At 38.7% G+C, this 144179-nt stretch overlaps 3 protein-coding genes across 4 annotated transcripts in view; 2 read left to right on the top strand and 1 right to left on the bottom strand.

Annotated features, from left to right (window-relative positions):
• The window catches only part of LOC149851344 (uncharacterized), a 19240-nt gene extending 273 nt beyond the window's left edge, over window positions 1-18967 (top strand). Inside the window, exons 2-8 of the mRNA XM_090008254.1 lie at window positions 31-154; window positions 9732-9978; window positions 10348-10675; window positions 14938-15345; window positions 15466-16854; window positions 17801-18208; window positions 18320-18967. Of these exons, the coding sequence (XP_089864380.1) occupies window positions 31-154; window positions 9732-9978; window positions 10348-10675; window positions 14938-15345; window positions 15466-16854; window positions 17801-18208; window positions 18320-18967 (3552 nt within the window). The remainder of the gene's footprint in view (window positions 1-30; window positions 155-9731; window positions 9979-10347; window positions 10676-14937; window positions 15346-15465; window positions 16855-17800; window positions 18209-18319) is intronic.
• A 10096-nt stretch (window positions 18968-29063) lies between these two features.
• Window positions 29064-90454, top strand: LOC149851343 (SAC3 family protein B-like). The gene is made up of 16 exons (XM_090014782.1): window positions 29064-29240; window positions 46814-47047; window positions 47380-47613; window positions 48132-48245; window positions 48825-49037; window positions 49130-49246; window positions 49339-49619; window positions 49844-49944; window positions 50062-50277; window positions 50361-50588; window positions 50669-50760; window positions 50863-50956; window positions 86310-86402; window positions 86480-87291; window positions 87385-87499; window positions 88658-90454. The coding sequence occupies exons 1-16, from the start codon at window positions 29107-29109 to the stop codon at window positions 90335-90337; spliced, it is 4758 nt and encodes a 1585-aa protein (XP_089870908.1). The 5' UTR covers window positions 29064-29106; the 3' UTR covers window positions 90338-90454.
• Window positions 90455-93577: 3123 nt separating this feature from the next.
• On the bottom strand, window positions 93578-100041 carry LOC149851342 (Protein phosphatase 2C family protein). 2 transcript variants are annotated; one of them, XM_090014770.1, is made up of 3 exons: window positions 98187-100041; window positions 94604-94730; window positions 93578-94295 (listed from the first exon to the last, which is right to left on the bottom strand). In XM_090014770.1, exons 1-3 carry the CDS (start codon window positions 99114-99116, stop codon window positions 94231-94233), a joined length of 1122 nt encoding a protein of 373 aa, XP_089870896.1. In that variant the 5' UTR covers window positions 99117-100041; the 3' UTR covers window positions 93578-94230. The 2 variants fall into 2 exon arrangements, with proteins under 2 accessions (XP_089870896.1, XP_089870888.1); XM_090014762.1 differs by having other exon boundaries at window positions 94599-94730; window positions 98187-100030.
• Window positions 100042-144179: the final 44138 nt, after the last annotated feature.

Below are 144179 nucleotides of genomic sequence, written 5' to 3'. Positions count from 1 at the left end.
GTCTTTTATTTTTGTGTTGTGGGGTTTCAGCTTTTTCCAAACGGTGATCACCTTATGGATCTCAAATACATGCATATGCTGAAGAGCTGGTATGTTAACGAGCAACACTTGTCTCTTGGCATGGTTATTCTAGCAGTAACTTACAGGGAAATGAGTAAGTTTTCTATTCTGGGTACCCAAAAGTTTCTTCGCCGCAAAGTTTTCCTTTAAATATGGTTCTTTGAGCAGTTTCAATTTGAGCGGCCTTCTGCTACCCTTCGCTTGGAATCGATAGAGACATGATATAGCCTGATTTGAGATCATGAAGGCCTTGACTCCCTTTGCTTTTACTGAGGTCTTCTGGAGTGCATGTCCCTTGATTCAGTGACATGGGACATACTAGGTCGTCTTCACTATTTTATTTCAAGTATTACTCAGTATCTTAGTGCTTCCAAGTCCCTTTTTCAAAGAGATTTACTCATGAGCTTGTTGTGTTTGCCAATTTTCTGCTCGACAAGAGACCCCATACAACGTTGTGACTAAGCAACCATTCCTAGAATTCTCTTTTGGTGATCAATGGGATTTTCACTTGAGATTCATTCACGGTTCATAGGATAAGATGATGCCTCTTGTTCATCAGACCTATCATTTTACCATAGCAGCCTATGATGCGTGGTGGTCAGATATATGTCCTTTGTTCACGCTAAAAGTGTCATGGGAGGAAAACTAGTTTTTATGTCTTTTCTTTTCTATTCTGCTAGAAAGGAAAAAGAAGGAAAAGGGAAAAAAAATCCAATATGTATATATATGTATATACATAACGTTACATTGATTATGTATATATATATATGAGATTATTTCCTTTTTTTAGCCAATATATATATACATATGTGCCTATGTGTGTATATGTATATATATACATGTAAAGTTAAATCAATCAATTAATTTTATTTTTGGCATGTGCACGTTGTTTCAATTTCTGTACATATAGTTGGATTTGTCCCACTATTCATAGGGACAGATTTGGATAGATCTGTCCCACTGTGCGTGCAGACAAATCTGGATAGATCCGTCGACTGCAACTGTTGACAGATCTGTCGATATCCACTGATGCGCAGATCTGGTCCAGATCTGTTGATTTAAATGTACCATATGACTATGCTCTAACTGTTCTCAAAATAGTCTTTCCCATGCTCATGGTTGTAAACTTTTTTTATGTCATCAATGGTCTGCTTATGTGCATATACATACGTATGTGAATACATATATATGTATATGTATAGAAGAGTCATGTACTCAGATCGCAACCATGGTTTGGGGTCAGATTTGACCCAAGCCATATCTGTTGTAGGGTTTATATATATATATATATATAGGATTCCGATTTTCTTCTAAGATGTATGTCTCTGTTTAAAGTAAGCATGCTTAGATTTAATACACCTGTAGTTTTGATATTCATCATGCATCAAACATAATTAAGTAAGCATGTTTAGCTTCAATACACATGCAGTTTCAATATTCATCATGCATCGAATCTAATCAAGTAAGCTTGTTTATATTTAATGCACATGTTGTATTTGATGTTTAGCATTGCACTAATTTTGATTAAGTATATTATTATAAGATTGTTCATGCTTTATAAAGTACCACCAAAATACATGTTTATGTGATTGTGTATACATGTTATTATAAGATTGTTCATGCTTTATAAAGTGTCACCAAAATACATGTTTATATGACAGTTTATGCATGTTTTATGTGACTATTCATGCTTTATAAGTGTTACCAAAATACATGTCTTTATATGATTGTTCATGCTTTATAAAGTTTTACCGAAAGACATGTTCATTTAAATATTTATATGACTGTGTACTAGACTATTCCTATGACTGCAGTATATGTTTATATGATTGTATACTAGACTGCTCATATGACTGCAATACATATTTATGTCACTCTTATTAGATTGTTCATATGACTTCAGTACATATTAATATAACTACTAAGTAGACTGCTCATATGACTGCAGTACATGTTTATTTGACTGCTCATTAGGCTATTTATATGACTACAATACTTGTTCATTTGACTGTTCATATCACCGAAAATACATGTATATATATAACTGCTTAGGCTTCATAATGTGTCATCACATACATGTATAGTTTGTGCAGAAATATAACTGTTAGTGTTGTAAAGAGTCATCTCATACACTATTATTATATGCAAAAATTTAGGGTTGCTAGTCAACTATTTTTGAAAATATTTAAAATTGCATATGGTCATCAGCTGTGGTTGTGATTATTTTGTCTAAGCCTAGTCGACTGCTACTGTTGGGTTGTATTTAGTTTTTCTTTAAGTCCAATTGACTGTGAATAGTTGGGGTTCATAGTTGTTGATATGTACCTCGATGACTTGACTCGAGGTTTGGTGTTCAAGAAGATAAATTGCATGTTGCCCAACACTATTTGGCTGCATGTTTATATATGAGAAACATGCATCCAATAGTGTCTTAGAGCTATTCTGTGTGTGGGGCAGCACAACTTCGGGCTCAATAGTTACGTTTTGTATCTTGAGCATGCCCAAATTGGCAAAAATAATTATTGTTTATATATGCTCATAAAATCTAATATTATGTTGGCATAAATATGCATATTATGAACATGTGAATTCTGCAGTTATATTGATGTTTCATTAACATGAGTATGTATATGTTTGCATGTTATGCATGAGATGAATCATGAAAATAAAATGGATGTTGCAAGCATGTGTTCATATGCATATCTAAATTATTTTTATATGTACATTCATATTGTGTGTGAGTGAATGTGTATTTATGGATATGTTGAATTATTATGTGGTTACATTTTCACTGTGGATTTTTGTAAAAGATGCATCAGTAGTCAGATATGAATCATTGTAGGCCGTGTGGGCCATGAGCAGGTATTGCTCTAACTCTTATTTTATGCATTGCAAAATCTATTTAAAATTTATTGGTTTTCTGAATTAATTACATTGTTAAGTTTTATAACGAGCCAATGTCTCGTGTTGTGTTTTGCATGTTGATTTGCAAAGCGAAGCTTTTGTAAAGAATTTGTCTTTTGATAAAAAGTTAAAAGAGATAAAATAATGTAATTAATGTTTTTCTTCTTAGATGTCGCCCCTTCCATAGTGTGGGAATCCTCGATGGCGGTTTTGGGAAAACCTTGAGGATAGTAAAACTTCGTGTGCGATTGTGCCCCTGAACCTGATAGGATGGTTCACCTCCCAGCCACGATTTTAGGAACTTTTCTGTCACTTTGCCTGGGTGGTCTATAGACACAGCTGTTGTTATTGGTATACCAAGAAAGTTGTATCAGTGGATGTTGATTTTCCTGGTGTCCCGACATTAGATATTGATTTCTAATGTTTTGATGGATGATGTTGATTCCTGATATCGGTCGAAGGCCAAGTGTAAAGATCCCAACTCATACCCAAGAAAAAGTGCGGATTTTTTTTTAAACATTACAAAAATATTCTTAGAGACCCGAAGCTTTTACAGTTCTACTTACAATTGGATAACTCAACCAATCACAAGGGATCTTACATTTATCATCCATACTATAGTAAACCAAAATTTTATTAATTAAGAAATAATGTTGAGACAATTGAATAAGAAAATCAGAGTGCATGAACAATTAAAGGTAAAGAAAAGTAGAATCACGTTGTCCATCTGTGAAGCTGTCTAGTAAACATATAGCACTTGTGGCTCTCCCAGAAGTAAGTCACTTCACTGATCTCTGAGACTGTGAAAAACAACAAAAAGTAGGGTATCAGAATCCAAAGAATCCTGCGTACAAATCCCTCTACTGAAACAAATAAGTAAAAAGAATACAGATAAGATTTATGCAATATTTTAGAGAGATGCAATTATGACAAATTCATAATTTAAGCAATCTTTAAGTGATAGAGAACAAGTGTTAAACAAGAGAGAACAATTATTTATGCAATAAAGATATTTAGCATGCATTAGGGAACAAACATCATGCATTCATCAATATATCACAATGAAGGAAGCAAGTAAATATGCATGATCTAATGCATAACAGGAATATGCATGATTTCTATGCATATGCTTGAATAATTTATTATCTTTTATTAGAGTATTCTTTCATATGCATGTCCTATTAAATGCACACAATTTCAGTTCTTTTTTTTATTACCGTTGTTCGCGGATACACCAAACAGGTAAAATTTCTCAAGGTCAAGTAGGGTTCTCAGGGTAACTTAGCACACAAGTTGTATTTTATTACTGGATTTCAAACTTAGCCCTCGACCGAATCACTTTCAAAATATTAGATCTCCACATCTAATGTCGGGACACTAAGGACATCCACATTTAATAGTATCACTTTCTTAGTATACCAAAACAACAGTTGTGTCTGCATACCACCTTCTGGTAAAGTTGCAGAATTTCTCTAAAATCGTGGCCAGGAGAAATTACCTCAATATCAGGTTCAGGGGTAATCAATAAAGCACACAAATTTTTTGTATCCTCGTGGTCCCCCAAAACCGAAACTCTAAGATTCTCATTTTAATGATGGGAGATCTTAGAACGTATATTATATTGTTCTTTTTTTTTATCTTGGTATTAAAGGTCAATTATTAAATTTGTAATTCAGCATGCAAAAGCAAAGACACAAGTTCGCATATTCTTTTGCGATAACCATCACGGGACCACCGCCCGTAGAAAAGCATAGAACAATGCAATACAGTGTAACAACATTAATATGATTTTTGCGATGCATTATAAACAAGTAAAGAAGGAGCAAACCAAAGCTCAAAGCTCTCCAGGCCTACAATAACTCATTTCGACCATCGATGTATCATATGAAAAAATCATGAATAACATACCACAATGCATTACTTTTGAATGCTTCACAATGCACATTCATATATGCCATTTAAAGATGTGCATAAAACAATAATATGCATATGCATGTGCATGTGCATGAGTTCACAAGTTCACATTCATTGCATGTTTTCATTTGATTTGCATATTCATGTCAAATGCATGATTTTATTTAATACATGTATTCATGTCAAATGCATGTTCTCAGTCACGCATCCTTTAAATTAAAATATGTAAACACTCATGTGATCATTTACATGCAACAACACATAAATTTCACATATGCTCATGTATAGGAGAACAACCATGAATTAACACTTTAACTCATAAAATTCATATGCATGCTTTAACTCACATGTTCATGTCACATGCATGCTTTAATGCAATATGCATTTTAATCAAGCATATGAGCATTTGAGTAATGACCCACATGCCAAATGTATGCGCATAGGATGCAGCCCTGCAATATTACCTTGATTCAACATAGCATATCAAGTAATAAGTTACATTCTTTAGTGTGTATTCAAATGCACCCACTAAGCAAAATCTGAAATTTTTAAATACACTACACAACAAAGTATTTTTTTTAGAACACGTGACCCAGCCGACCCAGTTGGCTGGGTTTGGCACGCAGCCAAACCCACCCAACCAACCTAGTCGGCTAGGGGCTGACTGCCCTATGGCCCAGCCGACTGTTGATGGGCTGGGGCCCAACAGTTACAAATTTTTTTTTGTTTAGTGTCTGCCTAGCCAAGCCCACTCGGTTGGGTTCTGCAGGCCTGGCAGACCGAGCAGTGCAAGGTCAGGTCTGACCAGACCCTCCAACTGTTAGAAAAAAAATAAATTTAACAATATACATCTATAAAACTTTTTCTTTTGAAAGTGTATCAGCATACTACTAAAGCATTGATATGAGTGAAAACTTGTATGTGCAATAAATAAACCCAAGTATGCATACACTGCAGACTCATGTGGCCAAAATCATGCACTTAGGGCTTTATGCTCAACAATGCACAAGAAATGCCAAAACCCCAAATCAGGTATTAGAAGACTCATCATCAATAACATGCTTGCTCAAATTTTGCATTCAAGATTTCAAATTATTACAAAAAGTAACCTAAACGCGTGTCTTAATACACTTTTTTTTGTATTAATACCTGCTCAGTCGAGCCACTCGGCTGGGCCCCTACGGTTTGACAGGCCTGGCAGGCTATGCCAGACCAGCTGAACTGGAATAGCTGGACCTAGCAAGCCTGTCAAGGTGCTGCCAGGTCAGGCCAGCCGAGCCGAGCTCGGCTGGTTTGCTGACCAAACCACAACCAAAAAAAATAAAGAGAAAATTTTATTATATGTATTTGTTTTACCTACCTGCCCAGCCCATTGGCTTGGCCTGGTATAGGTCTGTCAGCACCTATCAAGTGTTGCCAGACTTACCTCTTGCCCAGCCGACTGGCTGGGCATGACCAGGATGGATTTTTGTGCCAACCGAGCCCCACTAGGATGGGCTACCAGCCAGGTTAGCACTCACATATACATATAAACCATATCTCTGACGTGCAAAAACACACTTTTAGCTTCCGACTATGCACACTTATGCATGCTCATTTTCAGACTGCATGTATAATCAAGTTTTCATGCCTCATGTATGCATTAATATGCATATTTATAAACAGTTATGCATGCATGGATAGACTTATAATTTGAATATGTATTCACATACATAATCACACCCAAAAAGATAAGCATGTTTAAATTTGCATAGATTCATAAAGCAATAATGATGCTTATGCAAATTTCCACTTATGTATGCATGTACCGCCAAATTCATTTACAAAAATCTATGCATATACTCATTATTGTATCCAGATTTCAAGGTTTTACATGCTCTAGATCCAGGCCAGATTTGCACATGTTGCAAACATGGCAAATCTATCCTGGTTTGGGGATCCACAAATACAAGTACGTAAATATAATTTTTTCTCATAAATAAACTTCAAAAAAAGATAGAACTCAAACTCTTATTGGAGTAAATACCTAGATTTACTCTTTCCCCATGTATTTTTATCAACACATTGCATGGAATACAAATCCATGCTCTTTTTCTCATTCGAAACAAGAGAGAAACTTGTACCTTTACTGTAGATTGAAAATGAAACAAAAACAATGGTGAAAAATGATGGATGATCGAAGGAGTCTCCTTCTTCTTCCTCTTCCTCTCTTTTCCTCTCTCTTTCCCTCTTTTCCCTTATCTATCTCTTTCTTATTTTTTTCTCTTAAATAAAGTGAGAAGGGGGTGATGCCCCCCGCTTCTCCAGCCTTTTCTAAATGGGCCGGAGAAGGTGAGTTTCTAAAAAATTGAAACTCCCTCTCTTGTTTCTAATTTTTTTCCAACTCCTCTATGTTGACTTTTCTTAAACTTTTCAATTCCTTTAAAACTATTTCTTAACCTCTCTTAGGTAAGAATAAGGACTTTTTTAAGAAATCCTACTCAACCCTAAAATAAAATTCATAATTAATATAATTAATTATTTATTAGATATTAATTAATTAAAAATTATCTAAAAGCTTCCAAAAATAGCCAAATTAACCCAAAAGACTTCTTAACCTTATTAAACTCAAAATTAAAGCTTTTTATTAAATTTAAAGCTAAAAAAATGTTGGGCTTGGATTTATATCTAGATCTGAATCCATGATCCAAACCCATCTTCAAAAATCCAAATAGATTTTAGACTCGACCAAATACAGATTAATATGGGTCTTAAATAAGATCTAAATCCATAAAAATTTGGAACATATGCATTGGATCCAATCTGATCCAACTTTGGACCCAGTTCGACAAACTGCTTAATTTTTTAAAAAATATGATTTTCGGGCCAACCGAAACTCGAATTTTGAAAAGTAAAATATCATTGCGCTCAGAATTCTGAAACGCATCCAATGACATATTACATAAATATCAAATTTTAAATTTTTCCTAAAAATAACCTGAATTTTGCTTGAATTTAAAGGTTGAAAATAAAACTCTTCCTCACACTTTGATTGGCTTGCCTCGACCTTCTCGTTGAGACCTAGGCCAAGCCCAGACTCAAAAACATCGGTCTTAAAATTGAGGCTCAAACGATTTTTCTTTCAGACTTATCCAAATTTTCAAAAATCTCAAATTTAGCTAAGTGTAAAAATATGCGATATTACATCAAGTGTGAAACCCAATAGTAATAAAATACAATTTTTTTATTAAGATACAACAGAGAACTTATCTTGAACTTTGAGAATTTGTTGTGCTCGTTTTGAGTATTTGTGACTTTTAATGAAAAGTGAAACTAAACTTGTGTGCATTTAATAGGTACATGCATACAAAAGAAAACTCTTATAATAATTGAATATGTTACTCATGCATATTTGTTGTTCTACATTAGTTCATGCAATGTTGTTTGTTTATTATCTGTTAGTTGTTGTCAATGCATGATATTTAATCTTAAATGCCTGAATAGCTATTGAGTTATGAGATTATTGTAATTATGTTAATTTGAAATCTTAGTAAATTTGATTTATGTTTTTCTTTCCTATTTAGATTTTTAGAGAAATTCGTAAACAAGATCTTTGATTTTGACCTTGTGCCATTTATGTTTTTCACAAGATCTGATGCCTAATGATGATGACATCTGCCATATGGAGCCTACGAGACTGTGTGACTACTTCTGCTATTTTATTTGGGACCTTATGGCTCTATGTTTTTTAGACATTAATTTAATTATGTTCTTAAACTTTGATTATTGATTAATAAAGTTAGTTAGTTGATTGTTGGTTTAATGTAAGATACCTTGTGGTTTGGAATGTGTTAAGTCTGTGAGACACCTGGATCATTGGGTTTCTGTTTTTGCAATTATTTTAAAAAAAATAAAATAAAAATTCGCTTTTCAATGGGGATAAGTTAGGGTCGTTATAGAGTTGGTATCAAAGCCGACCGTAAAATCTTGCCTTTTAACCATTTTTGTTTACCAAAAGTGTCTTTTGATAATTAAGCCCTGTCAAAATTTGTCAAAAAGTCACGACTCATACTCAAGAGCAGTTTCCATCACTAGTAAGAGCTACCTGATATTTTTTTTACTAATATGATTTTGTTTAAATTTTATATGGTAGACCGTGAGAATAGATTAATTCAATTCCTTTTAGTGTGAATTAGGAACTTGATGTGAATGTATGATTATATTTTTGTTGCGGGGAACAATCCTATGGGGTTAGGCTTGATCAGGGTATAATTTTCTAATAAATTTTCATGTTTTATATGTATACCCGTTCTCGAGCTTCGACTTTCAGTGCTCTCGTTGATTGACAGGAGCAGAGAGACTTAATGTTAAATGCCCTCAACACCTTGACAGCGATAGTGACCACATACATCAAGGCACAGGTGGTGCAGCAGACTATGTGTGTCCATCCTGCCGAGGTTACTACGAACCCCGGTGTGGTAACGTTTGAGAAGTTTCTTAGGTTGGATCCACTAACCTTCTCTGAGAATGTTGACCCAAAGGCAGTTAAGACCTGAGCTGAGGAGATAGAGAGAGCATTTCACATCCTACCTATGCCCGAGGACAGGCAGACGAATTTTGGCATGTACTGGCTGAAGGGAGATGCCAAAAAATGGTAGGACATTCTGCGACAGGTAAAGTACAATAGAGTAGAGGTCATTCCTTGGGAGGCATTCAACGAGGAGTTCTTGGATGCATACTTCCTTGCTTATGCCTGAGAATGTATGCAGTAGCAATTCCTCGAGCTAGTTGAAGGGAACATGAGTTTAGTGGACTATTCCATCAAATTTAGAAACTTGGAATGCTACTGCCTGAATTTTTTTGCTGATGGGCAGCGAAGTATGTTCAAGGGTTGAAGGATGGTCTCCGGGTTTGTGTGATGATGAGTTGTCCTACGACATTCAGCGATGTGATTGAGTCTGCATCCATCTTGAACCAAGAATGTGAGAGGTTCAAGGGTGTATCACAGAAGAGGGGCGGCAATGCGATCAGTACTAGTGACGAAGCGAGGAAGAACCCACTTGCGGGTAGCAAGGCCCAAGGGGCTAAGGTGAAGAGGCAGAGGACACAGCAGGGGCACCAGTAAGGTTGACCCCAGCAGAGGCAGCAGCAGGGGAAGGCTTCGTTCGTGTGTCAAAGGTGCAATAAGAGACATCCTCATGACTCTTGTCAACACTTCAAAGGGGTCTGCTACCAATGCCAGCAGCCCAGACGCTTCGCCACCTATTGTTCGAACAAACCAACGGCTCAGGGAGGACAACAATAGGCACAACAGAGGACGAATATGAGAGTATACGCCGCCACAGCTACCACACAGGGCGATCAGACCCATATGACCAAAGATATTTTTGTAGTCAATGACCACTATGCTCGGGTGATGTTTGATTCGGATGCTACCCATTCTTTTATTTCATATTCTTTTGCGAGTTTTCTTGACTTCATTCCATCTAGCCTAGAGAATGCTTTAGATGTGATGTCTTCGATGGATACATCTTCTTGTTGTGGGAAATATTTTCCTGCAGTTCAAGTAATCATCGAGGGGCATGAGTTCTCTGCAGACCTGATCATATTGGACATGACTTTCTACAATGTCATTCTTGGTATGGACTGGTTGTCCAGATACAATGCTGCCTTTCAGTGGCAGGAAAATAAGGTTTTATTAGAGCACCCCAATTTCTCTGCATTGGTGTTTCAGGCAACTAGACTGGTGAGCAAGGTGAAGATTGTCTCAGTGTTGAAGATCTCCAAGTACCACAAACAGGGTTGTATGATGTTCTTGGTAAGTGTATCCGCAACAGACAGTCAGGCGACACCTTTGAAGTAGTTGGATGTGGTTCATGAGTTTTCAAACGTCTTTTCTGAGGACTTGTCAAATTTGCCACCTCACAAAAAGTTTGAGTTCACGACACCAGTTCCACATGACCCCACTAAAGAAACATGTAGACTCTTATACAAGTCTTACTGGCTCAACCAGAAAACTAGTCTGAATTACAAGGTGAGCAGATAACGTTGAGATATTATCAGGTAGTGAACCACTAAAATGAAAAAGAGAACTCACAATACGGTCTATAGCTCCAGGCAGTCCCTCATAAAATGCAGGCCACCCGCAGCCAGAATTGAATTTAGTAGTTGATTTATAAAGTGAAGTCCCACAATTTGCACAGTTGTATATTCCATCTTCAAAGAAGTTGTATTCCCCCGTGCCAGGATACCTGCACATTGTCACCTTCATCAGGGAACAAAAGCACAAATCATTTATGTCACTCTGTGCACCTGCATGCATGCACACACACACAAAGAATTCTACCAGTCCAGTATAAGTTGGAATGGTGACTGTGTGTAATATTCGGAAGAATTAGGGTATATTTAGTCAATTTGGGTCTAGGACCCGATATCCGAACCCATAAAGGAAATCGATAAATGGGTGTTAAATTTAGATTTTTTATAATAAATCTAATTAGGAAAATACTCATGTATTAGGGTCGGATCCACAGTTGGACCCGCAAGGATCCAACTGAGGATCCGTTAGCACAGAAAGACCCGGATCCAAGTATATGTTGGATCGGGTGTTGTGGGTCGCAGGGTTTGGACCCGGACCCGAGTGCGAGCCTTATGAAATAAAAATCAAGAATCGTGCCTCAAGCACGATTCTTGCATTTCAAGAAGTCGAGAGGGTGAAAGGGGGGTTACGCAGAACGTAACCAACCCCTCTTTTCTCGGAAGGAGGTGGAAAGGGGGGGAGCTCGGCATTAAAAAGGAGGGGAAGCCCCCACATTCAGGTTTTGTTTCTCCCACTCGACCTCCCTCCCTCTCACGACCGGTGCGCACACAGTGGAGGAAGGAGCCCTTCATGGCAGGAGCTTCGACCATCCGCACCCGTCAAGGCTCTTGCGAGGATTTTCCTTCACGGCTGTAGGGGGGGAAACACCATCAGCCTGCACCTCTTCACGACGGAAGCCACCAGCCGCCGGAAATCACCGTAAAAAGGTACGGCTATTCTCGGAAATGAATGAGGGATCGAACGTGGGTTCGATCTTGTATGAGGGTTTGAGGAGAGGGAGGTTATGGGGATATGATTTCGGACTGTTACGGGGGTTTTCTTTCAAGAAATAAAAAGAGGGGTTTAGGGGTAACGATCCGGGTTGGGGGATAAGGCTGGTCCAACCCTAAACCCTAGGATTTTCATTTTTGCCGACATGGGATCGGTGAAGGGCAAAGACAGCCGGTTACGGCAGTCCAGTTCTTGATTGGAATACCCCGGATTTGGGGATTCTTTAGCCTGGAAATCGATGAGCACAGGCTGGGTGTGTGTGAGTGCGTTAAGCTAGGGGTTTTTGCTATATCTCGTGTGCTCTAATTTGTAGTAGATTACGGTATATATAACCTGTTATTTTCTTTGGTATTCTGAAAATATTTGCTTAGAATATAACATGGAAATGGTAGTTTAAAAGCTGAAAAATTTGATGAAGTTGAGGGTGTATTTAGATCATGATTCTTGCCATTAACTCGATGAAGTTAAATATGTTATTGCTGCATGCATGAGAATTTTGCTATGTCTGAATTTACACATTTGTATTCTTGAAATTTAGAGAAAACAATGGAAGATTATGGTTGCTGTGTCAAATCTGTTATCCTATAATATAAAAGGTTGGGTACAAAGGGTTGCACAGATGTTGTAACAGGCATGACAGCAGCCTGACACATTGGATACCTTCAATGGGTACCAATGGCTGCCATTATTAGCATTTTTTTTAATGCTACTATTGTCTCTCCACAGTCGGCTACTAATGGTGTTTTCTTCGTTATAGAGCCACCAGCCGTAGGGGAATGGACTGTTTGTTCTTTTCTTTCTTTTTATGATAGTATGTGTGCAGTAACATGCTCAGGGGATGTGCTGGATGATCTAATCTAGCTAGTCTAGCCAGCAGTCTAAGTAGTGTAGACTACTTAGACAGTAGGATGAAAGGCAGAGTGTGGCAAGCCTAACTACTTCTTATAGTAGGTGCTGGGATTTTACACCATTCTGATGGATGGATGAATGATAGCATTTCATTTCATGATATTTAAATGTGAGCTTGGTTAGTATACTGTTGTTTGTCTTAATCATGAATGCTTGTTGGAATATGTGGCATGTTACATGGAAGTATGTATTGTTTAATGCCTCATGTGCATATATGGATCAATGTGGGTTTTAAAATGTGATATCATGCATGGATTGTTGTCATGAATTTTATGGACGATGAATGAATGCATAAGAGGTAGGGGGTGTCATAGAGACACTTGTACATGGATAGTACATGCATATGGGGTGAAAATTTGTGCACTTTATTAAGGAAGTTGGTTTTGTTTCCACATTGGCTGCATCACTTACACAACGTAAGATGGTGGCACACTACTACACTGTTCACATGATATTCGTGGGCGGGAGTCCCATCCGAGTTCTCGCAGGGGTGTATGCGAGCTTTACACTTCACTTTTGCATAGGGTGTTGCAAGATTTAGAACTGAATTAAATAAAAACATAATAAAGAACAGTGTAACTTTTGATCTAAGGTCTTCCATCTGGAGAATGGAGATCTTAGAGTTTCCAGTCCTGGGGAGGCTGTGAGGATACAAAAAACTCTGTGTGCGTGAATTTTGGCCCCAAAACCCGATATAGAGGTTCTTTCTCCTGGCCACGGTTTTAGGGAGAACCCGCCACTTTATCCAGGAGTGGTGGTGTTGGTCACAGCTGTGAATTTGTTTGGTACCAAAGGAAGTAGCACTTGTGGGCGTGGGGTGTCCCTTGTGTCCCCGACATTAGATGTGGAGGTCTAATGTTCCGAGGGTGACTCGGTCGAGGGCTAGGTTGGAACCCAGTAATAAAATACCAAATTGTGTGCTAATTTACCCTGGTATCCTACTTGACCTCGGGGTTTTTACCCGTTTGGTGTATCCACGGGCGATGGAAATTTCAAAGAGAAACCTAAAGTTGTATGCACTAAATAAGGTCATGTATATGGAAAGAAAACTCAAACTTAAAAATAAGATAATAAGGAAGCCATGCATTTTCTTCTTTGCACTAAGTCATGCATCAATTGAAATGAGCTCTAGTTCATGATATGGTAAATGTATGCAATTCATTTCTTAAAAGCATGTTGAAATGTTTTATTATTGCTATGTGTTACTGTCTTACTGTCCTTTAGCCGTGAGTATGAAAAATCTGTTACACTTATGCATGATCGGATGTTGCATGTTGGTTGTATCTGCACTCACTCAAACCAACATATGAAATCTTACTCATGATCTTTGTTTCACCTAATTTCCTTGAAATAGTAGTGCTCAGAATTTTGTTCTGACCCTTCTACTTCGTTGGTTTTACAGGAAATGGAGAGCAGTGAGAGATGAGCTGTTCACTATGGATGGACGAGGTTCACATTTTGGAGTGGATAGTTCGGCAGTGGCAGAGGGATTTTATTTTTGTTTTTGACTCCATTGTTCTCTTCAGTTCTTGTACTCTTTGGTTGTATAACGAATGGTAATAACAATTTACTTCGGTTCATAAATAAATGGTTGGTGTTACTACTCATTGATGATGATTGTCAGTACTTTGTGGTGATGGGATATCCAATGGAAAGTGGAACTGTGAGGACCCCAGATCCTTGGGAAGGTTTCTGTATATAAAAAAAAAAAATTTCTTGCATTTTTGAAAAGGAAGGAGTTGGGGTCGTTACAGGTTTGGTATCAGAGCCACCACAAAAGACTGAAAATTTTATCATCTCTAAGTAGTAGAGATCTTTATTTTGGTAAGAGAGCCCTGCCCGGAACATCCACTGGTTGTGACCCGTCCTCTAGAGCAGTCATCCTCACTGGTAAAGTTATTTAATGTTGTTATTTAAAAGTATATGAACTATACATGATTGATTGCATTCATAGTTCGATGTGTTTGATTAGTATGGAATTAAAAGTTTAATATATTTTTACGAACGTTCTTGTTCGTGATTAAACCCGAGAGGGTAGGACCACTATGAGACTAATCATGTTAATAATGTGGGTGTCGTAGATGTCACATTATACCCGCAGAGGTGCTTCGTCATCTACTGCTGCTCCCGCAAACTGGCAGGAGCAGAGAGACTTTATGATGGAAGCCATTCACACCCTGACCGAGACTATGACGGCTCAGGCAAATCAGACTGCTCAGGCTTTGCAGGCTGCACAGGCGGCTCAGGCGGCGGCGCGTGACCATCCGGTCGACATTGGTACACATGTGGGTGGTGTCTCGTTCGAAAGGTTCCTGAAGTTGGACCCGCCAACTTTTTCAGGAAAGTCGGACCCAGAAGCCGCCGAGAGCTGGGTCGAAGAAATGGAACGAGCGTTCGACGTCCTACCTGTTCCCAAGGACAGAAAGACTCCATTTGGCACGTACTGTCTGCAGGGAGATGCCAAGAAATGGTGGGATACCCTATGCAGGGTAAAGTTCGCTGGCCAGGACGAGATTCCCTGGGAATTGTTTAAGGATGAGTTTTTGGATGCATATTTTCCTCCTTATGCTGAGGAACAGATGCAACGAGAGTTCCTTGATCTGACTCAGGGAACCATGAGTCTGGTGGAGTGCACTACCCGGTTCCGGAATCTCGAGAAGTATTGTCCGAACCTCTTTAAGAGCGAGAAGGCAAGGGCGGCCAAATATGTGCACGGACTGAAAGATGGGTTGAGGACTCGCGTTCTGACTAGTCGGCCTCCTACGTTGGCCGATGTTATCGAGTCAGCCACTGTCCTAACCAAAGATTGGGAGAAGTCACGAGCTACGTTTAAGAAAGGAGGCGGCAACAAAGAAGGTCCTTCTGGTGGAACAAGGAAGAATCCACCGACTGAGGATAAGGTGCATGGTGGCAAGAAACAACGGACCCATGGTGGGCGACAGCAGAGACGACCCCAGCACCAGAGGCAGCAGGGGAGGGCCTCGCCCGTGTGTCGTAAGTGCGGCAAGAGCCATCAACCAGGCTTATGTCCATTGTTCAAAGGGGTTTGTTTTCAGTGCCAGCAACCGGGGCACATTGCTCCCTTCTGCCCAAACAAGCCAGCAGCCGCAGGCCAACAACAACAGAGGCCCCAACAGCAACAACAACAAGGTCCGCGTAGAACCAATGGGCGAGTCTACGCTGCTACAGCAGCCCCTCAGGGCGATCAACCTGACCTGATTGAAGGTATATTCCTAGTTGTTGATCATCTTGCACGTGTGATGTTTGATTCAGGTGCAACCCACAGTTTTATTTCTTCTGCATTTGCAAAATCACTCAATTTAGTTCCTTCTAGCCTCGAAAAAGTTTTAGATGTGATGTCACCAATGGGTGTGTCTTCTTCCTGTGGGAAGTATTTTCCCGCGATATGCGTTATGATCGAGGGCCATGAATTGTCCGCTGATTTGGTTATTTTGGATATGACCTTTTATGACGTTATCCTGGGTATGGATTGGTTATCAAAACATAACGCGACTCTCCAGTGTCAGGGCAAGAAAGTGATCTTGGAGCGCCCCGAATTGTCTATGTTGTTTTTCCTTCCGCAGAGACCGACCAGTGGAGTAAAGATTGTCTCCGCCTTGAAGGTATCCAAGTATTACAAGCAAGGTTGCATGGTGTTCTTGGCTAGTGTATCCGCTCAAGATAATCAGGCGATACCTTTAGATCAGTTAGATGTTGTCTGCGAGTTTTCAGACATTTTTCCTAAGGACTTACCGGGGCTTCCCCCGCAGCAGGAAGTTGAGTTCTCAATTGAGCTAGTGCCTGGCACGGCACCAGTCTCTCACGCTTCGTATCGTATGGCACCCGCGGAATTGGGAGAATTAAAGAAACAATTACAGGAACTTCTGGACAAAGGATTTATTAGACCAAGTGTGTCTCCTTGGGGAGCACCGGTCCTTTTTGTTAAGAAGAAGGATGGTTCTATGCGGCTTTGTATTGACTACCGCATGTTAAATCAAGTGACCATAAAGAATAAGTATCCCCTGCCGAGAATTGACGATTTGTTTGATCAATTGAGAAAGGCAAAAATATTCTCAAAAATTGACCTTGGGTCGGGATATCATCAACTAAGGATTAAGACTGAGGATATTCCAAAAACAGCTTTCCGGTCCAGATATGGGCATTATGAGTTCTTGGTGATGTCTTTTGGACTCACTAATGCTCCTGCGGCGTTTATGGATCTAATGAATCGTGTTTTTAGATTATGGCTGGATTCTTTTGTCATCGTGTTCATTGACGACATCTTAATCTACTCGGAGAGCGTGGAAGATCATAGAGAGCATCTGAGTATTGTACTGCAGACGCTGAGGGAACATAAGCTTTACGCTAAATTCTCAAAGTGCGAGTTTTGGATCGATAAAGTAATGTTCCTCGGTCACGTAATATCAGAAAAGGGTGTTGAGGTTGATCCAGCCAAAGTAGAAGCTGTGTTGTCTTGGGAACAACCAAAGACTGTGACTGATATAAGAAGTTTCTTGGGACTGGCGGGGTATTACCGTCGATTTATCCAAGACTTTTCTCGTATTGCAGCACCAATGACTAGGTTGTTGCAGAAAGGGGTAAAGTTTGAATGGTCCCCTCGATGCGAAGATAGTTTTCGAGAATTAAAGAAACGGTTGACCACGGCCCCAGTGTTGTCATTGCAGTGGTTTGGTGGTATACAGCGATGCGTCAGGGACTGGGTTAGGATGTGTTCTTATGCAACACAGAAGGGTTATAGCATATGCTTCCCGGCAGCTGAAGGTGCATGAGAAAAATTATCCCACGCATGACTTGGAGTTGGCGGCAGTGGTCTTCGCGTTGAAGATTTGGCGCCACTACCTCTATGGGGAACAGTTTGAGGTTATGTCCGATCACAAGAGCCTCAAATATATTTTCACTCAAAGGGATTTGAATTTGAGGCAGCGGAGGTGGTTGGAGTTCTTGAAGGATTATGACTTTTCCATCACTTACCATCCGGGTAAAGCGAATGTGGTGGCGGACGCGCTCAGCAGAAAGGCATCAGTCACAGCGGCAATCTCGATAGAACGTAGTTGGGATATGGTCGAGGAGTTTGTCAGATGGCAACCTTTTGTGGATAACTCTGGGCGCATCCTTTGCTCGGGGATGCAGGTACGACCGAAAATATTGGAACGGATCGAAGAACTTCAGTCTGAAGACTCAGACTTTGAGAAGTTATGTGAGAGTGCTAAGAAACTAGAAGCACAATTTCGCAGAACAGAGGATGGAGTCGTCATGTTTAGGAATAGATGGTGGGTCCCGAAGGCTTTGCGAGAAGAGTTATTAAGTGAAGCTCATAGGTCTAGGTTCTCTGTTCACCCTGGCTCCACCAAGATGTTCAAGGATCTTCAGAGGACGTACTGGTGGAATGGAATGAAGGGGGATGTAGCGGAATTTGTGTCCCGATGCCTCACTTGTCAGCAGGTGAAGATCGAGCACCAAAGATCTGGTGGACTTCTGCAACCACTAGAGATTCCAGAATGGAAGTGGGATGATATTTCAATGGACTTTATCGTCGGATTTCCTAAGACACGACGTCAGCATGACGCCATTTGGGTAATTGTGGATCGTTTGACTAAGAGTGTGCATTTTCTTCCGATTAGGATCAGCCAGAGTCTGGAGAGCTTGGCCGACCTCTACGTAGAGGAGATTGTTAGGCTCTATGGTGTGCCTCGTTCTATAGTGTCAGATCGAGATCCAAGGTTCACATCTCAATTTTGGCAGCAACTGCAGAAGGCTCTTGGTACTACTATGAAGTTCAGTACAGCTTTCCATCCGCAGACGGACGGGCAATCAGAACGTACAATCCAAACTCTCGAGGATATGTTGAGAGCGTGTGCCCTGGACTGGGCAGGAGATTGGGATAAGCACGTGAAACTTGCGGAGTTTTCATACAACAATAGCTACCATGCTAGTATTGGGATGGCGCCGTATGAAGCTTTATATGGTCGACCATGTAGGTCTCCAGTGTGTTGGGATGAAGTTGGGATTAGAGCGGGGGAGTCTTCCGAAATCATTCAGCATTATACGAATCAGGTGCGCTTAGTACGACAAAAGTTGGTCGCGGCTTAGAGTAGGCAAAAGAGCTACGCCGATCGGCGGCGGCGCGAGCTCAATTTTGAGGTTGGCGACCACGTTTTTGTTCGGATCTCACCTACGAAAAGTATTTTTCGGTTTGGTAAGAAAGGAAAATTGAGTCCTAGATACGTAGGACCTTTCGAAGTTCTTGGTCGGGTCGGAGAAACTGCTTACCGTATAGCACTTCCTCCTCATTTTTCGCAGATTCACGATGTGTTCCATGTCTCTATGTTGAGAAAGTATGTACCAGACCCCTCGCACGTGATTCGTTATGAGGCAATCGAGGTACAACCCGACTTAACTACAGATGAAAAGCCGATAGCGATTGTGGAACGCCAGGAAAAAGTGTTACGCAGTAGGACAATCCCTTTTGTAAAGGTGCTCTGGCAGCATCATGGGTTGGATGAATGCACGTGGGAACCTGAGGCGGACATGCGCCAACATTATCCACACTTATTCGGTATGTTTTAATTTCGTGGACGAAATTCTTTTAAGGGGGGTAGGATGTAATATCCGGAAGAATTAGGGTATATTTAGTCGATTTGGGTCTAGGACCCGATATCCGGACCCATAAAGGAAATCGATAAATGGGTGTTAAATTTAGATTTTTTATAATAAATCTAATTAGGAAAATACTCATGTATTAGGGTCGGATCCACAGTTGAACCCGCAAGGATCCAACTGAGGATCCGTTAGCACAGAAAGACCTGGATCCAAGTATATGTTGGATCGGGTGTTGCAGGTCGCAGGGTTTGGACCCGGACCCGAGTGCGAGCCTTATGAAATAAAAGTCAAGAATCGTTTCTCAAGCACGATTCTTGCATTTCAAGAAGTCGAGAGGGTGAAAGGGGGGTTACGCAGAACGTAACCAACCCCTCTTTTCTCGGAAGGAGGTGGAAAGGGGGGGAGCTCGGCATTAAAAAGGAGGGGAAGCCCCCACATTCAGGTTTTGTTTCTCCCACTTGACCTCCCTCCCTCTCACGACCGGTGCGCACACAGTGGAGGAAGGAGCCCTTCACGGCAGGAGCTTCGACCATCCGCACCCGTCAAGGCTCTTGCGAGGATTTTCCTTCACGGCTGTAGGGGGGGAAACACCATCAGCCTGCACCTCTTCACGACGGAAGCCACCAGCCGCCGGAAATCACCGTAAAAAGGTACGGCTATTCTCGGAAATGGATGAGGGATCGAACGTGGGTTCGATCTTGTATGAGGGTTTGAGGAGAGGGAGGTTATGGGGATAGGATTTCGGACTGTTACGGGGGTTTTCTTTCAAGAAATAAAAAGAGGGGTTTAAAGGTAACGATCCGGGTTGGGGGATAAGGCTGGTCCAACACTAAACCCTAGGATTTTCATTTTTGCCGACATGGGATCGGTGAAGGGCGAAGACAGCCGGTTACGGCAGTCCAGTTCTTGCTTGGAATACCCCGGATTTGGGGATTCTTTAGCCTGGAAATCGATGAGCACAGGCTGGGTGTGTGTGAGTGCGTTAAGCTAGGGGTTTTTGCTATATCTCGTGTGCTCTAATTTGTAGTAGATTACGGTATATATAACCTGTTATTTTCTTTGGTATTCTGAAAATATTTGCTTAGAATATAACATGGAAATGGTAGTTTAAAAGCTGAAAAATTTGATGAAGTTGAGGGTGTATTTAGATCATGATTCTTGCCATTAACTCGATGAAGTTAAATATGTTATTGCTGCATGCATGAGAATTTTGCTATGTCTGAATTTACACATTTGTATTCTTGAAATTTAAAGAAAACAATGGAAGATTATGGTTGCTGTGTCAAATCTGTTATCCTATAATATAAAAGGTTGGGTACAAAGGGTTGCACAGATGTTGTAACAGGCATGACAGCAGCCTGACACGTTGGATACCTTCAATGGGTACCAATGGCTGCCATTATTAGCATTTTTTTTAATGCTACTATTGTCTCTCCACAGTCGGCTACTAATGGTGTTTTCTTCGTTATAGAGCCACCAGCCGTAGGGGAATGGACTGTTTGTTCTTTTCTTTCTTTTTATGATAGTATGTGTGCAGTAACATGCTCAGGGGATGTGCTGGATGATCTAATCTAGCTAGTCCAGCCAGCAGTCTAAGTAGTGTGGACTACTTAGACAGTAGGACGAAAGGCCGAGTGTGGCAAGCCTAACTACTTCTTATAGTAGGTGCTGGGATTTTACACCATTCTGATGGATGGATGAATGATAGCATTTCATTTCATGATATTTAAATGTGAGCTTGGTTAGTATACTGTTGTTTGTCTTAATCATGAATGCTTGTTGGAATATGTGGCATGTTACATGGAAGTATGTATTGTTTAATGCCTCATGTGCATATATGGATCAATGTGGGTTTTAAAATGTGATATCATGCATGGATTGTTGTCATGAATTTTATGGACGATGAATGAATGCATAAGAGGTAGAGGGTGTCATAGAGACACTTGTACATGGATAGTACATGCATATGGGGTGAAAATTTGTGCACTTTATTAAGGAAGTTGGTTTTGTTTCCACATTGGCTGCATCACTTACACAACGTAAGATGGTGGCACACTACTACACTGTTCACATGATATTCGTGGGCGGGAGTCCCATCCGAGTTCTCGCAGGGGTGTATGCGAGCTTTACACTTTACTTTTGCATAGGGTGTTGCAAGATTTAGAACTGAATTAAATAAAAACATAATAAAGAACAGTGTAACTTTTGATCTGAGGTCTTCCATCTGGAGAATGGAGATCTTAGAGTTTTCAGTCCTGGGGAGGCTGTGAGGATACAAAAAACTCCGTGTGCGTGAATTTTGGCCCCAAAACCCGATATAGAGGTTCTTTCTCCTGGCCACGGTTTTAGGGAGAACCCGCCACTTTACCCAGGAGTGGTGGTGTTGGTCACAGCTGTGAATTTGTTTGGTACCAAAAAAAGTGGCACTTGTGGGCGTGGGGTGTCCCTTGTGTCCCCGACATTAGATGTGGAGGTCTAATGTTCCGAGGGTGACTCGATCGAGGGCTAGGTTGGAACCCAGTAATAAAATACCAAATTGTGTGCTAATTTACCCTGGGAACCTACTTGACCTCGGGGTTTTTACCCGTTTGGTGTATCCACGGGCGATGGAAATTTCAAAGAGAAACCTAAAGTTGTATGCACTAAATAAAGTCATGTATATGGAAAGAAAACTCAAACTTAAAAATAAGATAATAAGGAAGCCATGCATTTTCTTCTTTGCACTAAGTCATGCATCAATTGAAATGAGCTCTAGTTCATGATATGGTAAATGTATGCAATTCATTTCTTAAAAGCATGTTGAAATGTTTTATTATTGCTATGTGTTACTGTCTTACTGTCCTTTAGCCGTGAGTATGAAAAATCTGTTACACTTATGCATGATCGGATGTTGTATGTTGGTTGTATCTGCACTCACTCAAACCAACATATGAAATCTTACTCATGATCTTTGTCTCACCTAATTTCCTTGAAATAGTAGTGCTCAGAATTTTGTTCTGACCCTTCTACTTCGTTGGTTTGGAAATGGAGAGCAGTGAGAGATGAGCTGTTCACTATGGATGGACGAGGTTCACATTTTGGAGTGGATAGTTCGGCAGTGGCAGAGGGATTTTATTTTTGTTTTTGACTCTATTGTTCTCTTCAGTTCTTGTACTCTTTGGTTGTATAACGAATGGTAATAACAATTTACTTCGGTTCATAAATAAATGGTTGGTGTTACTACTCATTGATGATGATTGTCAGTACTTTGTGGTGATGGGATATCCAATGGAAAGTGGAACTGTGAGGACCCCAGATCCTTGGGAAGGTTTCTGTATATAAAAAAAAAAAAAATTCTTGCATTTTTTAAAAGGAAGGAGTTGGGGTCGTTACACTGTGTGTACAGCCTAAGGGCACATTGAAGCACCTGAAAGGCACCACTTTCTTAGGTTTATGAGAAGAGGGCTCAAACTCAACTGCTTCATCAAGTGCTTGCAAACTTGAGAAGGTTCTGCCTGAGAAAATGGTTAATAGTTGTGAGGTTTGACGCTCACATACCTGAGAAAGTGGGTCACAGGCATGACCCATGACTGTTTTTCTCAAAATGTTGCAAACATACCCTAAAAGGCTAAAAGTCAGCACCACCATTTTCTTGCAGCCACATTTACAAAGTCAGATGTGTTTGGGAAATTAACAAAAGGCAATAAGAGATATTAAGTGCAAGATACATGTTGCAACAATGTTTTGTTGGATCTTGTTTTCCAAACCCGAAAAGTCAGTCAATCATTTCCATAAATATTATATCATTCATGCACATGCATGATACTACAAACAAGTTTTGTGTATAAATAAGATATATCGACTATCCTTCAATGGCGGTCATATACGTTTATCAAGTCAATCATTAGATCAGGGGTTCAATTGGTTCGAAAGCCACAATAGAAAAGCTCTACAACATTGTGGATACAGAATTCCTGGTGTCCCTGCACATTGGTAGCAGCACCCATACAGGTAGATCTTTCTTCTGATTATGGAGTCATAAAATTCCTTTTGGTTTTTAAAAGTAATGAAAAGAGATGAAGTGCCAAATTGTACGTTGGTTGAGAAAAGAAATGTCATGATATACACTTGTATTACAGCATGAAATAGATAAAATTGACTGGAGAAAATGCATATTGTTGCTTCACCCTAACAGGAAATAATTGCCAAAGGAATTGGTTTCACTCCAAGACACTTTAAATGTAAAAGACAACCATGAGTTCAGCTACACGTTTCTAACTAATGTATGGCAACAAGTGGTGATCAGAAGACAAGCATCAAACTTGTCCTAGTGGGGTTCCACCCAATCAATACACGGTAACCATGAATGAAGTTTCAAATGATGTGAGAAAATGAGAAAACACAACTTTGAGTTGAGCAATTCTACTTTACTTGGCACCCAAGTCACATAGACTCTTCTAAACTGCCGCCACACCTGTGTCAATGCGATGCGATGTGGCAGCAATTAAAACTTGCCACACCGAGTGCAGTCAAATGATCCTGGATTGACGGAGTCTATTTTGGGCCTTTAAAACAATTTGGGTTTTAGGTAGTGGTGGGGGGTGCTGGGGGCTTTCATAATCGTGCCACCCCAGACCCCTCCTCCGCAACTCCCCCTCACCTCAGGTGGCATTTTATGTGGCGATGCTGGTTTTTCTTAGTTTGGTGGAACGTTGGGAAAGAGAAAATTTTATGCCTTCTCAGAAATGAATACAACCCTTGACATCCTTTATATGGCAAGATCTAGATTTGGCAATTATGACTTATCATAGCTTCTACCTTTGTTTGTCTGATATGGTGTATGCTCTCCCCCGATGATTCACTGAATCCCACGTCTGTGTTCGGGGGTCTGAATGAGCACAACGTATACAAGCACATGAGGCTCGTATTCCCGTGTATGTTGACATCACTTAGCATTGGAGTCTGGTGTGGTTGCAAAGACTTAACTACCCTTTCTTGCTATTCTTCTCATAAAGCGACAGTTTGAGAAAATGACAAAAATGACCTTCATTAAAGAAAAAAACAGTTCAAAAAAAGGACAAACATGTCCTCCATCCAGAAAGTCGAGGATGATGTTGACTCTTCAAAGTCTACACAACGAAACGAACCTTAATCGTTTCGCCGATGGTGATCCAGCGAAACGATGGTGAGCCAACGATCTGATGGTGAGTCGGCGATTCGATGGTCATCCGAAGAAAAAAACCTAAGCCATCAAAAATGTTTGTTTGAACTTTTCATCGTCATCTTCTTCTTCTTCCTTCTCCGTAAAACACTGTAAAACCCTCTCTCTCTCTCTAGAGAAGAAATCAAGGGAGGCAAAGAGTTTCCTTCTGGAGAAGGCCATGAACATCAACCCTCTCACTCTCTCTCCCTTCTCTCTCTACTTCTGTGCACATCCAACAGACGATCCTACATTGCTCCATCAAACACCGACTGACCTGCACACTGACTGTAGCATCGTTCAACTTGATGAGTTGTGGAGCCTGATTCATAGTTTTTTACCCTTACAGGAGGGGGTTTGGGGGCTCCTCCCAGCGTGGGTAACATCATTCAACTTGATGAGTTGTGGAGCCTGATTTAGAGTTTTTGCCCTTACAGAAGGGGGGTCCGGGGGCTCCCCCCCCGGCGCGGATCCCTGGCGGGGGTCCAAAGGGGGCCGCCCCTGGCGGGGGGCTCGGAGGGGCAGTGCCCTCCGGACCAATTTTTTTGGGGCCTTCCAACATCGATTTGTAGTATTATCGGGCTTTCCTACAACGATTTGTAGTATTTTCGGGTCTCCAACGAGCCTTATAATGATTTATAGTGTTATCCGGCTTTTTAACAGCGATTTGTAGTGTCTTCCGTAAATCACTATAGCGATTTATAGTGTTTTTGGGTCTCCAACGAGCCCCACAATGATTTATAATGTTGTTGGATCTCACTATAGCGATTTGTAGTGTCTTCCGCAAATCACTATAACGATTTGTAGTGTTATTCAATAAGCAAATCGCTACCCGAATTAGGACCAACTTGTCAGGGCCATATCTCCCTAACCGGAGGTCATATTTCAAATCCGTAAAAAGTGGTGTCTTCGTTATTGAGTCTAGTTTATTCTTGTAAATATTTAACGATTTCTATTGTCATTTAATTCCGCATTTTAACTAAAAACCAAACCCCTATTATTCTGTGTTATTTGAGTTGCACAACACCATTCTCGCTTGACATCCACGTCTTGATTCTGGCATGATCCTTGTTGGATTTTCCATTGATTTCTTTCAACCTTGCTTGGGACAAACATATGTCTTTCTCACCATGACACTCTGTGCATTTTTTGACCATGACACCCGAAAACCGTGCCTGGGGGGGAGCCCCCGGACCCCCCATCCTGTAAGGGCAAAAACTCTAAATCAGGCTCAAGTTGAATGATGCTACCCACGCTGAGAGGAGCCCCCAAACCCCCTTCTGTAAGGGTAAAAACTATGAATCAGGCTCCACAACTCATCAAGTTGAACGATGCTACCCACGCTGGGAGGAGCCCCCCAACCCCCTTCTTATAAGGGCAAAAACTTTGAATCAGGCTCCACAACTCATCAAGTTGAATGATGCTATCCACGCTGGGAGGAGCCCCCAAACCTTCTTCCTGTAAGGGCAAAAACTCTGAATCAAGCTCCATAACTCATCAAGTTGAATGATGCTACCTACGCTGGGAGGAGCCCTCAGACCTCTCTTCTGTATGGGTAAAAACTCTGAATCAGGCTTCACAACTCTTCAAGTTGAATGATGTTACCCACGTTGGGAGGAGCCCCCAGACCCCTCTCCTGTAAGGGTAAAAACTCTGAATCAGGATCCACAACTCATTTAGTTGAATGATGCTACCCACGTTGGGAGGAGCCCCCAAACCCTCCTCGTGTAAGGGTAAAAACTCTGAATCAGGCTCCACAACAGTCAATGTGCAGGTCAGTTGGTGCTTGATGGAGCAATGTAGGATCTTCTACTGGATGTGCACAGAAGCAGAAAGAGAAGGGAGAGAGAGAGAGATAGGGTTGATGTTCATGGCCTCCTCCAGGGAAGATTTCTTTCTCGGATAATCCTACAGTGCAGAGACTGGGTCTTAAATAATCATCTTCGGGGCACTTAAGTCTTTACAACCACTTCTTTTCTAGAATCGTCATTTGTTTTTACACCAATAGAGGAGAGGGTACTTAAGTCTTTGCAATCACATCAAACTCCAATGCTAATTAATGCTGGCAAACATGGGGATACGAGACACACATGCTTAAATACATGGTGCTTTTTGGGACCCCCCGAACACAAAATGTAGCTAACTGGCCTGTTCGGGGGGGGGGGGGCATATAACATGCTTCGGAGATATCTTGTAGTTGATTTCTGTTCAACCTGATTCTGTTTCTATTGAAATGCTAAATTTTTTGTTTCCTAAAAAAATAAAATAATGATGAGATTGTCCTCTATAGTTAACCAAGAGATTTGAACTGGAAGATTTCATTAAATCCTCTATCAAATATGAAGTCAGTGTAGTAAAGCTAAAATTAACAAGTGCAATAACTAATCAAAGGTATTGCAAAGTAACCAATGAACCAAATGTGAATACCCATTCAGCGGTATTGCAAAGTAACCAATGAACCAAATGTGATAAGGCAATACATGCAACTAGTTTCTATCTAACTTTTTATATTAAAAAAAAATATTTGGCATTGTGCTTATTATAGTTCGACATCAATCTATCAAATTAAAAATCAATTCAGAATAACATGCAACCTTTAAAAACCTAATAAGTTTTGTACGCACATGTGGCTTGACATATTCTTAAAAAATACTTGTCATTTGATATCATATAAATTTCCAAATTACAAAACCTATTTGCTAGAAATAATAATTTTCACAACTCTTATAGTTTTTCTTGTTTATCAAAGCCCACAAGTATGATCTAAATATACTTTTTAGTAGAAAAAAATTATTGGATCATGTGATTGTGATGCACACATGCTTTTAAATGTAAAAATAAAAAACCCACAATGTGCCAAAACTTTATGACTTTAAAATCATAGTTTTACATCCAAAAGACATGATTCCTATCTGTTGGGTTGGGTACCGGGTTCGCCCATGATGGGCAAGATCTGGACCCGGCCCATCATTTGAGGAGGGGGCGGTTTGGAAACCGCCCACCTCCCCATCTTCTCATATCTCTCATTTGCGTGAAAAAGATGGGAACAGGGTGGAAAAGGCACTGTGTATGTGCTTAAGAGAAAACCAGCAGAGCAGAGAAAAGAGAGGTGTGCACAGTGAAAAGAAAGAAGAAGAAGACGGTGACGATTGAACATCGTGGGACACTTGTACTTGTGGATTTGTCATTCTCTCAAAGTAAGGGCACACATCCGTTGAGCAAAACGAGCATCAACGATCCGGTTTTCCGCTTGCGCTTCAACGAAAAGGTATGTTTCAAAATCCTTCGCTATCAAATAATATATGCTAGATGCAGCTACAAGGCCTAATTGAGAAGATGCAACCTACGAGTCATCCTCACCTTCCTTTGGCTTATCGCCTGCAATTTGCTCAGGGCTCCAAACTCCATGGTGGCAACTAAACGCAAGGGTTGCACTTGTTGCGCGATATAACCCCATACTTTGAGACATGAACTAATGACAACCATGCACCACTTGTGTCCATACTCCCAAAGGCATGCTTCTTTTTTCATAGGAAAAGCAACATGCCAAGCCCTGATAAGATTATTCACTTTTGTGCGAGCCCTCATCAATTCCTTTGAGTTTCACTCTTGCTAACATATTCCCTAGTAACCAGGTTGAAGCAACAAAGGGTCGATGGTCTACAATGCCTGAAAATTTTGATGTCAAGGAGTCATATTTTTAGCCCCAAAGGGGTTTGGCCTATTGCGACGGCGACTAAGCCGCTAGGCAGGCGGTGTGCAAGCCTAAGGGTGTCAACTCCCTAGGGGTAAGGGGTAAGCTCACAGAGTTTTATGCTGCCAAGACATTGATCGTAAGCACAACAGACAGATCCAGCACGACTAGGTTTCTGATCTTGGGGGCGGTTTCTCTGTGTAAATATATATGAAAAAAAGATCATCAGTCCTAAGGCTTGCATCCAAACCACCCAAACCAAAATGTATTTCTTTCTAAATGGACTATGTTGAATGGTGTGAGGTTAAATTGTCCAAATAAAGCTCACATCTATGAGATCCAACAAGAGAGTACCATACTCTTAAGAATGTAGCCAATATTTTTCATTGATTAAATATGTTGCTAATATAATATGTAAAATACATTTTATTGAAAATCTACTCTATATAAAGAGACCATCACTCCCAAGGCTAGCAAATACTAAGGATAATACCCTTTGTAATTGGGTGGTTGCAAATATTATGGTTTTTCAGCCTTTTGGTTCTTAAAACAACAAAAACTATTAAATATAACATGTCATCTCATTTCATGTCGGTTTGACACGAGACACTAAACTGGCGTGTCCATGTGACAGCGTTTCAGCAATTTATGAAAATCGAGGGTTGTTTTATTTGCCCATGCCATTTTTAAAAGCGTTTGAAAAGCACTCAGAGAGAGAGAGAGAGAGAGAGAGAGAGAGAGAGCGCTCTTGCAGCTATGGCGTTCGAGGGCTTTGGAAGGAGCTCAGGCCCATCCGAACCTCCCAAGTCCCCCACCGTCTTCGGGACCGTCCCTCAACCATCGAAGCCGTCGACCACCTTTAGCTCCGCACCTGCCCATCAATCCCAACGGTGAGTTTCTCTCTCTATCTCTCTTCCCCCCTCTTCTTGCTTCAAGGCCACCATTTACTTTTTTCTGCGTTTTTCGTCATATTCCAATGTGTTTTTTTTTTTTTGGATTTTGGCTTTATTTTTCTTTGGATGACGGCAAGCGACGTGCTTATGAAATTTGCACTTGGTTTCTGCAAGTAATTTCATGCAACCAATTCCAATTTTTTGTGGGTTTGCAGTATGTTGATTGGTCGTTCCGAATCTTGTGAAATTTTAGGAAATTGGTATGTTAGGGTTCATTGAAATAGATTGTATTCCCGATTGTCAGTTAGAGGAGATAATATTTGGATTCATTTCTGAAGCCTAATTGAGGAATGAGAATGTGATCAATGGTTATGAAATAGGTACTAGGAATGTGAATTCTTGGCCGTTTAGAAATCATAATTGGTTCAATTGGTTGCCAGAAAAGCCTTTCGTTTTGAGAGACTGGAATTCTTGATTCATGAAACACAAGGGTTTAACTTTGTTTCTTTAGTTGCTAAAAAACCACGATCTCTGGAATTGTTTCACCACTTTAAAGAATGGTCATGCATAGGATGATTATAGGGTTTAAATGGTACTATTTGCATCATTAGTACCATTTCCTTTTTTCTTTTTTTTTTTTGGTGTGAGAATGAACAGAATATTCAAGTTAAGTAACATATACCGTGTGTAATCTCCGATGGAATTGTGGTTCAAGGTTGACAAATTCTGGAGGCTATGGTGCTGGCTCACGAAGCAGTTAATAGCATGAGTTAGTCTAAAGATTCAGTTTTTGTTGTTGAAGGACCTTGAATAAGCTAGTGATCTGATTGAGTTTTGTTTCTCTATGTCCTATCTTTTGTAATGCCCCAAAATTTTAACCCAAAAAGTCATGAGATCTTTTTTTAAATAGTTTGAAAATCATAGCGGAAATCATTTGCTAAAACGATCAGTTAAAAAGATTGGGCAGGTTAAATATCTATCAAACCTTACACTGAATTAAATTGAATTTATCAATCATATAAATAACTTACTTCAGTCCCATGAATTTAAAATAACATCAGAGTTAAATTTAATATCAATCAAAAAATCCTCGAGAAAGGAAAAAGATTGGCTCTCGACTCGCCACAACATCCTGCCATCGCTAAGCCTCCTCACTCAGTACCTGCATTTATATTTTGAGGGTAAGACTCATCAAGCCCCGGTATAAGGTACTAAACTAATACTAAACCAATATACATGAAACATACTCCAAATAAATTTGAACATCATTTCAGACAATTATTCATTTCAAATATACATGATGTCACAATTGCAAAACAAGACTAAATTTTAGAAGCCAATAATAATTTTATTTCTGAGCAGGTAAAAATGCATGCACTTACCAATGCAGAATAATGGATTTTTCATGCACACACATAACAAATCTATCTCAAGAATTCGTGCTTCTATTTGGGCACTTTGATGCATGATTCAATGCCATTATCACTTTCATGCCATGCATGATAATTGTATACATTTATTCATTTACCCATTCATTCATCGACATTGAATCCGATTCACCTCATGCATCTATACATTGTTACATGCCACACACGTCAATGCACATGCACTTGCAATTCAGTAAAAGTGTTCATTCAGTGACATGAAATAACAATTCATCCGATGTCATGCTTATTAACAATTTAAAACATGTATTTACACCACACTACAAGTTACAATTACATGTTAACTTATCATTCAAATCAATGCATTAATATCGGGAGTTCATACTTCATATAACTTAACCAGCCCGTGTTCGGTTTGGGCCTGGTTGGGCGAACAGGTAAGGTTTAATTTCTTATAAGCCACTAGTTGAATCACAAAAACATGGCTTGCTTAAACTTGTAACTGGACGACTTATTTTACTTGCACACAGAAGGTCATCGGCAGTGCCCACCGCTTGATTATCCTTTATTCAGTACAAAAACTCAAACGAAGTTGCCAAATATTTATAAACCATTTTTTTTTAAACAAGGAGAAACAAATAAACCTGTTCAGACCCAGTCCCAACGAGGATTTGACTGTTTATTAGTGGATTGGACCCATGCCTAGTCCATTTTCGTATCCGTCTCGAAATCTGCTCAATCGATTCTTTATTCGTTACGTATAGAAAATACTTATTATATATTTTTTTTTCGCTGAGATGTTTGTTATAATGCTGGACAGACCCAAATGAACACATATTGGAATCATGGTTCAATTCTGACTTGAACTCACACGATCGCATATTCGTTGAGGTGTATATGCACCAAATTGCTAAAATCCATAGGATAAATACAAACCCCACTTTGTGATAGGTCTATAAGGAACAATAAAATTTTGTGTCTTAATTCCATATTACATTGCTGGGCAAGGCTTATACCCGAACCAAAACAAATCCAAGTCAGTCATATAATGATCTAATTCTTAGTGAGTTGCCATTGGTTGGACCGAAGCAGATTAAACTGAATCTATGCACATCTGAATTGGTCACGATGGATGTAATGTGGTTTGGAAATGTGAATCCGCACAACACTAGGTATGTGTTAATTGAGCATAAATTGCACCAAGCCAAGCATGCATGAAACTTTATTGGATCTAATGCAAACCTGTATAATAACTATAGCAATGTTGGTCAAACCTTACACCTAAATGCAATGTGATGCTACTAGTAAACAACAACTATAAGAAGGAATAAATTATTGAGTCATCTGTAACATGGGACGTGATATAACAACTTCACATTAACATGTAAATTTCTTTTTTTTTTTTCTCACGTTACTTGAACGTGACTGATCCATGAAGGGATTAATTCACATTGTCGACCTCGCAACCCAATCAACGACATGGTTGTACCTAAGCACCGATTCCCACAGTACTCATGTTACTACATTTATTATTTATTTATTTATTTTTCTCAAAACAAGTTAGGCCCAGCCTGTCTTAGGGCTGGTCTGACCTATTCCCACAAGGTTTAAGGACTGACCCAGAAGTGGGTCAGATCCGTGAATTACTCATGCCTCCTGCTCGAGGAAATTGAAGCCATATGCATAACAATTTTTTTTTCAAAACAGATTTAATAAAACTGATCAGACCCATTTACAATCCAAATTAGGTCTGATCCGAGCCACCTCGGGCCTTGCGCACATGTCTGGTCTGTCAATTGACCAGTTCATGTTGATGGTTTAACCACTCGGGCAGTGGTGCGACCATGCTCGATACTTACAATAATTAATGCCTATACAAGTTTTTTTTTTTGAAAAATCTGCTGAGGCCTAGGAAGACATGGATGGAGGTGATAGGAAAGGATATGAATGCTTTGAACCTCACCGAGGACATGGCATTGGATAGAAATGAATGGAGGAGAAGGATTCATGTGGAAGACCCAGAATGATTTTCTTTGTTGGTTCATATCGCCGACCCCAATTGTTTTGGGATGAAGGCGTTGTTGTTGTTTGCTGAGGCCGATCAGTCCCAGCACTATCCGGGACTGATCAAGGTATCTTGGAATCTGATCAGCACTGATCCTGTCTGTATCAAACCTGTCCACACACATACCCGGCAAAAGGGTCCTCATGCGCACCGATCCATTATATATATATATATATATATATTATCTAAACCACACATCATTGATCAGTTCCGGTACAACTAGGGATTAATCCGAGTTGGTTTATACACATATGCATGACTGATCCAGGTATGGATCAGTCCATGTGGAATTCCTATATCGGTTTTTGCAACCGATTTCGGTGCTTAGTGAGTCGAAATAGATATCAATCCCGTCATAAATTATGATCGCTATACGGTTTCAAATTGTACGCACCCAATGTATGCTCGTGCATATGGTTCTTAATCTACGGGTATCGGATTAGAATCCCTACCTTGTAAAGGCAAAAAATAAAACAAAATCTGAGACGTGCAGGCCGGCTGAATCCTTCGGCTGGTCCTCCTCCTTCGCAGCTATGCCTCCACTTCAAGGGAGGTCACTTCTTTGAAGAAGAGAGAGAGGAAGGTCTGGACCGAAAATAGGGAGAAGAAGAACAAGGGAGAAAGAGAGAGAATTGGAGAGAGAGTAGAGAGAGAGTTCTTCATGTAAATGCTAAAGGGGCCCAAGGTAAGGGACATCCCCTTAGGTGAGAAAAAGGAAAGGATGAGAATAAGACAAATGAGGAAAAAAAACAAACATAAAGGAAAGAAACTGAAGAAAGACCATTCCTTTTTAATTAAATCCTCTACATGATTTTCTCTCTATGAGAGGACTTACCTACTTAGGCTTCTTTGCAAGTTCTCTCTCTCTCCAAAACGTGTGGGAGAGAGAGATATTTCTTTCTTTCTTTTTTTGTTTTTTATTAAATGTTCCACTTCCCAAAATCTTATGGGTGGGGTTTGGGAAAGTCAATACTTCACTATTTAATTCCTTCTCAAGATGGGTCTCTCATAAGCATGTCCCCTTAAATTATACCATTCACTTAGGATCCCTACTTAGGTATTTAATTAGGATCCTAACTCAAATTAATTTCTCAAATGTGGCAAGTAGGTGGGGCATCCCACCTTATGGACTAACTTCTTAAATAAACAATTATTTACACTAATTAGCCTACCTCATAATTTTGGAAGCTAATTAAATATTTTGATTTTTAATTAGGGTGGAATCCTAGGTGATTTAGAAACTTAGGAAATAGGAAAATTTGTAAATACAATTTTGTTTTATTCAATTAAATTTAAACCCTATATCCAATCCAAAAGTCAGATCCCAATGCTAGATCCCAATTAAATTCCAGAGTCCATTTAAAAATATTTGAAATCCATTGCTAGAATATCAGAGTTCTACTATTAAAATATCCGTGATCCATTATCAGACTGTTTTTGAATTTAGAAATGTCAATTGGATTAGATATCATCCGACATCCAATCCGGATCCTACCTGCCAAAAATAAAGGATTTTTAATTTTTTTTTTTCAATTTAAATCCCTAATCTAGCTTTCCTGTTTGATCTCGGATCCGGTTTGGATCCGATTCTATCTGAATCAAACACATATCCGTATCCAATTCCCAAGTGGATTTCGGTCCTGTCCAAGATCCAAATCCAAATCCAAATCCAAATACCTAATCCATTTAAATTTAATTAGATCAAAATCCACATTCTTATTAAATTAATTCTAAATTCTACTCGAATTTCAAATTTCTCATGAAATTCAATTTTGCGTTAAATTCATTAAAACTTTTAAATTCATTTGAATTTATATTTCAGATTCCCATTTGCTTCTAATTCCATTTAATCAAAATTAAATCTGGAATTAAAACCAAAAATTCGCCTTTGTTGTTTTAAATAAACATAAAATATTTACGGGTATTACATCTTTACTGTTGTGTCTCAGTGGATACGAAGAAATTAGAATTAGTTCTTTATGAACTCATGCCTTTCTCTGGCATTTTGGTAGTGTATCTAGAGCATCTACCACTAACCCCATGTCAAACAATTAGTTCTTTATGAGCTCATGCCTTTCTCTGGCAATTTGGTAGTGTATCTGGAGCATCTACCATTATCCACATGTCAATCATAGGAATTCTTGTCCAGATGGTTTCTGTAGGGAAGCTCAGTGGAGAAACAAAACCTGCAGAGGTTTGTGGGTGTGGGATCTATCATTTCGTAACTAAAGATGTTGCTTTCCCACTGTGTGAAAGTTGTAGTTCTCTCTTTATCTCTCTCTGTCTGTCTGAGATTTTTTGTTCTTTGAAAATTGGAAAGTATAAAGAAATACATGATCATAACAGAAAAAGAATGAAGCAAAGATAACCATTTAGCAAGATGTTGAGTCAAAAGACATGAAAAGAAATTGACAGTATGTGATAACAAAATCAAAGAACATCAATCTTACGCAATTATGAGCTGATCAAATAAATGTCTTCATCAGGCATGGTGAAGTTAAGCAGAAAAATTCATGTTAGGGTAGACAAACTATAAGATGAGATTCATGTTGAAGTATCTATGTTGCACTGTAGCCAAGTAATTAGCAACATAATATATGATAATGCTATCATATTACTTTATCAATTCTATTAGGGGCTTCCCATCTATTCTCATTGTCCATTTGTTTTTACAACATTGAAGAAAATCCAAAAGCTATGTCTCACATCTCTGTCCATCCAAAGGATGGAGATCCTTTCCAATCAAGAATTGGGACTCACAGTCAATGGGCAATTTTGTCTTTATATTCTCTGATCCCTTTCTTATCTATGGTTGGATACTCTGGTGCCCAAGGCAGAACAACACTAATCCATTACCTATGTCACACAGACTCTTCTAACTGGACACCTTAACACTTGGACACAATTTCTTTTGTGTTAGGTGAAGTCAACCACACTGAGTTCCATTTCTATCCAAAAGTAGATTCAGTTAACCCTAATCAAGTCCATTTTTATCTATATTATATATATAAATACATAAATGCACACAAATACACGTAGTGTTAACTTAAAACTGTTAAAAATTATATATATATATCCTCCCCGCACCCCCACACCCAAGTTTTTTTAAAGTACTGCATCGCCGCATCTGCACCCGCACCCGCACCCGCATCTGCATCCGTCGCACCTATGTGACATAGTCCATCACGAACATGTGAAAAAGGAGCCCTTGTTCTTCTGTACAGGCCTGTCATCGAGAGAGAGAGAGAGAGAGAGAGAGAGAGAGAGAGAGAGAGAGAGAGAGAGAGAGAGAGCGTCAGTCCATCGTGGCTGCACCTTTCATTCTATTAATGTGTTAAGTGTATAAAACTAGGGTATAAAAATACCCCTTAATAGCATGCTAATTTACATTATACACTAATTGGATCTAGACTCGATCCATTATATAAATGGATCGGGTCAGACATATACATAATGACGACTTCTTTTCAGCCTCCATCAAGTTGTGCATGGTGCTGAACCATGAACAACTTGTTTTTCAGAAACCAAAATCTATCATTTGTCAACCCTTTAGTGAGTATGTCAGCAACTTGTTCTTCAGTTGGCACATACATGGGCTCAATCTCTTTGTCTTCAACCTTTTTTCTAATAAAATGTTGATCTATTTCAATGTGCTTTGCTCGACTATGGTGGATGGGATTGAAGGACATGTTGATGGCACTTTGATTGTCACACAACAACAGTGACTAAGCAATCGGTTCTCCCATTTCTGTCAGGAGATGTCTTATCCATGTAGCCTCGGCCGTGGCAGTGGCCATCGATCTGTATTCAGCCTCAGTGCTTGATCTAGCAACCACTTTTGTTTTCTACTGCTCCAGGATATCAAGTTTAGCCCAATGAAGCTGCAATAACTGGATACTAATCGTTGTTCGTCTGGATCACCCGCCCAATCAGCATCAGCATAAGTAACGATCTCATGGCCCTCATGGCCCCCGCCTGGATCTAAGTCTCTTTTCTTGTATACCAGCCCATCACCAACTGTACCCTTCAGGTAACGAAGTATACGTTTGACTGCCTTCATATGTGACATACGAGGTTCATGCATAAACTGGGATACTTGATTAACCGAATATACTATGTCAGGTCTAGTAAAAGTCAGGTATTGCAACATGCCAACTAAGCTGCGATACTTAGTGGGATCTCCATATATATCCCCTTCCTTTGAACTTAGTTTCTGATGAATGACACTTGGAGTTGTTAACGACTTACAATCTGTCATGCCTGCTCTGCTGAGAATGTCCAACGTGTATTTGTGTTGAGTAAGGATGAGTGTATCATTTCTTTTATCAACTTCTACCCCAAGAAAATATCGCAGCTCTCCCAAATCTTTCATCTTAAATCTCTGATTTAATAACTTCTTCACCTGCTCAATGTGACTTTTACAGTTCCCTGTGATGATGATGTCATCTACATATATTAATAGAAGAGTAGTGTCTCCTTGTTCATTGTGAATAAATAATGAGTGATCCAGAAGGGACAAAGAGAAGCCATGCCGTTGTATTTCTAGAGAAAAGCTGTCGAACCAGGAACGAGAAGCTTGTTTCAAACCATAAAGTGCTCTCTTTAACTTGCATACATATTTTTTGGCGTCTCGTTCTGCATATCCAGTGGGTTGTTCCATGTAGACCTCCTCTTTTAAATCCCCGTGCAGAAATGCATTTTTTACATCAAGCTGGCTCAATGTCCATCCATGTTTAATGGCTATACTAAACACAATGCGAATGGTCCCCATTTTAACTACAGGACTGAAAGTTTCATCAAAGTCTTGGCCTTCCTCTTGTGTGAATCCCTTGGCTACAAGTCTAGCCTTGTACCTTTCGATGCTCCCGTCTGGTTTATACTTTATCTTGTACACCCATTTTGACCCAACAACATTTCTGTTTAGTGGTCTAGGTACAATCTCCCATGTCCCACATTCATGTAAAGCCTCCATTTCTTCATTCATTGCTTCTACCCATCTTCTGGAGCTCGCAACTTGATAGAACATGAGGGGCTCATCCTCTTTACTTATGGATGTCAAGAACAACTGAAAATCCAGTGAATTTTTTTTATAACTTACCCACCTGTCAAGCGGATGTCGAATCCGTGAGGATCTTCTGATATCCATCGTCTGTGAAGCGGATGATCCAGATGGATCCGTACTCGTACAAGAAATGAATGAGGGCTCTTTCTCTCGCCGAGTGTACACAATACCCTTATACCTTGTTGGCTCCAAGTCATGTGTAACAGTCTCCTCCGTTTGAGTTTCATTGGCTGATTCCTCATGTGTCTCCTTCTGACTGCAATTTTCTGGACAGTCTACTTTACCATTGGAAAAGAGTTCTGAATTTAACCATGGGTAGTATACCTCAATGCTGGGGCTTGAGTTATCAGCATGAAGGGTTGAATTAGCATCCTGATCATCAAAGTTCATTTCATCGAAAATTACATTCCTTAATATTTTGACACGCTTACTTAGGGGATCATAGCACATGTATCCTTTGTAGTCTTCTGCATATCCTATAAACCTGCATTTTAAGGCTTTATCTTGGAACTTGTGCCTGAGTGAGTTGTCAATGTGAACATAGCAAACAGACCTAAACACACGTAATTCATGATAATCAGGTTGTATGCCAAAAAGAGAGAAATATGGTGACTTATTTTCTAAGATACTCATGGGCAATCGATTTATCACATGAACTGTGGAGTGAAAAGCCTCAGTCCATAATGATACAGGGAGATTGCTCCCGTGCATCATGCTCATTGCAGTCTCAACAATATGTCAATGCTTCCTCTCAGCAATCCCATTTTGTTGAGGTGTATGCGGGCAAGACACTCTTCTCTTTATCCCATTATGTTGAAGGAAACTAACAAAGTCACTCGAGGAGAATTCACCTCCTCCATCACACTGAAAATTGAGAATGTTGGTAGAGAAATGATTTTGAACAAAAGAATGAAATCTCTGAAACAATCCAAAGACTTCTGATTTGTGCTTCATAAAAAATATCCAAGTATAACGTGAGTAACTATCAATAAAAATAAGATAGTATTTACTGCCAGAAAGAGAAGTGGGGCAGGACCCAGACATCTGAACAAATGACCTCAAATGGCCTTGAAGCTCTTTTATTAATAGAAGTAAATGGTAAAACATGACTCTTACATAAATGACAACTAGAACACTTTATATCAACGACTTCTGAACTCAGACTGGACTTAGGAATGAGATTATTCGAGACAAGTTTTTCAATAAAATGGCGATCACAATGGCCAAGACGACTATGCCAAAGTCTTGGCTTATTACATTCAGAAATAGTAAATATAAAATCAGGATAAAAAAATTGACGTTGGTGAGGCTTCAAGGATGAATAGTTGGAATGAATGAATGAAGGATCTTCTTGAAAGATGTACATATTGCCCCATCGTTTTCCTTCAACGAATGTCTTCCTCGTGCGAAGATCCTTGACATAAACAGAAGAGGGAGTAAATTCAACTGAAGCATTAGCATCATCAACAAGTTTTGAGACATAAACAATGTTCTTTTGAATATTAGGTGCATGGATGGCACTTGGAAGTTTAAGAGAGGACTTTGACATATGTATAATGGCATTTCCAGTATGTGAGATTGCGTGATGAGATCCATTTCCTGTGACTATGCTATTCTTACCAACATAAGGAGTAAGAGTCAAGAGTTTACCTACATCACCCGTGACATGAGTAGCTGCTCCGGAGTCGACATACCAAATTCCTTTGTCATTTTGCTTCATATTCAATCCTGCCAAGGCTGCCAACCACAACTCTTTTACTTCTCCATCCTTCCTAGCCTCTGCTTGTGGAGCTTTCCCTTTGTTTTGAGGATTAAACCAACAATTTGCTTTAATATGCCTTTTCTTGTTGCATAGGAAACAGGTGGGAATGGGTCTTTGTCCTTGTATATTGGGTGTTGGAAGTATGCCACGACCTCCATAGGTATTTCTCCCTTGGCCTCCTTTTCCTCGAAAAGAACTTTCTCGTCCTCGACCATAACTCATTCCCATAGCCAACACATCTTGTGTTCCTGAATGCCCATGAGAATCTTCAGAAGATCCTTTCAGAGTCATCTCATACTGCAATAATTTCGCACGAAGATCTTCAAACTTTGGAAGTTCTGGTAAACATAGTAAGGTTGTCATCATAACATGATATTCTGGCCCCAATCCACTCAAGGTTTGTTTCACTTTATCTTTTTCACTGACAAGACACCCAACAACAGCCAGCTGGTCTGTGATGCTTTTCATTTTATTAGGTATTCCATAATAGACATGGAATCTTTCTTCAGCATTTGAAACTCTCGCTTAAGAAACATAATTCTTGCCTCAGAAATTTGTGAATATGTTTGAACTAATGTATCCCACAGTTCCTTGGCCGAACAATCATCAGGAAGAGCAATAAGGACCTCCTGTGAGAGAGTTGAAGTGATGTATGCCACTAGCGATTGATCCTTCTTCATCCAAGCAACATATTCTGGATTCTTGTGAAGAACAACAGATTGTTCTCCTTTATCGTCCGCTTTTTCCTGCGAAAAGAATTCTGGAGGCGGTGGAAGCGATCCATCCAGATGACCAGAGAGGTCCTGACTCTTTATAAATGGGATGATCTGTCTTTTCCAGGTTAAGAAATTGAAGTTATTCAGTTTTTCAGAGACTAGTTGACCGAGAAAACTTGAGGACAGACATGATTGCGCATGAGTAAAATCCATTTGAGGGAAAATCTGAACTGACACTTAGGTATGAAAAACAAAACAGAGGGTTCGGCTAACAGGACACTCGGTTGACAGATGACAGAGAGAGAAAACAAGTTCACGTGATTTCCAGGTGATGCAGAGGGCTCGGCTAACAGGACACTCGGCTGAGTAAAATCCAGTACCAAGTTCATGTGATTTCCAGGTGATGCAGAGGGCTCGGCTAACAGGCTGATGCACCAGGTGATACTCGGCAGTCAGAAAAAACAAAAATAATTTCAGAACCAGCGAAAACAACAGAGATTAACAGATGAATCACAGATTAACAGAAATTTCAGAAGTGCAAATTGTAGAAAATCAAAGGGAATCACAGTGATCTGAAATAAAAACAAATTTATGTCTCCACAGAGGTTGAGTTTTCTCACAGAAAGAAAGAGGATCACAAAAAATCAAATAGAATCACAGAGGTCGAGTTTTTTTCACAGGAAGAAAGAGGAACCTGCACTTTACGTTTCCAGATTCACGTGGAGGTTGAGTTTCTCACAGAAAAAGAGGGGAACCTGTCATCGTGAAACTGAGATCAACCTTTTTACACCCAGACTTGGTTAGATCCACGCACTTGCACTTTATGTTTCCACAGTGGTCGAGTTTCTCACAGAAAGAGAGGGGAACCTGTTGACTTTCACGTTGATAGACTGAAAAACGAGGCAGCCCTTCACTCCCAGACGTCACACTGCTCTGATACCATGTGAAAAAGGAGCCCTTGTTCTTCTGTACAGGCCTGTCATCGAGAGAGAGAGAGAGAGAGAGAGAGAGAGAGAGAGAGAGAGAGATTTCAGAGAAAGGGCGTCAGTCCATCGTGGATGCACCTTTCATTCTATTAATGTGTTAAGTGTATAAAACTAGGGTACAAAAATACCCCTTGATAGCATGCTAATTTACATTATACACTAATTGGATCTGGACCCGATCCATTATAAATGGATCGGGTCAGACATATACATAATGACGACTTCTTTTCAGAACATTGGCAGTTAAACTCTACTATGGTGAAGATACTTTATGATGCAGTGTTCTAAGACCCAATGAAGACTTGACTCAGTGACTTCTACAGGTCTGGATATCTTTTAAGTAACATATGTGTATATAATATACACAATTATATATGCTTACACTTGTATATGCATATATATTATCTAAATGTCTACATTATGCATATAGTGTATGTATTTATGTTTCTAACGAGTCATCTATATGGCAGGTGATGTCAACATTTTTTTTCTGCCAAAATAAAAGAAAAGGATCTGTTCTGAACCCTATATCTAGCCTTAGAAAAAATTGGATAAACAAGGTTGAGAAGTTTTGGGTTTGATTTCAATAAAGAAAAGGTTCTGGGTTCAATTTAAGAAAGAAGATTGAAAAAATAATAAAGATCTGAGAAGGATTGATAAAGAAAGAAGAAGATTTAGGATGAGAGATAAGAGGGAAGATATAAAGAAGTAGTTTCTAAGTGAATGATGAAGAAGAGATCGATGGGTACTTCTTTGATTGTGTTCCTACTATGCTACATTAATGCAAGATTTGATGGTATTCGTGTTGATGAAAGAGAATAAGCGAATAGGAGATAAGGAAATAGGCTAGATGTTTTAAAAAGAGACCCCAGTAAAACTTCTTGGCTGATTGTTCCATAAGAGTCTTTTATATTTATCATAATAGATCAAAGTACAATTTTGCCTCTTGGGTATATACCAATGTCTAAAATGTCGATGCACTATGATATTGTAACTTTAAAGAAAAATGCTACGATACACACATTTCAAGTGCGTATCGTACTTGGGTGTATGTTATGATACAACTTGTATCTTATGATGCACTTGTAAAGAACCAAAGAGCCTTCAATTACGAACCAAAATGTCCACCAATGTTCCACTTGAGTGGGTAACAACAAAAGTGTTATCTAAGGAGCACGCTCACAAATCCCACAAAGTGAACCACATAAGTGTTTTAAAGAACACACACACAAATCCCATAAAGGGAATACACAACAAGACGAACAATATAAAAATATATATTTTATTCAATAAAATGAATGTGCCCAAAAGCATAAATTAGAAAGGGAAGAACACCCCTATTTATCCAGAAAAAGGAAAGGAGAGAGCACTTGAAAAGAGAGAGAGCATTACAAGGTGGGAGAGAGGAGCAAGTCAAACTGATTTGACTTGCTCCAACGACTAGAATTTCTAGCCATTGGGGTCAAAGTCAAATTAGTTTGACTCCCCCAACTATATATTATATATATATTTATATATGATAAATATATATATATATATATATATATAATATTATAAAAAAATATATATATGGTATGTATATACAAGTACATATATATGCATATATATACATATATATAATACCATATACATAAATGTATATATATGTACACTTTAAAACTCCCCTTCAAACATACGGTTGGATAACCGAAAGTTTATTTAAAAGGAAGTGAAACCTAGGAGTAGAGGGAGGTTTGGTAAAAAAGTTTGCCAACTGGTAATCCGATGTGATATAAGACAAATCAATAGTTATTTGAAGATATTTCTCTGGAACATAATTGCAGTCCATCTCGATGTGCTTCGTGCGTTCGTGAAAAGTATTGTTGCTGTCAATGTAGATAGCACTCTTGTTATCACAACACATCTTTGAAGCTCCTAGAATATTGATTCTCATCAACCAACATTCTTCTTAGCCATATCACATCCATTCTGGTAGTAGCCATTGCCCAATATTCAACTTCAGTTGAGGAAAGGAAGACATTCTGTTGCTTTTTCACCTCCATGAGATCAATGATTCACCTAGGAAAACACAAAAACTTGTGGTTGAGTGTCTATTATTATGATCACCTCTCCACTCTGCATCTGTATATGCAAGTAGATCTAATGCAGAAGAGGAAGACATAAACATGCCTCTAGAAATAGAAGTTTTAAGATATTTAATAATACGTAAAACAACTCTCATGTGAACAGATGTGAGAGCGTAATGAAACTGACTAGCCGTGTGTACAACGTGTGCTATATCAGGTCTAGCTATAGTCAAGTAAGAAAGAGCTCCAATAAGCTGTCTATAAGGAGTTGGTTTATCGAGAGGCTCCCCATCATCGATTTTTATCTTGACATTCGTTACTTCAAGAGTGTCAACCTTCTTATCATTTGATATTCCAGACCTGAGAACAATATCAAAAGTAAATTTAGACTGAGATAATAAATACCCCCTAGGTAAATAAACAACTTCTATTCGTAGAAAGTAACGTAGAAAACCCAAATCAATCATTTCAAAACTATTTTTAAGATTTTTTTAACATGTCAAACTCCTTGTGTCTCCTCCAATGATTATCATATCATCAACATAGAGAAGCAGAATGACAATACCTGCATCATAATTCTTAACAAATAAAACAGTATCAGTCAAACAAGATTTAAAACCAATATTAAGCATAACATTGCTAAATCTATCATACCAAGCTTTGGGGGCTTGTTTCAAACAATATAATGCCTTATGCAGACAAAGAGCCTTTCCTTTAGGTATACACATACCTGGAGGCACCTCTATGTACATTTTTTCCATAAGATTGCCATTTAAAACAACATTCTTAACATCCATTTAGTATATGGACCAATTTTTAAATGAAGCAACTTCAATGAGGATTCTAACCATGGTCATGCGGGCAACAAGTGCAAAGGTTTCTTCATAATGTATAACATATTCTTGTGCATATCTTTTGAAAACTAGCCTAACTTTGTATCTCTCAAGAGTTCCATTATTCTTGGTTTTAATCTTATATACCCTCCCATAACCTATTGGTTTTTTTCCTTGAGAAAGATTTTAAAAGACCAAGTTTGAGCCTTTTCTAATGCATCTAGTTCTATCTGCATGGCTTTAACCCATTTAGAGTATTCTTTGGTTTGAACATAAGATGAATGTTCAACATATGAGTGAATTAAGACTATGCATGCTTGATACTTAGACGAAAAAGATTCATATGAAACAAATTTTAATGGAGGATTTTAAACTCTACATGATTTCCTAGTTTGCAGTTCTTCTTTATCTAAATTAGAAAAATTTTCAAGTGCACATGGAGGTTTGGGACATTCCCATCTAGAGTATTGTAAACAAGTTTGATCATCATGAGGCGATTCATTAAGAGACTCCTTATTTCTTGATTCAATGACATTTTCAAAATCATAGTCACAATCACAATCATCAATATCTTGGTTGGAACCAAGATTAAATAAAAACGAGTACTCAATTACTTTCTTTCATTGATCTTTATCAAAGAAATTTTCTTTTTCCAAAAAAGTTACATTTTTGAAAATATACAAAATTTCAATCTTAGGATTATAATACCTGCATCCTTTTTGGTTGTCGATGTAACCAAAAAAGGCACAAGAAATAACTTTAAGAGAAAACTTGTCATTTTTGTTGGTTAATACAAAAATTTGCAACAAAAAATTCGTAATCTAGCATAGTTAGGAGAGAGTTTAAGAAGTTTTTCAATAAGTGAATTATTTTGTAAAGAGGATGAAGGCATTCTGTTTATAAGATAAATAACTGTCAGGACAACTTCTGCCCAAAAACTCTTAGGCACACAATGTAACAACCCCAATTGACCCTCGTAAAAATAGTGATTTTTTTCAAAACAATTGTGGAAACTAACCAAAGGATTCGGCGCGTCACAAATTTAATATATCAAACCACAAACCAAATTGTGCATTGAATCAATGAAGAATAATCAACTTTATTATTTCAATAAATAATGTCAAATAGTTTATGAAAGCAAAAATCATCTATCTCAGTAGAGCCACTTTGTCAGAAAAACCAGAAACCTGTCATAAGATTCGCAGTCTCTAGCCAGCTAGTCAAGACATTATTGAGCATCCGGGCTTGTAAAATAGTTTTAAGGAAACGGGTAAGAACCATGGTCATTTGTATGAATTCCTCTAAAAATTCAAACAATAAAAAAAATAGCATAAGCCAAATTCATGCATAAATTTCAGAGAAATATCATAACTTGCCACAATCAACAATCAACTTACCATTCAAGCATTTGAACAGGATATCATACAATAACAAATATTATGCAAAATAGAATAAGCATGAATGCATGAACTACTGTTGAACAGTAAATATGCATGATCTAATGCACATGCATGAATAACTTAGTAAGTTATTTATCAGAGTTGCTTTTGCATGTATATCCCTATTAAATGCATACAAATTTAATTTTTACTTTTCCTTAAAGCCCGAGGCTACTTAAAACGGGCACAAATTTCCGAAGTCCAAGTTAGGCTTCCAGTGGTAGCTTAACACACAATTTGTATTTTATTACTGGGTTCCACGCTTGTTCTTCGACCGATATCAGGAATCAACATCATCCATTAGAACATTAGAAATCAACATTTAATGTCGGGATATAAGAAAAATCAACATCCACTGACACCACTTTCTTAGTATACTATAAATATAAACATTTTCTCTTAATGGTCACATGTTTATATTTATGGTATGCAGAAAATGAATGTGCTATCTATCTGTTGACTGTGGTATCTGGCTTCAAAGATTTTCTTTTTCCAATGCCAGAACTGTTTATGATAATCAGTACAATTTCCATTTGTATTTTCCCATTCCAGTTTGCTTCATCTCTATCAAAATTGATTACTTGTTGCACTTTTTACTTATCCTATTCAAGGGCACTTCCTTAGCATGATTCTATTGTGGATTGAAAAACAGCAGCTCAAAAAGAGGGGGAGGGGCCTTGGACACTAAGTTGAACATGCCAGACAATGAATTAGTAGCTGCATCCAATTTTGAAAGTCTCAACTGTTTTCAATTTTCTATATCCACTTATCCAGGCTTCTTCAACAAGGGAAAGAATTCAGGCTTACTCTTTTAATTTTTCCCACCTTTATCATACTTGGACTAGTATCCCAATGATGGTCCATGATTATAAAAAAAAACTGATGCAAGTATGATAGTATGTGCAGAAACTGTCACAAAGACATGGACATGAACCATGACTCAATACGAGTGCGACACACAAGTTCACAAAATTTTTGAAAAATAGGACACAAGGACACAATATTTTTTTAATTTATTAATTGATTAATTTTTTTGATATTTTAATATATGAATATATTTTATTAAAAAGATTATTGAAAAATAAAATAATGTCTGCACATGTCATAACGTGTCATGCAGTGTGTCCACATGTTGTCTCGTGTTGTGTCCCCTAGACGTGGGACACTAAAAGGCATGTCCCGGTGCCATAGTTGCAGAAAATATGTATTTTTATTTGCCCTTTAAGAACTCATGTTCTCATTACTTCTGATGTTAGGTCTGCTGCACTTGTTCATAGAAATGGTGGCCTGCAGAAGCGTCCTTTTAATGAATCTACTTCAGTTACTTATCAGAATCTAAATCCTCCATTTGAAGCATGGAGCTCTAGAACCATCTCTCCACCAAAGGCTGCCGACCTTCAGGTCTCAACAGGGATGAAGTCCCATTCGTTGCCTTATATACAGGATGCATACACATCTAATGCAAATCTTGTGCAAGATAAACATGAAAGGTGATTACTGTTAATAGACTATCACTGAACCAGTGAGATCTTTTGGACATGGCTACTTGGTGACTGTTTCAATTTGCATAGCAGGAGATAGTGGTATGACTTGTGAATGGACATCACATGCATTGTGAAGTTGCATGCTAATATATACAGTCCATTTTTTTTTCTTTTTTCTCCTTCATGGTACCGAGGGTGGGATCCGATAATTCTGGAGGGATCAAGGTGAAATGAAAAAATAAAAAAATTTGAAAGACATCAATATTTTTTATAGTTACAGCATAGGAATGTTTTCTCATGTTCTTAAGCACTGATTTTCTCAAATCTTTTAATGTCAGATCTGCTGCTCTTGCTCATAGATATGGTGACATGCCAAAGCTTCTTCCCAATCAATCTAGTTTGTTAGCTTATCAGAAGTTAAATCCACAATTTGATGCATGGGATACCAGAAGCAGATCTCCTCCTAAGGCAAATAACTTTCAGGTTTCATCAGGGCGTATGCCCAGTACACCTCCCAATGTGCAAGATGTGTTAAAATCCAGTCCAAAATTTGTGCAAGAGAAGACTGAAAGGTCATTATTGTTGAACATGTTATCATTAAATTCATGACTTGGACGTGACTGATTTTTTCATCCTGTTCCATAGCAATAGTCTTGTGCTATTAATGTACAGATGCATGCAACATGCTATTTGAAGGTGAATAGTAATGAGATCAGGCAGTCTATCGAACCTTTTTTTCCCAATAAATAAATCATGTTGCATTTTTCAGTTCTTACATTTCAGATTTCCTTGTCTATTGGAGATATGCAAAAGTTATCTCTTATTTTAAGGCCTCTCTGCAACTTTATTACTTCAAAATCAATCTGATTTCATTCCAGAGCAAGCCTCAAGACCACAGTTCAACTTCCATTCTCGTTCACAAATGATGTTAGTTTGAAGTGATTCTTTTGACTATGTGGGATGCGTCTGTCCTGATTTGTCCAGCTTTGTTATCAAACCTGTTATACTTCATAGATTCTGTAGTGATTCTAATCCAGTAACAAGTCAGATATTACATCTGCATTTTTGACACATGAAATGCTGGATTCAGGTCTCCTTCAAATGCTGCCCGCTTCCATGTTCCAAAAAGAACAAGGACTCCTCTGCTTCATGCCGATGAAGTTTCCATATCTAACTCTCCTTTCATGCAATTTGAAACTGAAAGGTAAGTTTTCTTTATTCCATGCACTTATTCTGCAAATGCTGCATTACTGAAAGCTTGGGATTCCTTGAAAAAGAATGAATAGTGGCCTTTTGAAGTTAGTTCATTAGTTGATGGAAAAGACATGCTGTGATGCACAAGAATATGTATCTATGTGCCTGCTATTATATGCCTATAATATAGTAATTTTTCATTTGGTTTTCCAACTGCCTAGAGCTTTGATATCATAGTTAATGATCTGGGTTCTAAATTTTGAGCTCCATACTTGTCTGTGCTTGTTCTTTAGAAATTTTCTTTCTTCGTTTGTACTCGTTTTTTATATTAAGGTTAATCAGATGTCCTGGATGAGCGATTTCTCTTGTTCTCATAGCAGCTGATTCTAGAATTCTAGGGATTTCATCGTCTAGTTTGGGACGTCTTGAAGTTTGAGTTGATTTCAATTCCTGTCAATTAAGAAAATGCTGATATTATTTTAATCTTTGAACCATTTGTTGATGTTGGAACAAATGTGGATAACTGCTCTGTCTTGGCCTGCCATTGCTTGCCTAACCAGTGATTTTCTCTTAAATATTTGAATGTTAGGTCTGCTGCACCTCTTGCTAGATCGATTTCAAATTCTCCTTCTAGTGTTGCTAGCTTACTACAGCAACAGGCATCAAATCCTAGATTTGATGGATGGAGTGGTGAAACTAGATCTCCTCCAAAGGTACTTCCAGGAAGAACAAGGTTCCCTTTGGTTTACACAGATGATATTTTGGCTCCTGATTTGCGCAAGGTGCAAAATGGATCTGAGAGGTAGTCCTTTTCTCTTTTCCCTGAGTGTTTATCTGTGAAGGCATTATTGCCTTATGCAATCCTTGTTTTGATGGATGGTGTGGTGGAACTAGATCTCCTCCAATGGCTCCGAGCTTTCAAGTTCCAAAAAGAACAAGGTCTCCTCCTTTGGCTTACACGGATGAGATTTTAGCTCCTGATTGGCACACGATGCAAGATGAAGCTGAAAGGTGGGCCTTTTTCCATGTGTCAGCGAAATGCATTATTGCCTTATGAAAAATATGTTTCATCCACCTCAATGTATCTCAAACTTTCAATGCAGAGAGGCTCAAGCGAAGGCAAAGCGGTTAGCGCGTTTCCACACAGAACTGAAACAGCCAATTAATAATATTGAGCATCGTCAAAAGCATAATTCCTTTGGCAGTAGAAGTGATCATGGTGCACACGAACAAAAACAGTTTGTTTCTAAGATTTCTGTTGAAGAACCAGCTTATATTGCAAAGGGGAGTCCTTTAGGTGATTGTGATGCCATGGATACTGCACTTGGTGGAAACTCTGAATCAAGCAGGGCGATTGTGGGCCTGTGCCCTGATATGTGCCCTGGTATGTAGTTTTCTTCGGATCTTTCCCTCTACTTTCAGTTGATTTTAAGCACCCTTGTGGGCTGACGTACCTTTTCCGCTTCCCTCTGCCCAGAAAATGGAAAGAAAAAAACACCACAAAACAAGCTGCACTATTAGTATTTGATAGATGTTTGCTTTACTCATGTAGTAGTTTCAGTAGTATTTATTTGATGTGTGGCTTTTATGTTTTTGTTCATCCTCTAGAAGCAGAAAGGGAAGAACGTGAGCGCAAAGGTGATCTTGATATATATGAACGTTTGGATGGAGAAAGAAACCAAACAAGTAAATGGCTCGCTGTGAAGAAGGTAATTGGCAACCATTATATGGGCTCAAACTTGCCAACCATTTTTTATTCTGAGCTCTTTCTTTCTTATATATATATATCAGGAGATGTGATTGAAGTTCTTATTTGTTTCATACAGTATAATCGAACTGCAGAGAGAGAAGCCCACCTGATTAGGCCTCTTCCAGTTCTGCAGAAGACTGTAAATTATCTTTTGAATTTGATTAATCAGCCATATGATAGCAAGTTTCTAAGCATATATAACTTTCTATGGGACCGAATGAGAGCAATTCGAATGGATCTTCGGATGCAGCACATTTTCGACAGAGATGCTATAACCATGCATGAGCAAATGGTCTGTTTGACATCAACTTTTGTATTGATTTTTCAGATGCATAACATTTGCTTTATACTTACTGGTTTCCTGGCTGTTGTCAGATAAGATTACACATTATACCAATGCATGAGTTCTGTGAATATTCAAAGGGGGAGGGTTTCTCAGAGGGTTTTGATGCACATCTGAACATTGAGCAAATGAACAAGACTTCAGTCGAGTTATTTCAAATGTACGATGATCATAGGAAAAAGGGTATTGTTTTTCCAACAGAAAAGGAGTTCAGGGGTTATTATGCACTACTTAAACTAGACAAGCACCCAGGGTACAGAGTAAGCTTACTCAGTTACCTCAGAAATGTGGCTTCTATTCATTTTCATATTTCTTCTGGATATGAGCTTTCTATTCTTAGGTGGAACCTGCAGAACTGTCACTTGATCTTGCAAAAATGACTTCGGAGATGAGAAAGACACCAGAAGTCCTATTTGCGCGTGATGTTGCAAGGTATTGATGCCACTGAATATTTCATCATCTTTGCTTAAGCAAAATTTGATGATTGCCAAGTATTTTACAAGCATTCGGTAACCTTCTGCTATGTATATCCAGAGCTTGCAGATCTGGTAACTTCATTGCATTCTTTCGGCATGCAAGGAAAGCAACATACCTTCAAGCATGCTTGATGCATGCTCACTTTGGCAAGGTACCTCTATTATATAGTTCCCCGTTTTACATTTTGTCTTATTGTAGCTAGTACTGCAATACTGTTTGATGCCTTATCATGCTTTTCTCATGTTCTGCAATGCCTTTTATGCTTCTTGCTTGTTCTTCACTACATTATTATAATCTATATTGACCAATCTGTTCAATGAATAGGGCCATACCCAGTGTGTGCTGTATTTTTTGGTTCTGGGAGTGCAGACTGGAGATGGTTGTAAATGTATCTCTTCTGCATGAAGTGGACACTCTTGGGACTCAAACCTGCGTTTCCACACTGACAGCGCAAGCACATTGCTATTGCACCAAGCAATGACCCTTGTGGAGCAGTAAAATGAAATGAAACAGAAACACAATGAGCAAATATTAAGTGCTTAGTCTAGACTTTTGTCTTTATTAAGCTATTCTCCCTATCTAGATTTCTTTGGAAAAGTTAATGTTTACCATAGAATTTGTTCTTAATGATTCAAAAATCATATCATATCGTATAATACAATTTGATAAATTGTAGTATAATAGATCCATATTGTAAGATACACCCCCGGCTGAGACTTTTTTTGGCACTTTTATACAAAAATTGTCAGATACAATTTTTTAAGTTTTTAAATAAGGCTTTATTAAGGTCCTATTCACCCTGTTTATAATCCAATAAAGAAAGAATTTTCTCTTAGCTTATTATCTAAGTAGCACTGAATATAAAAAAGAAATATGGGAAGGAATTGATTATAGGAAAAGGGTCGATCATTTCATTTTTTATAAATATTGTGTTTAGTAAAAGTAGTTAATAGCATATATTGAGAAGTTCTTTTTTTGGGGGCAGCGCATTTGTTAAAATTCTATTAGACTCTTGAAGTTAATGTTTGGTGGGTGATGCTTTATTTTACAATGTTATATGATGTGATCATGTGGCCTATGTCACCTGGGTATGGGTAGGGGTATGGAGGGTATTCCAAAAAATGTGGTCATGGGGACACGGCTATCTATCTATCTATCTATCTATCTATATATATATATATATATATATATAATCACATAAATTCAAATAAATTCAACATTTAACATTTAACAACTAAACTAGTGACATGCTAACTTTTATTCAAACATAATATAAACTGAAAAGCTAAACTGAATATATGTAAATTATAAAACAAAACTGAAGATGTTAATATTCAGTTTATAACCGAAAGTTTATATTCAATTTAGAAATGGAAAGTTATAAACTGAATATAAACAAAACTGAAGATGTTAATATTCCATGTAGAAACATCTTCAGTTTCTAACTTGCATATATTTAGTTATAAACCAAAAACACCCTAAAACTAAAAAACAAACTGAAAGATGTTGCTCCTACCTCTTCACTGCCCGCTGGAGGTCACCGAATGTCGCCGGAGGTGAGTTCCTTCAAGTTGCGGTGTAAAGCCCGTGGAAAAAAAAATCGCGTCCGACTCGTGTCAGACACGTGCCCGGCACGTGTCGGACACGAGTCAGGGTCTGACCCCTGTGTCGGGCCCGGATCCGGGCCGGACCCGAGCTCAACCCGGACCCGGGTTCTCGAACTCTCGAGAACCTGTGTCTTTTAAAAAGACGCAGGTGTCTCGGGCGAGGGGCAAAACCCTCGCCCCTTCTCTCTCTCCTCTGCTCCGATCTCCCGCCCCTCACGCTGCCGCCGACGATCGGAGACGCCGGCGAGTGATTCCGTCCGGCAGCCTCCCTGACGACCGGCGATCCTCCCTGCGGCCTCCCGACGGTGCGAGCACTCCCCTCTTCGCCTCCCCTTTGAGTTCCGGCGACCCAGTGGCCTTCGAGCGCCGGCGACCTTCGACAGTCGGCAACCTCAGCATCCCCCTTGTTCTGCTCCCTGCGCCGGCCACCTACGGCCTTTTAGCTCCGGCAGAACCCCCCCTTTTCGTTCCCTGTGTCGTGGGAGCCGCCGCCGACCCCCCGAGCGCCGGTATCCTGCAAGCACAGCCACCACCTCTTCGCCTCTGACCCTTCGAGCGAGGGTTCGTCGCCATCGGTCACCCCTCTGCTTTTCCTCCCTGCAGTCGCCGAGTGCCGGCGACTCGCCGCCGGTCGCCGCTCGTCCCCTCCTTGTCTGGCCATTGGAACCCTGTTGATTGTCACTTTTGCAGAAAGATGGGGCATTCTGCTAAAGAATGCCACTTTAACCAGCGTCGCGATAAAAGGTCTGCCGAAGATAGTGCTGACAACAAGCGTCGACCTGCTAAAAGACAGAAACTAAGTGAAGGAAATGAGCCTCAACGACCGTTAAACCCAAAATGTCTGAGATGTGATCGTATTCACCGTGGACAGGCATGTACTCGAGCCTCTGGTGGTTGCTTTTATTGTGGAAAAGTGGGCCACTTTATCCGTGATTGTCGCATAGAGAAGGTCGATGACCTTCGGCGAGTGGGCAGTACGCCCCAACCTTCTCAGTAGTAGCATCAAAACACATAGAAAGCGTCGAGTAGACACTTTTGTTAGTCTTAGTTTTTGACTTTTTGTGTGTATTGTTGCGTATTTTTGTTAAGTAAAAGCTTATTGATGGAATTTCGTGTGACTTTGGTGTCTTTGTGATCTTAATGATCGTGATGCTTATTAGGTGAATGACGTGTCACGCCTACAACTGATTAACTTTTAGGTGGTTGACTTGTACGCCTACAAATCATTAGTTTAGATCCCGTAGATATATGACACCTCACGACTACAAATGATTAGTAGTTTGATGATATATCACGCCTACCTAACTGTGTTGCAGAGTTTCGTATTATGATTGATTATGTGATTATATCATCCTTGTACAACATGATTGGCGAATATCATGAGTATTGGACTAAGATGTCTCGTAGATATGTGCGTGTGTTTCACGCTGAAGTGGTCGAATGCGATGTGCTTCGAGGTAAGAATTGTGGATGCATATGATGGTGCAAAGATTTGAATTGTCTTATTTGCACATACAACTTGAATCCTGTGAATTCATTGGATTACGTAGGAACTACGTAAGTTGAAGTTTAGTTGATTCATAATACGTTATCTGCGTATTTCTGTGTATAGAATTTATGCTTTGATTGCGCATGCTTTGAGGTTCTATTTGAGGATATAACATTCTTGTGGCATGGATGAATTGCGTAGTTTAAATCTCCTATGTGATGTGATTGATATGCCACGTGATAAGAATTGTTGGAAGAAGGTGTGATTCTGTGTTTTGTTCTGCCATGTGAAGTGATACGATGCATATTGCTGGTATTTATGCTTACGCCCATCTTGGTGGCTTCTAACCCTGTGTGCGGTCAATTATTTTGATCAGTCGATTGTTTTGATACATGTATCACTGTGTATGGCACCTGTTGAGGATCTGATCTCCAATGGATTATCTGTGAGGGGGTGTATGACCAAGATCAGGTGACCTACTAGAGTGGTAGAATTCTGTGAGGACGTGCACTATCCAAGACCGGGTAGCCGCGAAGACGGTGAACTGTGAGGAAGTGTATGGTCCAAGACCAAGTATACCATCTAGGACGGTAATTCCTTGTGAGGTCGTACATTTTCCCATACCAGGTGATTCGGCGTGGATCTTGTCGATTATTAGTGGCTATCGACCCAGTGAGCGGTCATTTGTGTTGATGCGGGTATCGTAGTGATTTTTTTTTATTATGGCATTTGTTGAGGTTTGGGTTCCCAAGGGTTTTCTATGAGGGTTCGTACGACCAAGATCTGGTAACCCGGCTAGAGTGGTAGAATCTCTGTGAGGATATACACTGTCCAAGACCAGGTATACCATCTAGATCGATAATCCCTTGTGAGGTTGTACGTTTCCCGGATCAGAAGGTCCGACGAGGAACTTGTGTGACTTTGATTGCCATGAAAGGCTATGGTGAGCTGTATTGATCTTCTGATATTTATGAGTATAGTCAGTTGTGAATCTATAGTTTTGGCTTTCTGTTTTTAGCAATATTATATGCCCAACTCAGATGTGAGAATTAGATTTGTATTGATTTTTAGATCTAGATCATGTTTTTGACCCTCTATTGGAAGGGTGAGCTTTTATGTCGCCTTAAGTGAGTCTTGATAGGTGGCAGTTGGCCGCACAAGGCCTTGAGAGAGTATAGATTGTGGTTATTCATGACGCAGAGTTTGTTAGAGTTTGCGAGTGTGACACACGACGTCTTGATGATGATTTAGAAACCCCGTTCAAGGAACACAAGCTAGAGCAATGTCTCGTTTTGTCTCTTCATCCCTTATCGCGTCTAGTAGAAGTTAATGTTTAACCTTTCCTTTTGGTCTTCTATTAGACTCGTTTTCTTTGATGACTCGTCGTGTCTCTTCACCCTTAAAGATAGCGAATAAGCATTCTTATAGCCTTCTGCTAAACTCCTCCTTTTATGACTCGTGCGAACTCTTGCGAAAACAAGTGTTAGTGAATTCACACATACGCTTTGTTCGATCAAGTTGTTGGTTTCGAACCTTTCTTTGGGACGCATTATGTGTTGTCCTGATCCCTTCAGAAGCTTATGTGTCTGGGAGTTCGTGTGCGCGCGTGCATCCTAATCTACCTAGTTGCCTTAGGCTGCGGTCTAGGCAGATCACCTTCCTATGGAATTTCGAGGGCGAAATTCTTTTAAGGGAGGAAGGATGTAAGCCCGTGGAAAAAAAAAATCGCGTCCGACTCGTGTCAGACACGTGCCCGGCACGTGTCGGACACGAGTCAGGGTCTGACCCCTATGTCGGGCCCGGATCCGGGCCGGACCCGAGCTCAACCCGGACCCGGGTTCTCGAACTCTCGAGAACCTGCGTCTTTTAAAAAGACGCAGGTGTCTCGGGCGAGGGGCAAAACCCTCGCCCCTTCTCTCTCTCCTCTGCTCCGATCTCCCGCCCCTCACGCTGCCGCCGACGATCGGAGACGCCGGCGAGTGATTCCGTCCGGCAGCCTCCCTGACGACCGGCGATCCTCCCTGCGGCCTCCCGACGGTGCGAGCACTCCCCTCTTCGCCTCCCCTTTGAGTTCCGGCGACCCAGTGGCCTTCGAGCGCCGGCGACCTTCGACAGTCGGCAACCTCAACATCCCCCTTGTTTTGCTCCCTGCGCCGGCCACCTACGACCTTTTAGCTTCGGCAGAACCCCCGCTTTTCGTTCCCTGTGTCGTGGGAGCCGCCGACGACCCCCCGAGCGCCGGTATCCTGCAAGCACGGCCACCACCTCTTCGCCTCTCACCCTTCGAGCGAGGGTTCGTCGCCATCGGTCACCCCTCTGCTTTTCCTCCCTGCAGTCGCCGAGTGCCTGCGACTCGCCGCCGGTCGCCGCTCGTCCCCTCCTTGTCTGGCCATCGGTGGTGCCAGGGACCCCGTGTGCCGGCGACAGCCTTCCGACTTCGGCAACACCACCCTCCGTTCGGTGACCTCAGTCGACGCCAGCCTCCGACGGCCCCGTTTGCTGCGATTTTTCGGAGGTATAACCCTCCCCTTTGTTCTCCTTTGTGCAGGGTGGATCGACACGGGGGCTGAGCCCCCTGTCGTCACCACTTGTTGGCAGGGGGTTAAAACCCCCTGCCTCCCTGTTTGCTGATGGTCGACAGGGGGTTAAGTCCCCTGTCGTTGACCCTTCTTGGCAGGGGGTTCCGCCCCCTATCACTATTTCTTTGTTCTCGGTAGGGGGCGCCCCCCTACCTTTGTGATTGTTTCCCGGTAGGGGGCGATCCCCCCTGCACTCCTATCGTTTTCTGGTAGGGGGGGGGGGGGGGGGCTCCCCCTGCCCTCCGTTGCTTCTCGGTAGGGGGATCGGCCCCCTGCCTCTTTTGCTTTGTCGGCAGGGGGCTCGGCTTCCCCCTGCCATCCTTGTTGTGCTGGTAGGGGGTTCCGTCCCCCTGCCATTTGTTTTGTTGACAGGGGGTCCCTCCCCCCTGTTCCTTTTTGTGTTTGCCTGCAAGGGGCGAGGCCCCCTGCATTTGTTTTCTGGCAGGGGGCGAGCCCCCCTGCTCCCTTGTTGTTTCTGGTAGGGGGAGAGGCTCCTCCCCTGCCTTCTGTTTTTCCTCAGCAGGGGTTGAATCCCCCTGCTCTCCTGTTGTTTCCCCTGCAGGGGGCGGAGTCCCCCTGCACCCTCTGTTGCTCTTCGGTAGGGGGTTCTGTCCCCCTGCCTCCTGCATCATGCCAGCAGGGGGCGAAGCCCCCCCCTGCTTCCCTGTGTGCATCTTTGTTCTCTGGCAAGGGGCTTTGCCCCCTTGCTTTGTTCTTGCTGCCGGCAGGGGGGCTGCGCCCCTGTCTCGTGTTCTGACAGGGGGTGTCCCCCCCCTCTGCCTTGTTGTGGCAGGTGTGGCGGGGAGCTTCTGCTCCCTCCCCTGCCTTTCTTTGTGCTGGCAGACAGGGAGCTCCTGCTCCCTGCCTCTGCAGCTTTTGCCAAGCAGGGCTGAGGCCCCTGCCTCTGGCACCCTTGTCTGCAGGATGCAGAGTTTCTGTATCTGCCTCCTGCCGGCAAGGAGGCCTTGCTGCCTTGTGTTGCTTGTTTATTTCGGCATATGCTAACTATCTAAGCTCTCCAGGTTGAACGGAGGATCTAGCTCGCCCTCTGTGGCTCGAGCTCTTGTTTGCCTACGCTGCATGCGTACGAGGAACCGCAACCCCTTAAGGTAGGAGATTCTTGCGTGAAAGGACAATGAACTGATAAATGCTAAAATAAGAAAGATAACTAAAAGAGGATGATATATGTATACGTATAATATATATACGTTTGTCTTTACCTTCAAGGACGCGGTTTCGCGATCCTTGTCCTCTTTACTTTCTTGCACTTTCCTTTCTGTCGCCGCCGCGCTATATGTGCCTAGGCTTTTCATTCCTGTCTTTACATTCTATGTCTTTTAACTCAAGGACGCGGTTTCGCGATCCTTGTCCTCCCTACTTTCTCGCACTTTACTTTCCTGTTGCCCCGCGCTTTGCGCCTTGGCATTTACTTGCTTATGGTTGCCTTGTTCTCCAGGATGCCTGGTCCTTCTTTGTTAAAATGTACCTATTATATATATATATATACATATATATATATATATATATATATATATATATATATATATATATATATATTCTGTTTATTACATCAATACCCGATAGGGGTATTTTTGTAATTTCACAGTTGTTTTAGAAAACAACTATTTTTTCCTTTTTGATCAAATGTAATTTTTATTATTTATTTTTTTTATTATTTCTTTTTTTATTATTTTTGAGGACCAAAAGGGCTCCAACATAGAAGTCGTTGGAGCCCCCAACGGTCACAAATGTGACCGTTGGGGGCTCCCAACGACTCTATGGGAGCCCCCTTTTGGCTCTCCTTTTGAGGCCCTTTGGCCCTCCTTTTTCCTCCTCCTTCTCTTGTATAAATAGGGGTGATCCCCTTGTGTATTTTCATCTTGGAGAGCTCCTCTCTCTTTTCAATAAGAGGCTTTGTATATTGGTGCCTTCTTAAAGGCTTGTGCTTGTATTGTCCCTTCGTGGACTTGTGATATTTTCTCTTTTATTCATTGTTGTATGTGCTTGTATGCACTCTTTATATTTCCGCAATATCTCATTACATGGTATCAGAGCCACTCGATTCTTGAAGGAAAGGTGTGGTTCGTGTATCTCTTATTTTGGTGGACATCTTCTCACTTCTTGGCAACATCATGGAGACAAAGATTGATCTTTCTTTCAAACTCAATGGAAAGAACTATATGATGTGGGCATCGGCAATGGAGAATAATCTCAAAGGGAAGAAGCTTTGGGGTTATGTCATGGGGACCGTTCCGGAACCGAAGCTTATGCTCACAAAAATGGAAGAAGATCAAGAAAAAGCTCTTGAGGGAGATGCTCGTCTCAAGGCCATTGAAAATCATCAAAAGGAAGTAGAAGATTGGGAAAGCAATCACGCAAAAATCCTTGCGTGGTTTATGAACAATGTGGAGCTTAAGGTATGTGCTAATATAGCTAAATTTCGTCGAGCCAATGAGGCTTGGTCCTTTATGAGGGGTATGTATACCCAAAAGGATCTTGCAAGAGCATAGTTCTTGCAAGAAAAAGTTAGAACCACCAAGCAAGGTGATTCTAGCATTCAAGACTACTATAGTGCCCTTAACCCACTATGGGATGAATTGGCTCTTTTAGAGCCAAAGTGAGTTTCTATGGAAGATGTTGATTTAAGACAAAAACAAATGGAACAAGAGCGATTGTTTCAATTTCTTTTTGGGCTACGCCCCGAATTTGAGCAAGTGAGATCCTCACTTCTCCATAGATCTATTTTTCCTCCTATTGAGGATGCTATTGCCGAAATCACTCAAGAGGAGACAAGGCTTGGCATGAGTAAGCATGTTGATGAAGTCCTTGCCGTATCCAAACCGGGTAACAATGTTAGAACCTATAAGCCTCCTCATTTTGGGAAACAAGGGAACTACAATGGAGGAAGAAAAATGATTGTTTGTCATTATTGCAATGAGTCGGGTCACATTAGACCCGTTTGTCCAAAGCTTATGGGAGCCTTCAAGCCTAAAGTAGCCTCTCTTGAAGAAACCACCTCAAAGAAGATGAAGGCAAAAACAATGACATTAAAGAAACTCTTGGACAAATATCTATGGCTCTCCAACAAATGCTTAAAGTTTCTTTCTCCACATCGGGTGCGGCTATTGCTTCGACATCATCACCCGGTACGTATTCTTGGATCCTTGATTCCGGAGCTTCTTTTCATATGACCCCTCATGAGAATGCACTTAGTGATGTTTGCATCAATTCAAAGGACTCTTGTGTCTCAACGGCCGATGAAACTTTTTTGAAAATTTCAAGTATTGGCTCTTTTAAAGATTCTCAAAATTTTTGTGTTCTAAAAGTAAGAGTTGTTCCCAAATTAAATTTAAACCTTTTTTCGGTTTCTCAAATTGCCGACCATGGATGTGAAATATCTTTCTCATCTAATGGTTGCTTTGTGCAGGATCTCCGGTCCGGGAAGCGGATTGGGCAAGGCCATAAAAGGGAGACCTCTATTATATGAACCATCTTGATCTCCCTACAAACTTTTTTTGTTCTTATGTCCAAGAAAAAAATATGGAAACTTGGCATAAAAGACTTGGTCATCCAAGTTATTCCAAAATGTATCTCTTTCCTTTTGGAAACAAATTTTGTAAGGAAAAAGAAATTAATTGCAAAGATTGCATTTTTGGAAAAATGAAGTCTATTCCTTTTCCAACTAGATCTTTTTTCTCATCAAGGCCTTTTGAATTGGTGCATTCGGATGTTTGGGGTCCTTCTCCGGTTATGTCTAAAGGGGGTTATTCATATTATGTTACGTTTGTTGATGACTTTACTCGGTATGTTTGGATTTATTTCCTTAGTCATAAGTCGGAAGTATTTACTTTCTTTAAAGATTTTCATAAAAAGGTTCAAAATCAATTTCAAAGTAACATAGCTATTTTAAGATCCGATTCCGGTGGTGAATACTTATCTCACGAATTCCAAAACTATTTAAGCCAAAATGACATTTGTCATCAAAAGTCATGTCCTAGGACTCCTCAACAAAATGGCCTAGCGGAAAGGAAACATAGGCATATTATAGAAACCGCTAGAACATTGCTTGTGTCTAGAAATATTCCAAAAAATTTTTGGGCGGAAGCCGTTCTTACCTCAACCTATCTAATCAATAGAATGCCCTCTTCTAAGTTAAAAAATGCTTCTCCCTATGAGAAACTCTTTAAGTTTTCACCCGATTTTAATCGACTTCGTATTTTTGGTTGCAAATGTTTTGTCCTACTACATAAAAGGGATAAGTTATCTCCCAAAGCAATTGAATGTGTATTTTTTGGATATGGTGAAAATCAAAAAGGGTATAGATGTTATGATTTTAAGAATGATAAACTATATGTTTCAAAAGATGTAACATTTCTCGAAGAAGAAAACGGTTTTGATAAAATAGAAGAGACAAATGAAATTGATTATGTATTCTTATATGATCTTATTGATGACATACAAGAAGATTCTCTTGAAAACATAGATGACACTCACGAGGTATCCCCTCTTGACATAACACTCTCAAATGATAATAATTCAAATACAAATGTTCATGATAGCAATGCCAATATAAATGTTTACTCAAGAAGAAATCAAGAAAAACCTATTAGTGCCCTCGAAAAATACTCTCAAATTTCTGAATCCATTGAGGAACCACAAGTTAGGCATTCTTCTAGAATATCAATACCCCCAAATAGGTTTGTCTCCTATGACTCTTTAACTCCCAACTATCGGGCATGTTTGATAACTCTACACTCTTATTTTGAACCAACCCACTATAATCAAGCTAAATCTATACCTCATTGGGTTGAAGCAATGCAAGTTGAACTAAATGCTTTAAAAAAGGCCAATACTTGGGAAGTAGTTGATCTACCCTCACACAAAAAACCTATTGGTTGTCGTTGGGTCTTCAAAGTTAAAACTAAAAGCGATGGCTCGTTGGAACGATATAAAGCAAGATTGGTTGCTAAGGGATACTCCCAAGAATATGGTATTGATTACGAAGAAACATTCGCCCCCGTAGCTCGTATGACAAGTGTCAGAACCTTAATAGCTGTCGCATCAACCAAAAAATGGCCTATTTATCAACTTGACGTAAAAAATGCTTTTTTAAATGGAAGTTTAAGTGAAGAAGTTTATATGGATCCACCACCCGGAATAAATATTAAGCAAGGTCAAACACTTCGGCTTTTAAAGGCATTATATGGTCTTAAACAAGCTCCTAAGGCTTGGTATGATCGTTTTAGTGATATCATGATAAAATTAGGATTTCATTATTGTTATACTGACACTGCTCTTTTTGTTAAAAATGCAGGTTCTAGTATCGTAATTTTGTTGCTTTATGTTGATGATATGATTATCACTGGAAATGATCAAAGTAGTATTATTAATGTTAAAAATATGTTAAAAGATAATTTTGATATGTCTGATTTAGGTTTTCTCAGATATTTTCTTGGAATTGAGGTTGCATATTCTCCTAGAGGATATATTTTGTCACAGATGAAGCTTGCTGCAGATATATGTTCTAAGTCTGGGATTTCTGATGATAAGAAGGTAGAGACTCCCGAGGTTATTAATGCCAAGTTACGGTTAGAAGATGGGGTTCTTCTGGAAGATCCTATACCGTACCGACAACTCATTGGGTCTCTTACATATTTAACCATCACCAGACCAGATATCACTCATGCGGTTCACTCAGTCAGTCAATTTCAGCATGCTCCTACAACCGTGCATATGAGTGCGGTTCTCCGAATCATTCGCTACATTCGGAATACCATCAATAAAGGGCTATTTCTATCCTCCTCTTCCCCTTTGAATCTTCTTGCTTATACTGATGCAGATTGGGGAGGGAATCCCAATGATCGAGTCTCAACTACTGGTTTTTGTGTCTTTTTAGGGGACTCATTGATTGCCTGGCGATGCAAGAAGCAGCAGAAAGTTTCACTATCATCCACTGAAGCTGAGTACCGGGCAATGGCAACCACAACAATGGAACTTGTATGGCTTCGCAGTTTGCTTAAAGATATGGGAGTTGATATTACTGAAGCCTCCAAGCTGTGTTGCGACAATAAGAGTGCCATCTATATCGCAAGCAATCATACTTTTCATGAACGTACGAAGCATATCGAAATGGATTGCCACTATGTTCGTGACGAATTTTTACGAGGAACTATTGCTCTGCCATATGTCACTTCAGAATATCAGTTGGCAGACTTCTTCACTAAAGCTCTTCCAGCTCCTCGGTTCATGTTTCTTCTCGGCAAACTTTCCGTCCTTCCCCCGTAAAGTTTGAGGGGGGGGGGTGTTAAAATGTACCTATTATATATATATATATATTCTGTTTATTACATCAATACCCGATAGGGGTATTTTTGTAATTTCACAGTTGTTTTAGAAAACAACTATTTTTTCCTTTTTGATCAAATGTAATTTTTATTATTTATTTTTTTATTATTTTTGAGGACCAAAAGGGGCTCCAACATAGAAGTCGTTGGAGCCCCCAACGGTCACAAATGTGACCGTTGGGGGCTCCCAACGACTCTATGGGAGCCCTCTTTTGGCTCTCCTTTTGAGGCCCTTTGGCCCTCCTTTTTCCTCCTCCTTCTCTTGTATAAATAGGGGTGATCCCCTTGTGTATTTTCATCTTGGAGAGCTCCTCTCTCTTTTCAATAAGAGGCTTTGTATATTGGTGCCTTCTTAAAGGCTTGTGCTTGTATTGTCCCTTCGTGGACTTGTGATATTTTCTCTTTTATTCATTGTTGTATGTGCTTGTATGCACTCTTTATATTTCCGCAATATCTCATTACATTCTTTACGTTCTTGCACTTTACTTCTTGTTTTTACTTGTTGCCCTGCGCTTTATGCGCCATGGCTTTGCTTCTGCTTTACTCTTCGTATTTTACTTTCCTGTGCTGTCGTGCTTGCTCTTGCACTTACCTTTTGTATGTATTCGTCTTTACCTTGTTGCTGCGCTTCGTGCATATGCCTTGTTCGTGCATGTATCCTATCTTTGTCGCATGCTCCTTTTCTTACTTGCGCTTATTGATCTATCGAGGTGCAACCCCATGCCTCGTGAGTCGTCCTTTACACTCGCGTGGTCAGTATAGGATCTCTTACCTCACGAGTTGCTTACGTGTTTGCCTGCTTGTGCGTTACGATGATCGAGGTATGATCTCATACCTCGTGTGGAGCTTTAGCGTTCTACCCTCGCGGTACGGTTTCGCCCACTGAGTCTTGTCCTTCGTTTTGCCTTTGTATTAGTATGTGCATGCGTTTGCCTCTTGTCAGCTTGCACTCCCTGCGTGCAACTTCGAATGTATAGTGTATATCGTTTCACTTGGCTTACAAGCCACGGCGCGCACTTATGCACTTCAGTTCTCAAAGGACATCGTCTTAGGTGCGATCCTATTTTCAGGAATGTATACCTTGTAAAGTGATAGCGGCCGGATCTCCCAAATCAGTGCATTCGGGATAGGTGTGTTACCACCTTAGTTCACCTATTCGATTTGACTCAGATAGCCTGGTTTAGAAGCCTGTGCACGAGTAGGGGCGGGAATCCTGGCGAGGTACTTGCGCCATCCCTAGATCGGCGCTACCTCACCTTTGATGCGAGACCTAGTTTCTAGGCTTTCTGGTTCAACCATGATTGTGGTGCCTTCCTTCGTGAAGGTATTGTTGGATCTTTTACGAAGGATTCATGTCCCTCCTCTTGTAGTTGTACCCTTAGTCACATACGATATGTTTGGGCTACGAGAGCAGAACGAGAGGTCTACAGTAACCTCTAAGCGTGTATTGACACATTAAGCTAATCCTGTTATGTTGTTTTCGCCTAATAGGCAGATTGCTCGCAATTGTCTAAAGGACCCGAGCACGATCAGTTGGAACTGGAATGAGTTCACTGCGGGTTTCTATAAAGTAGAAGCTTTGGGATTTCCTGCGAGAGATCCATACCCCTTTTATCGTGGTTGTACTTTTGAACAGGTACGTTTTGTACTACGATGAGTAGGATGAGAGGCCTATGTCTGCCTCGAACATGCAATGGCATGTGTTTGAGATCACAAGAGTGATGTTTCTACCCTCACTGAGGATTGACCCCCTTTTCATTGTGATTGTATATGTGAATAGTTACGATGCGTACTGCTGTGAGTAAGATGTGAATTGTGTGCTTGTCTCGAACGCGCAATGGCACGTATAACTCACCTAAATAATAATCATGCGCCTTCACAGGCAAGATGCTCGATTGGGTTGAAAGACCAGAGCATGAGAATGAGACGGCGGTTAAGAAACCCTCTGTCGCGCTCATTCAGAACGGTTCATCAAGAGAGAGGATGGATGGTACAAAACTCCGATGGACAGTCATATATGGCAATCTCGAGCAAAGATCCGACCTTCCCCAGTCATCGGAGGTTAGGGGAAATCCTTTGGGCCACTTCTGCAGAAGTACGGATGCGCATCCATTGGGCCTTTGTTTGCCTTTGGGGATTTACTCTCTTGGTCACAGACCGTCCCCTTAGGAAGCAGACTCAGTCAGTCATTCGGGGTATAATAAAATACATAGCATAATGGACCCCCGAATCGATCTCGGCTGTTTCTACGTTTTGCCTTGTGCGTACCCACAATGGCCTGCTCAATAATGAGACAAGATATAACTTATACACGTGATCTTGAGATATGCATATTGTGACGTGCATTGCTTGCTTGCTTGTTAGCTCGGTAGTTAGGTATGCTACTCGTTGAGCTAGGTACGCCTGTCGAGGCGCTACCCTTGTTAGTTAAACTGCTTACGTAGTTCTGTGCTTGGTGATAACTAGCTTCTCATACTAGTTGATTGCTTATCTTGTGTAGCTTACAAATTGCTTGTGATGCAATAGCTTGTGCCTCACGATTAATGTAGTTGCTGGCCGATAGGCTGAACCATATAATGGTACTTGTATTTATTTCGAATGTTGTTATGAATACCTGTCTTTTGCAATTGCTTTTGCTTGGCTGGTGGATAGAGTTAGTTACTCTTCACCTATTATATTTGTGAGGTTGTTATAGTGGTCTGTTCAAGCACTCTGATCCTTCCTGCTCTTTTACGTAGCTGTCTGCTTTACTAGAGCTTTGCTTACTCCACAGCACATTTGGTTAGATCTGCTAGTCTTGCTTGTTCCTGCTTGAGCTAGCGTTTATCTTACTTATTGCAGCTTTTGCTCTTTCTTGTCCTTTGCACCCCTACTAGTCTGTTGTGTGACTGACCCATTTTCATGGGCAGGTGGTGAACAGGTTGAGACAACTTGCGATGGCATGATGACGCGATGCACTCAAGGCAATGTCCTTTCCTGACGTTGCGCTCCTGGGGATACTTTTGATAGATGCGGTATAAGGTTTTTTTGAAAGCATCTCTTTTGATTATAACTCTGCATTTCTAAAACTGTATTACCAAAATGTGGTTCTTCTTTAATTTCAATAAAATATCTATTTGAACTGCAAATCGGTTTGTAAGAGGGAAACTGCTTTTTGGTTGTAATGTGCCCAAGGTCTAGGGACTTGTTGTTTTGAACCTGATCTTCCGCTGAACTTCTGTTTTAAACTCTGATAAATGATTGATTTCAAAGCTTTCAACCTTTTTCATAAAAGGTTTCAAGTCAACGATTTTGGGGCGTTACATGCGGTCACTGAGAGAGGGACAGAGGGGGAAGAGGGAAATAAGATGGATGGGGAAACGACAGAGAGAGGGAGGCAGAGAAGGGGAAGACGAGAATTACAGATGGGGAGACAATCACAGATGGGGAGGAGGGAAATCGAGAAACAGAGGGAGAGAAGGGGAATCAAGAGAGCAGAGGGAGAGAGACAGAGGGGGAAGATGCTAAGGGAGAGAGAAGGGGAGGACGAGAGTTACAGAGGGTGGAAGAGTAGAGAGTCGAGGGTTTAGGTTTAGGGTTTAGCAGAGAGAGAGCGTTGAGAGTTGAGGGTTTCCGGAGAGAGGGAGGAGGGGAGGGCTGAAGTATCGAGTGGGGCAAGACCAAAATGACCCTACCCCTTTGACCATCGTTTGACCAGGGAAAATCTGGGTCTGTCGTGGACCCAAACCAAGGCGTAGTGCGGGACCCCACCCACAGCGTATCTGCACTACGATCGGTACCCGCACCCGTGTTGACGTGTGTCGACATGGGTATGGCTAGCGTTTATTTGTGTCGCGGTTACATAGGATGTGGCTAATTTACTTTATTTACTACTTTTTAATTTTTAAAAGTTTTATATGATATGTTCTTTGTAAACCTATGTTTTTTTTTGTGTTTGATGTTGTGTTTTCTGATTATTACATATTTATTCATATTCTATTTTTTCATAATTAGGATTACTTCATATTTTAGTTTTATTTCTTAGATGTGTTCTTTTTCCTAATGATCCATTTAAAAGTAATTGCAAAATGTTTTATTTTTTATTTCTTAAAGTATGTAATCTTTTAATTTTAAAATGCTTTAGTTTTTGAGGCACTGTACATTGCTAACATCAGGAAATAAAACAATTGCAAATTTCTGGTAACTGGCTGAGCGGCTGAAGTAGCTAAATTAGAGATAAATCTTATGAATTAAATAGGTCCTATGGAAAGTCCATCGATTACAAGTCTCCTATAAAGACAAAAAAAAGATTTATCCAGTTAATATTTCTTCCAATAGGATTAATGGACCTTCCAACTAAAAATAGTAGAATACGTAGGTCGTTAGAAGGAGTTCAAATAAGTAGATACAAATAGGGGTTCTCGATGTAATGAAACAGGCGGAAATACAAGAACAAAGTGCTTAAGCACAAATACAAGGCCACTTAAATTGCAGGAGTTAGATTGATCAGAAAGTTGAGAGACAAAAACATGGTTACATTTAATATTAGGAATAAGAAAAGTATGTGGAAGATAAAAGAGACCTTGAGGGGTATTAATGGTGGCAGTTCCAATGTGAGTGATGGAATGTGTTCTTCCTTCCGTTACCGTGATAAGGAACAAGATGTGTGAGTTTACCTGCATCACCTATGACATGATTAAATATCCGAATCTGAAAACCAAGCACTCGACTGTGGAGTCTGAAAAGTAGAAGAGGCTGATCTGGAGGGGCTATTGATAAGTTCCTGCTGACCAAGGGGAACCGTGAGGATTTCCAGTGCTATGCATGCCAAGCTGAGAAAATGTGGCACTCAAGGAATATTCTGATTATGTCCTGAAATAAGAGGATGCAACCCCTGAGGGAGCATTGAAGGATGCTGGTCGTGGATGTCGTCCCCCTCTCATATCGTTGGCTTGTGGTGCAAACTGACGAAAGCGGGCTGAATAAGTAACTGTAGGAAGATGATACATTGGGACATCTCCAATAACAGTTTGTGCACAAATGCCCCTTCTTACCACACATCTGACATATTATGTTATGTAGATTGCCATTCATGTTGGAAGTATGGGGATTAGAAAGGATCCCTGAATTTCGGCCTCTTCCTCGTCCATGATTTCAGGTGGCAACAATCATCACCTCATAATTAGAACGAGAGCCCTTTGTTGAGATACCAAAATTTGATTCAAACTTTAGTAACATGGACCTAAGCTTATCAAAATTACCTCTTTTTTTTTGAGACCCATGTACATCACTTTAAACTTCTTATATTCATCACCTAATCCACAAAGTGTTTGGCTGCATACATCTTCATATGTCACATGACTCCCCATAGCTGTCAACTGACCTGTGATATATTTCACTCGATCTAGAAAATCTGCTACACTGTCGATTCCTCTCTTCAACGATCCAAATTGAGACTTGAGATGATATACCTTGGGAGTGGAAATGTAACGACCCCAACTCATACCCATGAAAAAGTGACAATTTTTTTTTCAAGTGCGAAAACATTTCTAGAAACCCGCGGCCTTTACAATTTAAAAACAACCACCACCACAAGGGATTTTATACCCATATTCCAATACAAACCAACTTTATTTATTAAAGTGCATAGAGCCTAAGACATAAGCAAATAAAATATAAATAAAGCAAAAAGAAGAACCACGTTGTTCTAAGAAAAGTCTGTCAAGTAGTCGCATAACACTCGTAACTCCTCGCAAAGCAAGTCCCTTCATTGGGCCTCAGCGACTGTAAAAATACAAAAGTAGGGGTGTCCGAATCCAAAGAATTCTATGTACGAATCCTTTTAATGAAACAAAAAAAAGAACATACATAAGATTATACACCATTTTAGAGAGATACAATTATCATAATTTCAATAATCATTCATGTAGTGGAGAACAATTATTAAGTATGAGAGGACAATTAATAAACAACAAGGACCATAAATTAAGCAATAAAGACATTTAACATGCAATAGAAAATAAATATCATGCATTCACCAATCTCACCACTAAAAAAATAAGTAAATATACATGATCTAATGCATAGCAGGAATATGCATGATTTTAATGCACATGTATGAATAAATTATTATTTTTTATCAGAGTTTGCTTTTTATATGCATGTCCCTATTAAATGCACATAATTTAAGTTTCTTTTTTTATTACAGTTGCCTGTGGATACTCCAAATAGGTAAAATTTTTCGAGATCAAGTTAGGTTCCTAATTGTAGCCTATGTCACATGGGTGCGGGTGGACACGGGTGCGGGTGTGACACGGGTGCGGCGCAATTCCAAAAAATTTGGACACGGGGACTTGGCTATATATATATATTAAAAAAAATATATTTTAAATATATATAATGATATATATAATAATAAATTAACACATAAAGATTGTAAAATTTAAAGCAAAAATAAAAAAAGCAATTCTTAACAACACAAACTTACCAAAATATAACACATAAAGAAGCTTTGTGAGTGCGATAAACAACAAAACTTATCATAAATCTGCCTCATCGTCTGAATTAGAGGGAAAAACAGGATCAAGGTAGTCCATGTTGAGAGTATGCAAATAGTGTTCTCCCTCCAAGTCAAAATCTTCTGTATTTACATCCCAATACTTGGATGGTCCACAACTGCATAAAAAAATGATTAACTTAGTATCTAACTTCAAACTTCGAATACAAATATTTAAATACGAACTTTGAATACAAAAGAAAAAAAGTACCTATACTCATCTTTGGTGCGACGAGAAATTAATCGCAGATTAGAGTGAACATAAACTAAATCCTCCGCTCTTTTACTATTGAGTTTGTTTCTTTTAATGTTGTGAATTTGAGCATATGTACTCCAATTTCTTTCACAACACGATGGTGTAGCAGGTTGGGATAACAACTTCATTGCAAGACGTTGCAGATTTGGTATCTCTGATCCATATTTTGCCCACCAATTAAGGGGATTTTTCTTGTTCTTTGCCACAAGTGCTGCTAAAGAATCAAATTTCTCAATAGAGAACTTTTCAAACTCACTATTTACAACCTTAAACATGTGAGGATCATTAAAAAGTCTTCTCAAACATATCATTCTATTCCTTGATATCTCAGGATCTTCATTTGGAGAAACACGATCAACACCTGCTGTCAATCATTTTTTTGCATAATATTTTGGATTGAGAGTGTGCCATGCAACGCAAAGGTGTATTGCTTTTATCCCATCTTCTCACTAAAACTGAATCTACATGATTGTAAAATTCTGAATCATTAAGTGCAACATTTTTCTTCTCATGTTTAAAAATGATACTTTGAACTTTTTCAATCATATTGTCCCACATTTCATAAATTCTATGAAGCATGGGTATATCTCTGTCAAATTCTCTTAACATTTTCCAAATAGGCTTTGTAAATTCAACAAAATATGTAATTTTATCCCACAAAAAATCACCATAGATGCATTTTTTGATAGCTTGAGCCTTAACATCATCTTCAGTACGATAAAAATCTCAATCTTGATTAACCACCATCATTATCAATGTATTCTTGAGTTGCTTAATTCTTTTCATCATAACAATGAGAGAAGCAAAACGAGTTTCAGTAACTTTCAGTAACTTGAGATCCGAATGCCTATTAAATATAGAAAGGGCATGATGATGGTTTATAACAAAATTTCTAATATTTCGAACATCATGCTCTATTTTCTCAATCCATAAACACATTTCACGTGCATGTGCATCATCTTTTGATGAATTGCATATACTCTTAAATGCCAAATTTAAACTGTGTGATGTAAAAGGAGTCCAAAAAATATGTGAATATGTATCTTCACTTGCTAAATTCATTCCTGCTCGACTGCAAACTGGAGCATTGTCAGTAATGATTTGCACCACACTTTCTTCACCCACTTCTTTTATCACTTCGATAAATAATCTCTTTAAATATTCAACATCTTTATACTCCCCAGATGCGTCAACAATTTTCAAAAAGATTGTTCCATTAAGTGAGTAAGCAATGAAGTTTATCAGTGGTCGCTTTTGTATATCAGTCCACCCATTAGAAACAATAGACACTTCATGTCGTTTCCATGCAAATTTTTAGGTCTCTAACAAGTATTCAATTATATTTTTTTCCTGTGCAAGAACGATTGTTCTTAGTTTTTCTGAATTAGGAGGCACATAACCACTAAAATTACAATTAGCCAAAGATGTAATTATATCTTTCTAGTATGGACTTCTAGCTACATTAAAAGGAATTGAGCTTGAGTAAAAGAATCGACCAATTTTTTTATCAATTTCTGCTTTTGCCATGTTTTTGAATAACGGTTGTATTATTTTATTGCTTTTCATCTTTCTTTTCTTCAAAAGCTCTTCTTGTACATCACTAGCAATAGAAAAAGGCAGATTGATCGAATCGCTTCTCATCTATGCAATTTTCTTCTTTTCAGCTTTCTCATGCTCTTTCTTTAATTTCTTTAACAAGTCTTTGTCAACCCCAGAACATGCCCTAATTCCTTGACCACGAATATGCAAAAGATGGGCTTTCACACGCGTATAAGAACCCGTAAAAACATTTTTACATAGATTACATTAAAACTGCACATTCCCACCATCACCACCACTAGATTTTATCCCTTTTGTCACAAGCCTCCAAAGCGGTTGAGAAACTTCTAATTTAGGGTTAGAACTTGAACCAACTGTATTGACACTGCCACTAGAACTCGCCATTATATCTGAAAAGTGAAAACTGAAAAACCATAAACTTTTGGATCATCTGGTGGTTACAATGCAAAACCATCAACTCCAAATTTCATAAATATAAATATTGAAGCATCCAAAAATCGTGTTTTCCTAGCAAATTAACACAATTTACATGGACAAATTTACCTGACTTTCTACACACACATTCATTGGGTGATCATTTTTAGGGCAGGTGAATGAGTTAACCAAATAGATGATGTTCGAACTCAACTTATTTATGGAGTGAGTCGAGCCAAGCTCAACTCATGTCAAACCCAAGTAAATGATAGGTGTGCATGGACTTAAGCATGCACATCAATTTTAACTATTTTTTATTTTATTAACATCCTGATTCTGCAGATGTGTTTTACAAAGGATCAGAAGGCTGGGTCCGGTATACCGGACCCAATTACACTGGCACAAAAAACCGCAATATTTAACGAACAAACGATATTTTCAAAACATGACATTTTTCTCTGCACCTACTACTGAAAGTCGGAATCCTGCCCTCTCTTTCAAACAAGGACATCTCCCATAAGGGGCCTTGCCTGTTGACAATGAAGGAGAGGACGAAGAGGGGAGGGAGAAGCGACACAGAGGGGAGGTCTCGGCCCCTCCCCTGCGTACAGAAGGAACGGGGAGGCAGGGAGGGGCTCGGCCCCTCCCCTATGGAAACAGGGCAGCAGGAAAGGGCTCAGCCCCTCCCCTGCGAAAATGGGGCACCGGGGAGGGGGCTCGGCTCCTCCTCTGCGCAAACAGGGAGAAGAAGAAGACAACGAGAGGGAGAGAAAGATATTACCTGAGAGGTGGTCGGAAAAAGGAGTCGTCGGCGTTGGGAGGTGCACGGGGGGTGTTGGCGTCGACTACCGAAATACGACGAGCGAGAAGGGGGCTGCCACCGCCGAGTGGCCAGGAAACGAGAGAGAAAAGGGAGGCTCGAGGGGCGGTGACAGAGGGTTGCCAGCGACGGTGGTCGTCGGTGGCCTGTCGGAGCTCAGATGAGAGAACCCTAAAAGGCTAAAACGAATTCGAGGGGTATTCCCCTGCGCCTCTTAAGGGTCGGGCCCTGACCCTTAAGACTGTTTTGGATCCAGGTCGGGTCCAGATCCGAACCTGACCCGAGTCCAAATTACTTTTTAAATTGGACGAATATAGACTCGATCAAAGTTGACCGAGTCTATAAAGTGGACGGACTTGGCCCAAGTGCATTGACCGAGTCTGACACCTGTTGACCGAGTCTGCCCCGTGTCCGAAGCCGCACCCGTGTCGATGCAGGTGTGTCGACCCCCTCGCCGAGTCCGTGTGACATAGCTAGTCAACTTTATGTTGACTAATAAAAAAAGAACCCAACATCTCAAGACCAAATAGTCCTTCTAAAAACAGAAAAAGACAAAAAGAATCAAATAAAGTAAAAGAACTAAAGTATCCCTAATGGGCACAACCTATTACAATGTTGTAAAATAACGAAAATACCCTTAAAGGGTATTATCTATTACATCATTATAAATTATATATATATATATATAAATATAAAACTTAACATCTATCATTAGGGTTTTCTCCTTAATCTACATCAATATAAGAAAGTAAATCAAAAGAAGAAGATGTGGATAAGAAAAACCCATTAGTGATGGAGTTTTGAATGTATCAAACAATCCTTAATACTACACGGGAATTGACTTGATGCATGGACAACATGAGCTATATTTGATCTGGTGATAGATAAGTAAGTGAGTGATCAAATCAATTGTCTGCAAGGAGTAGGATTTTCATGCAAAGTTTCATCTTTTAGTTTGGGTTTCATATTGACAACTTCAGGGGTCTCCACCTTCTTATCATTAGAAATTCCTAACTTATCACCAATATTAGCATCAAACTTGCTACCGGTGCAAAGGTTTTCTCATAATCAATCCCATATTCTTGAGCATACTCTTTGGCAACTAACCTAACTTTGAATCTTTCAAGAGAACCATCACTTTTAGTTTTTACCTTAAATACTCATCTACATCCTATGAGTTTATTAGGCTAACTGTGTTCCAGGTGTGGGCCCTACAAAGGGCATCTAGTTCTATATTCATGTCTTCAATCTAATGAAAATAGTTTTTAGCTTTATTGTAATGTGATGGTTCATGATAAAAGTGAAGTGTCATTAAACACGCTCTATAATTTGGTGAAAAATGAGTCATATGACCCAAACCTATTGGGTAGATTGGAGACTTGGTTGGATCTCCTAGGGGTTGACTCTTCTATAGTTTGACCTTGTGAGTACCTTTCATAAGCACAAGGTTGACCACTTTGCTCATGTCGGGGTATAGACATGCATATCATTAGAGAAATTTTTAATCATATTATCATTATTATGAGATGATTATATTATCATCATGATGTCTATTATCAACATCATTATCTAAAGAGTTATGATAAATAGAATTACCATCATGATTTATCTCACAATCATTTGATTCATAGGAACTATGTTCTTTTGGCAAAAGATCAAACAAGAAACTATAGTTTACTTCCTATTTGTTATCTTTTTTATTAAAACCATTTTCACTTTCCAAGAAAGTTACATCTTTAGAAACATATAATTTATTACGTTTAAGATCAAAACACTTATAAGCTTTTTGAGTTTCACCACCCATTTTGTTGGGGAGTCCTAGGACAAGATCTTTGTTGTAAAATTCTACTTTGTTTTAAATAATTTTGAAATATTTTTGACATATTCTCTGCCTGAGTCAGACCTAAGTATGAAAATATTATTTTGAAATTGATTTTTAATAATAATATGAAATTCTTTAAAACATGAGAAAACATCGGATTTGAAGTTTAGGAAGTAAATCTATACGTATCTAGTGAAGTCATCAATAAATGTAACATAATAAGAATAACCACCATTTAACATGACTGGGGATGGGCCCCATACATCTGAATACACTAACTTAAAAGGGTTTTTAGAAATAAAGGTTCTACTTGAAAAAGAAGAATTGATTTCATTTTTTCAAGAATATCTTTTGCATTCAATTTTTTTTCCATAAAAGGGAAAAGATACATCTTAGATAACTTTGGATGTCTAAGTCTTTTATGTCAAATTACAATGTCTTTATCTTGGACATAATTACAAGATGATTTGGATGGAAGAAACAAAAAATCTATGAAGTACAAATCTCCTTTCCTATGCCCTTGCCCAATTATCTTTTCTGATTGGAGATCCTGCACATAGCAACCTTTAGATGAGGAGATTTCACATCCATGGTCGAAAATTTGTGAAACAAAAAAAAAAGATTTAAATTCAATTTAGGAACGATTCTAACTTTTGAAACAATTGTTTTTTGAAAGTCTAAAGTCCCAATACTATTGATTTTTAAAGATGTCCCATCTACAGTTGAAACACAAGGCAATTTTGAGTTAGTGCACACATTAGAAAAAACACTTTCATGTGGAGTCATGTGAAAGGAGGCCTTCGAATCAAGAATCCAAGAGCATATACCTAGAGGAAATGATGAAGCAATAGCGACACCCGTAGTTGAAGAAAATGTCTCGAGAAATTGTTGGAGTACCTCTGTTAGTTGACTAATAGAATTTTTAAGATCTCCATTTGTTTCTTCATTCTTCTTGGATGTGGATTCTCTAATGGAAGCCACCTTTTTGAGCATGCTGGTTTGATATGCCCTAGTTTATTACAATAGTGATAAATGAATTTTTGTGATCCTCCATTATGGTTTTGCCTCCCAAAATGTGGAGGTTTGTAAGTTCTCATATTATTACCGGGCCTAGCCACGATCAATACTTCATCTCCTCCCTTCATAGTCATATCAAGACGAGTTTCCTCTTAACATATTTTGGCAAGAGCCTCTTCAAGCGATATAGTGGAGGATCTATATAGAAGTGACAACCTCACTTGTTCAAATTCCGGGCATAGATCATGTAGAAATTAAAAAAAAGTGTTTTTTTTTATTTGTTCACGCCTAAGTACCACATCCACAACGACTATCCATTTAGGTTCAAAAAGTGCTAACTCATCCCAAAGAGGGGACAAAACACTAGAAAAATCTCGAATACTCATCTCTCCTTGTTTAGTGGTTCTAATATTTTCTTGCAAGAAATATTCTTGCAAAATCTTTTTTGGTATATATACCCTTCATAAAGAATCAACCTTCATTTGCCTTTTTAAATTTGGCAATGTTGACACATATCTTAAGTTCGACATTGTTCATGAATCAAGCTAGAATTTCAGCGTGGTTACTCTCCGAATCCTCTACCTTGATTTGATCTTTAGAAGAGGTTCAGGAGTAGTGCCCATCACGTACCCCCAAAGTTTTTTCCTTTGAGGTGGTTCTCCATGGCAGACCACATATATAATTAGTTCTATTGAGTTTGAAAGAAAGTTCAATTTTTTATTCATGTTCCATGACAAACACGAGGAGAAAGAAAGAGTAGTAGGGAGAGAGGAAGATGAACACAAACTCTTCATTCATAAGCACATGTCCCCTTGATGACTATGAGCAACACGTTTCGAGATCCAAGAACCCAAGAAGCTCTGATTGTAACGACCCCAACTCATAACCCTTAAAAAGCGCGGATTTTTTTTTTTACAAGTGCAGAAACAATCCCAGAGACCCAGGGCCTTTACTGTTAAACACAACCACCACCACAAGAGATCTTATATTCATCTTTCATACCAAACCAAAATTTATTTATTCAAATATAAAGAGTCTGAGACATAAGTAAATGAAAGTAAAGAAAGCAAAAAGAAAGAGTCACGTCGTCTCAAGAATCTGCCCTGCAGTCGTGTAGTCTCCTCGTGACTCTTCTTAAAAGCAAGTCCTCCCTACTAAGCATCTGAGGCTGCGAAAAACACAAAAAGTAGGGTGTCAGAATTCAAAGAATTATGTGTATGAATCCCTTTGATGAAACAAATAAGCATAAAGAATACAGATAAGATTCATGCAATAATTTAAAGGGATGCATTTATGACAATTTCATAATTCAATTAATCATTTATGCAATAGGGAACAATTGTTAAGTATGAGGGACAATTTAATAATCAACAAAATCCACAAGTTAAGCAATATAGACATTTAGCATGCAGTAGGGAAGAAACATCATACATTCATCAATATATCATAATTAAGAGAACAAATAAATATGTATGATCTAATGCATAGCCGGAATATGCATGACTTCCGTGCAAAGTATGAGTAAATTATTACCTCTTATTAGAATTTTTTTTATATGCATGTCCCTATTAAATGCACACAATTTAAGTTTCTCTTTTTAATTACCGTTGCCCGCGGATACACCAAATGAGTACAATTTCTGAGGTCAAGTTAGGTTCTTCGGGTTGCTTAGCACGCAATTTGTATTTTATTGCTGGGTTCCAAACTTAACCCTCGACCGAAACAGCCTTCGGAACATTAGACCACCTATCTAATGTTGTGGACACCAGAGACCACCCATCCACAAATGTCACTTTTCTTGGTATACCAAAACAACAGTTGTGTCTACACACCACCCCCAGGCAAAGTGACAGACTCTTCCTAAAACCGTGGTTAGGAGAAAGAACCTCAATATCGGGTTCAGGGGTAACAACAATGCACACAGAGTTTTTGTATCCTCGTGGTTTCTCCAAAACCGCAACTCCAAAAGTCCCGTACTCCCGATGATACATCTTAGAAAGTACATTACATTGTTCTTTTATTTTTATTAGATTGTTGTTATCTCATTTTTTAATTTGCAATTCAGCATGCAAACAAAGGCAACAACTTACATCTACTCCTGCGAGAGCTATCACGGGACTCCCGCCTGTGGAAACACATAGAACAGTGCAATGCAATGCAAATTAGTATGTTGTTTGCTGATGATATTGTTTTGATTGATGAGTCTAGAGCTGGGGTTGATGCTAAGTTAGAATTATGAAGACAGGCATTGGAAGCAAGAGGTTTTAAGTTGAGTAAGAGTAAGACATAATATATGGAATGTCGGTTTAGTATGCAACGAAGTAGTGATGGGAGTGTAGTGAAGCTTGGTGAGTAAGAAATACCGGTGGATGATTGTTTTAAATATTTGGGATCTATCATTCAAAAGTATGGAGAAATTGATGGAGATGTAAATCATAAGATAAAGGTTTGGTGGATGAAATGAAAAAGTGCAACTGGAGTGTTGTGCGATCGTAGAATGCCATTGCGGTTGAAGGGAAAGTTTTATAGGACGACTATTAGGCCCACTTTACTATATGGTATAGAATGTTGGGCTGCCAAGAGACATCATATTCAAAAAATGAGTGTAGTCGAGATGCGTATGCTGAGATGGATGTGTGAAAATACAATAAAAGATAAGATTCAGAACAAGGAGATACGAAAGAAGGTAGGCGTTGCACCCATTGAAAATAACAAGAGAGAGAATCATTTACGGTGGTTTGGACATATTCGGCGAAGGCCTAATGATGCTCCAGTTAGAAGGATGGAGAAATGGGAAAATCTATTAGTTAAAAGAGGTCGGGTAGGCCTAGGAAGACATGGATGGAGGTGATAGGAAAGGATATGAATGCTTTGAACCTCACCGAGGACATGGCATTGGATAGAAATGATTGAAGGAGAAGGATTCATGTGGAAGACCCAGAATGATTTTCTTTTTTGGTTCATATCGCCGACCCCAATTGTTTTGGGATGAAGGCGTAGTTGTTGTTGTTGTTGAAAAGAGCAACCCACAACTCAAGGCTCACACAACCCACAATGATCCATTTTTCGATCATTGATGCATCATGTGTAAAAATCATAACATGCCATTTATGCAATGATTTCACATGCTTATTAAATGCACATTCACATAAACAATCTTAGAGAAGTGCATGAATCAAGACATTCATATGCATGTGTTCACCCTATTATGCCACATACATGCTTTCATTCACCAAATAAGCATAAGAATACTCTTATATAAGCACATATTGTAAACAGACAACACTACCCGTTTATGTATGCATATGATAGTCAATCTCATTAAAAACCAAAGCAAGCATGATATATCAACCATGTGAAAAATCTCATTCATTTGCATGCAAGTTTAACTATGTGCATGAAACAATAATATTCATAAGCATGTTCATGAGTTTATATAATCATGTTAAATGCATGCCTTCATCTAATGCACATGTTCATATCAAATGCATGCTTTAATTTAATACACTTATTCATGTCAAATGCATGCTTTTATTCTTGAATCTTTTCAGTTAAACATGTGAACAATCCATGCATTTATGTATATGTGAAATACACATTAATTCACGTATGCACAGTGAAAATCTTTACAAAAAGAGATTGTGTGTAACACCACAATACAAGAAATACAAAGAGTGCGCAAAGGAACAAAGGAGAACACTGACAAGTGCACAAAGGCATGGATACACATGCACAAAAGCATGAAACAAAATGAACTTCAATTCATAAGTTCCCAAGAAGGGCTTTACAAAAGCATTGTTATTGCATATGCACTCACAAAAAAGGTTGAGTTTACAAGGGCCACTAAAGCCTATTTATAATGCAAAAAGAAGCCACAGGGTCGGTCACATTTGTGATTTGTGACTGTTGGGGCAGCTCCAACAGCTATATGGAGCTGTCCCTTTCACAACAGTCAAAAAGAAAAAAAGTGTAAAAAAAAAAAGGTATAAAAGGCAAAAGTAAATAAAAAAAGAAAAAGTAAAAATGTTAGCCCATTAGGGTGGCGGACACCTATTGAGTAAAAGGACTGAAATACCCCTGATGGGTATTTCAGTTTACAGTTAAAAGAGACATAATATTTTAACATGCACATGCGCTCAAAATAAACTTCATAAAGTATAGTGATTAAGCATGTCACATCAATTTAAGAATATGAAACTTTTTATTCATAACATGTATTAAAATCAACATACATGTACATAACCAAGATCTGGAAATTTAACATGCATACTAAATATCAAATTCCAGATTTACATAACACCCAGTGTTAAAATATATAATTTTTGAAGTTGGCTTGTCAAGCCTAGCCAACACTGTCGACTGGGGTTCAGCCCGACCCAGCTGAACCCAAACAGGCCACCCGCCTTTCCCAAAACCAAGTTTTTGTTTTAGAAACTTTTGTCTCAAATAATGTATTTCACTGCATATATATATATATATATATATATATATATATATATATCCAGGATTGAGCTCGGCTTCAGCCCAGCCGAGTTGAGTCGGCTGGGTGACCTGGACAGGCCCTCCTACCAGTCCAGCAATTTTTCTTTCACCAATACTCTTTTTTTTCTTCTTTTCTTTTCCATTTCAACTCGGTTTGGATTTATTTTAGAATCTGCTCAGATTCGTTTTCATTTTAAACTGTTTCTTATATATATATATATATATATATATATATATATATATATATATATATATATATTTGATGATTCCGCCTGTGTAGTTATACACTGCCGGTCCCAAGCCCGGATAAAGGAGGAGGGTTGCGGTAGGCCTGTGACAGCCAGCATAAAAACTTTGTCATATCCTATGAAAATGAACCAATATGAGAATTTCGTTGGGGCGTTCCCTACTGAGCGACGCGCTGTACTCTCTAGGCCCGGAGGCAGTGATAAATGTGCAAGGGTTGCTAGGTCGTCGCCCAGAAGCGACGCGTCACACCGGCGCCCGGGTGTGGTGTCAAATAGGCAAGGGTTCCCTCACTTTGTTGGACGGGTGGGGGTAAAGAAGTTAGTCCAAGACCATAAAATTAGGTTAGCCACTTGGAATATAGGGTCTTTAACTGGTAAGTTGGTAGAGTTAGTAGATGTTATGTGTAGGAGAAATATTGATATTTTATGTCTTCATGAGACCAAATGGGTAGGTGAGAAAGCTAAAGTGATAGAACCTTGGGGATATAAGATTTGGTATACAGGAATAAATAGGAATAGGAATGGAGTAGGGATTGTTATGAGTCGTCAGTTTATAGATAATGTAGTTGAGGTCCGTAGGAAGGGTGATAGAATTTTACTTATTAAATTAGTATTAGGTACGGATATTATTAATATTATTAGTGTTTATGCACCTCAAGTAGGTTTAGATGATTCCATTAAGCATCAATTTTGGGAAGATTTAGATGGAGTAGTACAAGAGACATCTTATGGAGAAAAGCTTTTCATCGGCGGTGACCTTAATGGACATGTAGGCATTAGTAGGGATGGATTTGAGAATATCCATGGAGGCTATGGTATAGGAGAAAGAAATGAAAGTGGAGAAAGGATTTTAGATTTTTGTTTGTCCTATGATATGATCTTAGCAAACACTTGGTTTAGGAAGAGGGAGTCTCACCTAGTAACATTTAAAAGTGGGGTTAATACGAGTCAGATAGATTTTTTCCTACTTAGAAAGAGAGATAGGGGTTGTTGCATCGATTGTAAGGTTATACCAGGAGAAAGTGTAGCTACACAACATAGAGTCTTAATTTTAGATCTTAGAATTAGACAATGCCGCAAAAGGGATAGACATAGGATAGATCCTAGAATTAAGTGGTGGGCACTGAAAGGAGCTAAACAAGGAATGTTTGTAGAGCAGGTAGTTAAGGAAGTTGATTGATGTCTCGAGGAGGATTCAGAATCAATGTGGAATAAGATAGCGGGTGGTATGAGAAAAGTAGCTAAGGAGGTATTGGGTGAGTCTAAAGGTGGTGCACCACTAGGTAATGATACATCATGGTGGAACGAGGATGTCAAATTAGCTATTAAGGTTAAAAGAGAGTGTTATAGAAATCTAAGTAAGAGTCGTGATAATGAGAATTTGGAGAAGTATATGATAGCAAAGAAGGAAACTAAAAAAGTTGTTCGAAACGCGAGGGCTAAGGTATATAAGGAGGTTTATGACAAGTTGGATACCAAAGAAGGCGAGAAGGATATTTATAGGCTTGCAAAGATGAGAGATAGGAAATCGAAGGATTTGGGTATGGTTAGATGTATCAAAGATGAAACGCAAAGGGTTTTAGTCAAAGATGAGGAGATTAAGGAGAGATGGAAAGATTATTTTGATAAGCTATTTAATGATAGTCATGCTCAAGATCTTGGAGACTTCTCCATTCCTTTTCATGAGATAAATCGTGACTTCATGCGCAAGATTCAAAAGAAAGAAATTGCAGAGGCTTTGAAGAAAATGAAATCAAGAAGGGCAGTTGGCCCAGATGGTATACCTATCGAGGCTTGGAAATGCTTGGGAGAGAAAGGTTTAGAATGGTTGACAAATCTTTTTAACTTGATTTGGCGAACAAATAAGATGCCTAATGAGTGGAGGAAGAGTACTTTGGTGCCTTTATATAAGAATAAGGGTGATATACAAGATTGCACAAACTATCGTGGTATAAAACTCATGAGTCATACTATGAAACTTTGAGAGAGGGTGATTGAGTCTAGGTTGAGGAAGGTTGTCATGATATCGGAGAATCAATTTGGTTTTATGCCTGGAAGATCAACTATGGAAACTATACATCTTCTTAGACAACTTATTGAAAGATATAGAGAGAGGAACAAAGATTTGCATATGGTTTTTATTGATTTAGAGAAGGCATACGATAGAGTACCTAGGGACGTTCTCTGGTGGACAATGATGAAGAAAGGTGTTTCTCTCAAGTACATTAGTATAATTAAAGATATGTATGAAGGAGTAGTAACCAATGTCCGCACTTGTGGAGGGGTGACAACCAATTTTCCGATAACGGTTGGGTTACATCAAGGATCTGCTTTAAGCCCTTTCCTATTTGCGATAGTGATGGATGAGCTTACGAGATCAATTCAAGAAAATGTACCGTGGTGTATGTTGTTTGCTGATGATATTGTTTTGATTGATGAGTCTAGAGCTGGGGTTAATGCTAAGTTAGAATTATGGAGACAGACATTGGAAGCTAGAGGTTTTAAGTTGAGTAAGAGTAAGACTGAATATATGGAATGTCGGTTTAGTAAGCAACGAAGTAGTGATGGGAGTGTAGTGAAGCTTGGTGAGCAAGATATACCGGTGAATGATTATTTCAAATATTTGGGATCCATCATTCAAAAGTATGGAGAAATTGATGGAGATATAAATCATAGGATAAAGGTTGGGTGGATGAAATGGAAAAGTGCTACTGGAGTGCTGTGCGATCGTAGAATGCCATTGCGGTTGAAGGGAAAGTTTTATAGGACGACTATTAGACCCGCTTTACTATATGGTACGGAATGTTGGGCTGCCAAGAGACATCATATTCAAAAAATGAGTGTAGCTGAGATGCAGATGCTTAGATGGATGTGTGGAAATACAATAAAAGATAAGATTCGGAACGAAGAGATACGTAAGAAGGTAGGTGTTGCACCCATTGAGAATAAGATGCGAGAGAATCGTTTACGGTGGTTTGGACATATTCGGCGAAGGCCTAATGATGCTCCAATTAGAAGGTTGGAGAAATGGGAAAATATATTAGTTAAAAGAGGTAGGGGTAGGCCTAGGAAGACTTGGATGGAGATGATAGGAAAGGATATGAATGCTTTGAACCTCACCGAAGACATGGCGTTGGATAGAAATGATTGGAGGAAAAGGATTCATGTGGAAGACCCAAAATGAATTTCTTTTTTGGTTCATATCGCTGACCCCAACTGTTTTGGGATGAAGGCGTAGTTGTTGTTGTTGTTGTTGTTTGTTGTTGTTTGATGATTCTGCCCAGCCGATTGTTGGCTGCCCAAAAAATTATTACCTAGCCGAAAGTTCGGCCGGGGGTGTATCATGACAGTGCCCATATATTTTTAATCTGCCCAGCCGACAATCGGCGGGGCATTAACAGCTTACAACAATGCCCAGCTGACCTGCAGTCAGCTGGGATTAAATCAAAAATTTTCTATCTACTGTACACACTTTTCTTTTTGTTTTGAATCTACCTGAATTAACTCTTTTTTTTTGCTGTTTTGACATGGACCCAGCCCTAGCCAAACCGGTCAGTTGGGACTGGACAGCATGCTGTTCTATCCCAGCCAACTGTGTCAGCTGGGACCGGACAACACTGTCCCAAAAATCAGTGCCCATTTTCATTATCAGCCTGATGCACTCGGCTGCATCTGCGGCGCAAACCAAGCCTTGCAAAACCAGACCAGCCTGTGACTATAAATACATATACATATATATATATTTTTCATATGCATATAAAAGTGCACTATTGAATTTCAGTTATGCATGCACATTGGCTTGCATGCATCTACAGTTTCACCTCTCAAATAAACATGGTTCCACTTGGTTTTGCATGTATGTACTCTCTTATACTTAGCTCAAGAACACATGTAACAGAAATCAAAATCAAAATTTTTCAATATGATATGCATGCATAGACAGAATTATTTTCTCTCGTAAAATAACACACATCAACTACTTTTACATCGGGTTAATCATGAGAATCAATTTAGCATGGAACAAACATGTATTGAACAACTTTTAACATCATTAAAATTTCTGTTTTATCGTGTAATTAAACATATATAAAATCTTGCTTGTGAATAAAGCCAAAACACATCCATGGAAATCGTGGTTCATCAAGAGTAAGCTTTAAAAGACCACTTATACAATAATAAAAATTCTGTTTTAACATAAAACAAATATGTACAGAAATTTTATTTTTGAAATAATGAAAAGAATAAAAAATACATCCATATAAACGCTTTTTCCATGGATTTTCATCAAATTATTGTATGAAAAATCCAATCTATATCAATTTCTCACTTGATTCAAGATAGAAAACCCATACTATGAATAAAAACTTGAAGAAAAACGATGGTGGAAGTTGAAAAACGTGAGTAAATGGTTGGAGATGGCCCAAATTCCTCCTCTTCTTCCTCCTTTTTCCTCACTTTATCTCTCATTTTTTCCCTTCTCTTTCCTTTTTCTTTCTCTTTTTTGTGGTCTTTTTATAGGCCCTATAGGGGAGGACACCCCCCTTTTCCAGCCCATCTAAAAGGGAGAGAGAGAGAGAGAGAGAGAGAGAGAGAGAGAGAGAGAGAGAGAGAACTCTCATGAAAATAAAACTCTTTTATATGAGTTTTCCGAAAATTTTAAAACTCTTCAAGTTTGACTTTTCAAAATTTTGTTAAAAAAGAACTCTTAGTCTCTCAAATTCTCTTGAACTCTTCCATAGGTGTTTAAAGGCTCTTTCAAGAGTCCTAAACAAACTCCAAAATAAATTTTTGGAATTGCATTAAATTAATTAATTAATTAATTATTTAATATTAGATTATAAATAAATTTTTAAAAGTTTTCAAAAATTACCAAATTAATGTGGGAGGCTTCTTAACATAAATAAACCATAATTTAAAAGTTTTTGATGAATTTAAAGTTAGAAAAATCGTTGGGTATGAATCTGGATTCGGATTCGGATCTAAGATCCAAATTTATCTAAAGACTCAAATGGGTCTTGAGCTGGATCAAATCTAGATTAATATGGGTCTTGGATAGAGTCTAAATCTATATTAATTTGGATCAAATCCATCAGATCCGGTCTGATCCAAATCCGGATCCGAACCGACAAATTGTTCAAATTTTGGAAATACGTGATTTTGGCCCAATCGTAGCTCGAATCAAGAAAAATAAAATATCGTTGCGCTCAAAATTCTGAGACGCATCCAACGACATATTACACGAATATCAAAATCCGAATTTCACCCCAAAATAACCTGAATTTCGCTCAAATTTCGCTTGAATTTAAAGGTCGAAAATAAAACTTTTTCTCACGTTTTGATTGACTCGTTTAGGCCTTGATAATGAGACCTGTGCGAAGCCTAGATTCTAAAGCATCGGCCTAAAATCGAGAATCAAACGATTTTTTCCCCAGACTTAGCCAATTTCTTGTCAAAATTATCAAATGACTAAGTACCAAAAATACGCGATATTACACTGATACCATGTAATGAAGCAAAATAAATAAAAAAACAAAGTGCTTAAGCACAAATACAAGTCTACTAAGGGACAATACAAAAGGCAAAAACCAATACAAGAACACAAAAGCACAAAAGTGCAGACAATGGCTACTAATGGCCAATCAAGAGAACACAAACAACATAAAAAATAAAGCTTTATTTCTTAACAAATTCTTAATAAAAGCATTAACTAAAGGGGGGAAACACCCTCTATATATACACATACATGGCCTTGGGGAGCTCCCATTAGAGTTTGTGGGAGCTCCCAACGGCTATAATTATATATGTTATGATTGCTTTCAACGACTCTATTGTCTTTTAATCATAAAGCCCCTACACAGTAAATGAAAGACATAAAAATAAAATAAAAAAAATAAGAAAAAAGATAATCTGTCCCTACTGGACAGACCCTATTACATACACAAAAAGACCAAAATACCCCTGATGGGTATTGCCTATATATATATATATATATATATATATATATATATATATATATATATATATATATATATATATATATATATATATATATATATATATATATATATATATTAACACTCGGGTGACTCAACACAACAAATTATCCAAACAACTCTCAAGTAGAATTACCTGCCATTTTTATGCAAGATTCTGAAAATTTATCCTTCAAGTTTCTGTGATGCCAGTTATTTTCTCCTACCCACATACTAGCGTTTGATTGTTTGATCATTGACCGGAAGGTGTCAAAAATATATCAGATGAATGTAGCTGTTCTTTTATATTTTATACCAATTAATACATGATATACATCCCTTCATTCTTGTTTTATCAGCTACGAAGCCATGGGCTTGCTTCACTGCATAGTGGTCTGCAGAATAACCAGGGAATTCCAGTCGATCAGATTGTCAAATGGCTAGGCATGGAGGTACATCTACAAACTATATGTACTTGCATAATAGGACTTGTGTCGGAGAATTTATTTATTGTAACTATCTCTGTCAGGAGGAAGATGTAGAAAGTCTTCTCGAGTATCATGGGTTCTCTATCAAGAAATATGAAGATGCATACATGGTGAAGGAAGGACCATTTCTTAACAGTGACAAGGATTTCCCCACAAAACGCTCACATCTTGTTCACCTGAAGAAGTCCGCTACAATCTTTGATGATGTCTTTTCTAATCGCCTGCTTTCTTCACCAACCAAACCAGATACAGAAATCTTATATAAATCCTATCATAAGCCCAAAAATCACAGTGAGTTACCAATTTGGCTTAATCAAATTGACAATGAAATGACTGAATATGAAGATGAAGGTGATCATGGGGATAGTCAACAAGTATTGCTGCAAGTACCATCTGGAGGACTTTTTTCGACCAGTCCCGAAAGCAGAGATAGTCCATCATCGACCAGTCCCAGGAACAGAGATAATCAGATTTCCTTGCCATTGGGAGGGCCATTATCAACCAGTCCCAAAAATAAAGCCACTAACCAGGATTCTCTGCCACTGGGAGGATCATTATTAACCAGTCCCAAGGGTCAAAAAGCTAATTATGTGGCTGAGTTTGATGTGGCCACAGATAACAATGTTGTAAGTTGTCAGATTTCTACTCTGAATGGAGTAGAAAACATATCTTCAGTGTCAGATATGGACCAATCACCTGAGAGTGAAAACATAGAAAATATCAGTAATGCAAAAGATCAAGATGCAATGGTTTCTGAAGAAAATCTGGAACTGCAAAAAGAACTGCTTGAACAAGAGAAGTTGATGAATCAATGGATTGAAGCTGCTAGGGCCAAGCTAACATTTTTTCTCAGGTCTGTTACTTGCCAATTCTAGCAAATGAGGTTGTAGTTCAGAAACATTCTAACTGTACCAGACTTGAGACTTATTTTTCTGTTATCAAACAGGTTATGGAAGCGACGGGCATCAAAGAAGAGAGAACTTAGAGAGTTACAGAGGTTGATGTCGAGTGCAGCACTGAGTTCATTGTCATTGGGACCACCTATTCTGCAAAATAAGTTGGTAAGTTATCTTTTAATTTATCTTATTTTTCACTTGTTAAGTGTGAACGTTCCTTCAAGATTGATTTCTCAAGGCGTTTGTGTAGATATGGTGACTCAGCTGTAGTCATAACTGTGAAATTGTCTATGAAGAGACAATACACATACAAGCATAAATACTTTATAAAAGAAGTGCACGAAAGCACTCTCACAACACTTGAACAAAATACGCAAAAAAGCATAAAAATAATAAACATGCAATAATGCATGTATTTTATAGAAGGAGCAAATGCTTGAGACTCTCAAGCTTTTGGATTTACAAGGGGGAACACCCCTATTTATACAAAATGAAAGGAGTGCAAAGGGGGGCTCCCAAAGGAGTCGTTGGGGAGCCCCCAACGGTCACATTTGTGACCGTTGGGGGCCCCCAACGACTCTATTGGGGGACCCCCAATGCACTTTATGAAAAATATTAAAAATAAAAAAACAAAAAATAAAGAAATGTAAAATACAAAAATAAATTACAACATATTCCAAAATGGAATATGCACAAGATTACAAGAATACCCTTTTAGGGTAAGAAAATAAAAATATGAATAAATATATATATTTATATATGTAGAGATACATATACATATAATATATTATATGTATATGTATCTCTAAGTATATAAGTATATATATTTATACTTACATGTTTTTGGAGATACATTTTAACAATAACTACCTAGTAAGGAAGGGTAGTGAAGATCTGAATGGACTTAGCTATGGGCTCAAACTGTCACAAAGTCAACATTAAACATGATTCTCTGTTTTAATATGGATATGAGCAACTGATTCTCATATAGTTAATGGTCCATTTGTAGTGATAAGCTGCCAATGGACATGACAAGAACCATCTTCCATTATAGTTCACTGGCTTAAGGTTCCCTGAGGGGAAGTCTATATCCAGTTGCTCTGCACAGCCTGAGTCAGCGAGTTGGTTGAAGTTGTAATGGCCTGTGTTTTCACATAGTTCATTTAAAAACAACCAACTTCTTGCTCCTCTTAGTTTGAGTGTTCTGAGTCTCTTAGCTGAAGCTGATCTGGTGTCTGATTTATGTGAGTGGTTCTAATTTGCTGAGTCTCGGTTCAAATCTTTTCTTTCCCTCCCTCATATCTATTTTTCAACTCCGTGCAGCCATTAAATCCATCGCTTGAACTCAAACTTGATGATGTTATGAGGGAGAGAGATGAGAGATGGAGGAAATCATGGTCAATGATAAATGTTTCTGAAGTCGTCCTTCAAATACTCCACCAAAAAAACTTGCAGTCAAATTGCATTTGTTGGAAACTGGTTCTGTGCTTTCGGACAACAGACAGGGAGGGGCACCTTTCTGCATCACATAAACAACTCAATCAATTTTCTCGATCATGGTTGACCTCTAAGTTGATGGTTTCTGAGAATGAAGATGAGGATGAAATGGCTGTTTCATCTTTGGGTGTGTCTATTTGGAAGGAGTGGGCAATCCCACGTGCTAGTTCTCATCAAATTTGTTGTCTCTCCATCTTGAGAGAGGTGATAGTTGACATAGACAGACCTGTAGCCGTTGCTGATGCATTAGTGGGTGCTGGTGGGGTTCTCTTCCTGGTGTCTGAGAACATGCAGTGGAATCTTGATAGAGTTCGATTACACAATCTCATAATGTCCTTGCCATCGGGCTGTAACTTGCCACTCCTTATTTTAAGTGTTGGTATGGATAAAGAGGAAATCAATCTTTCTTCCAGAATTGCAGATAGATTGGAGCTTTTTTCTTTGGATAAAACAAAGATATGTAGCTTCTCTGTGGTCATCATATCAGAAGCCAATGGGCTCTACAGTGATGATTATCTAAGGGAGGGCCTTAGGTGGCTGGCTGATCAGTCTCCTGTTCAGCCGGTTCTGCAGCAAGTGAGGACTCGTGAGCTGGTGTTGGGATACTTGAATGCTTCAATGGAGAATCTCGAAAGCATGAAACTGTCTGAAGTTAGACCAGACCAATGCATAAATGCCTTGAACAATGCATTGGATAAATCAGCTAATGATATAATTTCTGCAGTGCAGATGAATACTACCAATTGGCCAGGTCCTGAGATTGGTTTGATTGATGAATTCACTAGAGAGGCTAGAGCTGTGAGTTTGGAGTTGCCGACAGCTGGATGGAACTCGCCCACAGCAATTGAACATGTCTTAAGCTCTTTAACATCCTGCAAGCTTCCACAATTTACTGAAGACTTCTCTTGGCAGGACAAGGCTGTCCACATTCAAAGCCAGAAGTTGGCACTGGAAAGCAACTTGAAATGGTATCTGGCTGAGGCATGCAGAATGATGCAAGTTGATTTAGCTGCAAAGGAGGCTTGTTTAATGGTTCAGAGAGGTGCTACCCTTGAGTTTGATGGTACAAATTTCCAGATTGCTCCTAAATGGGTAGTGATTTTCCGCCGAATCTTCAATTGGCGATTAATGAATTTGGGTTCAAATGCTTATGTTTTGAAAGATAGGTGCAGACCAAGTCCGGATGAGCACAGGTGGTCAAGACACAGACTTCTGGCTGAACCATCGTTGGATGAGATGATTGAAATCAGTTGCAGGAGTCCTAGTAGGCAGTTCCAACCATTTGAATATGCTGAGGAAGGTGGAGAACCAAGTCAAGGAATTCTGGCTCAGAGTGGTGAGGGTTGTATGAGCCATGAGATGGGTGAAAATGGTGAGAAACACATGGAGATGCAACCAAAGAGAGAGTTGGCAGTGGAAGTGAGAGATAACAGGTTGAATAGTCTATTGGAGAGATGTACCATGCTGCAAAACATGATAGATGAGAAACTCTATATTTACTTTTGAAGTTCAAATTTCCTTGATTGCAGTGTATTACTTGGTGTACTATAAAACATGAGCAGCTCCAATTCTCAAAGCTGAGTTCACAACAAAAGCAAGAGTTGTGAAATGATTGGATCTCTACTTGATTTTAAGCATTGCATCTTTTGGGAACAAGTTTGGCTGCTGCTGACTGATTTGGCCGTGAAGGCAATTTGCATATACTCGAAATAGATCAGAATTGTATGTCCAATGTTAGCAGAAATTGAAGAGTCATCAACCGTTCCTGCTACAATACTGATGGAGCTTTCAAGCATCCGTTTCCTGTTTCATGCAGAAATCTTTCCAGTTCTACCCACAGCCCAAATTCCATTTATTGAATATGGATTAGGTAATGTGCATTCATGTATAATTTTGTTTGTTTATTAAGTCTGTAGTATGCTCTCTCTCTCTCTCTCTCTCTCTCTCTCTCTCAAGGGCTTTGATCTAAGGGTTCGGTAAGTGCTTTTTTTTTAGAAAGTGCCACTTTCCATGGGGCTTGCTAGCTAAAGGAGATGCAAACATGGGATTGACTTTCCTCTGTACTTCTCTTTTCCTGCTTGTTTTCAATGGAAGTGGAGCTTTGCCAGTCCGAGGGACCTGACAGCTTTGCGCCAGTTGTGTCATTGTTCACTTGAAGCGACAGCTAACCCAACTCGTTTCATGGTTAGGCAACTCGATATGTTAGGGGGCAGCAATACTGTTGATATTAGAGGGTACAGGTGAAATGAAGGTGGTATGCACTACTTGATGGCATCGGTCCTGTTAGGCGATTTCGTCAGAGTGCACAAAGTTGCCCAAATCGTTTGCCCACTAATTGGGGTCACTCTTTTGTAGACAAGTTAATGGCATTAAGTTGTCTTAAATTAAAGGGAATTTTTCATTGTCTAAATCGTTTGCCGACTAATTTAGGTCACTCTTTTCTAGACAAGTTAATGGCATTAAGTTGTCTCCAACTAAAGAGATTTTCAAGTGCCCACTAAACTTTTTGGTCTAATTCACGTGCCCATCATAAGAAGTGTGAGGGTTTTCAATTTCCCCTCTATGTTTTGTTAATGTTAATCAAACCCCCCATGCATAAATTGTCATTGGGTTATCTTTGGTTAACACCAACCAATGTTTTTAAGCTACCGTTTTACTCGTGAAAATTTGAAAAGGAGATTTTTCTGATGATTAAAATTACTATTTTACATTTACCTTACAAGTCCAATAACAACTGTCCTATTCAAAATAAGTTTTGACTTGAATGCAACAAACCATGTTACTATTTTATCCTTGTAACGAATGCATGTAGGATTTTCAAAGCATTTTCTTGAATTTCTGTGTCCATCTCTCTTCTATGTTACCCTTTTTTTTTTTATATATTTATACGGAGAAACTGTCCTAGGATCAAAGACCTAGCCGCGCTAGCTCTGCTTGCCATACATACGATCATTGTCCTTGTCACAGCAGTGTAAAACTTCATAGGCTTTACCTCTTGCCTGCAGGGAGTTACCACGCTTTGGATTGCGCAAGGGATGATGTCCATGAGATTTGAACCTAGACCATTACTACAATGAAGGCATTGAAACAGCTCATCATATGGGCAAAGTTAGACCAGTTCAATTTGTTAACCTGGTTTTCAATAATGTTCTTTGGATAACAGTTTAACCTGGTTTTGAGATTTTTTTACCAAGAAAACCTTTTTTTTAAGTTATCACCATCAATTTCTTATATAATTTAATGCTCCCCTTCTTCCTCTCTCTCTTTCAAGTTATTAATTAGTGTAAGCTTCTTCCAGGCTACAATCGGTAAGTAACAAGACTGATTAAGATGTTCTGGTACCATAGAATAAGCTCAGATTCCCATCAGTATACACGATAAAAAACTGCTGCTGAACAACACAATGGATAAAGAATTTGGTGAAGGCTGAGGGCTTGTGGGTGGCAGTGGCACTAACCTTTTGACTAAACAAATATCATTCCTCGAGGCACATAACTTTTCACAAGACTCCAACGGACGAAGGCTTGTTTTTATGGATTCTCACAACTTTTAGAAAAGCTTCCACTCATGTCTCAGAGTATAATTTGCTCAAGTGATGATGGTCGTCAGACGGAATATAAATACTTTGGAACTTGTGCGCCAGGCACTATTGAGAGATTGCACCAAAGCTGTAAAAATAGCGAAACACTTCAGCACTCGTGGTAATACCTAGGCATTTCTCTCTGCTAAACCAGAATTCCCACTTCCCCTGCAATGTTTACATTTCTACTGTGAATTCCCAGTTATACCATAAATATTAAAAGAAATAATGGTGATAAGGACTGAAGGAGTCTCCAAACATGGCAAAAAAATGAGATTTAGAAGAAATTTTAGAGGGCCAATCCAAGAAAAAAAGGAGATTTAGAACAAATTCTAGAGGGGGCCAATCCAAGATAAATTTGTAGTTGGCCACCTAAGCACCTAACTAAGGTGTCTATGAAGGAGACTTGAGAGGGGGAAACATTCTTATAAGGCCTGTTATTCCTTTCCAGCCAAAACATCCACCAAACAGACACAATCCAACATTTCAATATAAAACGCCACCTCTTGCTATGCTTCAACAGAGAGGGATCCAACAGGAGATCCTTAATGCAAGATTCCTCATGCACAATAGTATCTAAATCTGATCAGGATTAACTTAAAAAGGCTCTGGAAGAAGCTGCAAAACCAGAAGTTGGTAGATGGCTTGCTCAACTCGTAAGCAGATGCAGCATCTACTGGCCAAGGGAAATCTCTATGCTTCAAAAACTCTGCATTCTAAGCTTGTTAAGGGACAACAGTCCAAGCGAAGATTCTGGCCCCCAGTGAAGGACCGCACTCCCACAAATTATGTTTGGGAAGAAAGGCAATACCCAGCTCGCACAAAGACCTATAGAACGAAGCAACCAAAGTCACCTGATTGAGAGCAAGACCAGCAAACAGAATCCGCCTCTTAAGTTTGACAGAAGAAAACAGTCTTCAAACCAAAGCCACCTCATTGATTTCTACAGAACAAAACTGACCAGCTTGCTTCCATTGATCGAGAGTGGTTAACAAGAACATCAAGGTCTTTTGCATCTCTAAATAGTCTAGGAAAAATAAGAGAAAGGTAATTCTGATCACCTGAGTAAAAGAACATACAAGTAACAAGAGCGGCTTTTGCGACAATGAAAATGACATCATTCTAAATTCACCCGAGTAAAAGAACATACAAGTAACAAGAGCGGCTTTTGTGACATAACGAAAATGATATCATTCTAAATTCACCAATACAGATACGAGGAGAGAGCATTTCTCAAACAAGAGAATGTCAAGTTTAAGGCAGCAAGAACTGCAAAGCTCAAAACAAAGGGTAAACAAAAGAGTACATTTCCTTTTTTTATCCTAATCTCAACTTCTATGGTGATAACAAATATCCCCTTCTACCTTACCAAGCAGATGGACAACATTAGCTCTAAGCTTGACTGATGGCAACAAAATTGCACAACAGTATGGTACACAAATTTGCTAGGGTTATGAAACCTGCTGCCAAAAAGTTGCAGGGATGAAGTATTAAGATGGGGTTTTGGGCAATCTTTAAGGCTGAAACATGCAAAGGAAACCAGATCTATGTCAAATTGTGCAAGGTATTATGCTAGCCTTTGATATGGTGATGCCATGAATTAACGTGGATGCTAGGAATTGGATAGATAAACTTGGTGATACAGCAGAACCAAAGGTTTTTGTGATTAGTGATTCACTTTGGGACCATTTGTCTCATTCCGTGGAGATGAAGCAACACATGCAAGAGTCCATTCAGCATAAAGGTCTGCAGAGCACAGAACCTTCCTCGTCTTGACTAAAAAGCTTCTGAGTTGCACCTTGTTGAAGCTAGCCTGTCTTTAATTTTTGTCTTCTGCGTGTATGGTTGGTTTGCTGTGGCCTCCATGTTTTCCATCACTGGCACCTGATTAATCATGTTCAATAAAATTTCGGCAGTTACTAAACTGGAAACGCATCTTTATTAATCAATAACATGAATCAAGGACAGCCCATCAAATATTTGAGTCAGTCTGGCCCAAGATCCAGATAGACTTGGTCAACTCATACAACTTTTGCTCAATAAAATCAGTTAGCTGAGATCCCCTAATAGGAACCCAGTTGACCAAGAATTATCTGAGCCTCAGGTCTTCTCCCTCATCACAGGATTTGATCAGTAAGTAAACTGTATCCAAAGGGCTTGAGGAAATAGAGATAATTCAGCTCTTACACTACGTAGGCCATTAATGCGCACGATGATAATTGTAATATCATCGGTCCTACTTTCATGTTCTAACCATAATCTGTATGATTCTGTAGCAATTGCAGCACAGGCATCCCGAGGATCCTTAAATGCAGACACCTGCATTGAAAACCACAGAATGTCAAATTGATAATAACAATTTAATCTTCAATTGTGAAATACAATTTTGGCAACCTATAATGTTCCATCAGAAAAAAGTATGGGATTAGGAACAATGTTATATTAAATAGCACTAATATTGAAATTTCACTATGAAGCTAAGTTGAAATTGCAGTTTACGTTCACTAGGTCTTAACTACGTTTGAGCATGCCAAAAACATAAAGGCATCCTCCACCAAGACATTCACCGCCTAAGAAAGACATCAGATCACATGAAAAGCTAAAATTTCTACAAGATCTTTTTTTTAGTAGATATAACTGCTACCCAGAATGGCAGATCCAACCAGCTCTGCTCTACGGGTCCATTTCTGTGAAGTCCAAACCTTTGCATCTTGAACCTTAAGTGCAGTTCTTGCAATACAGGCAATTTATTTTCCTGCTATATAAGGATACTGAATGTAGCAACACTTTCTTCACAGAAACAAGTTTCTGGAGCAAACAACCTTGTGCCAAATTGGTTAGACTAAGCACTGTTTCGAAACACCAAGTTGCATGGTGTTGACACCTAAATATTATAAAAAAATTGTTTGACAGCAGGACAAAATGGAAATAATATACAGAAAAGAAATTCTGAAGCTGCTCAGAAGTTGGACAAGGGACATTAGACTAGAAGCAATACTGAGAAGGCAAAGTGTCAAGATATGTATTAACAGCGTTCAAGATGATATCATAGATTTATTGAGTTTCATTAGAAACATGGACATCTTTGAACAATAATGGTGATATTGCATAGGAACTGTTGTTAAGCATTAATGTTTCTTCCTTTCTGAACTACTGGCATCAGTGCACTTGAGACATGTCAGAGAATTTACAGCCAAATACACGGTATAAAAGACACACCAGTATAATAACATACATGAATTACAAGATTTTTTTTATGTCCTTTTTTATGCATCTGATGTTTGGCTATTACGTGCCAAACTTATGAAGCTATGTGATTTTCATGTTACATGTAACCGTTGCCGTGACTGCTGGTTTGGAAATTTCTGGCATTTACCAGGGAAGGGGATTCCTACAGCTTATAGAAAGCCATATTATGAAGAGATTCATATTCTTCACACAAGATGCTTGATGTGACACAGCCTATCTGGATAAAAAATCCAGAGGTCTCCACAAGGCCAGTATGTCATTGTATCCTAGTGACCAAACTGTATGCAACCCACTTGGTAAAACCAGCAATTATTGTGGTGGGCAATCGTACCTTTAACTTCTAAGCATATTGGCCTTATCAATAGGCCTCTAGACTTTGTTTTTATCTTGAGTTTTATACTTTTAATATTCACAACCACAAGTTCTTAGTCAACAGGAGCAGCAAGAAAGATTTATATTTTGGTACAAGGATTGAGGAATTAGAGTACTTCACCCTGTAATGTAAGAACAGATGTAATCAAAAGAGGAATGAAAAAGGCACCCTGTGAATCATGTTATATGGCTGCTAACAGGATAATTTAGAGTAAAGTATAAGCATAATCCATTAGCAGCCTACAATATAACATGGTTGTATTGTACTGGAACAGTTTGCGACATTAGATTGAACTTTATGACCACTAGCCTAGTTCTCAAATGAAATGCCCCATCAACAACCATTCTTTTGAAGCATTCTTCTCAGATCTCAATGTCATCCATGCATAGGTATCAACATGAACCTAAAAATATTCCCAAGGTCTGTTGACATGAACATGTAGGAGTATCTCACCAGCTCGCAAAATCAAAGATGGAGTTAACATCTGAGACAAAATTATCTGTCAATTCATTTTATCTTGAACATATCATTGTCCTACTTAAGAAAATGATAGACATGTATTATGGAAACATAAAGAAAATGCATCTCTAACTAACACAAAACAACTGGTTCAGATATGTTGGCATATTTTATTAAGAAGCAACATCACCTTGCAAAATTGTTTAAAGACGGAAAATAACCATGGGATGTTCACAACGAAAAATTCCTGAGTCAGCCTGCAGGTAACAGGTTCCTGTGTATTCAGACCAAGCCTGGGCTGGAGTAACCTACAGTTACCAGGAGCCAATTTCATAATGGGCACAATTGTATAAGAATTACACCAACATTTAAGAAAGGATTCTAACACAGGCTAGGTGCTATCCTGGATACTGTTTGTGACTTTCTGGATATGCAGTAGTCACCACAGCATCAGCTAGCTCTAAGCAAAGGATCTTTACTACCTACTGGCTCTATAGGTTAGAAGTTCATGCTAGATCACAGGATGTGGCCTGCTTCCACCTTCTTAGTGATTGCTTATTTATTCATAGGAGTTTTCCTTTTCAAGTTCTTGTTGGTTTCACAGGTTCACTGAAACTCCCATGACATGTTTGCAAATAAGGTAAGAGAAGTTAATTCTCAGGCTGCAACCTTCAGGGAGAGCATCTCATCAATATAATGGCAGAAATGGTTTCTATGTGTATCGTTTAGGGGTAAGTATGTATTTCTTGAAATAATCTAGAACAACCTTCTCTAGAGAAGCGTTTACAAGCTCTGACAGGTAGTAATTCGATCACCTCAGTAGTAATTGAAGAGTAACCTCTCCTGGATAGTTGAAGATAACTTAGAACATAGGTTTGATCATGGAGCAATATTTTTGAGTGACAACATCCTCAACTACAGTGAGATACACACTGTATATGCAGCATAATATTTAATTTTCCAGGATAGATGGATGGCATTCAAATGAACTGATCAGCACAGCTGTAGTAGGAAAACATATTGTATATTAACATCCACAAACATCTTAATTACCTTAGTCCCAATCAACATCCACAAACATCTTAATTACCTTAGTTCCAATCAATTAAGTAAACAGCTTAGCGTATATTTCCGTTCAGCATGTATCTTCTAACATGATCTGTTCTATTTTCCACCACAGAGGACAAAACCAGAACCCTTATCCATAGAATAGAAATGGTCTTGCACATGAAGCAGAATGACAAAGATATTGGACGCACAAAAGTTGGTTGACACTGAAGAAACACATACAGAAAAAACAATTTAAGCATAGAGAAGTCCAGCTTTATCCAACCCTACCACAGGCCTCATGATTAGCGCATTAAAAACAATTTAACCACATACCACACACACACATACAGAGGCTTCCTAAAACTCATCAAATCAAACTGATTAGCATCACCGAAAAAGGGCACAAAACGAATGATCATGCCACATAGATTTCTCAATTTTCAATCGAAACTATTATCAACCTTTTCACACTTCAGTTTAGAGTCGCATGATTAAGAAACCTTGGTTAAGAATTGCGTCTTAACAATCAGCTATCTAATTCAACCTAATGATAGCAATAAACACTGAATCTGAATCATGAGCAATGCAGGAACATATTAAATCTGCTTGTGCAATGAAAATGTAGAAAAGTGAACAGAAATTACCATATCAACAACAGCCTGACTTGAGAGGAATTCAAACACACCATCACTTGCAATGACAAAAAACAGATGATTTTGATTAAGATGAACCACTTTAACCTCCGGAACTGAAATCACACCAATCTTCTCTGCCATACTATCCCCAATACTCCTTGTAAATGCAGTCCCTGGATACATTGCATTAGGCATCCAAAGCCTCGGCGGATCACCATCATCACTCTCCTCATTGCCCCAACTCTGCACATCAGGATCCTTGATTCCCTCCAATTGATCAACACTCAGAACTCTAGCACCACAAAGCTTAACCCTTTCGTACTCGTCCTTCCGAAAAGGTGTCTGATCAATCGAGAGATCCTCAGCCACCACAGAGTCCCCACTCTTTACTCCAATGACAGCTCGAGAATCCCCAACATTGGTGACAAACAGAGTATCTCCCTTAACAAGAACAGTGATAGCGGTCGTCCCGCTCATCGAATCATCTATCTCACTCGCACGTAGCAGCGAGTTAGTCACTAAGAACGCAGAATTATAAGCTTTCACAGGGTCATCCAAGAAATCGGGATTACTCATCAAAGAATCAACCAAATGATCCCTAGCAAAATTGGCACACTGAGTACCGAACTGACCATGCCCATCGAAGACCCCGAAGAAATGGATGTTTGGGTCACCTCCAAGCTGGGTTTTAATACACAAACTGTCTTGGTTTTCCCTGACTGGGGAGTCAGGGTAGTAGCCTCTCTGAGTGAAAAGCGAATATTTGAGATGAAAATCGTGAGAGGGAATATGAATTACCTCAACCGAGCACTCTGTGAGCCTCTTCACATTCTTCGGATAGTTTACTCTCTCCCCATTTCCATCATGTACCAACACCCCTCTTTCTCCATCAGAGGACTCTGGGTAGTCTCTGCAACACTTGCCATGAACACAACCCATTCCAAAGACTCAATGAACATCAAGAAACGTGGCGTTTGGCGAGATACTTGTATAAGAAGTTGGGTTCTTTGATTCTGAGAGCGTGAAATCCGAAACTCTCTTATGATGTACAGAGTCGTCTTCTTTGTTTCAGAAAAGAGAAACAAAAAGAAAAGAGAAACAAAAGGGACCAATGGTTGCTTAGAAGAGAGGGCTGTGGTGACCAAATAATTGGGGGACTTGAACTTCTGCAAGAAGACAAGGAGAGGGTTTCTGGTGATATAGACTCAATAGTTTTTCTGAGAAGACCCTTAGAGAATGGGCACAAGAAACAGCTAGAATTTGCACTCTTGAGACATGTATGATATAGAAATCATTTGCTACATAAGAAGATGAGGAATTTTTCATGAAAAGAAAACCCAATTTTCAGCAAGAAAACACCCAACTAACAGAAAGAAAAGAAAAAATATGGAGTTCAATACTTCTGTAGTGGGAGCGAGACCACAAAGATGAAAAAAAAGTCTCACCAGAAGCAGAAGAAGAGGGTTTTTGAGTTACCAAAGATAGGAGATGAACACTACAAGCAACTCCAAGAAAGTCAAATGATATGATCAACAATGCTTTGCTTCATTCAATGTGTATGACCCCAAAGGAGCAAAGATTGAGGGTTTTGGGGCAAACAAGAATGGGCCTTTTTTCTAAATATGAACCCTCAAAAAGTGGGAAAAACTCCAGACGAGTTTTTGTATGTTTCTACAAAGACCAGTCAGGTTGTTCACATGACACACAAGACCAGTGAGTCATGAAGGTTTGGATTTACTTGACAGGAAGTCTCCTGAAACAAACCCCCATAAATGAGGTCCACTGATGAAAACTGAGATGGGTTTTTTATCAGTTGGAAGGTTGGTTCTGTTGCTGTCAGCTTTTTTTCTTTCTCCCCCTTTTTCTTATGAAAGCAAGATGATATGGCTTTTGAGGGAATATGGGGTTAGTGTGCCTCAAAAATACTACTACACAACAAAAAATTGAAGGGTCTGAGAGTTTTTCTTTTTTGTTTATGACGAAGTTTACTGCAGAAGCAGGTAATCTGATAGGAGAAAGGAATTTCTCTTAATTCTTTTTTCTTTTTCTTTTTTTCCTGTGGGGGAGGAGCGAGGTATTAATTGGCCAGTGATGGGGGAGGAAAGCTTTAGGATAAAGGTGGCAGCCCACACGCGCATAATGCAAGCCAAAGATGAGTCGCTTTTGAGTAGGAGAGACTTTATTCCTCAACAACCAACCAAAGAAGAAAAAGAAAAGGCATCAGAGAGCGTGGATCTCTCTCTACGGTTGCTTTCTGGGCTCGTGTTGCGGACAAGAGCCGTCCCCATTGAATGCTTCCTTGGTCCACGTTCAATCTGCAATCTCTCTCTCTCTCCTCTCTCTCTCTCTCTCTCTACCCACGAGCGGATTCTGGCCACCTCTGTATATTTGATCTGTACGAGTAATCTACATGTTGGCACCTCTAATACATGATGAATGTACGTTAAGCTGCTTCAGGTTTTAAATATTAAAAAAAAATGAATCAATTTTTTTTAGAATTATTAGGTTGACTGTCTGTATTGTTTTTATTTTTTTAATAGTTCAAAGGCTAACTCAAAACCATCTTTTTTTTTCTTATCTCATTTTTCAAAGGCTTCTTTTGTCAATCATCACCTTTTTTTTTTCTAAAAAAGAGAGTCGTTCTTCGTACCTTCACACAACAACAACCGGATACCACCTTGGTGATCTGCATCAGTTAATTATCGTATCGCCAGAAAATTGATACGATACTGACCCGAATTGATTATTTTTTAATAAATATAAAAAATAACTTAAAATTAATTTTTGAAATTATTTTAATGGCTTTGGCACGTGTCAAATTCTGATTGACATATAATATTTTTTAATCATTTTTTTGGCCCATTCAGAACGATTCACTTGAGAATCGAGTATCGGCCTATTCACCTCAATCGTTGGTTGGCCAAACGATACAGATCCAATTCGGAAGCAGGTTTTAAAGAGTGCCTTAAGCCATAGGCAGTTGTTAAAACCCCACTTCCTACCATCTATGAGATAAACATATGAGATAATACAAATAGAGATCTTGGTTGGGGGGTGGTATACATCTTCTAAGGTTCTAGCATTTCGTTCTTTCCGGACCACCCCACCATGCTGTGAATAACCAACAAAAGCAAATAAAATGCCATAGGTGGCTTTGAAACCGCTTCCTCATATCAATCACAAGATCAATGTGTCATGATTAATTATCTTCTTACCTAAATATCAGAAATAGACCATGATTCTCTAAAAATCTCTTGAAAATAATAATGATGTTACACCAATTTGACGATCCTGACCGTCCATCATAGGAGCCGGATGCACGCCACCTGTGACAAGCCATCCAGCTCAGCAAAGGGCCGTTAGCAGTGATTCAAAAAGGTCAAAAAACATGAAAAAATTAACACGAGATTTTACCTTGCCGAGTTGATCTTGATATAAGATTTGCGATATTGGCATGACCTCGTGATAAAATTAAACATTTGATTCCTTATATCTATACAAAATATGAAAAAAATACCTTAGATTAGCATGCATGTTGCGTGTGAATTTACATGATTTTTATAAGGCATACAAATAATGATTTTTTTTTATCATGTGTTGAAACAGTTTCCTAATTTAAGTGGTCTTTTATTTGTTACAGGTAAATGAAGATGATGTTGACCCTTGGCTTTTGCTGGGCTTTTTTATCTACAGTGTGTGATGATGAAGCTATACGAAATGATAAGAAGTGTGAAGTTCGGGTGCAATTTAATTTGGTTATATTTTTGTACTTAGTACGATTTATAGTTGGGATTTGATCCTGTTTGAGAGTAGGGGTGGCAAAACCTGACACGACCCGCCGACCCGCCTCTTAGGCGGGTTCGGGTTTGGCAAAAACAAACCCGTTTAATAAACGGGTCGACCCGCCTAACCCGTTTATTAAACTGGTCGAGTTCGTGTTAGGGGTATGCCAACCCGTCCGCCAACCCGACCCGTGAACCCACCAACCCATCCGCCAACCTGACCCGCTAACCCGCCAACCCGTTTACTCGACCCAACCCGTTTATTAAACGGGTTGGCGGGTCGTGTCGGGTTACCCATTTAATAAACGGGTCAGGTTCGTGTTTGCCACAGCCGACACGTTTAATAAACGGGTCGGGTTCGGGTTGAGGTATGCTGACCCGTCGACCCGCCAACCCGACCTGATTGCCACCCCTATTTGAGAGTAGGGATGGCAGTGGACCCGGGGAAAATGGGGCCCCGCCCCGCCTTGCCTCTCCCAGTTTGGACCGGGGATGAAAGACATGAAATGGGATGGAGGCGAGGATGAACGTTAAAATCAAAACCCATGCAAGGATGGAGGTGGGGATGGACTTACACTTTTCCCCACCATGACCCATCCCCGTCTTGATCCCCGCCTTGTCCACCCCATCCTGTCTTGTTCTCAATCCTTCAAAGGGATGGCAATGGACCGAGGGGAAACAGGGCCCCTCCCCACCTCGCCCCCGTTTGGACTGGGGATGGAGGACATGAAACGAGAATGGAGGCAAGGATGGAGGTTAAAATCCAAACCCGTACGAGGATGAAGGTTCAGATTTTGAGACAGGGTAGGGGTGGAGACCTTGTCTCCCACCCCCGCCCAGTGCCATCCCTATTTGAGAGTGTTCTTGTATACATAACTTTTAAATAATGTATATGCAGTATTAAACAAGGTTTGGATTTGAGTATGCATAACTTTTACATATATGTATGTGCAATATTAAGTAGGTTTGAGTTTGTTTCTGCATAACCTTACATTTATGTATGTGTAGTATTAATCAATTATGCATATGTAATTTAGAAGCACAATATGACTGTCACGAGCTTACTTTTTTCAATAAGCTAGTGCGGTGTGATGATCTTTTCTTACCGCCACAAGCCTATCTATCGCTCTGTCATGGGTATAGAATGCTTCGCAAACTCGTAACACGCCAAACTTCCCAAGCTGGCCAGCTTAATGGCCAAAGGCTGCGTACCAACACGTTTTCGTGTGCTGAATCATTTTTATTGGCCCTGCGCACCATCTCATGCGTAACTGCCTAGCGGAAGCAGCTGCCTAGCGGAAGCCGATCAAGCGCATTTCCAAATACGCATTCCATGTAGTCCATGCCGCTTAATGCATAGTTGTCCCATACCAACTATCACTTCCGAAAGAGGTACAAACTTTGCCTTAGTCTTGCGTGCCATGAAGCGTATTGCAGTTTCATGCGCACGACATAACAAAACCTCGTCACTAAAGGAACAAGACATTGCGGCCTACAATTCGAAGACCAGTTGATGATTAAACACCATAGCGAAGAGCACCACCCATACTATTCGCCGGTGCCTAGGCATTCACTCGCTTAGCCCCAAGTCACCATACTCGGTTGGAATCACCTAAGGTGATTCCTGGGAGAATTAACCCTAACCCACACTTACCCCAGTGCGTCCAACCGCTACACGTGAGAATCTTTTGCAAGCCGAGAGGTCTTTAACTAAATCTCTAAAGGAAACATCCTCTGATCTGTTGGCACTGCTTATCCAAACAACGCTCCACGTATGTGCTGTCACACAACGATGCCCTAACGACGATACTGATGCCTAGCGCATGTCGTGCTACCACCGCATGTCACCGATCAAGCGAACACATACTGCGAGTTCTTATACTTGATGCATTTTTTACTCAGTAGAGCTTTGCACTGCACATGCCCCATTCCGAAAGATCGGCTCGAGATATTTTCCCCCACCCAAAATCATTGTCGTCCTCGACAATGCTGGTGTAGGTAAGAACACAGTCTTCATTGATATGTCAGTTTCTCTTTGTACATATCTTTAGTTTACTCTTTTTCTTCAACCTACTCAACTTGTTTTGGTTTAAATTCACTATCACTGCAGCCTTTAACACGTCAAATTCCATACTTTTAACGCATTTCTGATCACTTAGACAACAGTCTTCTGCTTTATCAACATCGAGCATTCTCTGCTTGTGAGACTCCAATGTAGTCTCAAACATAAATGAGTCATTCTCGCCCGCACGACAAACTTGTCGTCTTCATGCTCATGGCTGAGGTACCTTTCAACCCCAGCAAGAGCAAGTCCAAGCCCTTCGTGGTCATCACATAGAAAAGTGATCACCAATGCGTGTCGCAGGAATATCAACTCCCTCAAGCACCAACTTGCAAATTTTCACTGATCCAAACTAGTCTTCAAGTGGGAGACACCTTCTTACGTATCACCCCAATACGGCCTACGGGCTAAAATTGTGAATGAATTAAATGCGTTGAGCATTCTTTTGTTCACCCTCGTTGTGATTGCAATTATTCTCCCTCCATTCTCTCTTGCACTCTAATTACAAGTTTTTGCAATTGGCAAGCGAGCGATGGGTGAGAAAAGCCCGTTGCGCCACACTGGCCTAGAAGGAAATAGGCCCGTGACAATGACATTCCTTCAAAAAATACAAAACTCTTCTAAATTATATATGCATAACTGCTTTACAGACATTCATTGCACAATATGACGTGCCATTAAGAAGCACAAATGGTGGTGTCTCACCATACCTTTCAGACCTTAGATATTTAGGTGAAGGGTAAAAACTAAATAATTTGGCAGGTTCCAAGCAGGTGATTCCTTTGCTTGATCAATAAACTTGAATTGATCTGAATTTTGACTTCCTTTTATGTTTAAGTTCTGCAGATATACACCTGGACGCACATATGCACAAGAGTTCACTTGTCCCCAACATAGCTTTGCTAAAATAATGGTTTACCGGACCATAAGAAATTATATCAGGAATTTTTGTGGAGAGCAAAAGAACCCAAAATCATTAAAACACTACAAATTTTTTTATGCAGCACCCATCATCTAGACCAAGGTTGTTAAATGCGATGAGGCGAAGCGAGGCGTTGAGCCTGCGCTTCGCCTCTGAGGCGTACGCCTCTCACAACTGGAATGGAAGTGAAGCGGTGGGAGGGGAGGCAGTAAGAGAAGGACCACCCGCCCAGCTGGTACGGAAGCGAGGGATATGCCGGTCGTCCGGTGGTCGGAGAAGACTGAGCAGCAGCTGCAGCACAGCAACTCCGGTGGTTGGTGGTCACAACTGGTCGGAGGTTGATGAGGGGCGCATCACAGCAACGCCTCAGTACCTTGAGCGTGCGCCTCGCCTCTGAGGCGTACGCGAGGCGTACGCCTCTCACAACACTGATCTAGACTACATTTTAAGCCTTCACAGGTCCTTGTGCAGACATGATTTAGTTAGAAAGAGGAGTTGCAGTTGGTGCTGAACACAAACTGATCCGTAAAGCCAAGCATTGTTTGAGCTCGTGCTTGGTGGCTTCAGGCTCAGCTCAAGCTTGAGCCAAGTTTGAATATTCACGTTGAAACTTGGTTCTATTGATATTATCTTGGTTAATCTCCATCTATAGATGATAAATATGTGTTTCTAACACAAGAAAGAAAACACACTGATCTTTAGAGGAAGAGACACTTTTGTGTTAAGATGTGTATTGAATAGCTTTCATGAGCCCAAGCTTAGCATTATGCATGAGGTTGGTGCTGCCTTGAAGTTTTTTTAAGTACAACTCCTACTTGCTAGGGATAGTTCTATTTAGGGATGGCAGTGGGGTCTCCACCCTCGCCCCGCCTCAAGATTTTATCCTCCACCCCCGCCTCCATCCCCGGCAGGGAATGGATTTTTATCCTCCATCCCCGCCTTCATCCCTGTTTCATGTCCTCCATCCCCGGTTCAAACGGGGATGAGGCGGGGCGGGGATATTGCGGGGAAAAGTGGTCGGGGCGGGGATGAAGCAGGGATCGTGGCGGGGAAAAGTGCGCGTCCATCCCCGCCTCCACCCCCGGACGGGGATGGATTTTAACCTTCGTCCCCGCCTCCATCCCCGTTTCATACCCTTCATCCCCGGGGCGAGGCTGGGCGGGGCCCAGCTTTCCCCCGGTCCACTGCCATCCCTAGTTCTATTATCATGCTTGGTCTGTGTGAATCATCAGTCTCAAAGATAATGAACAGTAATTGCCGTCACCTCAAGTTGAAGGGGTGAGCAATGAGCTCACTTTGAGATTTAAAAGAGAATAGACCAACCATAATTTATGCCAACATGTACCATCACTGCATATCATCTGTCTCCTTTATTGCATAACCACTGCTACAAACCATGGGTTATGTCAAAAAGAAAGAAAAAAAGTGCGGAGTTGAAGGCATTATTGAAGGGCAAATTTATTACCTTCTTCATAAGGAACTCTTGTCAACACTAGAATGTTTTAATGAAGAACACATAATTTGGACTACGTTTTAAGCCTCCACAGGACCTTGTGCAGACATTATTTAGCTAGAAACGGCAGTTGAAGGTGTTGGTGTTCTGATCCCTAAAGCCAACTGCTGTTTGAGCTGCTTGGGTGCTTCATTAAAACATTCTATTAAACCACCACAATAGTAATTGGAACAAAAAAAACTTTTAACAGGTTTTGAAAAATTCATTCATGATGAGTTCCTTGGAGGATCTTCACCAGCTCCACAAGTTTTGCACCATACGCCATGACCCCCCCATTGAGAGGCCTATAGGCAACATAAAAGGAATAACATGGTTGGAAAACAATTTAACTGATTCGTATTAAGACAAAAACAATAAAAACCCACAATCAAGGATAAGGAAAAATACACATATATAAAGTAACATGTCCAAGATTACACTAAAGTCTTAGAATCCCTAGCATGGAACCGAAACTTCTGTTCAATCATCTTTTTCACTCATCATTGAAGATGACACGACATAAACTTCTGTTCAGTTCCTACCAATTTGCTTCATCTTCTGTATCCTCTAATGATATCAGTTGCTGTAAAACCATTCCCAGATATACCCAAAGAGGCCTTGTTAGAACCAACCAAAACATAGAAAAAGAATAGGCATAACGTAGCCCTTAAAAACATTAACGTAATTGAACATGATATTCATTTGAACATTACGAGCTTAAAAACAAGGTAAATACACACATAACAATAACAATCGATACTGGCAAGAGAGAGCATCTTCAAATAAAGCAAGAAAAAAGCATGAGGTATAAACTAATCCATGATTCCAGAGTCCAATCACTCACATTAAGAATCTTGAACCCTTTTACTATGCAGATGAAGGCCACATTTTTTATAAAAAGAAAGAGCAAAACCCCTAAAACGAAGTTAAAATACATAATCACCCTCTCCTTTCAATTTGAATTATCTTATTTAATGGATATGCTTTTCTAAGCAATCCTATATACTAGAACACCAATTAATGAGATTTGTAGGCGTCAAAACTGTATATGTCAAAAACTAAAACTACATAGATCCTAACTACAATTGTGATATTATTATGATGCTCTAGACATAGATCCTAACTACAACAACATCAAAATAAGATCAATTCGTAGCAATTATCTGCAAGCCGAACTTACATGATAATATAATAATATCACAATTATTTATTATTAAATCAAACTTAATCACTTAAACTCAATTTATCATATTTCCTACCTTGCCATGTTATACAAATCCAATTTTATTAATTCCTTCTTTCAGTTTTTTCATATCTATACTCAAATTCTTCAACAATTAGTGGTAAAAATCCAAACAAAAGTAATCTAAATAATTAAACTATTGTGTCTACCTACCGACTGCCATTGTCTCCTTGTGGTAATCTCTCACAAGATTGTTCAACAAAGACTGCCACCTACCAGCAAATATCTAAAGCCATGGTGGAGATCATTGAAGCAGTTGTAGATCTATCCTAGATGGTGAAAAGAAATTATGGAATCCCCTGATTTTTAGATTAAACAAGAGAAAGTTGAAAAATCAAATTCAGTCGCATAGGTATTACTTTTAAGCAGAAAATAACCAAGATATTCATTGTCATGACAAGATCAAGTGGAGTGAAAACTAAGGACGTCTGAAAACAAGTGTATGGTTTTCGCTCTCCAAAACAATACACATCAATGACTCTATTTGCAACAACCCATCATTCTTCACGCTAATATGTCCTCTGAATAAAGGAAAACTGTGTGCCAAATTTCTGGCCAGCCATCAATCTTGTATGCAACACATAACATTGTTTTCATATGATTTTCCAATATTATGCAAAAAGACTGACATGTGCAATGGACATCTGAAAGCAAGGACTTTCGGTATCCTACTGTTCCATGACCATCTTTTTTTTTTTTCTCGATGTAACCTTTAATATCTTTGACTTGGTAGCAGTAAAAGCAAAAAAACGCTTAGATAAATCAGATAAAAAATAAGGACAGAGACTTTATTGCCTAAGTTTGAACACTTTTTGTGTTCCCCTGAAGCATTAACAACAACCAAGACCAAAATACTATACATGCACATGCCACGCACAAAATAACAAAATCTCCGTTAATTCCCCTTTTTCTCAGAAAAGTTAGAGTTCCAGATCTTCAGAGATGCAACAAAATAAAGAAAAAAAACAAGCTTCTTTCTATCTGAGACGAGGACGGAGACCAATGGGCCTGATCTCTTGCTTGCATATGTGATTCTGATACGAACGTAGAGGGGAGGTTCAGTGCTCCACTGGTGCTGGGCGTTGGGAAAGGGATGGTGGCAATGGCCGCAGCGGATGTGCCTCAATGGCGAGGGAGTTCGACCGCGAGAGAGGCAGCAATAGATGTGAGTCGACGGTGAGAGAGTTCAACGATGAGAGTGGCAGCAATGGGGAGGTCCGGGAGTTGGCACGCTGGAGGCAATGGCTACAGCAATAGTTGTTGGTGCAGGGTAATGGCGCAGAGAAGAGGGATCCCCAAGCAAAAAACTTGTGTGCCTCGACGGTGAGGGAGGCAGCAACGAAGAGGTGCGGGAGGCGGCAACAAGACAGCGATGAGAGACACAGAAGAAGGAGGTGGACGCTGGAGGCAATGGCCGCTGGATTCAGGTGTTGATGCAGGGTAATGGCGCAGAGAAGAGGAATCCCCAACCCCAAACCCTAGTGGAGAGAGAGAGAGAGAGAAGAGATCCCAAAACCCCAACACTCTTTCGTGTTCTTGGTGGACAAGATTCTTTTAGATAAATTTTTTTTGACCTTTTTGAATCACATGTGGTGCGCATCCGGCTGCCACGTTGGACGGTTGGGATAAGAACTAGTGGTAATTAAAGTTCTAAAACGTCTTTCATTTAAATGGCTTTACTATGCGATAAAAAACATAAATCAGCTTTAATCCATCTCATTGTCAAGTAATAGATAATGCATCTAATGTTTTAAATTTTTTTAAAAAACTTATTGATAATTTATTGGTAATGTTAATGTCATTAACTTAGAGAAATTATATTATACAAATGTTTGTTTTGTATCTAATAACAATGATGACTTTTTGGCTTTGACACATATGGTTAAGTCATGCTAGCAGTAGATAAAGTTTGTGATGCATGCTACAAAGCTAAACATAAAAAATCTTCATTCAAATCTAAAAATATTATTTCTACTTCAAGACTTTTTAGAACTTTTAAATTTAGATCTTTTTTGTTCATCTATGACAAATAATCCTGGTAAAAAAATATTTAAATTTGTAATTGTTGATGATTTCTCTAGTTTTACTTAAGTTATTCTTTTTGCTAACAAAAATGATGCATTACATAAATTTATCAAGTTTGGCAAACACACTCAATTAAAAAATAAATATTTAATTATATACATTAGAAGTAATCATGGTAGAGAATTTGAAAACTTAGATTTTATAAAATTTTGCTATAAAAATAAATTTTTGCACAACTTTTTCACTCCTAAGACTCCTCGACAAAATGAAGTTGTTGACTTTTGAGAAAATAACAAGAACCATGTTGTGTAAAAACATTTCTCATTATTTTTGGAGTGAAACCGTAAATACAACTTGCTAAATCATAAATAGGGCTATGACCTTTGTTATTTTAAATCTTTTGGTTGCAAATGCTTTGTTTTAAATAATGATAAATATTATTTAGATAAGTTTGATCTCAAATAAAGATTATTTAGATAAGTTTGATCTCAAAAGTGATGAATGCATGTTTCTTGGTTATTCATCATCTTCTAGAGCTTATAGAGTATTTAATAAAAGAAATCTTGTTGTTGAGGAATCCATTGATGTTATATTTGATGAATCTAACCTCTCTCCAAAGTGATAACATTGTTGACAGTGAGTTAGGTATTTAAAAAAAAGTAAAAGCATGAACCAAGATAAGAGTATGTAAGAAGAATTGAAACTTCATTTGAAAGATTTGCAAGAAAAGAAAATCCAACATAATGATCTTCCTAAAGAATGAAGATGTGCCAAGGATCATCTTAAAGAAAATATACTTGAAAATTCAAGTGAAGGGGTGAGAACTAGGCTTTATTTAAATAATGTATACAAGTTTCTAGGTTTTAATTTTTAAATTAAACCTAAGTTAATTGATGTAGCTCTTAATGATGAATTATAAATAATAGCCATGCAAGAACTTAATCAATTTAATAGAAATGATGTTTGGAATCTAGTTCCAAGACCCAAAGATCATCATATTGTCGGAACAAAATAGGTTTTTAGAAACAAGCTTGATAAATCCGGAGAAATAATCAGAAATAAGGCTAGGCTTGTTGCCCAAGGATATAGCCAATAAGAATAAATCAATTTTGAAGAAACCTATGCACTGATAGCTAGATTAGATGCTATTAGGATGTTATTAGTATTTTCATATATATTTTTATTTTAAATTATACCAAATGGATGTCAAAAGTGTTTTTTAAAATGATTTTATCAAAAAAGAAGTTTATGTGGAACAACCCTCCTTATTTGAAGATCCTCATTTTCCAAACCATGTATTTAAACTTAAAAAAAAGCTCTTTATAGATTGAAACAAGCCCTTCATGCTTGGTACAAAAGGCTTACCACAATTTTAATAAATCAAGGTTTTTCTAAAAATCAAGTTGATATTACTCTCTTTATAAAAAAAGAATGATCTTGAAACTTTGATAGTTCAAATTTATGTTGATGATATTATATTTAGAGCTACTAATGAATTTATGAGTAAGAAATTTTCTAAGCTTATGAATAAAGAGTTTGAGATAACTAGATATGAGAATTAAGCTTCCTTTTTGGATTTCATGTCCAACAAAACAAGGAAGAGATTTTCATTAGCCAAACCAATCATACTAGAAAACTATTAAAGAAAAATAAATTGCACAACTCTAAGGAATGTTCAACCCCTATGTCTACTTTAGTTAAGTTAGAAAATGATAAAAAAGGTAAATCCATTGACACTAAGTTCTATAGAAGAATGGTTGGATCTTTGTTATATTTAACGGCTAGTAGATCAAAAATATTGTTTAGTATGTGTTTATGTGCTAGATATCAAAGCAATTCTAAAGAATCCCATCTGTGTTAAGAGAATTTTTAAAAATCTATGGAACACCTTGGATCTTGGTCTTTGGTATCCAAAATGATATTCATGTGAACTTATGGCCTACTCCGATGCGAATTATGTCGGATGCAAGAGAGATAAAAAGAGCACAAGTGAAACATGCCAATTCCTTGGTGGGTGCTTGATCTCTCGGTCTTCCAAAAAACATTACTTTGTAACTTTATCCACCACCATGGCCGAGAGTATGGTTGTCAGTAGTTGTTGTGCTCAAATAATGTGACTTATGCATCAATTCCATGATTTTGGTGTTAATTTAGATCATATACCTCTTTATTGTAATAATACTAGTGCAGTAAATCTCTATAAGAATCCAATCCAACATTCCAGATCTATGCATAAAAAAGTTAGACATTATTTCATTAGGAATCATGTAAGTAAAGATGATATAGAGCCAAGGTTTGTTGACACTGACAAATAGTTGACGAATGTTTTTACAAAACCTTTAAGTGAAGAAATGTTTTCTTTAATTAGAAGGGAGTTTGACATGTGCAATTGTTCTTGATTTTCTATGTAAATGCATGCTCCTAGATATATACTATGAAATAAAATAATTTGTTTTAAATTACTTAATCATGTGATTGATTTGACTGTTTATTACTATAGAAATAAGGTGAGTCAAAAAGGAAATTCTGTTAGAATATTGAAAGAATTTTAGATCATCATCTTAATCCATTTAGTTTATCTTGATTTTTTTCAAATTTTGACTCAAGTGTGCTTGAGTTGACTCCTTCACAAAGAAGAGTCGGCTTCCCATCAGAATCTCACATTGTTTTATCTCAAGACTGTTTTTAAGCACTGAGAGTCGATTCCTTTATTTCGAGTGTTGACCCTTTTCTTTCCAGGTGTTGACCTTTTCATTTCAAGAGTTGACCCCTCGTCTGTTGATTAACGTAGCACTAAGAGTTAACTCCTCTATTTAGAGTGTCAACCTTTTTTCTTTCCAAGTGTCAACACTTTCAATTTGAGAGTCGACCCCTCATTTTCGTTTTGTATTCAAGTTTCTCACAAGTGTCGACTCCTTTAATTCGAGAGTTGACCCATCTATGACCTATTTAAGGCAGAGTCAACTCTAAATTGATATTGTATATCTCTCTCTCATCAAACTTGCATTTAGGGTGTAGTTGACCCCAAACTGACACAACACCTCAATCAACTATTGTGTATGGATAACCGTTCTTCCGAGTTGTGCATTTGTCTGATCACATCCATGTTCTTGAAGAAATCATGAAGATAACGAAGAAAAGTCCAGCAAACAAGAAACATATGGCTTCTCCTTCCACTGGAGAATGTGAAATCAGATCAAAGTGATTTCATGAAACCTCGGCTCCTCTACCAGATTATGACCATAGATACTTCCCTACCAAGGTCGATCAAGCACTATATGAGGTAAAATTTAGGCAGAGAAGGGTATTGAATAGCAAAATGTCAATTTTGATATTATGGACAAATTTTCTCTTCCATTGAGAGAGAAATTTAAAGTAATGGGGTGGATAGAGTTTTTAACCATCAAGAATCCCACATACCCCATTTTAACTAGACATTTCTATGTGAATATGAAGGTATCCAACAATGGATTCTCCATATTCGTAAAAAGGAAAGAGATTGTGGTGAATAAAGATATTTTGAGTGGTATTCTGCATATACCAAATTGGGGATTAGGCAATTTAGATAAGTTTGATCGAAGTGGAAGTGTAGTGAGATTCATTACTGGAAACCTATCTACATCGGGTACTGAGACCCTTGTAGCCACTAAGTTTAGAGTGGATTATCAATTAATCCACTATATTGTTGTCACTATTCTTCGCCCTATTAGTGGTAAACTTGGAGGAGTATCCAACCTTCAATTGATGTTTTTGGATTGTATCATTAGAGATCATCATTTGAATATGCCAGAGTTTATTCTTCAACACATGATAAGTGCATTGAAACACTAAGGACCCTTTCCTTATGGATCAATAATTATAAGGATCTTGGAACCGTATGAAGTGACTCTAACAGGAGAAAAAGCTAAGGATTTGGAGTATTCTGATATTTTTAATCAAGGAACCCTACACAAAATGAGATATATCTGGGAAGGTAACCAATGGATTCTAAAAAGAAAACAAACAATTTTTGAGAGGAAGGACATACCTTCCTACTCAGATAATGAGATGCATACTTTAGACACACCTTACACTCCTACATCTGCGACTAGACCTTTAACATCCACATATAAACGAAGACCAACACAAACTAAGTGGGGCAGCAAGTGGATTGGTTGAGATCACAATTCAAATCTCACACACTTGAAGAGGTATAAGTTATGAGGACTGAGCTGGCTGAAATCAAGACTGATCAATCTGAAATGAGGCAACTGATAGTTGAACAACAAAATTATGTCTTTGATTTGGAGACTCAGATTAAAGAATTCTAGCTTGAAATTAAGAACAACCTAGTATATATCAGTCACCAGTTCCAAGAACTGAGGAATCAGAGGACCCCTCCTCCCTAGAGTGTCACATTAAGATTTTTTTTTTGTAATATCTTAACAAGTTACTTTTTGGCTGACCAAGTTCTTAATGACATATTCTGTGATTTTATGGTTTTTTTTATAAACTCTTTTGGCAAAATCCATGAATCAATGATATTTTCTTTTGACTTTTTAATATCATGTTTATATTTGTTTACGTCATTTTACATGATTGGATGGTATTCTTTTAGATGATTGTCAAAACATGGAGAGAAATATCAGTAGAATAATATGAAATAGAATTTTAAATTTGCAATGTTATATCTATCTATAAAGCATTTAAATTTGATTTGAATGTGTATATCTTTTTTGCATTATTAGTAGAAAAGTTTTATCATCATAAAAAAGAGAGAGATTGTTGAGCTCCTAGACTGATTTTGATGATTACAAAACTCTTCAATGACTAATTCTTGAACCTTAATTGTGCAGGGATTTAATCTTACTTATATTATTTTTAAGGATCAAATTTTAATTATAAAAATTCTTCGAAAAAGTGCTAAAAGGTCACTCAATTTCAATGAAGACTTCTGAAAATATATACATGCTTATAATAAAAAAGAGTCGACCCTTGAGAAGCAAGATTTGACCCCTGAAGAACTTCAGAGTCTATTTTCAAAATATCAAAAGAAGGCATAGAAGAGTTGACCCCTAGAGGAGCATAAATATCAAGTCTCAAAGGAAAAAAAGTCGACCTTCAGAAAGGAAGAGTCGACTCTCAGGCAACCAATTGCACACCTTTTTACTATGCATCAAAGAGTCGACCTTAGAAATGAAGTCAACCCTTAAAAAGAAAGAGTCGACCCTCAAGCAACCAAATGCATATATATTGGTTGTCCAGTAAAGAATCGACCATAAAAAATGAAGAGATAAAAAAAAATTAGTTGACTCTCAAGAATGAAGAATTGACTCTTATAAAAGCTGAAGTTATGTAAAGAGTTGAACTTTGAATTAAAGAGTCGACCCTCAAAGTAAAGAGTCAACCCTTAGAAAAAAAATTGACTCCAGGGCATAACAGGCACATTTTAACAGTCATATAGACATTGTAAAAGTTGTTCTTCGTCCCCAATGACTCTCCAATAGATCTATTTCATCCGCATCTATAAAACGATGATAGAGTACAAATTTGAATTGTTAAAATCACATATATCCTCAATCTCATCAAGATTCAAGCTCTCAAGCATTTCAAAGCTTTTCAACAATGATCTTTTTGATTGTTCTCTATTGTGTTGGAATTTGTTAGGGCTTTTTGTATAGAGTTTCACTCACCCTTGTTATTCATTATGTTTAGATTTTGTAAAGTGTAAATATTGATCTATTTCAACCACTCCTTATATTGGTAGCTCTAGAGTTGAGCTACAGTGAGTCAAAAAAGCTCATGTTGGTGTTTCACAAGTGGTATGAAACAATTATATTGGTAACTAGCACCATTAAGCTCGTGGTTTAGTGGATTGAGCTCGCTGTTAAGAGGATGTAGTCTAGAGTTGGCTGAACCTCTATAAATTATATGTCTTTCTTTTCGTGTTCCTTTAGATTTTTTGATATTTATCTTAGTGCAAAGCAAAAAAAATTATACCCAATTCACCCACATTTGGATGTTTCGCTATACCATGACTTAACAGTTCCAACTACCCCAAGTAGCAGATGCAGGTCCCTTACACCTAGTAGTGGGCCACCCATGCAAGGTATAATTAGAACAATCCAAGAGATGCCTTGGTTGTCCTTAAGAATAAACCACCACCATTTTCATAACAAGTTTGTGTTTTTATGTTGCCGTTTGGTGATACCTAACCCACCTTTAGTCTTAGGAAGGGTGAAGACATCCCATCCAACATGGGACTTCTTTTGATCGGGGAGAGCTCAGTGTTACGGTCTACCTTCTTAGGTAAGATGAAAATGAATATAAAGTAATTTGGTATGGTGCATATGGAGTGCCTTACCAAAGTAACTTGTCCCATAAAGGAAAGATTTTTGGCCTTCCAAGGGTGAAACTTAGAGGAGACACGATTTACCACAGGTTGACAATGTTGTGAAAGAATGCAACAATGAGTTAGTGGAAGACCCACATAGATTGATGGTAGCGAGGCTAAAGGACAACCGAAAATCTCTAAAGCTCTTTTATCAGTAAATCAATCCAAGTGGAAAGTAATAACTAAACAGTTGGACTTGTTAATACAAAGTCTAAAAACCAAGGTGAAGGACCTAAGGATGAGTGACACCCTAACCATTTATGACACAGAAGCTTCCCCAAAGATTAATAAATCATCAGAAAACTAGAGGATGGTGAAATTTTGGTGATGAAAGGAAATCAGGTTAATGAAGTCGATGGAGGCCACCTTCCTAAACAGTGATGTCAAGACCTCAGTAACAATATCGAAGAGTGGAGGGGACAACAAACAACCTTGATGCAGTTCGTGTTTCATATTGAAAAACTGACCAATAGAATCATTGGTCTGAACAATAATCGAAGTATCTATGATTAAGTCTTTGATCCATTTAAGCAATCTACAACCTAAACCCATGCTTTTCATGGTCTTGAGAACATAGTCCAAGGTTAAAGGGTTTAAAACTTTAGAAAAGTCAATCTTCAACATGAAATAATCTTTCTTTGAGATTGACATGGTATGCAGTATATCACTGGCCAGAATAGTGCACTCTTAGATAGTCCTTTCAGAAATAAATGCCTTTTAGGTCACCCCAACAAGCTTGTGGATGACTTGATTTAATAAGGAGGCCAAAGCCTTTGCAAGCAGCTTTTAAGGTGAGGTGAGAAGAGATATTGGTCGAAAATCATTAATCTCAATCACATTAGATTTCTTAGGGACCAAGATATGTAACATTTCATTATAGGATTTGTGGAGTCTATTTTTCAAAAAAAACTCATTAAATAGGCTAAGAATATCATGTTCAGTGGTCTCTCAAAAGACCTAGAAAATTTTGGAAGGGAACCCATCATAGCTCGATTCTTTCATGTGGGAGAGAGCCCAAACCATCAACTTAAATCCATGCGAGAGAGAAGGGACCCTGCATAGAGTATTGCTCATTTGTTGGGAGCTTGTTGAATAGATAATGATGCAAGAAAGCACCTTGGTGATCTCTGGGACCAAACTAGGTTTAGAAGTGTTGTGTAATTGCATGAAGGATGACATTACCAAAGTAGGAATGATCAAAGATCTTGACCACTTGGATTCGGTTAATCCTATAGCGCTCAAACACAACTTGATGGAAGAAGTGGGTGTTGTGATCCCCCCATTCTAGCCAAGAACCTCAGGCTCCCTTCTTCCATTTCATTTCTTCTCTATTTTTTCACTCCCTGATATGGTTTCCAGTTCAATCATTCATGTGGCAAAATCAGAATCCTCAATGAGAGAAGTATTCTGTAAAATTTAGGCAAGTTCATGCTCCCATTGGGCGATCATCCTAAGTTTTTTAATGTCTTATGATCCCTGCACCAACTCAAGATCTGCCTATTGATATTTTCCAGCTTATGGGAGAGGATAAAGCATTCCCAACCGGTAACATCAATCAACTCAAACTACCAACACTTGATTTATTCACATAGTGTAGCCTTCCTGAACTACCATCCTTTAAATCTGAACTACTTATGACCCTTGAATCCACTTCCCTAGTTGGTCAATAGGGGACTATAATTGGAGACTATACCAGGCGACACAAACCTGAAAACATCATGACAATAGTCAAGTAAAGAAGGGGGACACAAGGATCAAATCAAATTGGTGCATGCAAGGTTTAATTCTTTTATTGGACCAGGTGAAGGGGTCACCACTAAGAGGAAGGTCAATTAAAGTTGAATCGTATATGAATCACCAAAAACTAGCAGCTGCAAAGGAGGACATGTTTTTATTACAATCCTCTTGGGAGAGAACACAGTTGAAGTCGCCTCCCACCAATAAAGGCGACTAATCAATAGATGTAATGGTAGACAATAGCATGTTTCATAAAACTAATTTTTGAGTTGTTGTATGCCCGTAGATGATAACTAGGTTCAAATTCATGCTTTGAGCCTAAAAATCCGAATGGATGCATATGGATAGAGTGAAGCGACCCATGATCAAAGGTTGTATGGATAATGAGTGCTATCATAAAACTAAGATCCCACCAGATCTCCCAATTGTAGGAATATAGAAAAAACCAACATCATGCCAAATGTCATTGGCAAATTGTTGGTCGACAATAGAGATCTTTGATTTAGTGATACCATTTCGATCTAAGTCCATTTGTCATTTCCAATTGAAAATAAACAACTATTTTAGGGGATAGTTGAGTCCCCACACATTCCAAATGATTATCTTTATAGCTGGAGTTTGTAGGGTGGTCACAAGGTTCTCTTGAAACGATGAAGACCAGAAGTAGGTGGGGACATCAAAGTAGATGGAGATCTTGTGATCTTATTAACAACATGAAGGCTAGATGGAGATCACATGGCAGAAAGGCATCTACTTCGAGTTCATTAGCAAGATCGGTCATCTGATGCACATGTAGGATGGCCCCCAAAGAGTTCAAAGTTTGATAACAGAGAAACAAAGAAGAGATTGAAGGGTATCATGCATCTTTTGATCAAATGTTGTAGCGAGATCATGATCCCCATGGGTAGCCAACAAAAAGAGATAAGTGTGGTGGTAAGGGGTGTATGAAATAGAGGAAGGGGAGACAGTCAACAGAGTAAGGCACAATGCTAGAACCTTAGAAGCTAGACAAAAGGGGAGGGTAAGGCATATGAAAAGAAAGGTGATCGACAAGGATTAGAGAGGAAAGGAAAAAAGGCAGAAGATATCAGGCACTGAGCGATAAAGGGGCTTTGGGAGCAGAAACATAGAAGATGTTGATTAAATTAAGCAAACATGTTTTGGTCAAACAACAATAGGTCACAACAATGCATTTTGAAGAGGAAATTAAAGAGACAATGAGTGTTGATGAGGATGGTGCAATAGAGGATGGCAAGGGTAGGGCAAGTGATGGAGGATGGGGGGTTGAGGGTAGGAAATGGAAACCAGACAAAGGGCAGAGTAGTAAAGTTGCAAAAGGTGCAAATCCTAAAAAATCACAATCATTGCCACATAAGCTTTTCATCTACATAAAGATAACAATATTTGTATGTAACTAAAGTGGTAAAGGTGTGGCAGGCCATGTGCATGATAACCAAAGAATTTAACAGTAAATCCTTGTTAGGCTCAAGAAGCAAGGGATGAGGGTGGTTGGTTAACAGTGGGAGTGATTGCTCCTACAAGGGTGCAAGATTGCTGAGAATGATAATCAAAGGAATATGCTATAACAGTAAAGGGGAGCACATGACTAGCATGTAGCATTGTAACCGAAATAGACTATTGCAAATCCTTGGTAGTCTCGAGAAGCAAGGGATAAAGCCTTTTGTTAATGTAGGGATGATTTTATAAGATCAATTATAAATTAGGAGAGATGATTGTGTCATGGATGAATTTCAGGGGAACTTAAGGGAATTGTAATCCCTTGAGGGACGACTGATTTGTCAATAGGCTCAACTTCTAAAGAGGACTATGGACTTCCTGAGGCTGACAAAAGGGGTCATACCAAAGATTGGAATATGTTGAACATGACTTTTCTCGGCTACGTGAATCACCACAAGGAAAATGAATCCACAAAACCAATCAACTAGGGAGAAAGAGAAGGCATACACAACTTCACCCAAAAAATCACCAATCTTGATGGGGAGGTGTTGGTCGCTTGAAGGTAAAGAGAAGGTTGAGGTCTTGAGAAAGGTAATAGACTTGGATGACTTTCAAGAAGACGGAGGGATCCACCAAAGGATAGTGAAGTTGGGATTGTTGAGGCAATGAGTGAGATTATATTTGAAACAACTTCTAAAGTTTAGAAACAAACATTTCTAACAAATCCACTCACTATGCCATTATTGATATGTTATTTTTTCAGCAAAAAATGGTTTTTAAAAATAAAACAAACACGATTTTAAAATCAAATTTTGTGAAAGTGTGGGCACTCGTCTTGCAAGTTGACCGCCTTTCCTCTCCAAGTGGTGAGGGATAAGCTCCAACAAGATCTGCACTTCGTTGTTTGGTTATTCACATATCCAGGGCTCTGTACTTTGTTTGGACTCTTAAAAATAAGATAGGAGACCTCGATGGTGCTAGGCAGGGGCAGTGCCAAAAATCCAAGTTAGGGTGGGGACACACACACACACACACACACACACACACACACACACACACACACACACACATATATATATATATATATATATATATATATATATAGAGAGAGAGAGAGAGAGAGGTGGTGGGGGAGGGAAAGAGGGAAGGGCACAACATTCAAGTCAGAGTGGGCAGAAGTATGTAGCTAGGCACCACCAAAGCTCGACAAAAACATAAAACACAAAAAAAATAAAGCATAAAAGATAAAACTGAACTTGAAACAATAAATAAAAATAATGAAAAGTGGGAGAGAGAGTACTCACCATAGGGTTAGGTAGCCCTCTTAGATGGCTTGGTGAGCGTGAAATGAGCTTCCATAGGGATAGGGCTCTGTGGACTTGGGTCAGGTAGGGTGGACCCATTGGGATAAGACTAAGGACCTAGGGCTAGATCCAGTAGGTTAAGTAGGCTAAGTAGAGTAGAGGCATTTGGGCTAGGGTTGGTTCTTAGTGTAGCAGGGCACCCTTACACTATTTTAGGCTCTTCTGATCTCTCTCTTTCTTCCTCCTCTGAAGCAGAGGGTAGGGCCTTATTTATAGAGTTTGAGGTGGATCCTAGGATTTGGATCTCATATCTAGGCTCAACTCTAATGGATTTTGGATCTAATTATCCAGATTTAATTGTTGTGTAGCAACTTAAATTTGATTGGCTGGCTAAAGTGGGTATCAAATTTTTATTGGCGAGAGCTGAAAGCCTTATCTTAAAGGACATTTTGGTAATCGGGTAAAACAAGTTTATGACAAGTTAGGTAGGGCTTGTTTTCGTTTAAGGAAGGCTTAATCATGATATTTTCTGCTTTTGAATGGTGAGATATGCCTTATCCTTGTTTTTTATATGCGTCTCAAACCAAAATGAGCAACTTTTTATCTAATGACAAGTCAGAAAGTTGTCATTAAGTTAGACGACAAGTGGCTTGTTTGATGACAAGTCAGAGGTTTGGATTGTCTAACAACAAGTCATCTTATCTAATGATAGATATGATAGTGTTCAACGATAAGTCTGATTTTCTTACTTGTCATCGAAAAGAAAGGTAGAAAATTATACTTGTTTTACCATGACTCCCTAACTGTGCATCCTTTTAAGGTGTAGTTTGGTGCATTGGAAAGTTAATATCTTCTAATTTAATTCATATTTTTAGCAAAAAATCAAGTTCAATCAATTTAAGGGTAATTAAAATCAAGGTAGACCTTACTTGAAAACAAGTTCTTTTGCTAGACAAATCGACTTGTTTTGGTCATAACTTTGTATTTCGGCATCAAAATGACTTGATTTTGTCACATTGGAAAGCTAACTCTCTGGTTTCAGCTTTTTTCTTTAACAAAAAGCATGAGGATGTTGTTTTGTAGGTCAAAAGTGCTTATAGGCCAGTGTTGTGAAAGTTGGGAGTATGCCAAAAAGACTCGACTGATTTTATTGAAATGTGGGCTTTGACTCTAAGTCAAAAGTAGGGTGTCTACAACTATGAGAGAGAACCTAGGTCCAACCATCCTGCAGGGTCTAAAGACCAAAGAAAAAAGGTGGACAAATGGAGGTAGAAATTCTGAAGGGAAGCTGATTGTCATTTCAAAAATGAGGATGCATGTCATCCCAACATCGTGGCCATTGGTATGTATGTCTAGATGCATGTCACGTGTCCCTCCCAAAAACATTAATAGAGAAATATTGCTCCTATTACATTATTTTCAAAAGTTAAAAAAAATATATTTTTTCTTAATTCTGAAACCCCAAAAGATAGGAGAGTTCTCCTCCCTCTCTCTCTCATGCACTAGATGCATCGTTCTCCTCTCCACCCGGAAACCCTTTGTCTCTCTCCCATTCTTTCCATAAATCTCTCTCAATGTCTTTGCTCTAGTATGTGGAAAACTAGAGAGGAAGAAGAAAACGAGGACCCGATCCATCGCCAATCCCTCAGATTCCCTGGACTCCTCTCCCGTCAGTTCATCGATCTTCGATTCTGATCCTGAGCTTGCCCCGCCAAAGCACTCGACCTCCCGGAGCCCTACCCGTTCCCAAGTCGTTCTTGCACCATCGCCATCCATTAAACCCTTAAGTTCGAAGCTAGTGGTGGACGTCGTCAAGCCCTCTTCTGTCCGCCCAAAGTTTTTTGCCACTGCCAAGAATGAGCCCAATCGATGGATCTCCTTCATCTCTCTCTCTGTAATGCCGTCCAGGTGAGCGTAACCCACCTGGGGGTCAATTACAAAGGGAGGAGGGGCAGTTACCCCTCTCTCTCTCCCATATATGGTAAGTGGAGAGGAAGAGAGGGGAAACACTCCTCAATGGAGGGCGTTACCTTATCTAAAGGCAGGGGGTCCCTTCTGTCCTCACAACCGGCAACGGTGACGATTAAGAAAAAGAAAGAAACGGTAGGGGTGGGGGGCGAACCCTGTCGCTTGTCGTTCATGGTGAGGAGGCGTAGAGGAGTCCACCCCCTCTGCCCTCACCGCTGGCTAGTTGCTGGCAACAGAAGGTTTAAAAAAGAAGAAGAAAACACAGAAAGAGATGGTGCCACCACGTTCAGATGGACGACGGGGAGGGGGGGGGGTGCCCTGCAACAACTATGAGGTTGCCAAAGGCAGCTACACAACAAAATAGGAGGGAGATAGAGTCGACCCGAGCATCAGGCAAACTCAATCTGTGCTTAACGACAGACTCAGTTTGTGCTTTACGGTAGACCGAGTCGGTCGTGCCACTCAGTCTAGGCATGACCCAGACCGAGCCGGGTCAACGAACAACCAGTATGTATATATGCTTTTGACAGACCGAGTTGGGTCTGAGTATTTTCGGCTGACCGAGTTGGATTTGATTTAATGCGACAAACTGACTTGATCCAAACAGACTGAGTCAGGTCGAATTTGCCTTTGGCAGACTAACGCGGTCTAGATCGAGTCAGGTCTGCTGTTGACAGACTGACTCAGTCTAGATCAAGTTGGGTCAACAATTGGGTTAGATCGACTCAGTCTGGATTGAGTCAACCATCCGTTAGAAAAAAAAGAGGAAAACTTTTAGATATATGTATAATATTTAAGAATATATGTATGTGTGGAAGCGAATATGGACATGTACACAGAGCGGAGTGGAAATCAAGATGGTGAAGACCTCAATTTCTATATTACAAGTCAGATCTAGGTTTGGATCCAAACTCAAATAGGATCTCGTGTACATAAAGTGAATCCAAAACAAATTGGATCTAGTTGGTTTAGTCCAAATCTAAGTACTTTCCATCGTTGACACCATACTTGTTCAAACCATTACGAAAAGGTTTGGATCAAGCGTATCAAAACCAAGATCCAATCAGGTTTATAGTTAAAAACTTAAATGATCCGCTTAGGAATAAGAGTGGATTTGGATGCAGAATTCAATTAAAAGATCAAGTTAAATTAAATCTAAACTATAGTGAATGCAAATTAAGTATAGTGTAAAGATAAAATAAATCAGAAAAAAAAATTATATGAACCCAGGGATAGTCGAAGATTAAAAGGACCATTTTGCCCTTGATATGCTCAATTAGTAAACGAGACATAACTCTTCACCCAGATATCAGATTCAAGTGATTTTTGGATCCTTGGATTCTTCTCTTCAAGTAAAATCCATTAGCATGGGATATGATGGCAAACTCTGAGTAAATAGAGTCAGAGTTTAACATCAAAGTCTAATGATATTTTCATATTTTTTTTATAAAAGACGTGACTTTAAATGATGATACAAGATATTTGTCAATTTCAGATCAGAGCTTATGAGAAGACTATGGTTATTCCTTAGAATTAGAATTTAAGCATTCGAGGTAAGTTAACATTCACAAATTTCTTCTTAGTTAAATAAAATACATGCTAGTTAGTTTAGGCATCCTTCAATGTGATTCCATGTGTTTTAAGTATACTAGTTTTATTTTATTTTGAATAGAACAATTGTTTAGCATGCTTAGGAATTCATAACCTTGATATTCAGTATGATGCTTAAATATGTTGATACATGCTATATGTTTCTTGATTTATTACATGATTTAAATTATGAATGTATCTTGTGTAGAGATAATCATGACATTAATGTATGTAAAACATTGTTAAAAGTTAATGTATGATTTTAAGAAATGAGTGTAGAGTTCTTGATTTTTGAGATAAGATCTGTCTTGAGAATGTCACGCTTATGCTTTGAGAGGGGCATTGTAAGTGTCATGACTTAATGAGTTGACTCTATGGTGAGACATTATCCTTAGATGCACGACATGTATCTACATGTTAAAAGTAGTTAGCAGACATACATTGATGATTGTATAAGACACTAATGTTAAAAAATGAAAGTTAAAAGAATAATGTGCATAACAATATAGAGCATGATAAGGAACTCTAATAGGTGAGACATGGTCGAGGGCATTGTTTGGAGTGTGTACCTCGTTTGTACCTTGGGATTTGCTCATAAATTCTTAAAACATTGCTCATTAGACACATGCAGGATGTAATGATAAAATCTTAGGAGCAGGTATAGCTCCTCGACACCTTGGGGGCAGGTATAGCTCATTGAGTACTTTGGTGGTAGGTATAGTCACCCCAACTCTTCGGCTAGCTACCGATGATCACTTTATGGCTCCCAGTTTGCAACCGGTGAGTAGCTACAATACTTGTGTTCATAGTCTAGATCGGTTTGAACTATATTATTGTGAGTGATTTATATGTTTGGCCAATGTCATAGACTCTGAGTTGTCTACATGGGTTGCTACGTCGAAAGAGACTATTTCTAGAATAGTCGATTAGAGTATAATGTGAATGTTTCATTTGATAATGATGATAGAAAATAATAAATGAGGTAAAATCCATAAACAACATGTGCGCTTAGTTAGTAAACTAAACTAAGATTAGTAGCTTAGAGCTCAGTATAGTTGTAACAGTCGTGTCTAATTTGTAAATGAAAACTTTCTGAGTTATAGACTCACCTCCTCTCTTGGTTACAACTGTAGGTTCAAGGACTGTTGTGGACAGAAGGAATTGACTATAGACTTGTGACTCAACTGCCATTAGACTTCATTGCATTTGAAGTATTGTCCAATTTACATTATTTATTTATTCTGCTTATGTACGTATGATACTTTTTAGATGGTAACATTTATTGTCAATGGATATATGAACCTTGAGTTATTATAGAAAAGAACATAACTTTTGACATGGTTTTTGAGGTTATTTTGGTAATTTTATTTTGTGAACTAACATCCACAAATCCAAGCTCGAGAGGCCCCGGTTTGGGTCGTTACACTCTCTTTTTTCTTCATTCTCCTTCCTCTCTTCGCTTCCCACTCTCTCTTTCACCTAGCTTACAAAAGAACATGAATCTTTTAGCTTAGTTATTTTTTACACTACCAACAAAAAGCCTAAAGATGCAGATAATTTGGATGAAAATCGAGTCTTGCCAGTGGTGAGGACAAAAATTTGGTTTCTGTTGAAGAAGGAAACCATGTTGCAGTGCAAAATACTAATGAAAAGCCTGAAAGCTTGAGGAGAACGATGAACCCCACAGTCTTTTGGGGTTTCAGGATTAAAAAAAAGCATTTTTTAACTTTTGAAAAGAACGTAACGTTCCTTTTTGTGGAATCTGGTTTGTTTAGTAGGAATCAACTATAAAAGCATCCAATTACAACATGTGAGCAGGTTTTTATAAGGATTAAAAAACCAATGGTAATTTTTTATAAATTTTAAAGCTCATGAGATCATATCATTACAACATAAATTATTCATATAAGCTCATTAAGTAGTAGGTAATATATTTTAGATATATTTTGCATGCATTTTTTTGTAATTATTTTTTCTTTCAGCCCTAAAACAATGTATTTTTTCTATAAACAAGCTAGCTCAAAATCGGCTTGGCTCGCCAGAAGAATAAGCCAAGCTTGAACGCTTCAAGCTTGTTTTGTGCAACTCGTTTTGTAAGGGATGTCAAGGGGAACACATTTGGATATAATCATCCGACCTAGACAAACCCTTTTGATGCAAATTCAGTTGCTTAATAAAAAACAGTTTACTGTCTTGGAAAAAGTGCATAGTTATTTGGATCCGAGTTTCTCCAATCCAATTTAGGCCATATCCGATTATGCAACATCGAATAGGATCTGTTTACATCCCGGCCTATTCATCTTTCTGTCTAGTGGGAAGCAAATGTTTGTGCAGTGGTGGATCCAAGATTTTGCTTAAAAGGGGTGTAAAATTTTTTATAATACAATAAAATATGAAACTAAAATATATAGGGGGCAATATAAATTTTTATATTTTGCTTAAAGGGGGGTAAAAATCTTTTATAATAAAATAAAATATAAAACTAAAATATAATTTTTTATATTTCGCTTAAAGGGGAGCAAAAAATTGTTATAATAAAATAAAATATAAAACTAAAATATAAAAGGGGCAATATAAATTTTTATATTTTGCTTAAAGGAGGCAACAAATTTTTATAATAAAATAAAATATAAAACTAAAATATAAAGAGGGGCAATATAATTTTTTATAATAAAATAATAAAATTTTTCAAAACTTGGGCCTCCTCGCCCCAACCTTAGATCCGCCCGTGTTTGTGTGCCTTTGGACTATCACTTATATATATAGTCTATTAATTGGCAGGCAGCTACCACTTATATATAGTTTATTAATGAAGGTAAGAAACTAATGAATAAAAATTGCTATTTTCTTAAAAAACACTCAATTTTTTGTAGCTCAAATGTTATGGATGTGATGATCCACATGGTTTGCTTAGTAGGAAACTTGTTTAGAATAATGTGATTATGACAAGTAATTAGTTTTTTAAAGGGGTTCAAAAGTCAATGGCCCACAATGTGCCAAAATTTAAAAGCACCATCCAAGGCTTGATCTTTAGCAAACAAACCATGTTGAACACTTTTATGTGGTTAGATTAAGTAGATACAACTTGAACCTATGATTTCTAGCTCATTAGTTCCTTACCTTCATTAATAACAAATAAATTTTCACATATATAAATATGGGTAAATATTGGTTACTAATGAAGGTAAGGAACTAATGAGTAATCACTTTTTTCTTCAAATTTCCATTTTTTTGTTGATCAAATGTTATATATGTGATCTAAATGATTAGTTTAGTAGAAAACTTGTTTTGAATAATATGATTATGACAAGTATAATTAGGTTTTTAAAGGGATAAAAAAATCAACAACTTACGATGTGCCAAATTATAACTCAAAAGATCACATTTTTACCTCAGCAAAGCATGATCCTTAGCAAATGAACAATGTTGAACACATCTATCTTGTTAGATATAGTTGATACAATTTGTGCCTATGATTTCTAGCTCATTAGTTCCTTACCTTCGTTAGTAGCAGACATTTTTCATATATATATATATATATATATATATATATATATATATATATATATATATATATATATGACATCTCAATCGGTCAAATTCGGACCAATTGCATGTTTCATTTGTTCTTTTTGATGAATGCCAAAAAGAAGCACTTGAAGTAACAACCATGAATATTATTCGTAGTTCGAGACAAACTCCTTTGTTGTATCAATCAATTATTTCGGATTGTTTCACTGATTATCCACAACCCATGAATAATCGAGGGGATAGTTATGAAAAATACTGATGATAAAATCCGAAATAATCGACGAAACAGAAGTGGTTCTAATCTAAAAAATCCAATTGTTTGGTCATCAAGAAACAAACATCAAGAAAGATGAATAAAAAGAAAGAAAGGTTAATTGACAAAAGAGGGATAATTTGCTGGGTATGATCCATCTTCATCTATACATAATGTAATGTATTGATATTGATTCAAAATATTGGTCCTAAAATCCTAAAAATATGGATTTTGTACTCCGAAATATCCTGATATATGTGATGAATACAATACATATACATACTTATTAAACTAGTTAATAATATGAAAATGAAAGAATTAAGTGGAATTTCATACACATGAAAAATAGTTTTGGTGGACTAAAATTGCTTCATGGTATATATATATATGCAGGGTCACTAGAATATGTTAAGTGGAAATATGGGTGTTCCCAAAAATCTCATTTTTTTTATCGATTGATTCCTTGCAAATTCACAATGTTGAACATATCTATTTGGATTCACAAAAAAAACATGGGAACACCCATATTTTTGGTTCTCATATTCTATTGAATATATATAGGGCCAATACAATTTGTGAACCAGAGTATGAACAAGGCATTTTTGACACTTTTTTTTTTGCAAATCCAACCCTGTAGATGTAGCCCACATGGTCCATTTGCTAGGAATCGACTCTTGGATAATGTATTTTTGATGAAAAATGCAATTTTTAATGCTGAAATATTTATGAAAAATTCTGAGCAGTTGGTTTTGAAGCCTTAAGAGATCCTTCATAATTGGACAGAATCTGTTTCTATAAGACCAAACATTTAGATCACATTTATATAGTGAAATTTAAAAAAGACATAAAAAACCCATGAAAATCTTGGTTCATACTCCAGTTAACAAATTGTATTGGCCCTATATATATATATATATATATATATATATATATATATATATATATATATATATCCACTAGAATATGAGAACTGAAATATGAGAACTAGAATATGAGAACAAAAAATATGGGTGTTCCCAATGTTTTTTTTGCCAATCCAAATAGATATGTTCAACATTGTGAATTTGCAAGGAATCAACTATTGGATCATGTATTTTCAATAAAAAAATGAGATTTTTGAATGCTTGAATATTTATAAAGATTATGAGCCATTGATTTTAAAGCCTTAAAAAAATCTCATTTATGATTCAAGAGTTGGTCCTTATAAAACTAAGCATTTAGATCACATTTGTATGGTTAAATAAAAAAACAGAAAATCAATGAAAATGGCGGTTCACACGGTAGTTCTCATATTCTAGTGACTATATATAACATGACATTTTAATAGGCGTTATTGTCCTGCATTTAAAAACATAATATTTTCAAAATATTCTGATTTAAGGAATCACATTACAATAAAAACATGAAAGACACTAATTTTCATAAGGATTTCAACATTCAAGTTGATCAATGTTTCATGTCAGATTTAAGTTTGGATCTAAATTGAATCCAATCCATCTCAAACATTTACATGCAACATGGATTTTACATAGTTTTGGATCTGGTTATTAGTGTTTCGATCATGTATATGTTTGGGTATAGGTAGGGTTTGGGAAAGTTCACTCTGGATTAGGTCAAGTGAGTCTAGGTTTGGATCTATATTAGGTTTACTTTGGTTTGGATCTTTGAAGCCTAAGATGGGTTCAAGGGTATCCACCAAAATAGATTTCGGTCCATTAAGAGACTTTGGATCCAAATTATCTTTAGTTGGACCTAAGTTCTTGGGAAGGTGGACTCTAGTTGAGGTTTACTTGGGCGAATCAATCGTGTGAATGAAATGGGTCCTTAAAAATATAAGAAAAAAATGTTGAAGAGAGAGAGAGAGAGAGAGAGAGAGAGAGAGAGAGAGAGAGAGAGTGGGGTTCATTTCTTCAGTTTATCTATCTCTCCTCTCCCCTCAAAAAAAAAGGAAAAGAAAATATTTTAAGGTATATTTGGATGGGATCAAAGACCAAAAAATGAAAACTGAATATGGGATTGGACTCTTTTACCTTTCTAAAGCTATCCCTCAAAAATCGATAATTTTGGCTGTAAAATTTCAAAAGCAAGAACAAATATAAGTAAAAAAACTTTTAACTTTCACTCCAACACATATGGTGATATATCCCAATGACTATTTTTTGCCCTATATATCTTTTTTTATTTCTAGGATTTGGATGAGTATCTCGTCAGAAAACTGAATATGGGATTGGACTCTTTTACCTTTCTAAAGCTATCCCTCAAAAATCGATAATTTTGGCTGTAAAATTTCAAAAGCAAGAACAAATATAAGTAAAAAAACTTTAACTTTCACTCCAACACATATGGTGATATATCCCAATGACTATTTTTTGCCCTATATATCTTTTTTTATTTCTAGTATTTGGATGAGTATCTCGTCATATAAGCTATATATAGCAAAAAATTCTTTTCATATTTTGGAAGGTCCAAAATAAGAATAATGAGGTATTTAATTCTTTTTATAGTAATAAGGGACGGGGCATCCCATAACAAAATTGAGAAAGTTAAATCCATGTTACCTTGCTCTTGTAAAAGTCAAGTGTGCTGGACATTTTGGGTTTTACGGGTCCAACCCGCAGTCTGACCCGGTTTGACACAGCCATTAGTGGGTCAAGTAACTGGCCAAGTAATGGAGATAGTGGGTGGGAGTTACGTGAATGTGGAGAGACCACATTCACGTAACTGCCTAATCTCCCATTACAAATAAGGGGTTAGGGGCTATTGGGATGATGAGTGACTTGTAGTTGTTTCCCTGCTCAAATTCTGCTCCGCATTCGGACGCTGCGGAAAGAGTCCTGCTCACCGTCGACATAAGGCCTGGGCTCATTGTGGGCGTCGACCGGCTGAGAAGAACGCCGAATCACCTACACGATCAATGGCGAATCCAGGTACACTCCCTGTCATGTTGTTTTTACAGGGGTATCGCCAACAATGGGTTATGGGCCCACACTACCACGCATTCCCGCTGCGCGTGACCGTGTAGGCTGAAACGACGTTTTGGCGTCGGTGGAGTCACCGTGGAGCGACAACCACCGATTAGCCAAAGACTGTCGCTGTGAGGCGACAGTCATCACCGACAAAAGTCACCGGAAAAAAGCGACATTTTTTTTTCCTGTTCTAGCAAACCTTAAAAAAAAATGTTTTATACCTGTGGCTGTTGGGCTGCAGGCCAGTTTTGTCGTCGCCGGGGTGTCTGCCGCTGATTCCAGCCGGTGCCAGCAAATAGGGCGTCGCCGTTGGGCGCCGTCAGTCGCCGGTGTGCTTTCGCCGGAAGATGTCGTCGACCGATGGCAAAAAGGGGTTTAAAACCCCATTTTTTGATCTGCCCTGCTCCTTCAGCCATCGGGCTGGGTTGATCGCCGTGGGGTGATTCTCCATGGAGGGGCAGCCACTGGCCGGCGGCATCCTTGCTGATGTCGCCGGACTGGCAGGCGCTGCCATGCATTTCAGACATCGGACGGCAACGCCGTGGATCGTCGCCGTCGGGCGACGTCTTCTGTCGGGAGGGTTGTCGCCGGACCGGCGTCACCGTGGGGTGACGCCGGTCGCCGGCAACCGGCGTCAGTCGCCGTTATGGTGACGTGGGTCGCCGTGGAACCGAAAAGGGCGGAAACCCTTTTCGGTTTCCCTGAAATCTCAAACAGGAACCCATCGGGTTTCTGTTTAATTTCAATGTGGGGACCGGATCGGGTCCTGTGTGAAGACCCGATATCAGGCCCGATCCAAACCAGAAATGGATCGGGCCTGCTATTTTTTTGGATCTAACCCGGACCCATAATGGGACCGGGTCTGGGTCTGATCCGAAAAAAGGTCGGGTCTCCATTTAATATCGGGTCCGGTCTGGATCCATTCTGGAATGGGTCCGATCCGGACCCATTAAGAACCGGGTCGACCCAGGGTCCATAATGGACCGGGTCGAACCCGGAGTCCGTTATAGGACCGGGTCATACCCGGGTCCATGTTGGACCGGGTCGAACCCGGTATTTGGTTTGAACCGGGGCATACCCGGGTCCATGTTGGACCGGGTCGAACTGGGCCGTATCCGGGTCCATGATGGACCGGGTCGAACCCGATATCCATTTTGGACCGGGTCTAACCCGGTATCTGTTTTGGACCGGGTCCGACCCGGGCCTGTTTCGGACCGGGTCTAACCTGAGTTTTGGTTCGGGCCGGGTCCGACCCGTATTAAGTATGGGTCGGGTCAGACCCGGATCCCATTTGAAACTGGGTTGGATCCATAAAAACAGGATCCAAACACTATTGAGACTGAATCGGATCAGGAACCTGATCCGACCCCTTCCGGAACCGGTTCAGAGCCATTTTTGACTGGTTCTTTCCATTTTTGCACCGGTTCCGGGATGCTGAGACCCTGTTTTCATAAATATAAATAAATATAGGGATTTTGGCATACGGTTATAGGGTTTTATGAACTTTTGTTCATATTAAGTATCAGTTTATAAGGTTCAGAACCGGTTCGGACCCTTAGATGACCGGTTCGGGGCGATTTCAGACCGGTTCAGAGTGTTTTTAGACCGGTTCCTACATATGGACCCTGGGTTTTACCCATATGAGCATGCTTTTGTTATTTTTCATGCTTTATAAAGTATTTATTTTGAATAATGCATGACTTATGCATGTTAATTCATGTATTTAGCATTGGTTAAGTTATGCATGATGATTTTAAGCATGAATTATGACTAAATTTATGATAATTAGTTTATGCATTTTTGTTGTAGTATAAACTAATATTATGTCATGAATATACATGCATTAAAATGTGTGCATGGGTGTGTTCCATAATACGAATAAATTTTTCGGTAAAAGATTTTGATTAACCGATTCATGTAATCACCAAAGTGATCTGAGTCGTGTTAACTGAGGATTCTTTGAACCGTATTAAGATTCGTAATTATGATTGTGTGTGAATTTATGAAACATCGATTCTACCCAAAGGTAGGTCGTTGTGTTTCAAATTTACACAGGGTGTGATAGTAGATATGCATTCCAGCCTATGAAGCATGTTCGTACCCAAAGGTACAGTGCTGAATTGCCTCTGGATTCATGATCTACTAGTTTCACCAACTGAAGTCAATTCCTTGGGAATTGAAGAGACGGAGCAATCATGAGTATTATCGTTTTCACCAAAGTGAAACGATAATGACTCAACTATGCTTGTCTCAGAAAAGGCGAAAATAAAGGGTCTCACTTTTACCTTTTCAACACAAGTCTCGTTTGAGCAATAATAGTAACATCTTTCTGTTTTTCGTTCCTTTTATCAGGATCCTTCCATATTGACGGTTCTAGTAGTATCCCTATCTTAGACGGATCGAATTTTTCTGATTGGAAAGAAATTGTGTTGTTCACTTTGGGCTATATGGATTTAGATCTGGCCCTTAGAATTGACGAACCTCCCACTCTTACAGAGCAGAGTACAGCTGATCAGAAAGCTGCCTCTAAGAAGTGGGAGCGCTCGAACAGACTTAGCCTGTTGCTTTTGCAATCTCGGGTGGCTAAGAACATTCGAGATGCAATTCCTCACTGTAGGACTGTGAAGGAATTTCTGGGAGCCATTGAGGCTCAATTCGTTACTTCTAATAAGGCAAGGGCCAGTACCCTTATGTCCAAATTAGTGTCTATGAAATATGCTGGTGACAGTCACATCCGACAGCACATTTTGGAAATGAGGAATATTGCGACTCAACTGAATGACATGAAGTTCGCCATCTCTGACTCATTTTTAGTCCATTTGATCTTAACCTCGTTACCTACTGAGTATGGACCCTTTAAAATCTCCTACAACACACATAATGATGAGTGGTCTTTTAATGACCTCTTGAGTAAGTGTGTTGAGGAAGAGGAGAGGTTGAAGGGTGAGAGGGTGCCAAGTGCACATATGGCCTCTCATAAGGATAAACAGAGGTCGAGGCCAAAGAAAAGCTTCTTCAAAAAGAAGAATCAGAAGAGAGCCACTGGGGAGAGTTCAAACTCTCAGGCGAAAGCCAAATCCCAGTTTGGTGGCCCTTCTATAAAGTGTTTCTTCTGCAAAAAGAAAGGGCATAAGAAGGTGGACTGTTTGAAGTTCAAGAAGTGGTTCGAAAATAAAGGTAATAAGTCATTCGTTTCTCATGAGTGCAATTTAATTCATGTTCCATTGCATAGTTGGTGGATTGATTCTGGTGCCACGGTGCACATTGCCAACTCTTTGCAGGCATTTCTGAACAAAAGGGAACCAACGGAGCATGAAAGAAGCATCTTCTCAGGAAATAAGATGCGTTCGCATGTCAAAAGCGTTGGGACCTGCAGAATTGTGTTGGAGTCGGGATTCATGTTGGATTTGGTCGATACATTTTATGTTCCATCATATAGTCGGAGCCTAATTTCAATTTCAAAACTTGATAAGTTTGATTTTGTATTTAAATTTGAAAAATCTGAACTTATTATTATAAAAAATTCAATGAATATAGGTTCTGCATATATGTGCGATGGTTTGTATCGATTAAGAACCAAACTCCAAATTCAGGAATCTCACTCCATTGAGAACACAATGATTGGCAATAAACATGGTCTAAAGGATGATCAATCCTATTTGCTTTGGCATCGGAGGTTAGGACATATCTCGAAAGAGAGAGTCCAAAGACTCGTAAAAGAGGGAATCCTTGGATCCCTTGATTTTACGAATATAGAGCCATGTGTTGACTGCATAAAGGCTAAGCAGTCTAACACATATAAGAAAGATGCCAAACGCAGCAATGGAAAGTTAGAAATAGTGCATGCGGATGTCTGCGGCCCTTTTTCACCGTGTTATACAGGTGAAAAGTATTTTGTCACTTTTATAGACGATTACTCACGGTATATGTATCTCTACTTATTATCTGAAAAATCAGAAGTCTTTCAGGTTTTTAAGGACTTCAAGAAAGAAGTAGAGAAACAAACCGGTGAAGTTATTAAGGTTGTCAGGTCAGATAGAGGTGGCGAATATTATGGTCGTTTCACTGAGATGGGACAAAAGGAAGGTCCATTAGCACGGTTTCTAAAAGAGGAAGGCATTGTACCTCAGTATACCATGCCTGGTAGTGCTTATCAGAATGGTGTAGCTGAGAGGAGAAACCGTACGCTTAAAGAAATGATTCGAGCGATGTTGAATCACTCAAACCTTCCTTTAACCTTGTGGGGTGAAGCTCTTAGGACTGCAGTGCATATTTTGAATAAGGTTCCTACGAAAGCTGTTCAAAAGACTCCTTATGAGTTATGGACAGGTAGAAAACCTTCTTTGTCATATATGCACATATGGGGGATGTCCAGCAGAAGCTAAATTGTATAACCCACATATAAAAGCTTTTGATCCTAGGACAACTAGTGGTTTCTTCATTGGTTATCCAGAAAGATCGAAAGACTTTAGGTTTTATTGTCCATCTCATACACCACAGATAGTGGAAACAGATAAAGCAAGATTTCTTGAAAATGGTTCTGTTGGGATAGATGCATCTCAAAATATTAATTTTGAGGAAATGCAGGATTCATGTTTCTCACCTGCTAAAGATAATGACCCGACTTTCTCTATCATTGTTCCTTCGAGTAATGTAAGAGAAAGTCCAGTCAATGAACATCAATCCCAACTAGATCCGGTTGTTGATGAGGATATACAACAACAACAGGATACAGAGGTTCATTTTGACCCACCTGTAGCACCTGTATGGAGGTCCACCAGAATTAGGAAATCTGCTATCCATCCGGACTATGTGGTGTATTTACAAGAGTCAAATGATTTCATAGACATTGATGAAGATCCCTTCACATTTGCAGAAGCCATTGAAAGTGAAAGATCAACACATTGGATTAATGCCATGAAAGAAGAGCTTGACTCTATGGCAAAGAACCAAGTGTGGGATCTTGTACCTCGACCTGATGGAGTTAGACCTGTTGGTTGTAAATGGGTTTACAAAACCAAAACAAACTCTAAAGGTCATGTGGAGAGGTACAAGGCTAGGCTTGTTGCAAAAGGTTTCACACAGATAGAGGGCATTGATTATAATGAGACTTTTTCTCCTGTCTCAACTAAAGATTCATTAAGAATAATCATGGCCCTCGTAGATCATTTTGATTTAGAGCTGCATCAGATGGATGTGAAAACCGCCTTCCTGAATGGGGATCTGGATGAGGAGGTATACATGCAACAACCTCCTGGTTTCAGTATAGATGACTCAAATAACTTAGTTTGCAAATTGAATAAGTCAATTTATGGACTTAAACAGGCCTCCCGCCAGTGGTATAAGAAGTTCAATCAGGTAATAATGAACTTTGGATTCACTGAAAACATTGTTGATCAGTGTATTTACATTAAGACTAGTGGGAGTAAGTTCATAATTTTGGTTTTATATGTTGACGATATTCTTCTTGCAACTGATGATTTGAGTCTTTTACATGAAACAAAAGATTTTCTTTCCTCTCATTTCAATATGAAAGACATGGGTGAGGCTACTTATGTCCTTGGAATTGAGATCCGTCGTAATAGAACTAAAGGTGTCCTTGGCCTATCTCAGAAATCCTATATCCTTAAGGTTCTTAAAAGATATGGGATGGAGAATTGTTCTCCTAGTTCGGCACCTATAGTGAAAGGGGATAAATTGAGCTTGAAGGACTGCCCTCAGGATGATATTGCGAAGGCTCAGATGGATGTTGTCCCATATGCTTCAGCAGTTGGGAGTTTACAGTATGCGCAGATCTGCACTCGACCTGATATAGCATTTGCTGTGGGAATGCTTGGTAGATATCAGTCAAATCCAGGCATTGCGCACTGGAAGGCAGCGAAGAAGGTCATGCGTTATTTACAAGGAACGAAAGACTATATGTTGATCTACAGGAAAACTGACCACCTAGAGGTCGTTGGATACTCTGATGCGGACTTAGAAGGATGTATTGACAGTAGAAAATCCACTACTGGATACATTTTCCTTCTAGCAGGTGGTGCTGTCTCATGGAGAAGCGGAAAGCAGTCTACCACTGCTGCTCATACCATGGAGGCAAAATTTATTGCTCTATACGAGACTTCGTCACAGGCCATTTGGATAAGAAACTTCATTATGGGTCTTGGTCTAGTGGACTCTATTGAGAGACCACTAAAGATCTTTTGTGATAATGAAGCAGCCGTGTCTTTTTCAAATAACAACAAGAGCTCAACATCGTGTCGACACATGAAGTTAAAATATTTTGTTGTTAAGGAAAGGACTGAAAATCATCTGGTATGTATTGATACAATTGGGACAAAGGAAATGACTGCGGATCCCCTTACTAAAGGGCTAGCACCGGGATTGTATTCCCAACATGTAAAGGGGATGGGTCTTTTTTATTCCTTCTGATGTATGACAATACATTATGTAATCACATTTGTGTTTATGTTTTGATTCTCTAAAGTTTTGTGTTATTGTTGATTTTGCATAAAGAATCTCTCATATGGGTTAGAGAGAATAGCAGAATAACAATATTAAAGGACCAATAGAATAGGTGAGAGACCAACCTATTCATAAAGGTAATTACTTTACATGCCTAAGCACTGAAGGTGAATTGTAGTGTAGTACAAGAAAATATGACATTTCATAAAGGGGTGTTCATATCCTTGACTCATACGATTTATCCTTGTGATAAAGGGTGGCATGTGAACCCACATGAAGAATTAAATCGAGATAACGATATACACCTCGATTTAGTACACTTTTGGTGTCAATGGGTCAAGTGGGAGAATGTTGGACATTTTGGGTTTTACGGGTCCAACCCGCAGTCTGACCCGGTTTGACACAGCCATTAGTGGGTCAAGTAACTGGCCAAGTAATGGAGATAGTGGGTGGGAGTTACGTGAATGTGGAGAGACCACATTCACGTAACTGCCTAATCTCCCATTACAAATAAGGGGTTAGGGGCTACTGGGATGATGAGTGACTTGTAGTTGTTTCCCTGCTCAAATTCTGCTCCGCATTCGGACGCTGCGGAAAGGGTCCTGCTCACCGTCGACATAAGGCCTGGGCTCATTGTGGGCGTCGACCGACTGAGGAGAACGCCGAATCACCTACACGATCAATGGCGAATCCAGGTACGCTCTCTGTCATGTTTTTACAGGGGTATCGCCAACAAAGTGTTGTTCAATTAACAGGTTAAAAGATGAAGAATTGAGGCTTTGGGAGTAGATTCGCTCTGTCTATTAAACCAGGCCGAGGCACTGAGAATAAGTGTTTTAATTTGGGTGTCTTGAACTTTGAACCGGCTCTAATACAAGAATTTTGGACCAGCTCTAATCCATGATCCAATAAGAATATATTTTGGTGATCGTACAATAAAAAAAATTCAATGGCGGGTTTGTGGTGGTAGTAGAGGGATTGAGCCATTAGGCTCAAGAATGGAGCCCACCACAAACCTTTCTGGGTTACGAGTATAGACTTGTAATTTTTTAAAAAATAGTTTTTAGAAAATATAAATGGGTCAAAAATCTGATCCAAATTTAAGAATAATTGTGGAGTCCATTCTGCAAGGTCATCATACACCTTTGCTTCTTTGCTGAGCAAGGATCAATTACAGATCTTCAGTTTTTGGGTTGTGGCTTGCGAGTATACATATCTCGTACCTAAATCTTAAAAAAAAAAAGCTCAATGGCGAGAGCCACCACGACTAAAAAAAATACAAAACAAATAAGAATATACAAACATTAGAGCTTTTAAATACTTATAAAAATACATCAAATAAATAAAATAAAGGTCAAAACAAACCGAATCTCACCTCGAGCTTAAGTAGTTGTTTCTACATTTGACGAGCGTGAGGGAGTATGAGTGACACTTCAGCTAGACATGAGCTATGAACAGGGTATGAGATAGGGGATCTAAGTCCTAAACTAGGCTTAGGTCGGTTAGGCTATGTAATGTAGAGATTTCAGTGGAGTAAGGCTAAAACTTGGAGAGAAAAGACTAGATGCTAGAATAAAAGAAGTGACCCCCTATTTTTAGTTTTTATGGTGGATCTGGATACATTTTATACGTATTCAGGATCCATGATTTTAGACATCATCCAGATTGGGATGGACGACTCCTATTGAGTGGTTTTTGAATGGATGGTTGAAATTTGTTTAAGGAATGTTGTCTTGGATAAAGGTTTTATTTTTGTACTTGGAATACTTTGTTTTCATCTTGCTAATGACACATTGATGTGTCATTCACTCTTTTGGGTAAAACATGCCTGATAGGTTAACTTATTTCAGCTATAACTTCTGAATATCTATTTAAGGTGATTTTTAATGCATTAAAAAACTAACATCCTCAACTTTAATTTATCTTTTTAAGAAAAACTAAATTCATTTCTTATGGTAAAAAATAGGATTGAAATAGGTCCTACTTAAAAATTATGATATTTATTAAACAAATCACCTTGTTTTGGTCATAACTTTCTATTTTGATGTCGTATTGGCCTAATTTTTGGCTTGTTGGCCTTAAGGGATTGACTTTTTTGTTATATTAAGTCAACTTTTTGAGAAAATAATGCTGAAGATGCTTGATCTTAGCTAGCTTGAGGTCAATATTGACAACTTTGATGAAAATGATTGTGTTGACAAAATGCATTTTTAGACGTTTCTCACTCTTTTGCTTAATGATGAGTCATTTAAGGCAAAAAGGTCTTTCCAACGACCAACCATCGGTCTCAAGACAAAGTAGGAATCTTATTTCATACAACACAATAGTCTCTCTGACGTAGTGAGTAATCATTTAATGTGAGAGATCTTTCCGATGACTAACCATCGATCTCAAGACAAAATACAGTAAGGCAAAGACATTTTTAAAAAAATTAGCTTAAAGTGACACTTTCTTGCAAAATCTATGACAATGATTTGTGCATTATAAAAACCCAATTTAGGATAAAATCAACAAAAGTTTACAAAAAATTTTGCCAAAACAAATATTGTTGTAAAATCAATTATAGACCTTTGTGGGTCAAACGGATAACTTGAATGATTGAGTGCAATATGAATGTTATTGATGAGATAATGAAATCATGATGTTAAAGAACTTTATGACAAACAAATGACAAGGCAAAGATAACATTTATTTCTGATTATGGTGCATGACATAATGCTAAGTGCCATGGTATGAACTTATGAAATGCAATAAAAATGATGCTTCAATTTTTTTTCAAAAGGAAGAAGAAACTAACCCTTGCTAAAAAAATTGGAAACAAATATTGAAAATAAAATTTTTCATCTGACTAGATACTTGCCATGGAAAGTATTACAAATATGAGAAGAGTGAGTGCATAAGTGGGTATGTGCAACTTGCATTATTCAACAACAATTTGATTCTTCATCAATGTTGACTTGACTTCACTTTTTTGTTTTTGCCCCTAATTGAAGTCAACATAAAATAAACAAACTTGCACTTCTTCACTATAATAAATCCTTTGTTTGACCGTCAAATTTGAAGCAACTAATCATAGCAGCGCATGCATAAGATCATGCTCCAATAACTGTCAAGATAATCTCACAAAGATTAACTCTAGAAACTTTCAAATGAGGAAAACTTCTTAGCCATATAAGCTAAAAAATGAGAGCTCTAAGCACACAAAAGTTCAAGACTTTCTATTTCAGTGCACTTTAATCTCCTCACTCCAAAAGCTTGCATCAAACTGATCCATATTGAATATTTTCAAGTGATCAACCATTTAAAAAAGACTTTGAATGAAATAATAGGACATAGGCTACTAGACTTGAAATAATGAGGACAAATGGTAATGACAATGATAAGGGATAAAATATTTTATTTTTTTGAGGTAAAAAAAGTTTTTTTTTTTAACTTTGGATTTTACAAGGCTTAATAGAAAAAGGGATAACAAAGAAGGTTGAACACAACATTCTTGAATGTGAGGCTCAAAGAAACAACAAAGGTAAAGGGATCATGGGCATCTCTTGCATGAGATCATCAATTGCAAAGGAAACACTAAATTTTTTGAAGTGTTTTGACTTTTTTTTCTCAATAATGCCCTTTCTTTTTTTGACATTTATATACTTTTTTGGAAGCACTAATCTTCAATTTCATTCATTCATTCATTCACTGCTTCCTTCAGGAGGTGCTCTATCATATGCTTTATTACCCGAGATCTTTAATTATCATCAATCCTTGAAAACCTATAAATAGATCTAACAAAATATCTAACTATATAAAAATATATCATAAGAAAATTTTAAAGGATAATAATATTAGCTATATATTATAGAGAGAGGATGGCCAAGAACACAATATAAAAATATTTAATTTAACATCATTTAAAGTGAACAAAACATTAATTTCAAATTTGATAAACTTTTATAATTTTAATCATACATAAAAACATGCATTATTTAAAGTGAATACACATATTTAACACATAAAAGACATGATTATTAAAGAAGGAACTTACAAAAGAGTTAAAATCACAAGACAATTTTACACAGCTGTAGACATACATCCACATGTACTTCATCTCACTTTATGCATGTTTAGCAATAATCATCTTTTTTTCCATTATTGTGAATAAGAAACTTGAAAGTAAAGTCATTTATGAGACAAAAAAATGGGCATGTACATACTCATATTCTATCATTTAAGATCATAATGATCCACTTAAAGAAAAAACTCTTTTGATGACAATACTATCTTTTGTTTTTTATTTGCTTCTCATCCCCTTCTTTGGTCAATCTTATGGACTTATGCTCATTTTAAAACTTTTGAATTTTTATTTTTTAAGATTTTATATATTTTATATTATATATATATATATTTTTAATTTTCAAATAACTATTTACAAAAGACAATAAAAACAAATCACTCACATTCTCAACAAATGTGAGAATGATGAATGTATGTCTCTAGACTGTAAGAGATCGAGAGCAACCCACCTCCTCACAACACCTTCTACAAGAGCCATTCCATGGACAAATTACACTTGGCCCTATCAATTTCGTCACCCGTTAGTGTTCATTTGTAGTTGTCCACTTGTTGTGATAAACGTTCTTAATTTAACGTCATACAAAAAAAAAATCATTGAAAGAAGGCAAATACTTAGATGCAACAACAATGATCGTAGTTATAAAGCTTTCAAAATCAGCCCATAGACCATTAAAAGTTGACTGCACTAATTCATTATCACTAAATTTCTCTCTTTACCACCATTAAAGAATCAACCAATAACTTCACCTTATTCAGATAGTCAACCATATCATCTTTGCCCTTCTTAACTGATCCTTTAGTTCAAGGATACATAGAGAGGATTGAAAAGCATAGGACTTCTCATGTACAAGCCATGTATCACGAGCCATAGGGATTCTAATGATTTGGCTCATAACATATTCGAACACAATCACTTTGATCAAACTCAAAGCAAGTTGGTCAGCCCTATACCAAGATTGCTATTCAGGGTTCATAGACACCGAATCATCTTTTCCAGATGCCACATACTTAGATTAAGCAAGATACAATCCATCTACAAATTTAAACCAAGTCTTAACTATTCATAACTAACCCTATTTGAGTCCTCCGTAACAAATAGTTATTCCGATCAAGTTTTTTTTTGGATAATCCAAGGGAAACCCCCCCATCACTTACTGCACCTTGGTTGGCCTCCGGTTGGTAAAACCCTTAAGGTCCCCCCTGCCCACCGTGGAGTAAACCCATCTTCGACCTTGTGGCAAGGGATGCCACCCGTGGGTTTCGAACTTGTGGCGTCCCGTCTACTTGGTGACATTCGCTGGTCGCCCCTACCAGTTGAGCGAAGCACTTGTGGGCTATTCCGGTCAAGTTTAATTGAAACTAAACTCGAGAAAGCATTTCACAGAGTTACTGGACTTGAAGAAAACATAGAATTGGTTGAGGATGATGATGAAACTGATTGAGTAGCCATCAGTTCTTGAATCTGAATGAGTGAGGAGCAGCAGAAACACACACGCTGCCTTGAGAAGGGTCACACGCATCCAATTAACTATTTAAGTCAGACTCATGAGGTTCTATTATTAAATGGGTCAGGTATGGTTTGTGAAATTTTATCCCAAATCTGGGATCCACTAATTTTCAATGCAACAACTTAAAAATTATTATTTTACTAGGTATGGAGCAGGTCTGGTTTATGTAATTCCTATCAGATCCTGGTATGGCTTTTCTTATAAAAAATACGGTCCGACTCAAATCCAGATCTTATACCTGCATCACTTAGTTAGATCTAGGTTTGGACCCACCCATTTTAATGGGGGTCCGACCCATTGACAACCCCTAATGTCAGTGCATGAAACTGCATTGGGTTTGATTTTTTTTCTTAGTTTTGTAAAAATAACCGGAGCATTTGGAGAAAGCGATCAAGAATGTATTCACTATTATCACATTGTACATTGTTGCAATCCTCAAGGGGCACAATTGAGGGCCGGTAAACCAGCTGAACGAACCAAACATGAGGTGTTCAAGATTGGCTTGTTTTTGTGGTGAGTCGATTCGAGCTCCAGCTCATGAAAATTGTGAGCTAAATGAGCCAAGTTTGAGTTGGCTTGTTATTGCTACTCAATGAGCCTGTACGAGCTGAGCACGAGCGAACCATGACTGGCTCATCCTGTTTCGGCTTATGCAGGGGGTGACACCCATAAGATTTGAACCTAAGATCGATAATGAATTAGATGGTGAAAATGGTGGACGCATTCCACGTTGTTTCATTGCTATTTAAATAATTACAACAACTAGGATATCTGCATAAGGTAACACAACAGAATTACAGCAACTAGAATATTTACATAAGGTAACACACCAAAATATGCTAACTTTACAAAACAAAAAACAAAAAACTGACGCATCTCAGTCAATGCTGCGAATCCTGGATATACGGTTGATGAAGAAATAATAGGAAAATCAAATCTGTCATCAAGATCGCATATCAGATTACTTGCCTCAACCAACTTTCCATTTTAACAGCCCCCCTCAAGTTGACAATCCTGGATCAGTGATTGCCAACTTGACCTGTAACTTTTCAAACACATCACGTCTAACTGACTTAGTGAATAAATCAGCTACTTGTTTTGACAAAGGAATAAAACATGCTTTGATTTCTCCATTTTGGATTTTATCCCGTATGGTGTGGCAATCAATTTCAATGTGTTTGATCCTCTCATGAAAATGGGGTTTGCTGCAATATGTAAGGCTGCCTGGTTGTCACAGTACAAATTCATGGGTTGATTATGT

This window comes from Nuphar pumila, chromosome 1, assembly GCF_984573655.1.
Source record: "Nuphar pumila chromosome 1, dmNupPumi1.hap1.1, whole genome shotgun sequence".
NCBI classification, from domain to species: domain Eukaryota; kingdom Viridiplantae; phylum Streptophyta; class Magnoliopsida; order Nymphaeales; family Nymphaeaceae; genus Nuphar; species Nuphar pumila.
Note: the sequence above shows the minus strand (reverse complement) of the source record. Positions and strands in the feature narration are given on the sequence as shown.

Excerpts from the sequence above, each read along its gene's own strand:
- LOC149851343 (XM_090014782.1), top strand. The coding sequence starts at position 29,107 with ATGGCGTTCGAGGGCTTTGGAAGGAGCTCAGGCCCATCCGAACCTCCC. Across the intron at positions 47,048-47,379 it reads GTGCAAGATAAACATGAAAG|ATCTGCTGCTCTTGCTCATA; the intron begins GTGATTACTGTT and ends TTTTAATGTCAG. Across the intron at positions 49,620-49,843 it reads GTGCCCTGATATGTGCCCTG|AAGCAGAAAGGGAAGAACGT; the intron begins GTATGTAGTTTT and ends TTCATCCTCTAG.
- LOC149851342 (XM_090014762.1), bottom strand. The coding sequence starts at position 99,116 with ATGGGTTGTGTTCATGGCAAGTGTTGCAGAGACTACCCAGAGTCCTCT. Across the intron at positions 94,731-98,186 it reads GTCAGGCTGTTGTTGATATG|GTGTCTGCATTTAAGGATCC; the intron begins GTAATTTCTGTT and ends TTTTCAATGCAG. Across the intron at positions 94,296-94,598 it reads GCATTAATGGCCTACGTAGT|GTGCCAGTGATGGAAAACAT; the intron begins GTAAGAGCTGAA and ends ATGATTAATCAG.